The sequence below is a fragment of the Orcinus orca genome, chromosome 9, assembly GCF_937001465.1.
Source record: "Orcinus orca chromosome 9, mOrcOrc1.1, whole genome shotgun sequence".
Taxonomy (NCBI): domain Eukaryota; kingdom Metazoa; phylum Chordata; class Mammalia; order Artiodactyla; family Delphinidae; genus Orcinus; species Orcinus orca.
The window spans coordinates 11423850-11543168 of record NC_064567.1 but is presented as its reverse complement, the minus strand read 5'-3'; the positions used below and the strand labels follow the sequence as shown (position 1 = coordinate 11543168).

General features: G+C 50.9%; 6 protein-coding genes and 1 long non-coding RNA gene across 23 annotated transcripts; 5 read left to right on the top strand and 2 right to left on the bottom strand.

The window, feature by feature from the left end:
• Positions 1–6174: 6174 nt before the first annotated feature.
• On the top strand, positions 6175–10165 carry TMEM139 (transmembrane protein 139). 5 transcript variants are annotated; one of them, XM_049714733.1, is made up of 3 exons: positions 6219–6909; positions 8095–8344; positions 8562–10165. In XM_049714733.1, exons 2-3 carry the CDS (start codon positions 8112–8114, stop codon positions 8953–8955), a joined length of 627 nt encoding a protein of 208 aa, XP_049570690.1. In that variant the 5' UTR covers positions 6219–6909; positions 8095–8111; the 3' UTR covers positions 8956–10165. The 5 variants fall into 5 exon arrangements, 3 of the variants coding, with proteins under 3 accessions (XP_049570690.1, XP_033288187.1, XP_004272159.2); XM_033432296.2 differs by lacking the exon at positions 6219–6909 and adding an exon at positions 6954–7114; XR_004484507.2 differs by lacking the exon at positions 8095–8344 and having other exon boundaries at positions 6175–6909; positions 8562–8699.
• A 265-nt stretch (positions 10166–10430) lies between these two features.
• Positions 10431–27693, top strand: CASP2 (caspase 2). Of its 5 annotated transcripts, XM_049714724.1 has the most exons (12): positions 10458–10603; positions 11207–12060; positions 13823–13973; positions 14279–14467; positions 14604–14685; positions 15278–15372; positions 15646–15822; positions 21398–21526; positions 21676–21766; positions 24718–24867; positions 25008–25117; positions 25278–27693. In XM_049714724.1, the coding sequence occupies exons 3-12, from the start codon at positions 13842–13844 to the stop codon at positions 25407–25409; spliced, it is 1287 nt and encodes a 428-aa protein (XP_049570681.1). In that variant the 5' UTR covers positions 10458–10603; positions 11207–12060; positions 13823–13841; the 3' UTR covers positions 25410–27693. The 5 variants fall into 5 exon arrangements, with proteins under 5 accessions (XP_033288184.1, XP_004272158.1, XP_033288181.1 ...); XM_004272110.4 differs by lacking the exon at positions 11207–12060 and having other exon boundaries at positions 10433–10603; positions 14279–14446; XM_033432290.2 differs by lacking the exon at positions 11207–12060 and having other exon boundaries at positions 10433–10603.
• Positions 27694–31305: 3612 nt separating this feature from the next.
• CLCN1 (chloride voltage-gated channel 1) lies at positions 31306–65927 on the top strand. 4 transcript variants are annotated; one of them, XM_049714706.1, is made up of 24 exons: positions 32249–32561; positions 35760–35880; positions 36278–36409; positions 37010–37138; positions 37373–37506; positions 38700–38777; positions 39803–39881; positions 46031–46156; positions 46487–46571; positions 46794–46895; positions 47227–47311; positions 47586–47735; positions 52120–52189; positions 52376–52486; positions 54904–55117; positions 55352–55485; positions 57738–57976; positions 58261–58414; positions 58792–58868; positions 59103–59141; positions 62829–62933; positions 63035–63121; positions 63657–65066; positions 65291–65927. In XM_049714706.1, the coding sequence occupies exons 1-23, from the start codon at positions 32382–32384 to the stop codon at positions 64026–64028; spliced, it is 3003 nt and encodes a 1000-aa protein (XP_049570663.1). In that variant the 5' UTR covers positions 32249–32381; the 3' UTR covers positions 64029–65066; positions 65291–65927. The 4 variants fall into 4 exon arrangements, with proteins under 4 accessions (XP_049570665.1, XP_049570664.1, XP_049570663.1 ...); XM_004272109.3 differs by having other exon boundaries at positions 32251–32561; positions 58261–58372; XM_049714707.1 differs by lacking the exon at positions 62829–62933 and having other exon boundaries at positions 32246–32561; positions 58261–58372.
• Positions 65576–75207, bottom strand: FAM131B (family with sequence similarity 131 member B). 2 transcript variants are annotated; one of them, XM_004272107.4, is made up of 7 exons: positions 74606–75203; positions 71964–72073; positions 71625–71660; positions 71218–71311; positions 70708–70905; positions 69117–69260; positions 65576–68899 (listed from the first exon to the last, which is right to left on the bottom strand). In XM_004272107.4, the coding sequence occupies exons 1-7, from the start codon at positions 74631–74633 to the stop codon at positions 68427–68429; spliced, it is 1083 nt and encodes a 360-aa protein (XP_004272155.1). In that variant the 5' UTR covers positions 74634–75203; the 3' UTR covers positions 65576–68426. The 2 variants fall into 2 exon arrangements, with proteins under 2 accessions (XP_004272155.1, XP_033288180.1); XM_033432289.2 differs by lacking the exon at positions 71625–71660 and having other exon boundaries at positions 74606–75207.
• Positions 75208–90346: 15139 nt separating this feature from the next.
• Positions 90347–99912, top strand: ZYX (zyxin). Of its 3 annotated transcripts, XM_033432287.2 has the most exons (11): positions 90347–90493; positions 90593–90705; positions 91357–91570; positions 92054–92253; positions 92404–92496; positions 92612–93130; positions 97129–97249; positions 97395–97564; positions 97713–97891; positions 98632–98752; positions 99335–99912. In XM_033432287.2, the coding sequence occupies exons 3-11, from the start codon at positions 91369–91371 to the stop codon at positions 99437–99439; spliced, it is 1710 nt and encodes a 569-aa protein (XP_033288178.1). In that variant the 5' UTR covers positions 90347–90493; positions 90593–90705; positions 91357–91368; the 3' UTR covers positions 99440–99912. The 3 variants fall into 3 exon arrangements, with proteins under 3 accessions (XP_033288178.1, XP_033288177.1, XP_012389374.1); XM_012533920.3 differs by lacking the exons at positions 90347–90493; positions 90593–90705 and adding an exon at positions 91024–91226; XM_033432286.2 differs by lacking the exons at positions 90347–90493; positions 90593–90705; positions 92404–92496 and adding an exon at positions 91022–91226.
• A 77-nt stretch (positions 99913–99989) lies between these two features.
• Positions 99990–115369, bottom strand: EPHA1 (EPH receptor A1). Of its 3 annotated transcripts, none has more exons than XM_004272104.4 (18): positions 115209–115369; positions 114110–114177; positions 109603–109884; positions 108203–108611; positions 107592–107747; positions 106925–107269; positions 106673–106800; positions 106194–106344; positions 105552–105648; positions 105251–105318; positions 104290–104415; positions 103239–103424; positions 103017–103078; positions 102691–102897; positions 102358–102507; positions 101918–102111; positions 100416–100571; positions 99990–100332 (listed from the first exon to the last, which is right to left on the bottom strand). In XM_004272104.4, exons 1-18 carry the CDS (start codon positions 115288–115290, stop codon positions 100254–100256), a joined length of 2946 nt encoding a protein of 981 aa, XP_004272152.1. In that variant the 5' UTR covers positions 115291–115369; the 3' UTR covers positions 99990–100253. The 3 variants fall into 3 exon arrangements, with proteins under 3 accessions (XP_004272152.1, XP_033288176.1, XP_033288175.1); XM_033432285.2 differs by having other exon boundaries at positions 106925–106999; XM_033432284.2 differs by lacking the exon at positions 115209–115369 and having other exon boundaries at positions 109603–109948.
• Positions 115370–115884: 515 nt separating this feature from the next.
• LOC125965376 (uncharacterized) lies at positions 115885–117988 on the top strand. The gene is made up of 2 exons (XR_007479166.1): positions 115885–116241; positions 116519–117988. It is a non-coding gene; the product is annotated as an uncharacterized LOC125965376 (long non-coding RNA).
• The last annotated feature ends 1331 nt before the right edge of the window (positions 117989–119319 follow it).

Sequence of the window (119319 nt, the reverse complement as noted above, 5' to 3'; positions counted from 1 at the left end):
GAGCCTGCGCGTCCGGAGCCTGTGCTCCGCAACGGGAGAGCCACAACAGTGAGAGGCCCCCGTACCGCAAAACAAAACTAAACTAAACTAAACTAAATCATTAACTCTTTCATACAGCGTGTCAGGCTGTCATCTTTCTATCCACCTCAGAAAATCCTGGAGACCAAGATCAAAAGTGTTACATTTCCTGCATAGATAACTAGAGATTAGCAGAGGACGATGTACAATGTAAGTTACAAACAAGTGCTCCACAGTGAAATCCAGTCCCTGTGACAGGATGGTGGCCCTGTTGGTGGGTCCCTGGTGTGGCCATTACACTCAGACTTTGGCTGTAGCTCCTGGGTCATAGCCGGGCTGCAGGAGCGGGGTGGGAAAGGGGTGATAAGCTTGGGCTTATTTTCACCAATTTACAAATTAGAAACTGAAGCCCAGAAAGGTTAAGTACTTACCCAAGGTCACACAGTTAAGTGGTAGAGCTGAGATTTGAAACCTGGCTTGGCCATCTCCAAAAAATATGTGATTAACCACAATACAGCCCTATTATCTCATGTATGGGGACACAGTTATGTGGGACACTGTTGCCACTACCTGTAGAATTTTCTAATAAAAACAATGCTTTTTGTTACTTGGCAAAAACCACACTCAGTTTCTTAAATTTCAGGGTTGCTTTTTGTGGCATAGTGCTGAATACCTGACAGCACTGAACACCATTGTTCACTCAGTTCATTCCCAGTGAGCTTTGTACAATGTTACAACTAGCTGGTGAGGGTAATATTTATCCTTACATACTTGAGGATTCTTTGAAAGCATTTCCGTCCCCAAAATATCAATGTTTCTGATTTACTTCCTGTTATATCATTTAACCACCTTCCCTACACATTTGGAGGAGCTGTAAGGCAACTAACACAGAAGAAAAAACCCTCAACAGAGTTAAAAGATCAAGATTCTGAGTTTGATTCTAACTAAACAAATCATGGGCTTTCTCTGAGCTGGTTTCCTCCTCTGTAACATGAAAATGATAATCAGATTTACCCCACGATTGTTATTAAGGATCAAATGAGATTGTGGATGTGGACCAAATTGTTTCTACCACCAACACGGTGTTAGAAGAAGTCACGTGCACATGAGGCTTCTAAGAGCTGTTCAGTTAAAATGTTACTTTTTATAATCGGTCTTAATTAGCTCATAAAAGATGAGCATCCTGATAGAGCCTACAATCTTAATTTCCTAATCTTGCTTTATAGGCCAATAACCTTATTTTATCTTCTGATATTCTCTTTTGCTACCTGAAAATCAGTCTTTTCTTAAGACGACAAACAATGGGGGAAATGGCATCTAACCACTCCTCCAGGGAAGACCAGGGTAACAATCTTAGAATGTCATAGGTGTTGTGTTAAATTAGGCAGCCAAAAAAAAAAGTGTTAAGAGTTGGATGACATAGTGGTTAAGAGCCAGTGCTCTGGACTGGGACTGTGGGTTCAAATCTTGACCCACCCTCGATTAGCTATGTATTTTTCTCAAGTCTCTGACCTCACCTACAAAATGATATAATAACTACCCCTTATTACATTATATTTTAAGTTACCTAATTTGTGTAAAGCATTTAGCACAATGAGCAGTATGTACAAAACACTCCACACATGTTGGCTGTAAGTATAAAACAGATCCAGATTCAGAAACACAAAACCACAGAAATCTGGAGACACAGCAGCACACAGCGGTAGACACCCGTGACCCTTCCCAGGAAGTCTGTGGGTTATCTGCACTTCTCCCTTTTCCCCTGACCACCCACTTCCCTGCACCATTATCCTCCAAGATGAGGCAGTGTGGTAGACCAGCCAAGAGGAGAGTTCCAACCTCTAGCCAGGTGCTTTGTGGGAAGCTGGCAAGTAGAAAGCGGAAAGACAATTGAATTAAGTGGTGAATTCATATTCTGCTAAGGATACTAAGTTGATAAAGAAAAAAGGAAAGTAAAAACTTGGGGAAGGAGTTTGGCCACATGCATTCAGGGCAATAAAAACTTTCACCATGCTTGTCTCAGTAATGACATCCTTTAGAATTCATCTGGAAGAAATAACCCCAAAAGAAGGAAAAACTACACCCAAGAAGATAGAATTATATATATATATATATATATATATATATATATATATATATATATATAAATTTTTTTTTTTTTTTTTGGCTGCTTTGGGCCTTCTTTGCTGCGCACGGGCTTTTCTCTAGTTGTGGCGAGTGGGGGATACGCTTCCGCTGTGGTGCGCAGGCTTCTCACTGCGGTGGCTTCTCTTGTTGTGGAGCACCATGAGCTCTAGGCACGCGGGCTCAGTAGTTGTGGCACACGGGCTTCAGTAGTTGTGGCTCATGGGCTTAGTTGCTCCGTGGCACGTGGGATCTTCCCAGACCAGGGCTCGAACACGTGTCCCCTGCATTGGTAGGTGGATTCTTAACCACTGTGCCACCAGGGAAGCCCAGAATTATATTTTTTGTTGTGCGTTTTTTTTTTCTTTTTTCAGAATTATATTTTTTAAACAGCTTTATAGAGGTACAATTCACCCCTTTAAAGTGTAAAATTCAATGCGTTGTGGGGTATTTTTGGTATATTCACAGAGTTGTACAAGCATCATTACTACCTAATTAGAAAACATTTTCATTAACCCAAAGCAATAAATCCATTCACAGTTACTTCCTATTCCTCCCTCTCTCCAGCCCTTAGCAACCACTAATCTATTTTTTTGTCTCTTAAAGCATTAATTTTGATGACCAAGAGGAAAAAAAAAGAAAAATTGAATAAAATAAACTCAATGTTATTGAATAACATAATATAAAGGTCTGTTAAATTATGGTATATCCATTCAATAAAATATTATCTTATTGGCTGTTAGAAATTACTACAAGAAAAACTGTATCAAAAGGCAATTCTGTTACAATGTTAAAAGTTTTTTTAAAGATAACAAAATGGTGAACATACTCTGATCTCAACTAGAGTATATTCTGGTTTGTGTGTGAACAGACTGGAAGAAATGTATAGAAATTTTAAGTGGCCATGTTAGGGTAATGAGATTGTGGACACTTTTTTCTTTAGCCTTTAAATATTTTTTAACATTTTATATTTTTTAAAAAATGGAATTTTTAGAAAATCTATTTAAAATTATTGAAATAGAGAATATATTGTAGGGCACAGCCAGACAGCAGTCCAGCCCCTATGATTTGGATCCAGTTCTTACTTAACAAATCTCTCTAGTGCAGGCTCCTTCTAGCAACCAAAAGCCTTAAGCTACAAAGGTCCCACCTCACCCAGGCTGCATGACTTTTCACACTGTAGACTTTCAGGCCTTCACCCTTTGGCCCTCTTACCTCTCAGCCGACACTCCCCAAACCCCCCAGAGCTCACTCCTTAACTAAGCCTATCATTGCATACCAGTGACTCTTGGCCAATTTCCTTCTATTAATATATTCACTGTAGGTCCTTCTGATCCCAGCCATACTTTCTCCTTATGAGCTGAATAGTAAGAAAATTGGTGGAAACAAGATATTCATCCCTCAGTATTGATAAGGGATTGGTTCCAGGACCCCCAAATGCGATGAATGTGGAAAAGCCTTCATTCAAAGCTCACATCTCATTGGATATCATAGAGTACACACTGGAGTGAAACCCTACAAATGCTCAAAATCTGAGGATGCTCAAGTCCCTCATATAAAATGGTGTATTTGCATACAACCCAGCACATCCTCCTGTACACTTTAAAACCATCTCTATGGGGCTTCCCTGGTGGCGCAACGGTTGAGTGTCTGCCTGCCAATGCAGGGAACACGGGTTCGAGCCCTGGTCTGGGAGGGTCCCACATGCCGCGGAGCAACTAGGCCCGTGAGCCACAACTACTGAGCCTGCGCGTCTGGAGCCTGTGCTCCGCAACAAGAGACGCCGCGATAGTGAGAGGCCCGCGCACTGCGATGAAGAGTGGTCCCCACTTGCCACAACTAGAGAAAGCCCTCGCACAGAAACGAAGACCCAACACAGCAAAAATAAATTAATTAATGAATAAACTCCTACCCCCCACATCTTCAAAAAAAAAAACAAACCATCTCTATGTTACTTATAATACCCAACAATGTAAATGATTTGTGATAGCTGTAAATACAATATAAATGTTATATAAACAGTTGCCAGCACTCAGCAAATTCAAGTTTCACTTGTTGGAACTTTCTAGATTTTTTTTTATGAATATTTTCTATGTGAGGTGGGATGAATGTGAGTCAATGCGGAACCCGCAGATTTAAAGGGCCAGCTGCAACTGAAACCATGCCCCTCAGACTGGGATTCGAACCCATGCAGCTGGGACTCAAACCCGGCCAGAACCCACAGTCTTCCAACTGAGATCACACACCTGGTTTCAGGACTTAATGAAGCTCCGTTCTTGATGTCTCATCGCAGAAAGAATTCAGTGAGAGACAAACGGATAGATAAGAAGTGGATTTATTTAGAGAGAAACACACTCCATAGACTGTGGGCCATCTCAGAAGGTGAGAAAGGCACCAGGGTATGGGGTTGTCAGTTTTTGTAGGGGTGGGTAATTTCCTAGGCTAATGAGTGGGAGGAGTATTCCAGCTATTTTGGGAAGGGGCGGGGATTTCCAGGCATTGGGCCACCGCCCACTTTTTGATCCTTACGGGGGGGGGGGTCTCGGAACTGTCATGGCGCCTGTGGGTGGTGTCATTTAGCTTGCTGATGTGTTACAGTGAGTGTATCGTGAGGCTCAGGTCTAGTGGAAGTTGACTTGTCCGCCATCTTGGACCCATTTGGTTCTAATCAGTCTATGTCACGTCCTCGGGCTATGTCATGCTTTCAAAGGTTGTACCCTGACCCCTTCCCTCCGGTTTCATAACAACCAGCTCTCCTCCTCTTACTAAGTCCAAGCTCCCTGTGCTCGCCACACGATGGGCCAACAAATCGGGAGGCAAGGTGTTGAGGCAAGGAACACGACTTTATTCGGAAAGCCGGTAGACCGAGAAGATGGCGGACTAGGGTCCCCCCAAAAAACATCTTATTGGGGTCTGGATGCCAGTTTCTTTTGTAGAATCAGAGAGGGAAATAAAGTAAAAAGGTAGAATAGAGAGAGAGAGGCGGGGAGGAAGTAAAGTAAAAAGGACTATCAGTCTCGCAAAACATCGCTTGGAATGGCCAGCCTCGGGGAGGGGATGTGTTGATTTCTTCTCTCTCGCAGCCATTCACAGGTGGGTAGGGTTCCCAGAGGCGGGCCATTATGTATGATTATAATAACAAAAGCAATGAGAAAGGCTAAAGTCAAAGAAACAGATCCCACACGGAGTCAAAATTGGCTCTCTTCCCTGTTACACTCCCACCCTGCATTCCCACTTCCTAGAGACACGGCTCATTTAGACTATCATAGCCTTCCTGTTACGTCGATCACCTCCCTCTCCGTTGTCAGTCTGGGGCAGAGAATCGACACTGACACCCCACCACTCCTTACACACACAACCCCAGGCACACTCACTCTCATCCATGTCATTTCTGTTCTCCTCCTCTCTCTTCCGCACCCCCCCAACTCCACACATCCTCCGCTGCAGTAGCCCTGGCTGTGCCCCAGGACTGCTACCCCTTCGGTTTGTCCACTAGTAACATTCTGAAGGCACAGAGTTCAGCCCCGTCTCAAGAACAAAGTACGCCTCCAGCACCCGTCTCACCCAGACTTACTACTAGATCCATAACTGAAAAGAGTGGGTTCCAGATCCCCAGTGTGTGGTGAGCCCAGGTGGAACGGGAGCCTTCCAATGAGAGCACTCAGCTGTGTTCAGGGAGCACCTACCACGTGTCAGGAACTGTGTTAGCTTCAAAGATTCAGGATGGTTGACACTACTCACCTTGAGAAGCTCACAACAGAAGTGTTGCCCAACACAGGTTCGCTTGTCGGCTCCACAGTGAGGCCCAAGAAGCCCAAACGTCAGCGTTTGGGGCAGAGAAAAGTTATTGCCAGGGCTGTACAAGAAGAAAGAGCAGCACTTGCTCAAAAGACCTGAACTCCCCGATGGTTTGGGGGAAGAGTTTTCAAAGGCAAAATATGAGGTGAGGGCTGTGAGGTGTGCGACCTTCCTCTGATTGGTTGGTGGTAAGGTAACAGGGCGGTGCTCCAGGAATTCTGTGCACAGCCTGAAGTTACCATCCTCCACCTGGGAGGAGGCCTTAGTTCCGGTGGAAGAACTCAAGGGTATGTTGTCACTATATCCCTTGAGGAGGAACCGGGACTTGGCTTTATCGCAGAACTATTGTTTCCTGACTGCTCCTCCACGGTGTCTACATTGCCTTCCTTCCGTAATTAGAAACTGTTTAAATCTGCCCTTTGAAACTCAGGGGAAGTCTCGGAGGCTAAAGGCTTTTTCCTACCAACAAGAAACAGGGGACCCAGAAAGGCTTTTGTACCCAGGAGGGCTCCTCAGGGTCCTGCTCAGTTTCAGAAGGAAGGTGTGTAAACAGAACGTCACTATATAGCAGGAAAAGGTGTGGGCAGGGGAGGAAGGAACGCCGTGCAGACGCAGTGGAGACAGTCTCTGCAGCAGGCGTCACCTCGGAGGTGGCCCGTGAGGAATCAAGAGTTAACTGGGCCAAGAAGCACACACAACACGTCTTACAGGTCTGCAGAAAACAAGGAACTTACAGAAATGGTACTTTGGCAGCAGAAGTAGGACACATCATTCCATGTCCACGGTAGTGCTTACGGTGTGCAAAGCACTGCGTGATCCGCAGAGATCAAATAAACCGTGGCCTCTGCTCCCAGGCACACAACGTATTACCTAAATATAATGCAAACTGCTCGGAATACCAAGCGCATTGAGAAGAAGGGAGAAGAAATGTAAATTTCACTCTGGTCCGAAGTACAAACATCACTGGGGGTGAGTTTGGGGAGGACTCTCTTTAGGGTGCTGTAGGGGAGTTCAGCCTTCAGCAGAAAGGGGGAGGAGGAATCTCGCGCAGGATTGGGGCAGAAAAGTGGGTGGAACCAGTGGGCGCCACCCCGTCTCCTCCTCCCAAACCCCCCCTACAACCTACCTACCTTGCAGTCTGGTGAGACAGGTGAGGGAGGAACTCCTAACGCTGGTAAGAGGGGCAGGAGGGTCGTGGCTTTGGGGCTGGCATGTAAGGAGGCGGTCTGGCCCCTTTGTAGAATCGGCGACTCCTTCCTCTGCAGAGCTCAGGGAACTCCTGACAGGCTGGCTGGGGGTAGTGGCTGCCTAGGTGCTGCTGTTGTGTTGCAGGGGGATGAAAAGGCTTCTCCCCACCAGCCTCCCAGCCCCTGTGCTAATAACTCCAGGCAGGAAACTTGAAATCCGAGTTTACCGAGTGAGGGCCGGTAGAGAGCGGGGGACCGTGACAGCCATGGGGCACGGAGAGGTCAAGAATCATCTGGGCCTCTGTCCATTGCCCTAGACCTCTATCGCCTTAGACCTCTGTCTGTAAGATTCTCAGGTAGTTGTGTCCTGTGGCTTTGTTGTGTCTATGTGCACTTTCTCCCTCCAACTGGAGCGTGGGGCTGACGGGAGCAAATGGGAAGACGGGGTCAAACAGGGTAAGTGGCGCCCTACAAGGTCAGACTGAGGGACTCAGACTGGGCAGGTGGGGGGTGGACGTTCGTTGCAAGCAATAATAAAGGGTGGGGCCCGCCTATCACCTGGATTCCAGAGATGCCGTGAGTCCTGAGGCCCCAGGCAGGGCCTGCCTAGGACTGGATCCTGGAATGGGTAGAAATACAGAGACGGAAGGGAGACCATAGGGAAGAAGTTAAAAGTAAGGAACGTAGGGCTCTGACATAGTAAACTCACATGAGGGCTGGGAGTCAGAACTTCCGGGCTGGTTCCTGGCTATTCCACACATACTGATACCCTGGGACAGCAGTGTGATCCTAGAGAGAATCCCAGAGCTGAAGGGGACCCTGCAGATCACTTCTTTGGGCCCTTTATTTGATTTGAGATAGAAGAAACAAACCCAAACAAAGGTGTCTGATATGCTTACTTTGAAATCTAACCTAGCGGTGATGCCAATTGCTAGTTTAGACACAACAGCTGTGTGTCTTTTTGCAGGAGCCTGGGGAGGGGCCATGGTGCCAAGCCAATTCTGGGGGACTCTGGAGAAGCCGCTTCTCTTCCTGTGTTGCACCTCCTTCCTCCTGGGGCTGGCTTTGCTGGGGATACGGCCGGACATCGCCCCTGTTGCTTATTTCTTTCTCACCTTGGGTGGCTTCTTTTTGTTGGCCTGCCTCCTGGCCTGTGTTTTGGAATGGGGGTCTCGATCAGTGCAGACCGAGAGCCCAGGGGCCTCAAGCAATGCACGGTGAGTTAAGGGGTGGGCAGGATTGGAGGATTACATGTGGACCCATTCTCCCTGTGTCCCTCTAGACTTTAGGCGGACAGCCTCTGCTTTCCCCCTGTCACTGGTATCAGGGTCAGGGGCTAGTGGAGGGGTCTTTTGCTGGTAGAAGATAGAAAAGGGAAAACAGGCTTCTTTCAGGAAGCCACTAATGACCTTATTTCTCCCCCCCCCCCTTCAGGGACAATGAAGCCTTTGAGGTGCCAACCTACGAAGAGGCCACAGTGTTGGAATCACAGTGCCACCCCCCAGGGGCGGATCAACCACCCTCCTACACCAGTGTTGTAATCCCCCCAGAACTTGAGGTGAGACAGCCTAGCCATCCAGAGGAGCCCAGGAGAGCCAGACTGGACAGGCGAGTGGGCTCAGAGGGGTCTGTGATCTCAGGAAGCCCTGGAAGACCTCCAGTCAGCCTGCGGCTTCGGGGACCACGAGTTGCATCCACTGTTCCTGATCTGCAGAGCTTGTGGGCGCCCCCCAAATTGGAACCTCTTACTCCACCCCCTGCCTACGATGTCAGCTTTGGTCACCTCGATGATGATGTTTTCTATGGAAACAACTGGACACCCCCCTAAAGGACTTTCCCAGGATATGTCGTCTTTCTGCACCAGACCCACTCATTCATTCGAACAATGCTTCCCAGTGCCTGTTATGTGTCAGGAACTGCGTCTCCACCTGGATGTCACAAATGATGACTTTAACCCAGAGGGGAGTGAGGCTATGGTGAGCCCTTCCCAGTTCTACAGTGCCACATCCCAGGGATGTAGGCAGCACAATTTGAGTCTTCAGGCAATATTCAGTGACCTACCCCATACCTGGTATTTCCAGAGTTAGACTGAGGGTGAGATGAGGAGATTCCAGAGAATCTAGTGAAGGAAGAAAAGAAACAATATCTGAGTGACAGCTCTGTTGCTTCTGTTCCAGGTGCTTTGCCTCTATTAGATCACAAAAATGAGGTATTATTGTCCTCATTTGAAAAACGAGGATCCTAAGGGTCAGAAAAAATTGATAATTTGCACAGGGGCACACTGCTAGTAAATAACACACAAATGTCTTAAAGTCTGCTCTTCTGATCCCATAGCCCTTGTGTTTTCAATACAAGGCAACAGAAGCCAGTTCATGCACATATCTCTCAATTTCTGTCTTGGTCAATGGCTGGTGAGGGGTAGAAGACTTCGTGTAGACAGAATGGGGGACCAGCTGTGTCTGCAGACAGGGAGTGCTGAGTGGGACCAGGAGTGTGCCCAGCCTCCTAGAGGAGCAGAGCTGATCAAAACTGTGATGGCCCCTGCTCCAGATGGGAAATTCCTGCCCCGGGGGGCTAGACAGCAGTCCCCAGTGCAGGATCCCATCCTATCTAGAAGCAGTGGAGTAAACTGCCCCAGGGGTAGGGACATCTGATTCTGAGGATGGGTGGATATGATGGTCAGAAAAGAGAAAACCCGAGGTCCTTTGCGAGGGGTGGTGGAGCATCTAAGGATCCCTCTTGCATCATCTATTATGAAGCACTGGAAACACTTGCACTGTCTGCAATAGCTTCAGCCTCACCCCTGCGCCTGACCCCGCTGGGTTTTACCCGAGGACCCCCTGCCCTGCTTCCTCAGATCCAAACAGAACACCAGCTTCTCTAATCATGTGCTGTGCCTGTGATGCAGGTTTGAGCCAACCATCGCTGACCCACGCTCATTCTTTGCGCGGGTATCTGTCTAGCGCCTTCTAGTTCTGTCCTTGTCCTCCTTACCCTGGTCCCAACAGTTAACTTTAATAAAGTGAAAAGCCCGGCCACACCCATCTCCATACAGTTCTTGCAACAGGCGGGTGAGGAGAGGTGGGCGGTTCCGGGGAGGGAGCTGTGATTTCCGCGGGAACCGACGACCAATCGGATGGCCAAGTAGGGCGGAGCGGCTCCTCGCTTCCCCTTCCGCCGAGCGCGCTCGCTCATCCCATTGGACAGCGAGTCCGCCGCGTGGGTTCTGCGCCTGCGCGCGCTCCGGCGACGGCGCGGCCGGCCTCGCGTGGGGGCGGAGCTGGGATAGCAGCGCGCAGGCGCTTTGCGCGCCGGCGGACGTGGGAGGGATGCGGTGGACCAGAGGGCTCGCGGTTTGTTTGGGTTGTGGGCGGTGCGCGCACAGCCCGGGAAAAGCGGGAAATGGCGGCGCCGAGCGCAGGTCCCCGGTCCGCCCTCCAGCAAAAGGGGCTGATGACCGCTGATAGGGGACGCAGGTGAGTGGGGAGGGTCCCAGGGGTCCGTAGTGGGACCCAGGGAGGGAGACGCGGGTTTCAGGCGTATGGCCCTGGCGCCCCTCCCCTCGGAGCCCCTGGAAGCCGCGGTGTCCAAGCTTCCAGCCAAGGGTGGGAGGCCGGCTGAGCCCCCGAGGGGAGCGCGGGCGGGCGAATCTCTTCTGGGCCTCGTCCCTCTCGAGCAAAGATTCCCCAGCCTCCATTCTTCCAATCCCGGAGGCTCTGAACCAGGCGAGCTCTTTCCAGTCCTGTCAAATCTCGGTTTCTCTTAAAAGATTCTTGATTCTTTCTTTTCCTCGGTTCCCTTTTGAGGAACTAAACTCTGTACTCATAAACACCGATGAGACCTGCAGATCTCGGAATTCTGCCTGATGTGCATTTGTTTCGGATTGAATATATCATGATCCGTATTGCGTTGGGTGTAATGACCAGATTTTCACAGCAGTCAACACAGATTTTGGGGTTTGGGTGTACTCTGAGACAAGGAAGTTCCCGAGGCTCCGAGTGTCTCAGCCTCTGCCCCAGTTAAATCGTATCATGGCAGACATCGCCCAGGATAACATATTTTAATGCCTCCCGGTCCAGACCCAGGTGATGAATTGAGGACTTTGGAACCAGAACCTGCAGAAGGACACAGAATCAAGACTTAAGAATCGTCTTTGTGTCCTTTCCTCCACCCGCTCCCCCCTTTCCCGATGTGTTCTAAAGTTCTAGGTGATTGTGGTTACTTTTGGAAAGTCCACCTTTGAGACTCCCCGTAGTATGGAATCCTGCAAGGAGCAGGTGTGTGTAGAATGGATACTGCTTCAGATTAAACCTAATAAGTTATTGATTGAAAATTCAAGTCTACAACTTAGAGTTAAGAACGGGGAGTCGATTAGTGAATTGTGTGGATGATACTGAGTAGGGAGAGGCTTTTTGAGGGGGCTTCCTAACGGAATGTCAACATTTAAGGGCAGGCCAAAGGTCCTGTGAAGGAAACGGGGACCTAGTAAGCAGAGAGGGAAACTGGAGAGAATGGTGTCATGGAAACCAAGGGAGGAGAAAGTTTTAAGGAGAAAATGCTACTGGTAAATTAAGGGAAAAAAGTCGAGTAAACCCACCCCACCATTGGTGTGTATCCTGAGGAAATACCCAGAATCCAGCTACGATGTTATTTTGCGATTGAACTATTAACACTTTTTTTTTTTTTTTTTGCGGTACGTGGGCCTCTCACTGTTGTGGCCTCTCCCGCTGCAGAGCACAGGCTCCGGACGCGCAGGCTCAGCGGCCATGACTCACGGGCCCAGCCGCTCCGCGGCATGTGCGATCTTCCCAGACCGGGGCACGAACCTGTGTCCCCCGCCTCGGCAGGTGGACTCTCAACCACTGCGCCACCAGGGAAGCCCAACACTTATTTTTACCAGAGTTCATACACGTTGTCATTGTTAGCTGCTTTGGTATGTTCCAAGGTGATTCTTTTTGTTTTTGTTTTAATTAATTAATTTATTTATTTTTGGCTGCGTTGGGTCTTTGTTGCTATGCAGGCTTTCTCTAGTTGCGGCGAGCGGGGTCTACTCATCGTTGCGGTGCACGGGCTTCTCGCCATGGCTTCTCTTTGCGGAGCACGGGCTCTAGGCGTGCGGGCTTCAGTGGTTGTGGCACATGGGCTCAGTAGTTGTGTCTCGCAGGCTCTAGAGCACGGGCTCAGTAGTTGTGGTGCAGGGACTTAGTTGCTCCGCGGTATGTGGGATCTTCCCAGACCGGGGCTCGAACCCGTGTCCCCTGCATTGGCAGGCGGATTCTTAACTACTGCGCCACCAGGGAAACCCCCGGAATGCATTTTAAAATAGGTTTTTTAAGTTATAATCTGAAACTGGTACCATATTCCTTTCTCACTGCCATCAGGTCTTTACTGTTGTCATGTACTTGGAAACTGTGACTAAGCAGGCTGGCACACCCTGGATTTATATAAATTAGGCACATAGATGTTACACACTGGAAATGGGATTCTTTTATTTTCTTTATAACATCTTTATTGGAGTATAATTGCTTTACAATAGTGTGTTAGTTTCTGCTTTATAACAAAGTGAATCAGCTATACGTATACATATATCCCCATATCTCCTCCCTCTTGTGTCTCCCTCTCACCTGGACATGGGATTCTTTGAGTTCATCAACAGAAGCTGAACTCTTTCCAAACGCATAGCAAAACTAAGGAATCCTTGAAATGAAGACATCCCTCGTAAACTAAATTCCCAAAATAATTTCGCCTTTACATGCTTTAACTCTTTGAGTGATTTCAGGTTATGTTGATTGTTTTCATCATTGGCATTTATCTACTGTGACTTTCCGTCAGATTTTTTACTTAATTCGGTTCTTATAGGATCCTGGTCATTTCTAGTGTTATTTTGTCACAGGAACTTACCGTTTTAAAAACCATAGTTGTGGGGTTTCCCTGGTGGCGCAGTGGTTGAGAATCCGCCTGCCAGTGTAGGGGACATGGGTTCGAGCCCTGGTCTGGGAAGATCCCACATGCCGCGGAACAGCTAAGCCCGTGTACCACAACTACTGAGCCTGTGCTCTAGAGCCCGCGAGCCACAACTAATGAAGCCCGCATGCCACAACTAATGAAGCCCCTAGAGCCCGTGCTCCACAACGAGAGAAGCCACCGCAATGAGAAGCCCGCGCACTGCAGCAAAGAGTAACCCCCGCTCACCGCAACTAGAGAAAGCCCGCACGCAGCAACAAAGACCCAACACAGCCAAAAATAAATAGATAAATAAAATAAATTTATATATATATATAAAAAGGATTATTTTAGACTCATATCACTGTCAGCAGCTTAGATAAGTAGTGTGAAATGTTTTCTGGAATACTCCTTAATGAAAATTGGTCGGTCAGATGGAGGAATGTTCCTTCTTGTGAGTATGTCTACTCGTGTGTGTATTATTTTTGTCACGATAGATATTTCCCCTCGTCAGACCATTCATCTCAGAAGATGGTCTCAGTTGAACATCCTCCATAAAGGATTGTATATCATTTCCTTATGATCAGTGTGTTACTGCTTAACACTTCTATGATTTTAAGCACATTCAATAAAATATGTCTCATTTTAGTTATCGTAAGTCCTGTTCTTTATATTTCTCCTACCCACACCTCTTCTGTTCCACTTCTCTGCCAGATCTTGTACTTGACAGCTTTTCTGTCTTTTATCTGTAGGATACTGGGAGTGTATGGCATGCATCCTGACCATCAGGAAGCTCTCAAAAAGAACCGAGTGGTGCTGGCCAAACAGCTGTTGCTGAGCGAACTGTTAGAACATCTCCTGGAGAAGGACATTATCACCTTGGAAATGAGGGAGCACATTCAGGTATCTGAAGGCAAAAGAGAAAAGCCAAGTGAATATATTAGCGGTAGGAAGAGGAACAGAGCATAGTAAAGTGTGAAAAAGATGTAGTGCTTTACTAAGGAAATGAAAATGCTCTTCTACCCTAGAGCATTTAACAGAAAAGACATATAATTCAAGAATAGTGGGGGAAGGGCTTCCCACGTACATATTTTTCTGTAAAAGGAGTTCTTGAGATGGATGATGCTGTTACTAGGAAGCTCATCTGGAGAAACAGAATTACAGCTGGATAAGTAAATGTGATGTCATGTTTTATTCTTGTATTGTAGGCCAAGGTGTGCAGTTTCAGCCAGAATGTGGAACTCCTCAACTTGCTGCCCAAGAGGGGCCCCCAGGCTTTTGATGCCTTCTGTGTGGCCCTGAGGGAGACCAAGCAGGGTCACCTGGAGGACCTGTTGCTCACAACCCTGGCTGGTCTTCAGCACATACCCCCACCGGTATGGAGCCCTAGACACGTGGTATGTTAGGAAGGGTTGGTTTGGTAGGAAGGGCATTTTTGAGACTGGTGAAGTGGGGAACGGGACTAGATTTCTGTATTATTTGGGCTGGACCAGCTCCCTAAGGCCTGGTACGGGGGGTCCTGCTTTCTTACAGTTGCGCTGCGACTACCACTTGCGTCTCCCTTTCCCGGTGTGTGAGTCCTGCCCCCCCCGCAAGCAGCGCCGCCTGTCCCCAGGTGAGAACTGATGGCGTAAAATGGGTCCCGCAGATCGACTTCCGCTTCCTTGACTGGCATCTGACTTTGCCCCAGTGTGAAATCTATTTTCGTTCATATTGGAACGGTTTCCTCAGTGAATTTGTTAGGGACCAGCAGGACAGTTCAGATGGGCTCTGGGTTGGGCCTGTTTTTCTTCTTCCGTCATAGATGGTTTTTTAATGGTGATCGGCCCTTGGAGCAACTTGTGCAGGTAGGAAGTTCCTGCACATAATTGGCCTATCTCCTCTGTAAAGCTTAGTTATTTTACGATGAGGAAAGACTACATCATGGGCCTCTACCCTGCTGATTGAGTATTCTAGTGATTAGAACAAGGGTTTTATCATATACCCCATTCAGTCATTTACTGAGTTGAGCACCTACTACTATACGCAGGCTAAGTGCAGAGGATCCAGTGGTGAACAAAAGCAAACAGGGTCTCTGCCCCCATAGAGCTTACAGACAAGGGACGTGAGCCAGACCAGTAATTACGAAAAGGGTGCCTGAAGTTACAGTGAAGCACTAGGATTGCTGTGTAGGTTGTGTGCTAGCTTTTCTGCTCTCTATGCCGCAGATACAGTGGAACACTCCCTAGACCATGGAGATGGGCCTCCCAGCCTTCAGGTGAAGTCTTGCACTCCTGAGTTTTATCAAGCGCACTACCAGCTGGTGAGTCTTGCAAAATGGCAAGAGGAAAAGCGTTGGGAAATGAGATACCCTTCCTGGGCATCTGAACTTAGTTTGTGTATATACATTTCTTTCCTGCCTTTATTAGTCAGAAAATAATTGCTGATTGTGTTTTGTGGGTATTTCTATACTTGACCTGGTGGGATTAAGAAGAAGAACGTGATGTCTGTGTTTTCTTGAAATGCCTCGTCTAGTGGGGGAGGCATAGTTTCTGTCCTCAAGAAGCTCACGGTCTAATCGGCCTCCCCTCCCCAGGCCTATAGGTTGCAGTCTCGGCCTCGTGGCCTGGCACTGGTGCTGAGCAACGTGCACTTCACTGGCGAGAAAGACTTGGAATTCCGCTCTGGAGGGGATGTGGACCACAGCACTCTAGTCACGCTCTTCAAGCTCTTGGGCTACAAAGTTCATGTTCTTCTTGACCAGACTGCACAGGTACCCGAGGCAGGACATGCTGACGTGTGCATTAGAGAACGGGACAACACTTGGGGGCCAGAAACGTCCATGCTCCTCTGCCTGCTGGGTTGTGCCTTACTAGAGTTATGTTCTCTCCCTACCTTTTACTTGCTGTGTTCTGCCGCCCATCTTGCAATCTAGTTTTTTTAAAAAAAAAAAAAAAGGGCTTCCCTGGTGGCGCAATGGTTGAGAATCCGCCTGCCAGTGCAGGGGACATCCCACATGCAGTGGAGCAACTGAGCCCATGCGCCACAGCTACTGAGCCTGTGCTCTAGAGCCCACGAGCCACAACCACTGAGCCCGCCTGCCACAACTACTGAAGCCTCTGTGCCTAGAGCCCATGCTCCGCAACAAGAGAAGCCACTGCAATGAGAAGCCCGCATACCACAACGAAGAGTAGCCCCCGCTCGCCGCAACTAGAGAAACCCCATGTGCAGCAACGAAGACCCAACACAGCCAAAAAATAAATAATAAAAAGAAAACAAAAGAAAAGAGAGAAAGGATTCAGGCCAGCCAGCTGCCTGGGTGTTGACTTCTCAGGGTGGCTGTGCGCTCCCTGAGTAAGAATAGTCCAGGGTCGGGTTCTCACTTTTACATGCTCAGCAACTTGATTCCCAGTCCCTCAGGAGGTGAGATACTGATATGCACCCAACCAACTAAGAAAAGATATTTATAAGTCAGGGTTACACAGGACAGTGACTTCTTGGTTGACGTTGCTGCCTAGGAGTCCAGTTCTCAAGATTACGTTGGCAGATAAAATTCTTACAAATGAAAGTTTGCTAGAATTGTCCTTGTAAATACTGTTTTGTGGTCATTTCATGAATTAACCTATTCTTTTTTTTTCTTTGGGCTGTGTTGGGTCTTTGTTGCTGCGCACGGGCTTTCTCTAGTTGCAGCGAGCGGGAGCTACTCTTCGTTGCGGTGCATGGGCTTCTCATTGCGGTGGCTTCTCTTGTTGCAGAGCACGGGCTCTAGGTGCGCGGGATTCGGTAGTTGTGGCTCACGGGCTTAGTTGCTCCGCGGCACGTGGGGTCTTCCCAGACCAGGGCTCAAACCCATGTCCCCTGCATTGGCAGGCGGATTCTTAACCACAACGCCACCAGGGAAGTCCCTAACATAACCTATTCTCATCAGTTTTGTGGCCACAAGACAGATCTTAGCGTAGATTACTTCTGAGCTAGGTTCCTGCAGGTCCTAAGCATTCTTGTTAGGCTTTAGTCCCCTTCAGCCTCAGTTACCGGGCTGTACCACTGACTTTGTTACCTTTAGGTAGTTCTGTTTTGAAATTGAAAATAGTCCATTGGTAAATTAATACTAATTCTTTATTTTGATTCAGAATAATAGTGCTTTCCTAAACTTGCCTTTGGGAATATCCATGGTAAAATTAAGGTTTCTAGAAGATTCTCTTTGGTCTGTTGAGGTAGGGTGGTCAGCATTGTCTGTGGTCTTCATTTCTATTTCTCAGCTGTCTTGCTTCTGTGAGAATAATTGTGTATTGCTAAATTTGGGGTAAGGCCAGATTCATTGGTAGGGACCTGAATGTTGTTCTTTACATGCTATTACCAGCTTCCCAATAATAGCTCAGGCAAAGAAGTAAACCCACCCTTGCTTCAAAGCCATGGCTGGAACAGCTCCTTTCTACATCAAGTATTCACGTAGGTTATATGCTTTCCTGAGAGATCTGCTGGGCATGAAGGGAATAAAGGTGGGACAACAGCTGTAATTCTTACAGAGGGAATCCTATTAGAAGGTCACTTAACAAAATGAATGCGATTTACATTTCTTTACAGCTTTTGGTCTAGTCATTTTTTTTACTAGGAATTTATTATGTCACGGTTTTCCAAATTTTATGCAGTTGATAAGGGATTTTATGTGCTTGATAGTTAAAGATACATCACTAAGCACCGGGTCAACTGTGTACTACTGATTCTTATCTTAGAGACAGTAGCTTTGATGGGCCTACGGGCCCACTTCACAAATGCCATTCCCTGATGCAGATTCCAGGACCTGTTGGATTCTGATTCTCTGGTTACGTTGTTCTATAACTTGAATCGCAGTGGCGTTCAATTTTGAGCACCTTATAACAGGGGGCAACTATGTTAGCTGCCAGAGATTTTTTTTAATATGGACCTTGAGTTCAAGGGACCTCATTTAGATGAGGGAGTCTTGACATCAGTTTAAAAAAAAAAAAAGAGGCACATCCCCTTAAAGGACAACAAAAGACTAGAGACAGTGTCTTCTACAGTAGTTAAGAGGAAGAAACCATCACCTGGGTAGATGTGGTCAGAAGGATAAGTGGAGGATGTGAGACTTAAGCTGCCCGCGAAGGATGGAAGCTACTGAGGCAAGAGAGGAGGAGTGAAGGGGTCCTACACAAGGAGAACAGCATACAGATTAGAAATGTGTGTTAGGGACCTTGTGGGTGAACCAAATGTCTAGGGCACAGGAGTTCCAACAACAAGATTGGGGAAAAAGGGACCAGAATGCACAGGGCCTTGAATGTCTTCCCAAAGGAATTGGACTTCCTTGTGTTGACATTAGCACATCGTTAGTGGTTTTTGAATAGAAAGGTGACGCATTCACAGTGATGATTCAGGAAGATTAATATGACAGTAATGAATGAGGTAGAGACCAGTGGCAGGGAATACAGTTTGGAGTTAATATCATAATGCCAATATGAGATGGTGGGGGCCTGGACGGGATAGTGGACCAAAAGGAAAAGAATATATGTGAAAAATAGTATAATGGCATGATTGTACTGTCAGTGCTTTGTGATTAAATAACTACCTATGGAAGAAGATGGAGAACGTAAGGAATTGAGGGCCTCAGAGGAAGTCAGGGCCAAAGATGTAAATTTGGGAACTACTTGTGTAGGAAAAAGACTTCAAGTAATGAGAGATCATGATCCTTGAGAAAAAGCAAAAGGGCTAGGACTGAACCTTCGGGATATCACCCTCCATGTACGCTAGTCCTCAGCTCTGGAGATTCAGAAGCAGGAGGAGGACATTGCAGGACCAATTTCTGACAGTGGCCAATCGAACTTTCAGATGCAGTTAAAACCAGGTAGCGACAGTGGGTGTGATAATTTGGTGCGCTAGGCATCTGTACAGGATACTACCTTTCTGATAGAACATCTCAAGGGGCTCAATTCTTTTTTTCTTTTTTAAACTTTTTGGCCATGCCACAAGGCATGCAGGATCTTAGTTCCCCGACCAGGGATTGAACCTGTGCTCCCTGCAGTGGAAGCGTTGAGTCTTAACCACTGGACCTCAGGGAAGGTCCCTCAAGTCTTTTATATAATTATTTGGTGAGCAAAGAGACAGAACCAAGAAAATTTAGATCCTCTTTTTCTCCCCATATTATTCCTTTTTGCTTTAGAGATAATTCCATTGAAAAATTGGAGACAGTGTAGTCTCAGAGAACCATTCGCCTGACAGTGCTGGAGAGCACGCTATTATCCTCACCGCTCATGTAGGTGTTCAGTGCTTCTGTTCATCATCAGAGTCTTTTCTTCTTGCACTACCTCATGAGTTTTACTAGTTCTAGAATTACAGTTTATTGTATATTAGGAAATGAGATACACTTTAAAGTGGCAGGTTTCCTTTCACCATGTCGTGGTATTGGTTTGTAACTTGCATTTGGTCACAGACGGATTTGAGGGTATAGGGGCAAGCTGTGGGTCATCTCTGGAAAATACAGCTGCCAGTAAAATTTGGGGTATCATTTCAGGGAGTTCACAGGTTATTCTTTTCTTCTGTGTCCCCCAGCCAAAAACACTTGGAAGTGTTAAGAGCCCTGCTATTTATAGAAGTTCTGTAATTTTATCAGAAATAGATCTAGAGATCCTATTTTAAGCTACGCTACTTTCGGAAAAATTTCCCCAAATGACTAACCCCCATTGATTGAATGGTTTAATCTTATTAAATTCAGTTACAAAGCCCATGTGTTCTTAACTTCGGGCTTTGTTGTCTTCTATTTACTGACCTAGTAATCTCACTTAAGTGCAAAATGCTCCTGAGTGCCTAACCTGTATATTCCCTCCTTGGAGCAAAATGAACTTCACCTATTACATGTTAAATTCTGTTACAGTCAACTCCAGAGGGGCAGTAGGCTCTTGAGATGATATATTCTTAAAATGAATGAATTTTGGATATCTTTTATTACCTTAAGATCTCCAATATTATGGTTGGGTTCTGTTTGCTCAGAAAATACACATGCTCTTTCAGCACAGCCAGTTTCTCCATTCCCAGTGAAACTGCAGACTTTCAAGTCTCTTATTAAGTCTCAATTATGTGCAAACAGAACTATTCCAAACAGATAAGCAGTTCTCAAACGTTAGCACATCAGAATTACCTGGAGGGCTTGTGAAAACAGTTTGCTGGGGGCCAAGACTCTGCAGTTCTTACAGGTTCCCCTGTGACGCTGATGCTGCTGTTTTAGGGGCCGCACTTGGAGAACCACCGCAATGTATTACACAAGTGTGTGTTTTATTGGGGGCTGTGTGTGGACTGTTAGATATATGTGTACTGTAACTGTTCTGCCTAGATAGCATATTCTTCATTATATTTTGATCAAGTTCATAGTAAAATGAGCCTGTTTTCTCTCTGTTCATCTCAGAGACAATCCAGACATCTAGAGTTGTAGAGGGAGACATAGGTTTAAAAGTTGGTATCATATTATTGTACTGTTAGGTATAATGCTTCAGTTAGAGTGTTATTCATATATGTCAGTCTAGTGCAAGATCAAAAAGATTCTTAAGTTAGACTACACGGTTTCTTTGAAAAAATAATATTGTTACCCTTCATTAGACAAGTACATTGCAATGGCAGATGTTTGCAGTATGTGCCAGACACAGTGATAAGTCCTTTCTGTGCCATATCTCATTTAATCTGTACAAACTTGGAGGAAATGTACGCTTAATTGTCTTACAAAATGGGTACTAGAGCTTTGAGGGGCTAAATAACTTGTTCTAATTTATGAACCTAGGGATCCAGCTGAGGTCTCTCTGATCCCTTGGCCCATATATGTAGTCATGACCCTGTACAGAATCCTCCATAGAGTGTGTTCTTCCATGGACAAAGCGTTTTATACAGACATCATCACTGTCTCCGGGAACTTAAATTCTCGGACAGACAACAGCAAAGGAGTACTGCTGTTCTCTACTCTCACGATCCTGTCACACAGCAGTTCTTGTAGCTGTTACAGTTTACCCGGCGGTCCCCCTTGTGCCATTTATATACAAGGGCATATGCTCTGAAGAAGGATCGGGTTGATGATTGGAGAATGGATAAAGTTAGCTAGCTCCTTCATTAATAACTTGCTTTAATCCAGGAGTTCTTAACATACCTCAGTGAGCCTGTGAATTGTAAAATTATATTCAGAATTTTGTCTGAAGTCATGCAGTTTTCTGGTGCATCTCTGACTTCACTTACCATCGACCACAGGAATGTAGGGAACACACTGTACCTTCTAATAGCTTAGGGTTTCAGACACTGAAGAAAAGCTTACATTGGTGCTGACTAGTGAACAACGCTGAAAGGTGTCTGTCTTCTAGGAAATGCAAGAGAAGCTCCGGGATTTTGCCCAGCTACCCGCTCACCGTGTCATGGACTCCTGCATAGTGGCACTTCTCTCCCACGGCATGGAGGGCGGTGTCTATGGCGTGGACGGCACGCTGCTTCAGGTGCGTGCCGTCCCGTGGCTGCAGCTCTGCAAGCTGGGCCGCTTCACCTCCCGCCTGCCCCTCTCTCCAGTGACGGCTGCTGTTGCGTGTAGGACTCAGGAGGTCCCACTGACCACCAACCTCCCTTCTCCCTTGTTTGTTTCTGGCAGCTACAAGAGGTTTTCCGGCTGTTTGACAATGCCAACTGCCCGAGCCTACAGAACAAACCGAAAATGTTCTTCATCCAGGCCTGCCGTGGAGGTGAGTGCCCTGGCAGACCAGCACCTGGGTGTGGCTCCTGGGCAGCCTCCCACCAGCTCTCACTTTCCTGTTTGCTCCTCTCAGGTGCTATCGGATCCCTTGGGCACCTCCTTCTGTTCACTGCTGCCACCGCCTCTCTTGCTCTGTAAGTGTCTCCCAATGCATGGGGTGTGCTGGGACTTGGGCAGCCCCTGGCTCTCAGGTTGGTCAGCCCTGTGCACCTGCCACATCCTGTCCTGCCAGACGCTCTCTGCCAGTGTCTTCGCCTTCTTTCCTGAGGACGCTTCCTTCTTTCTGTGCTTATTAACGCTGATGCGCTTTTTTGGTTACTCATTCCAGTTAAGGATTTTCCGGCTGTCTCTGCTTCCTAGCCCTCTCACTTTATGCTCTTCCTCTTTTTTTTCTCCACCTCTCCTCCCCCTTTCCACCTTCTCCTTTTACTTCTCGTCTCAGCTACACTGCGTTCTCGTCTCCTCCCTTCTCTGTGTCACTCACGTGTCACGCAGGAAAGCAGCGCAGAAGCCCCGTGTCAGCCTCTGGCTCGTGCTCTTCCGTGAGCTGCTGCCGCCCCTCTTCTTTCTTGCACGCAGTCTCTTTTACCCCTTGAAGAGCCAGGACTCCCCGACTAGGCTCAGAAGACATGGAGGCCTGCCTCTCATCTTGGAGGAAAACAGTAATAACTAAAAGCTCTAAATGTGGAGTCCAATTCTGCCTCTACCACTGACTAGTTATGTCAGGTTAGAGAAGTTGCTCGATGTCCCTGCACCTGAGTTTCCTCAGTATAAAATGTAGATAATCATCAGACCTACTTCATAAGGTCAGGCTGTTGTGATGCTTAAGTGAAATGGTTCGTATGAAGGACTTAGCACAGTACCTGGCCCATAGGAAATCCGCGGAAAGTACCAGCTCTGACTGTTAGGACATGATCCGTGCCCCTAAGGGGCTTGTAGTTTGATTTAAAGGTCACTTTGTCCAAGCATTCAAATAATACATTTTTTACATGGGTGTGGAGTAACAGATAGATCCTTTCAGGGAAAAGGGGGGAATGCAATGACAAGCATACCAAGATTAAAAAGATATCCCCTTCCCCCCGCCAAAAAAAAGGTGTGCTGAGCCAGAAGTATGCCCGAATCTAATTTAAAAACTGCGCGTCTGCATCAGTCATATGTAGTGGGATGTGGCTGACCACGTGATCTATACCTTTAGCTACAGCTCAGATTTTGGACTTCGGACTTTGACAGATAATAGTACAGAGCTATTGGGAGCTTAAGTAAGAAATAATGCGATAAATTTTTTTTTCAGGACGATTACCATGGCAGGGAAAAGTGCTAAGAAAAGAGTATGTGCAGGCAGGAGCTTGCTTTTTTATGCACCTGCTGTATCCCCAGTCTCAGAGCACTACCTGATATGTAGTAGCACTTCATAAATATTGAACGAATGGATGGAAATTAATCTGCCTAAAAAGCGTAGCAATGATATAAAAAACATATATGGGGATACTGTGAAAAAAACATTTATTGATTAACAGATCTGAGACACAAAGACAAGGGAGGAGGCTCCTTTCTCTTGAGGGACACATTCAGCTTGGCCTATTTCCTTTAGGAGGTGTCACTAGCAAAGTAAAAGGAAATAAACATGTTCATGATCATTTTCTCCTCCTATGTTCAGAGATTATATACAAATACTAGACCTGGATAGGGGAGAATTGCACTCTTCTGGGCTAACGTGAATCTTCTCTCTACAATTAAATCCTTCAAGGCATGACCAGTAGCCAGCTCTTCCTTTGAAAGCCTGAGCTCAACTGTCTTCCGCTCTATTCAGTTAACATAATTGATGCCTGTTAGAAGGACCGCCCCACCCCGGATGACTGGCTCCTAAACTGGAGTGTAAGCTCCAGAAGGGCAGGGACTTTTCACTCTATCCCTAGGGCCTCAAACAAAAACAGTGCCTGGCATGTGGAAGTCGCTCAGTACATTTTTATTGGATCAGTGAACCTTGGTCATTTTCTGCACAGACCTTCAAGCCTCACTCCCGTTTCAGGCTGTCTTGGGGGTCCTATGGAGAGGGAGGTGTAAGAAAACATACTTACTCCTTCAGCTTCGGCGTGACAGCCGTGTGTCCTGTGTCTCTCCTACCACCCCCACGACAACAGCATCAGAAAGAGAACATGTCTTGGGGTAGATAAGGCCTAGGTCAGGAGGTTGGACATGTGCTCAGGGTATGTTGAGAATCTACTGCTAATATTGAATAATAGTGTTCTTTTTACATTGTGTAGGAGAAAATAGTCAAATTATCCCAATTTTAAGTTTCTTTAAATTTCTCAAATTTTGCACGCCAGCTACAACTTGGCTTATGAAATTAATAAACAATAAATGATTTAAAAATACCCAGAACACCCTGAAAACAGCTGATCATGCTTAGTTTTATAATTTGTTTATTGATAGATTTGAGGTTGTAGTTTTCATATGGCATAAATGTAGTAATCATATTTTTGGTTTCTTGGTTTTTTTTACATAATAAAGCGAAATATATCAATATTTTACTGTGTATTGCAATAAGGAGCACTTTGACTTCCAGGAATATTGACAATTGAACAAGTGAATCATGGACGCAGATGGCTTTTCATTCTGTTTACGAGGAGTATTTGGTTCAGCACTTGCCCTGTCTTACACAGCGTGGACAGAGCTCGGACTGCGTGTATGTGCATGTGCTTGGGCGCGGCGTCCGGCCTGCCATGGGCACCCTCTGTGTGATCGGTGTACTCTGGCAGGGGAATGGGAGTAATGGTGTTCGTTCGTTTGTTTGTTTGTTTTTTAATTCATCAGCCACAGGTTGGAGACAACAGCTGGAAATGGTTCTTCCCAGTCAAGGTTGCAGGGAACTCGGGCTTGACTGTGACAGGCCCAAGAGAGGAAATAACATCTCTGTCCACTCTGTCTGCCTTTGTACAGATGAGACGGATCGTGGGGTCGACCAGCAAGACGGGAAGAACCATGAGAGATCCCCTGAGTGCGAGGAGAGCGATGCCAGTAAAGAGGAGGGGCTGAAGATGCGACTGCCCACTCGCTCGGACATGATTTGTGGCTACGCCTGCCTCAGAGGTATCGTGAGTTCCAAAGGAGAGATCCAAAAGGTGGCGTCTCTCTCTGACTGCGGAGGGAGCGGGTGTCGGCGAGGTCCGTCCAGCTGTGTGAGGGTGCCCAGGACCTTCCCTGTGTGCTCACTGCTGTCCTGGTTGCAGGGACCGCTGCCATGCGCAACACCAAGCGGGGCTCCTGGTACGTGGAGGCCCTCACTCAGGTGTTCTGTGAGAGGGCCTGTGACAAGCATGTGGCCGACATGCTCGTGGAGGTAAGTCGGCTCAGTGGTGCCAGGAACCTTCTACGTCCCCGCGCTGTTCTACCTTCCTCCGCCCTTGCCCTGTTTTTCACAGTCTCCCTACCCTTCCTCTTCTGGGATCATGGAAACACCTGATTCTCAAACCATGGGCCCTGGGTTTCTGCCTTTGCAGGTGAACGCGCTCATCAAGGAGCGTGAAGGCTACGCCCCGGGCACGGAGTTCCACCGATGCAAGGAGATGTCCGAGTACTGTAGCACTCTGTGCCGCCACCTCTATCTCTTCCCGGGACACCCTCCCACGTGATGCCACCTCCCATCACCTGGGCCACATGGAGGCCGCTGGACCACGGGAGGTGTGATAGAGCCTCCTGTCTCTAGGACGCACGGTTTCTGTCCCTCCCCCTCAGGGATTGGGAATATCCCAGGCTCATTTCACACGCCCATCGTCTCCATCTTTGACCTCGGACTACAGGCCGGCTACTCCCATGGGAGGCTCTCTCCCTGTGGAACCAGCTCCGGCTGGACTTGTTGCCTGGAGCGTTTGGCCTCAGTTGAGGGACCTGGCAAGTGATGTTACGAACATAGTGTCTCGATGGGTGGGGAGAGGGCATGTGGGTTTCCTCCATGTTCGTGTTCAGTTTCTGCCCCCAGGGCTCTTGTAGGAAGCGTTTGGTGATTGCTTTTATTACTTTAGTTGAGATGTCTCAGAGGTCATCTCCCATCTTTTCTGTCACATCCCAGCCCCATTTGTCTCAGAGTGAGAGTTTGGAAGGTGTCCTGGTTTAACATAGACCTTTTTCATTTGGTTTCAAAAGGCCAAGCAGGACAGCAGTCACTCTCTGCTGCTGTGGGTGGGCCCGTACCTGTGCATTCATTCCCTTCGGTTCCAGAATGTCACCCCCCGGAAGGACTGTCTTCTCAACTCCACTCTTGGCTCCTTGGGGCTCAGGGAATCCAGCGTTCAGCAGAGGTTAGGGTTTGGATGCCTTGTATCTGTTGCCTGTTGATCTTTGCCCACGGAAGTTTCAAAGATCTTTTAATTGGTTGTCCTTTCTCTGAGCTTTGTACCTGAAATGAGCCCTGCAGGGAGTGTCAGCAGAGGCAGATAAGAGTGGTATGCTTGTTCATACTCTGTAATCTGTCACCTTATCCTCGTTTTTCTTCCTATGAAGTGTCCCCTCTATAAAAGCTTCCTAGTTATCTCCCTGCTTCCTGTTTCTCCCCTCTTCACCTTCGTCTCATCCTGTTTACTGCTGCCACCAGCTCTGTCTAAAATACTGCTTAATTGGATCATTTGGCTGCTCAAGGATGTGATGTAGTACCTTGTTCCCTCTTTCTGCTTCAGTATTAAATCCCCTCTTGATTTTATGTGGTCAATTTCCCCTTCCTGTTATGACTTTCCATTTCAGGGAGACCACTGCTGTATATGTTATTTGTTCACCCTAGAAGCCATCTTTATCTGTGCTTTTATGAAACTTCCTTATTCTTTTTTTTTTTTTTTTTTGCGGTATGTGGGCCTCTTACTGCCGTGGCCTCTCCCGTTGTGGAGCACAGGCTCCGGACGCGCAGGCTCAGCAGCCATGGCTCACGGGCCTAGCCGCTCCGCGGCATGTGGGATCTTCCCGGACCGGGGCACGAACCCGTGTCCCCTGCATCAGCAGGCGGACTCTCAACCACTGCGCCACCAGGGAAGCCCATTGGTTTGGGTTTTTAAGTATAAATCTGATGCTGTTACTCCCCTGCTTGGAATCCTCTGGTTTCCTATCACACCTCAAATAAAATCCAGACTCTTTACCTTGGCCTGCAGGGCCTCACTAAGTGCTGATTTCCCCGTAACCCACTGCTGTCCTCAGTTTCTCAGACATTCTGAGGCCTTTCCTGCCCGAGGCCATCAGACACTCCTGGGTCCACTGAGTCCACTCTTGTCTCTGGTGGCTTCTTTCTTTATCCTTCAAGTCTGAGCTTAAATGCCACCTTGTTGTGGAGGCCTTCCCAGGCCATTCTGTCTCTAAGAATCACGTTTCTTTATTACTGTGTCCTGTTTAATCCCCCTTATTGCACTTATCACAATGCGTAATCATCAATTAGCGTGCTTCACTTGTTCATTCCCGTCTCCACTTTAAGCTCCATGAGAGCAGAAACCTTCTCTTTTGTTCACTAACATGTACCCAGTGCCTGACATGTCTTGGATCTTCAATAAATGTTTGCGGAAGGAAGGAAGCGACCCTGGCTAGACTCCTACTTTTTGACAAAATTTCCCTTTTGGCAAAATACCCAGTTTAGTACTTGTACTCTGTATTTTCCCACGTTTTGTTTCATCCACTCGTATTATTAGCTCCTGAAGACAGAAGTCGCACGTAGGACAACTTTTTCCACACCTCGTGTGGTTCCGGGCACACTGCTCAGCCTCTCGTGGTTCAGGTGCTCGGTGAATACTTGTTCTGCAGGGCTTCGGAGACTTGTTGCCAAGTGCTGCCCTGGGCTCGGTATCGTATGGAAGTATTTGGGTGACAGAACCCTTCCTCTTCCCACTGCCAGGATTTTGTATTGCCATCTGGTGCCAAATAAACGCTCATATTTATTACCGATGTGTGCCTGACGTCTCTAGCTGTAGATAATCTGTGTCTAAAGCCCACTTACTTCCATTGCCTTAGCTTCTTACAGCGTTCCTCACCACCTCACAAGGCATACCCAGAGCCGAACACCTCTTGTTTTGCTGCCAGATCTTTTTTATTTTTATTTTTTTGCTGTACACGGGCCTCTCACTGTTGTGGCCTCTCCCGTTGCGGAGCACAGGCTCCGGACGCGCAGGCTCAGCGGCCATGGCTCACGGGCCCAGCCGCTCCACGGCATGCGGGATCCTCCCGGGCCGGGCACGAACCCGTGTCCCCTGCATTGGCAGGCGGACTCTCAACCACTGCGCCACCAGGGAAGCCCTGCCATATCTTTTTTATACAAGCAGATCCACACCTTGGATGAGCCCATCTCCATTGTCATGGCCACAGGCAACCCCAAAATATGGCTACCAGCACTGGGACTCCTCATGGTCAGAAGAGATGGAAGAGTCACTGGCAAGCAGTGTTAGTTCTGGATTGCTTAGATTATGGGATGGAGGCTGGAGAAACAGGTTGAGCTAGAATAGGATGAGGATCCTAGAATTTCCGATCTCACGTGATCCGATTTGGATTTAAGGTTTTCCAGGGTGGGCATAGGTCGTAAGAGAATTCTCGGGCAGCATGGAAGAGGTCTAAGTAGTGGGCTGTGTAACCTGGGAGTTCTCGGTGTGTGGTGTGTCTTCGCCCAGAGAGGTGGGTGTACGCATGCAGATGGGCTACGGGGGGCCAACACGTTCTGTTGGAGCATTGTGGTAGGAAGCTGCTGTGGACCTTGGAAGGAAGCTTGTCCAGGAATCCAGAGGAGGAAGAGTTAACAGGGATGAAGCTGAGCTGAAACATCCCTGGGTGGAGGAGGGGCACTGACCTGCGGAGCGGGCTGGACCCGGGGACCTTCTCCAGGGGTGGGAGGTGGAGACACAGCCCCAGGGAGGGGCACTGGAATAGTGGGAGGAAAGAGTTGGGGAGGCCGGTGTGTTGGGGATTAGAGAGCAGCATATGCTGAGCTGGATTCCACGTCCTTCCTGCCCCACCCTTGAATAAGGGTATCAGGTTGAATTTCAGAGCTCTGTCCCCTCTGCCAGGGGATTTTCTAAAATTATACCCCATCCCTGAGCTGGGGGTGGCCATTTGCTGCCCTCCCCCATCCTGTTTCCTGTAATAGGGAAGAGGAAAACAGGAAGAAATGGGACAGATGGGATATGAGCTGAGGGGGAAAGTGGTCTGAGGCGAAGAGGTTCGTAACAGCTCTAGTTGCCCTAGTGCTCGGTGCATCTCCCAGGCGCTGTGCAGCTTTACACCGTCCTCCCACAGGCCAGGAGGGCGTCATCTCCCTGGTTCTTTTTCAGAAGTGGAAAATGAGGCTCAGAGACTTCAATTATCCAAAAAAAAAAAAGATGTAGCTTTAAGGACATGGACTCTAGAATTAAATAGATGGCAAATGGTGGCTTGGCCTTTTAAGGTATCAGAGACCGTGGCTAAGGTACCTAATCTCACCCTTATCTAAACACAGGGAAATCATTGCTACCTTAAAAGGATGAAGGATGCTACCCTACGAGTATGCATGGTGGATCCCACAGGGTTAACACATTACACATCTGTTAACCATCTGCTAACCCCATAGCCCACCTGCATGTGTACACCTACCTCTCCGGACATCTGAGATGGCTGTTAACCATCTCACAGAATAAACTTCGGTTTAATGACACAAGTTAACATTCAGAGCTCACTTTGGGGCAGGCACTATGACTCCCACGTGCGTTCTTTTCTCTCTGTAACCCTGTTAAGTTACTGCCTTTCTGAGGAAACGGAGGCCAGGATGGGAAACAATCTGGCAACTTGAGTTCATGCTCTCAGCTAACAATATTGCTTCTGTGACTTTTTTCTTAGCATGAGATTTTCTCCCTCCTCACTTTTTGGGGCCAGAGATTTTTCCCACTGAGCTGGGAGAAGGAGCCTGAGACCAGAGACTTTATTCCATCTTAGCCCTTTTGGGGTAGAGAATAGGGAAAAAGTGTACTGTATCGTGTTCAAAAATACAGAAGGGGAGAAAGAAAGAGCCCTGTCCAGCGCTCTCGGGAAGGCCTCATATGCAGGGTATGGGAAGGGACCAGGGATTTTTGAAGGATCTGGAAGGCAAGGTCCAAGAAGCAGTAGAGGAGAAATGACTGCCAGTGAGGACAACTGCAAAGGGAAAGTGTGTTCAGAGGAAGTTGCAGTTGCCTAGGTGAAGTTTCAGCAAGTAGGTGGTCATGGGTTCCATGCTAGGCTGGATGTGCAGAGGGGAAGTCATGACCGAAAGCGCCTTAGAGAGAATGTAATGGTGTATCATCCAATGGTTGGAGAGGCCAGACTTGAAGAGGTGGGAGTCTGAAAACAAGGGTTTAACCCAGGGAGAACGTTCCTGCTTAAATTGATGTGGGGATGCCAAGGGGCTGGCTGTTCACGACCACCTATACCCTAACACACGTCCCCTTGCACCTGTGACCCAGATGGTCATTTCAACAACCTTTCTTCAAATAGAAATTCTATAAGCCTATAGGTTTTAACCTTCTAGTCTCATGGACCTCAAGAAAGTCTACTTAAAACCCCAAAAGAATACATATACGGTATACATATCTCATAGATAAATGCATGCTTATGAATTTGTTTCCAAATTTAGGAGCTTTTCGAAGAACTCCCCAGAAACCCATCTTTGGCCTTCCAACTAAGAGCCTAAGCGCTGTCACCCATGGGGTGTTGGCATGGAGGGGGGCACCGTTTACATTTTATTTTCTTCTCTTGCAGGCTGATAGCCCATGAGATTTTAACTAGCTCTGATCTCAGACTCAAGATCATTCCTCTCAAATCCTTGCCCTCCAGCACTAGCAGCTATAGACTTCCTTGACCCTCGTGATTTCAGAATCTGGTTTTTAGAATTGCTGCTCGTTCTTCTAGGTGGCTTGGTGGAGTATGAGGGTTTTCTCAGTGCCAACAACCTCTGCCTTCAAATTCTGGAATCCACAACCAGGACCTGATTTTCTCAGGAACGGTGAAGAAATTGCAATTGCCCTAGATACCTGTTTCTTGGGATTATGACGCCCCTACAGAAACCGGCTACCTTCAGGGGAGCCATACTCCACAAAGGCGTGGAAACCTTTTCTGTTTCTGAAGCCCCCCGCAAAGAATATAATTGCACTTCGGCATTCTATCTTCTTTATTAAGAAAGTATTTCTTTCATCTCACGCCATCCCCTTAGATCTCTTTTCTTACATTCTGCCTGCAGAGGAGTGAGATATTACAGAACCTCCAGGCCCTCAAATCACACATTTTTAATCTTCGTGGGTAGATTATAGGCCTTCAGATTTATGTTAGAAAAGGTACTTTTAATGGTATTCATTTTCTCACCTGCTTTGGACAGTCCCATTCAGCCTAGAACAAAATGTAATTGTAGCCCAGATGTTTGGTGTCCCTACCCTGCAGCCCCTGAACGTTGGCTGTCCTGGGACAGACCTCACTTGATGATGGATCCTAAACCACACATTGGCTCACGTTTATCAATTTTTTTCTATAGTGAAGAGCTCAGAGGGGAAGGACTGTACTAGGAAAACTGGTTTAAAAAAAAGTGTGATGCCAGATAGAGTAGTTTGGCCTTGGCCAAAAATTATTTATTGACCTGAAAAGGGAAGACTATCAGAGTACTTCCCTGTCATCTTTTATGTGTGTCGGGCTCATCACGAGAAACGCCCTTTCCCTTCCCTCCTCGGCCTCCCTCGTTCCCCTGGCCCACTTCCCCTTCTCCCCCGTTATCTAACCTGCCCTGATAGACCTCCGAGGGATGCTCCACGGTCTGAACGGAGGCTCAGTCCCTCCCTGTACATCCAGGCTGCTGGTGTGGCTGACGTGTACCAGTCTGGGACGTGGGAGAAATGCCAGAACGCGAGGCTATTACCCCTGTGTCCCACACCCAGGGGGTGATGAAGGTGTGGTCAAGGGGATGACCCCAAAGCATCACCAGCAGCCTCTGGCAGACAGAAAAGGCAGAGCTGGAGGAGACAGCCGAACACTGGCTGGGTTGGGGGAGAGCGGGTTCCACAGATGAGAACTAAACCTCAGGAAGACACAGAGCCGGGAACAAGCCTGCAGGGAAAGATGGCAGAGAGGCGCCGGTTACTCTGCCAGGTGAGCTGCCCCCCGGTGCTTCGGGACCCTAGGACCACTCCATCCAGCTCCTCAGCCCTCATGTCCCCACAGACTGAAGAAAAGAGGTGGGTTGCTTAGAGGAGGCAGAGCCGGGGCAGCACACAGGTCTGAGAGCATGCGAAGCTGTTTTCCATCCTGGTCTGGGCAATGTTTACAGCCGGACCAGTGGCTTGGGGCTGGGAGCCTCCTAGTGACTAAGGAGGGGGACAGTGCTGGCCCTGCTGAGGGAATTCCCTGCGGGGCTGTCCCACAGGTTCTCATCCCAACCCCTCCCCCACACGGCTCTCACACCTGCTTCGACCCCAAGCAGATCAAATGTGGCTGGGTTGGGGGGTGTCATGTGACGGAGAGATGGCTATAAATAGCTGGGGGTGGGCACGCTGCCCCAGACGCCTTGGGGACAGGCAGGAGGGCAGGCTTAAGGAGCTGTACTGGGGGGAGGGCAGGGACAAGCAGGCCGAGGCCTGACTGCGGGAGGGAGCATGGAGCCATCTGGGTCCCAGAGGCATGGGGCCGAGCCCAGCTGGTGGGGTAGCGCCCCCCAGTACCAGTACATGCCCTTTGAACACTGCACCAGCTATGGACTGCCCTCCAAGAGTGGCGGCCTGCAGCACAGGCTCCGGAGGGATGCAGGCTCCCGTCCCAACGCCCGCCCCACACAGGTAACGTCCTAAGGGGAGGGGGCGGTGGATTCGAGGAGACGGTGGTACCATGGATTGGGGGCAAAGAGGAATCAGGTGAAAAGAGGGAGCACTGTGATCTTTTTAACTTGAAAAAGTACACAGTCATGTGTTCAAAATATGAACATTCTTCAAAAGTCTGGGTTCAGCCTTGTGAGCTCCTTATACAGAGATACACGGGTACTTTAACACAAGCTTTACTAACAGAACCCCCGAATCCTGGGGGGAGAGGGCAGAGCCACACATGCATGACGAGCTCGTGCTTACGTAACCCACACGAGGTGAGTGGCAGAGGGGACCACACCTCTGTGTGCGTGAGCTGTCCTTACACCCTCACCCGCACGCAGACACCACCGGATTTCTCCCTCCCCACCCTCGGCAGGACACACACAAATCAGCACTTCTGCAGAAGGCAGAAGAGTTGGGATGAGTGGAGAAAATGGACTGAATTGCATATCAGTGATCAAAGGTAGACCAGTGTCAAACGAGCAGAAGAAATATAATCAAACTTTCAGGTGGGAGGATTAATTAAGAACCGATGAAATGGCAGGCACCTGGACAGGTACAGAGATCTGTACCCAGAGAGAGGGGCTTGTGAACTAATTAGGGATGTCCAGGGATAGATATCCCCCAGGGCTTCTAGACATCTAGGAATGGGCAATGGGATGAGCACCGCTGAAAGACAGGCTGGGAGCTTGTCGCAGATAAATACACAGGTTAGGATTAGCGAGTGACTGTGCATGCAGAGAGCGACAGGATGGAACCTGTCAGGAGGACCAGGAAATCAAGATTTAACAGTGTTTTAGCCAACGAGGGGGTGGACCGTGGTTCCTCTAGTTTACGGGGTCTAGACAGGACTGGGAAACTGAGGGCTGGCCTGGGCTGGTGATCTCAGCGCCGGGGTCAAGAGGACCCGCGTCTCAGTCCGGATCCATCCCGAGGGTGGTGGGTAAGGGCAGCCCCGGAGAATCAGGTGGGGACCGGGACACAAAAGCCAGCAGAGGCTCCAATGGTGAGTCAGAGAGGGCTTCCTGGAGGAGGGGACCCTGGAACACTGTGTGGGGTTGGACAGAAAGACCTCTGCTCATGGCCCTGGGCTCACTGTCACCGTGTAGGCGGTCTGGGTGGGATGATGACTTGCATAAAGGTGCAGTTATGGCATCTTCTGGTGACAGTGAGGAAACCAGGTACACTAGCGTGAAGCTTCCTGTTGCAAAGGAATGCTCAGGTGACTTGGGAAGTAGGGTTCCAAAGGGCCTCCAAAGGGCCCTGAAAGCAAAGAAGGGGAGTTTGGACTTAAGTTTTCCTCTGTTTAAATTTTATTATGGAAATTTCACACTCATACAAAAACAGAAAGAGCAGTGTAATGAATGCCCAAGTACCCCTTGCCCGATGGTCAGTCATCAGTATTTTGTCAGCATCGCTTCACCCATCCTCCCAGCCCCAGCCCCAGCCCCCCACACACGGGTGTTTTGTTAAGGAATCCGGACGCTGCGAATGCTTTCAGGCTTGCCCTCTCCCTGCCCCCCAGCCCTGCTCGACTGGTGCACACTGGTCCAGCCAGCACAGATCCGGCTCTTTCAGTGTTTCCCAGCCCAGTCTGGCATGGAGCACCCTCTTCTCGTCTCCACCAGCCTGGGAACCAAGGGGGCTGAGGCAGCCCGTGTGCTGGCCCCCCGTGGGTAATGTCTTCTCTCGGGGGCCAGGTAGGGCACAGAGGGAAACACGGCTTCTCTCAGTCACATCCCAGAAGACGAAAGAGCCATGAGCAGGGTATTAGTGCGTGCCTGTCCAGGACTCGGGCATAAACTCTACTTCTTGTATTGTGAAATCAGATCTCTTCCACCCAGGCTCTCCCAGAACCAGCAACATGGCCTGGCCTGACCCTGGCTCCAGAGGACGTAGTTAGTGCAGTGGAGGTGGGGCAGTTAGAGACCTTGTACACACACACACACACACACACACACACACACACACACGCACACCCCAAACACGCAAGCTCTACTTCAGGAGGAAGTGGACTGCCTTGCTTTATCCGGGCTGAGTCCAGTTTGTGCATTTGAGCACAGGAAGGGGAGGTAGATGGGCTTTCTCTAAGCCTGGCAGGGCAACTGAGGGGCCTCATTGAAGCTAGACACAGCAAGGCCAAGAGCAACGAAGAGTCACCTGCTGGTCTTTCCTTACCCCGTCCACATCAGTGTGAGGGGTCTGGGGAAACGAGAGAGGCTGAGACACAGGAAGCAGTGACACAAAACATGTAATTGATGCAGATGCCCAGTATCAGCACAGTTTTTTAAAAAAATACATTTATGTATATATGTATGTATGTATGTATTTATGGCAACATCAGGTGTTCATTGCTGTCACGGGCTTTCTCCAGTTGTGGCGAGCAGGGGCTACTCTTCGTCGTGGTGCCGGCTTCTCATTGCGGTGGCTTCTCTTGTTGTGGAGCACGGGCTCTAGGCGCGCAGGCTCGGTAGTTGTGGCTCGCGGGCTGTAGAGCGCAGGCTCAGTAGTTGTGGCTCATGGGCTTAGTTGCTCCGCGGCATGTGGGATCTTCCCGGACCAGGGCTCGAACCTGTGTCCCCTGCACTGGCAGGTGGATTCTTAACCACTGCGCCACCAGGAAAGCCCTCAGCACAGTTTTTGTATCCCTACTTCAGAGTAGAAATTGGTCCCCTTGATTAAGGCTGCTGTTGACCAAGATGACTACAGATGTGCAAAGGTGTGGATGGATAGACAAGGGTGAGGAGTGGGAAAAGTGCAGACGGAGAATGGGAAGTGGAGGGCACGGATGACCACAAAGTGACCCTGCCCAAGGCCCTCAACACCCAGGATTTTATTTTATTTTATTTTTATTTATTTATTTTTTTTGCGGCACGCCGGCCTCTCACTGTTGTGGCCTCTCCCGTTGCGGAGCACAGGCTCCGGATGCTCAGGCTCAGCGGCCATGGCTCACGGGCCCAGCCGCTCTGCGGCGTGTGTTATCTTCCCGGACCGGGGCTCGAACCCGTGTCCCCCGCATCGGCAGGTGGACTCTCAACCACTGCGCTACCAGGGAAGCCCAACACCCAGGATTTTTAAAAGCTGTTTGTTTGTTTTATCTATGGATCTATATGCTTCCCTCTATTTCTTTTAACTCTTCAACAAGACAGACCTTTCCCATCTCCCTCTGTCCAGATCTATGGCCATCACAAAGCGCAGTTCTCAGACAACGAGCAGGACACGGGGATGCCCAAGACGATGGACTCCAGTGCTTCCATGGACAGCACGGAAGAGGATCACTATTCTAAATGTCAAGGTGATGGGGACCGGGGGATAAAGGAATGTGTAATGCAAGGAGGTACAGGGATTAGGACACTAGCTCAGAAGACGTGCTGCATATTTCTGGCTCGTCATCCCCACACGCACACCAAAGCCCTCCTCCAGGTATTAAGGAGAAGACATGGCTCCCATGTCCTTCTCACTCTGCCTTCCTACTATCCCTTCCACGCAGCCCCAAGAAACTAGGGTTTAGAAAGGAATCAAGTAGCCAATGGAGAATTGGACTTTGGTGCCTTCTGAAGGGCAGAGCAATGAGAAGAAACTCAGGGAATGAGACATAGAGACAAGACCCCGAGGGCCCTGCACGTCCCGTCCTCAGCCACACACACACAGTAGTGACTGGTTACCTGCTCCCCTTTACTTTCTTTTCCTAGGTTGTATCCACCGTCTGGGACTCGTGATGAGAAGAAAAATAGGGGAAGACTGGATCTTTCTGCTGCTTCTGGGGCTGCTTATGGCTCTGGTTAGCTGGTGCATGGATTATGTCAGTGCCAAAACCCTTCAGGGTAGGTTTAACCTGGCCCTTTGCCCTCAGCCCTCCCCATACTGCAGTTGTTCTAGAGTTTCGACCTAGGGTAAGCTGTGGGGGGGGGCTTTGGGAGGAGGATGGTACACAGAGGAGATCAGGTGTAGCTCTGGCCCAGGATGAGACCAGACCCAGACCCAGATCCATTTTTTCTGCCCCTCCCACCTGCTACCAGCCAAGCTGTGGGGACCCCTCTCACAGGGTGACCAACTTGTCCTAGCTCTCCTAGGACTTTTCAGTTCAGGCAACTGGAAACACCTGGAGTCCCAGGAGCCCCTCAGTGCCGGGTTAACCAGAGTGGTTGGGTGAGCCACAGCCGCCAATGACGCGCCCACAGAGTGTGGTTTGCTGCACTGGCGCCCACTTGACCTCCTACAAGTGGTGGGAACTTGAACGGGTCGCGTCTCATCCCCCAGCTTAGACCCCCCCACTGTGTCAAATGAGAACAGTGCCATCTCTGAGTTCGAACGGGACAGCCATGGCGGGAGCACGCTCCTAGCACGCTGTTCCATGCCGCGAGTGTGGGATGGCAGCAACATGCCATCCACATAGGACTAAGCCCAGACGCCTGTCTCTGCAGCCTACAAGTGGACCTACTACCAGATGCAGCCCAACCTGCCTCTGCAGTTCCTGGTCTGGGTCAGCTTCCCACTCATCCTCATCCTCTTCAGTGCCCTCTTCTGCCACCTCATCTCTCCCCAGGCTGTTGGTGAGAACTTCCCCATCATGCCATCAACATAATCCAGCAGAATCTCATTGGCCTGTAGACCTCGCGCTCCCCTCCCTCCCTCCCCCACCCCCCTGACAGTCCTTTCGCCGCTTTGCTACTGTCCTCCCCCCATAGACCTCTCGCCCCACCCCCATGTCCACTATCTGGATGTCCGTCTACCTTTAACCTCCAGCTTGAACCTGCACACAATCGTTTTTTTAAAAACCCTTTTAGGCTCTGGAATCCCTGAAATGAAGACAATACTTCGCGGGGTTGTCCTGAAGGAATATCTCACCCTCAAGGCCTTCGTGGCCAAGGTTGTGGCCCTGACTGCGGGGCTGGGCAGTGGCATCCCTGTGGGGAAAGAGGTAGGACTCCAGTTACTGTGGGGTGAGCTAGGCAGGTCCTCAGGCAGAGGGCGGCACTGAGTCTAGAGGGAGCTCCGGGGGCAGACGTGGACCATGGGGATTCCGGAGGAGAGATACATGGGAAGGTCCTCATCAGCGCTGGGAGCACCTTAGAGCAGAATCTCGCATCCTGGGCACAGTGGGCGTTTGGGGCTGAGTAATTCTTGGTTCTGGGGGGCCGTCCCGTACATTGTAGGATGACTAGCAGCCTCCCTGGCCTCTACCCCCTACATGCCAGCAGCAGTCCTCTCCCCGCCCCCAACCCCCGTTGTGACAATCAGAATGTCTCCAGACATTGCCAAAGGTCCCCTGGGGGCAAAATCTCCCCCAGTTGAGAACCACTGCCTTAGAGACAATCCAGACACATTCTGTGAAAACTGAGACCTAAAAGAGGCTGTTTTTTTTCAAGGTTATGCTCCTGTACCTTCTCGCCCCCCCTGCAGCCAGAGTTATCTTTTCAAAATGGAATCAGGAATGTCTGCCCTCTGGTCAGGAACTTCGCATGGCTTTCCATTCCTCTTCAAATGAGGTCCACACTTATTCCTGGGGCCTAGGGGGCTGTGGTGATCAGGCTGCCCCTCCTCCCCCGAGCTTGAGTGACAGGCACTTTCTGCCACTCAACTGCGCGAGCCTGCCCCCCCCCCCCCCGTGGGGCTCCTGCACTTGCTGTCCCCTCAGCCTGGAACATTCTCCTTCCCGGTGCCCAAGCGGCTCACGCCTCATTTCCATCAAGGCCTTACTCAGTTGTGACCTTCCCCATCCCACCCTCAGTTTTCCTGTCTCTCTCTCTCTCCTCTGACCCTCCCTCAATTTCTTCTTAGCCCCTAGCATTTCCTTTCTCTCCCTTTTTTTTGGAAACAAATGTATGTATGTATGTATATATGTATTTATGGCTGCGTTGGGTCTTCGTTGCTGAGCGGGGGCTTTCTCTCGTGGCGAGCGGGGGACATTTTCTGAAATGATAATATGCTGGCGTATCACCCCCCTTCCTCCCTGGGATGAAGCTCTGCGAAGGCAGAACCTCTATCTTGCTCACGTCTGTATTTCCAGCCCCTGGTACAGTGCCTGGAGCAACCAATGTCTGTCCAAGAATGCCGCCAAGCCCCCCATCCGGCCCCCTGCCCCTGACCCCTCATCCCCCTCCTCTCTCCCAGGGCCCATTTGTCCACATTGCCAGCATCTGCGCCGCTGTCCTCAGCAAGTTCATGTCCGTGCTCTGTGGGGTGTACGAGGTAAGGCTGAGAAGGCAAAAGGAGCTGGGGCTGTGCGCGCTGGCGGGTTGGGCAGGGCTGCCTTGGCCGTGATGCTGAGCCGGGCACTGCGCTAACCCACGCTCCCTCGTCCCCACACACGTGGCGCCACCCGCCTACTGCAGCCACGCGATGCCGCTGTTTAGCCTGTGCCCGTTCCTTGACGCCCCCCACCCCCACCCCGATCCCTGCCCCCGCATCGGGGCTCGGCACGTGGTCCGCTCCTCAGCCGCCCGGGTGTCAGTTCCCCTCCGGTGCCGCCCCGTCCCTTTGTTGTTTCTGCCCCTCCACCCCGTCTCGTGCGCGCTCCCCCGCCCTGGCCGCGAGCTTCTCTGTTGCAGACTGTGCCTGGGCAGCTTGATCTCCTGGTGTCGGCCTGCGCGGTGGGCGTGGGATGCTGCTTTGCAGCCCCTGTCGGAGGCAAGTCCCACTTCCTCCCTACCCCGGTGGCCCGAGGGGTTGGAGCGGTTGCCACAAGCTTTGGGGTGGAGAGGGGTGCTCGCGGAAGGGACTGATGGGTGGGCCTTCAGGGTGTGACCCTGGATCACAGGCCCTGGACTCCAGGCACCCGCGCTTTTTTTTTTTTTTTTTTTACCAGAGAGCTGTCTGTTCTTTTGAGGCTGGTGGCTGTTTCTTGCCGGCCTTATTGGTGCTGTTCGTCTGAAGTCCTTTCCTGTCTCTCTTGCTATTGACACTTCTTGCCGTGATTGTCCCCATCTCCAGCCCCTCTCTGGTGACCATTGATTGGCTGACCTTCCTTCCATATATTTGCCTAACATTTATTTCATTTTCTATGTTTGACCTTGTGCTAGGAGATCACTTCCTGTTTGCCAAACTAACTTGAGTTTCTCTTGGCCTGGGATCGCAGGGGGGAGACGGGGCCACTGTGATTCCCTGTGACTTAAGCCGCTCCTTCTTTATTCCCCACCCTTGCCTGTTGTCCTTTCCTCTTCTGCCCCCCTGTCCATCCTTCCCATCTGGCTCTTTGTCTGTGTCTCCCCTAGTAGCAGCCATACTATTACACTGACATGCTGACCGTGGGCTGTGCAGTAGGAGTCGGCTGTTGCTTTGGGACACCGCTTGGAGGCAAGTGATTTACCCCCGCCTGCGTCTGTCCACTTGCCTGGTCTTACTCCCAAAACAGTTTTTGTCAGCATCCCCAAGTTCCATTATGAGCAGTGAAAACAAGAGTAAAGCAAGAATAGCTTTTAGTGAGCATTTACTATGCGCGGGCAGTGTTCTAAGGACTTTACATCCCTTCCTGTCCAAAGCTGGATGAGATCTACATTAAGGAAGAGAGGGAGAGTTAGTGACTTGAGCAAGGTCATCCTGTTAATAAGTGGTAGAGCCAGGAAGGAAAAACGAGGCAGCCTTTATGGGTCCCGTACTTATATTAAAACCCTTCGTATTGTTGGATATTTTTGCCTTTCACTTATTACATCTTCTAACAGGGGACTCCTGTGGATGTTCCTCTTGGTTTTTTGCTCTTGAATAATTCATTTTTGTCATTGTTTTTAATTGAAGTATAATTGACACCTCTGTGTATTTTCTTCTCCAAGGGAAGACTTACCTTTGGTTGTATGTTGTTAATGACACAGAAGTTTAGGCGGACCTTACTTAGATTAATGGTCAGCTTTATTTTTATTTTTTGGCCGCGCTTTGGGGCATGCGGGATCTTAGTCCCCCGACCAGGGATCAAACCTGTGCCCCCTTCATTGGGAACGTGGAGTCTTAACCACTGGACCGCCAGGGAAGTCCCAATAATCAGCTTTAAATGAGGACTACAGGTGGAAGTAAAGTGTCGTTTTTCCTTGCCAGCAATTTAAGATTGAGTTTAGCTCTTTCTACTAATGTTAGACATAGGGTAACCTTTCAGATTATTTTCCTTGTCCTGAATAACTAACAAGTGGGCATGGTCAGAGAAAGCTGTTGTATCTGTTTATTTACTCATTGATAACAGTTATAACCAGATTAACAGAGCAAGGATTATAAAGATCATTCATTGGATTCATTGGTGATAAAAAAGACACCATGTTGACAATCTGAGAAGCAAAACTGCAGGAAAGGCATATGCTTCTTAAACGCACCAGCTGTTAGAGGTGTCTTTCAATTATGAACACGTAATCAGTCCTTGCACAGAGGAGTCTTCAGGAAACTAAGATGACTTGGCTCAGGAACGATATATGGATAAACGTGTACAGTTAATGAAAACGTACCATGCTCACTTGAACTGACACTGAACCAATGTCAGCGAACACGTCAGCTGGCATCCTGTTTGCACTTTTGTTGTCAGCTCTTGTCATTAAAGTCATAGTCATCAGCCAGTGAAGGGTCGTGTGTTTGAATTTCTGCACACATTAAATGTTCACACTTGCATTTATACCCGCTTTCACCTTTATTTGGTCTTTTGTCTTACAAATCCAGAAGGTCTGAAGAACGTTTTTAGAAAGGTAGCATTTGTTTTTGTTTTTGTTTCTAATCAGATTCTTTTAAAGTGAAGAGAATATGAATTGTTTGCATAAAACTAGAATTTCTGGGGTGAATGAGGAAGGTTCTTCATGATCCCGTGTAGAGAACGGGAGAGGCAAATAGAAAAGTTACAGATAAAACGTGGCTCCTGAGAAAATGTGAAGCATTGAAAAGTCAAAATGCTGTTTTCAGGATGTTTGTAATAAGTGGCAAATATTAAATGAATTTGCAGATAACATTACTTGATTGCCTTTATTTTATGAACATAGACTAATTATAAAATTAAAAAATTAGAATAATTTATTCACTATATGGTCAACTCTTAATTCCTTACACCGATGAAAGAAATTTGCTTCACTGTTTGGCTAAAATGGCAAATATGTTTTTGCTTCCATATGTGCCCTCTGCCGTGAGCCCTCTGGGCGCTGTGCTGGTTCCTGTGCTCTCAGGTACCCACGGCTGAAAGGGTGGACAGGAAGGCAAGCAGACCATCACACTTCACTCAAGAAGCGTCCCAGTGGCAGCCTGGGCAAAGTGCAAGGAAGATATTCTGGAGAGAGAGGAGACAGCATTGCAAAGTCAAGATGTAAGGGACTAAAATTAACATATATGTGCATTTCTAGAGGATACAGGGGAAGGAATGACAGGAAATGAGTCTGGATAGGTACCTGGGGGCTGAAGCCTGAAGGTCCTCCTAGGAAATGCACAAGAATGTCAATTTCATTCTCTAGGCTAGAATTAGCCCAAATGTGTTTTATGGAACAGAGTTCATGGTGTTAACAGACATAACCCTTAAACAGTGTTCCAAGATAAGATAAGTTGAAAAATACTGGGTTCAAAAGGTAGTTTTTTTGTTTTTGTTTTTTTGCGGTAGGCGGGCCTCTCACTGTTGTGGCCTCTCCCGTTGTGGAGCACAGGCTCCAGACACGCAGGCTCAGCGGCCATGGCTCACGGGCCCAGCCGCTCCGCGGCATGTGGGATCTTCCTGGACCGGGAAACGAACCTGCGCCCCCTGCATCGGCAGGCGGACTCCCAACCACTGTGCCACCAGGGAAGCCCCAAAAGGTAGTTTTTTAAACTGGAAGAGTTATCAGAATGTTTGATATGCTGACATGTATTGTGAATATCCCAAGTGTAGCATTTTTGCAAGGACCTTCTTATGGAACTCATAGTATCTCATGGACCTGACTTTGGGGAACGCTGTCACAGGTGAAGGGGAGCCATGGAAGAATTTCAAGTAAGGAAGTGACATGGCCAACTCTGGCAGATCTGTGCAGGATAGAACTGGCCTGTGGATGAACAGGATTTATCCAAGATTAACAAGAAGACTATTGTCATAGTCCTGATGCTAGATAATGAGAGACCGAACTGGGCAGAGGCAGAAGAGACAGAGAAGATGATATATATGGGTGATAGAAAATAAAATCGATGGGACCTGGTGGCTGATTTATGTGAGGATGTGAAAGGTAAGAAAGGAGGAGGAATCTACGCTAACTTCCAATTTTACAACGAGGGAAATGGCGTGGATAGTGATGCTGCAAGCAAGATAGGGAATATAGGGGGCTTCCCTAGTGGCGCAGTGGTTGAGAGTCCGCCTGCCGATGCAGGGGACACGGGTTCGAGCCCCGGTCCGGGAAGATCCCACATGCCGCGGAGCGGCTGGGCCCGTGGGCCATGGCCGCTGAGCCTGCGCGTCTGGAGCCTGTGCTCCGCAACGGGAGAGGCCACAACAGTGAGAGGCCCGCGTACCGCAAAAAAAAAAAAAAGGTAGGGAATATAGGAAGTGAAACAGGTCTGGGGGAGCTGATACATTTCACTTTGAATACGTTGGATTTGAAGTTCCTGTGGCGTCTCCAAGTGATACCAAATGGGCAGCTGGCTTGGTGAGTCTGAGGTTCAGGAACTGAGCTGAAAGCATTGCTTTGTTAACCAGTAGGTTAGCATGGAGGTGGTAGTTGAAGCCATGGGCATGAATGAAATCGAGAAAGTGTGTCTATGAGGAGCAATTGTTGGAGACCAAGGACAAGGCGCTGGCTGGGCAGAGGCAAAGGCGCCAGGGAGAAGGCAGAGGGGAGCCTTCAGGGTGGGAAAGAGAGCAATATTACAGAACCTAGGAGACTAGAGAGTTTCCAAATGCTGTTTGTGTTTTTAATGCTTTGTTTCCTCTTAGCAGCACATTTTCTGTCTGGCTCAGGCGAATATGAAAATGAGCTCTCGTTCCGAAGTACACAGTGACAGACTGTTAGAGAAGGTGTCCCAGAACCACATCGCAGGAAAGAAAATCTAGCCTAGGATTTCAAAAACTGGTCGTAAACCATTCATGAGTTGGATAGTTTACATCCGACAAATCAAAGCCGACTTTGGTTTTGTTACTGGTAAAGAAGAGGAGAGGGGCTTTCCTGGTGGTGCAGTGGTTGGGAGTCCGCCTGCCGATGCAGGGGACGCGGGTTCGTGCCCCGGTCCGGGAAGATCCCACATGCCGTGGAGCGGCTGGGCCCGTGAACCATGGCCGCTGAGCCTGCGTGTCCGGAGCCTGTGCTCCACAACGGGAGAGGCCACAACAGTGAGAGGCCCACGTACCACAAAAAAAAAAAAAAAAAAAAAAGAAAAGAAAAGGAGAGACTTGCTCTACCTGACTCCCCACTGTGTCAAGTCCTTTTAGGCCAAGGAAACAGCTGCCTTACCAGATAAGATTTGGGGAGCAGGGGCAAGAGGTGGTTAGCAAAGCTCTGTCCCTCAGATTCCCTGCTTTCTGAAATGCCCCCCATCTATTCTCTTCTGCTCTCTTTCTTCCTTCCCCGTCCCCCTCTCCCCTCTCCTTTCTGTGCATCCGTAGAACAGGCCCCGAGCCCTGATTATGTACCAGGCACTGTGTTCGGTGTTGGGTTCCAAGGAACTTTCAATCCTGGGGGAACTCAGAGATGTAAATAAATAACTATACCTGAAAGTGCTAAGTGCTCTGATAGTCCAGAATTCCGAGAGAACAAGGGAAGGGAAGGACTGTTTTTACCCGCGGAGGGGGATCGGGGATACCTTCCCAGAGAAGGCGCCATTGAGCTAACCATGAGGAATCCCCTGTTCAGATGCAGCAGCTCCTCCACGAGGAAGTAACCACACTCCCTTGGCATAAGTGACTTCCTGTCATCGCTGACTGTCACCTACGGAGGAGAGGGCTGGGGGTCTTGGGCTGGCCAGCAGCCGTTCTCGCAGAGAGCAAGGGGAGACGAACCTTATCTAGTTCACGGGCTTTCCTAGGTCTGGGCCTCTTCTCCATCCATCTAATTATGGGCTGCATTTCCTTGTTTTCCTTCTTCATTTCCGATAAAAGTGAGGCTTAGCCAGGTGTTAGGTAATTCTCTTGTAAGTTTTTTCTTTGCATCTAATCACAGTCTATTCCCTGATTCTTGGTATGTTTAAAGACTATTTTCTTTGCATCTTTTTTTTTCCTTTATTTATTTTTGGCTGCTTTGTGTCTTCGTTGCTGCACGCGGGCTTTCTCTAGTTGCGGCGAGCAGGGGCTACTCTTCATTGCAGTGCGCGGGTTTCTCATTGCGGTGGCTTCTCTTGTTGCGGAGCATGGGCTCTAGGCCCGCGGGCTTCAGTAGTTGTGGCATGTGGACTCATTAGTTGTGGCTCATGGGCTGTAGAGCAGAGGCTCAGTAGTTGTGGCGCACGGGCTTAGTTGCTTCACGGCATGTGGGATCTTCCCGGACCAGGGCTCGAACCTGTGTCCCCTGCATTGGCAGGCAGATTCTTAACCACTGTGCCACCAGGGAAGCCCTCTTTGCATGTTTTAAGTCTATCTTTTATACCCTTATTAGCTTCCTTACTTTGTCTCCACCAACTCTTGCTATTTTTCTATCTATTTACCTTCTCATTTGTGTTCCAGCAACTACTCTCAGAAACAGTACAACTTAGGACTCTTAATTAGGTTTCCTTCTACCTCACCCACCTTTCTTTTTTTTTTTAAAAAAAAAAATTTATTTATTTGGTTGCATCAGGTCTTAGTTGCGGCCCGCGAACTCTTAGTTGCGGCACACACGTGGGATCTAGTTCCCTGACCGGGGATCATCACCCACCTTTCTTAAGCATAATTGTTTATAGCTTCTTCTGGCCTCTTGGTTTTCCCCCTGGATTTGGTCCTTTTCAGTCAGGTTTTTAATATTAATTTTTAAAAAAATGTGGATGAATCCTCTTTCCTTTCTTGCAATATTGAGTATTGTCAGCTCTCACAAAGCCCTTTCCTATTCATTTTTCTTATTTCTTCCCTAAAAGTTGCATGGTACGTGGTGCATGGGAGAAGGGAGGAGAGATTGAGGGGGGTGTTAAGGAGAGTCCCTGTAAATCTTGAGCTCTGCTTGGCACTCCGGTGAGCACCTGCCCTGGAAGCTTTCTCTTCTGTAACTTTTCTTGCAGAAATTTTTCAAATCCCTGTGGATACCAGACAACTGTGAATCCCACCCAACCTTGCTTTCTAAGGGATGGAAAGGGCACGACCACCTGACCCTCAGGTTTCGTGGGTTAAAGCCCCTCATTTCCCATCCTCTCTGTATCTTGTTGAACCACATCCCTGGCCTGCAGAAAACTGCTAGCATGAGCAGGTATATGGTTTAGAGCATGGCACACTCTAAGAGATCATCACTTCCCAGTTCTGCTCCCCCTGTGATTGAAGTTTCAGCAAAAGCTCCTTGGGTCCACGGGGTGGGAGTGTGGGAGAGAGCCTCGCACTTTTGTCTGCACCTGACCCTACTTCCTGGCCCCTACAGGAGTGCTGTTTAGCATCGAGGTCACCTCTACCTACTTCGCTGTGAGGAACTACTGGCGAGGATTCTTTGCAGCCACGTTCAGCGCCTTTGTTTTCCGAGTGCTAGCCGTGTGGAACAAGGATGCTGGTAACAGGGGAGCCCTGGGGTGGAGGCGGTGTGAAATAGGGAGGCTGGTAATGGGGCGTAGAGGGAAGTTCTGTGGGGCAGTGCAGAAAAAGAGTGGATGGCATCATCTGGGAAGTGAGACCAAGGCCCAAGGGTATATATAGGGCAAGGATACAGGTCATGGAATAGGGGAGAGTGTCTCAGCCAGGAGTGTTAGAAAAAGGAAATCAAATAGAAGAGGAGACATTGGGATGGGAGGGAGCTTTAATCCTTAAAACCTATGACCCTGGTTCCTTCTCGGTGCGTTTCTGTGATGCTCCCACCGTAATCCTTGGCCTTTCCATCCTATAGTCACCATCACAGCTCTCTTCAGAACCAATTTCCGAATGGATTTCCCCTTTGACCTGCAGGAGCTCCCAGCCTTTGCAGCCATCGGGTCAGTGGGTTTGTCTGCTCGGAGGACAGTGGGGAACCAGGGCTGGGGCGTGGCTTTGCACTGGAAGGGACCCAAGTTGGGAAGGTGGGGTTGGTGTGGGTGAAGTGTAAATTGTTGGGGGGAGGTGGGTAGAAAGGGAAGGTGTGTGCCTGGCATTTGTTTCCCTGCGGTAGCCAGGTCCGAGGGATTACAGTATCATTTCTGCATAACTTACACCCTCAGGATTTGCTGTGGTTTCCTGGGAGCTGTATTTGTGTACCTGCATCGCCAAGTCATGCTCGGTGTCCGAAAGCACAAGGCCCTCAGCCAGTTTCTGGCGAAGCAGTGAGTCACCGCCCGTCTTCTGCCCTACCTGTTTACCTTGTGCTTTCTCCAAGAGTTCCTCCCTTTTAATCTTTGTGGAAGGCGTTAAATGCCTTTAGGTGGCTTGTGATAAAATATAGAAGCCCTGATACTGTACAAGGACGAATGGTGTAGTTTCCCCTTTAAAGATTGCTTGTTGGTGGAGAGAATTCTCTGTCTAATGGCCTGAGACTACAGTAGACTCCAGTTTTACTGTAGTAGACGACAGTAAAACTTTGGCTTACCAGAGTCCAGAGAGTTGTCCACTATGGCCTGACTAAATTAGGGTGAGGATTAATTGTTTCTTTTTCAGCCGCCTGCTCTATCCTGGAATTGTTACCTTTGTCATCGCCTCCTTCACCTTCCCACCAGGAATGGGACAATTCATGGCTGGAGAGGTCAGCTCCAAGGGTGACCTCTGAGGGTGGGAGTCAGGTCACTGAGCACATGACTAGGACAAAGCCAGGACGGGGCCACATGGAAAGGAGGAAAGAGCACAGGTGTCCCTCAGGCTTCTGAGCATATGTGCTTTTGCCCAAGGATAGACTCTCTCCCTGAGAAAAAAGCAAAAGTGTCCCGTGAAAAATGAAACTGGGGAATTGGTTCTCTTAAAAAAATGGAAGTACCGAACATCCCTGGAGAACTGCTCCCTTTTGCTTCCTCCTCTCACAGTTGATGCCTCGCGAAGCCATCAGTACCCTGTTTGACAACAACACGTGGGTAAAGCATGAAGGGGACCCTGAAAGCCTGGGCCAGTCAGCTGTGTGGATCCACCCAAAAGTCAATGTCGTCATCATCATCATCCTCTTCTTCATCATGAAGGTACCTCTGCCTACATTCCTGGCTCCCTGGGCTTCTGTTTTCAACCTAGGAACCGGGGTGTGCATAGGGTAGGGAACGGTAAAACTTCATTTGGTCTTCGTCCAACCTAATAAAAAAAAACAGTTTGGAAACCAGAACGTAAGTAAGTTGCTCATCTAGAGAAGTGAACCAATATCTGGGTTAATGTTCCATTCATGTCAGCTTAGTGATGTTGCCATAATTATTATAACCTTTCTAAAGGTTCCGCTTGCTAAATTATTGAGATAGCAGCCAAGTAAGTAAGGACAAGAGCTTAGCAATACAGAGCTTAGCAATACAGATAACTGTGTAAAGACCTCAGATAAATTAACCAAATCCCCCCACATGGTAGATAATTAGGTACTTCATTCTCCATGCATCTGATTATCCATTTTCAGATGATTTGCACATCCATTTTTTCCCCAGTCTAGTGGATGATCTCTTTTCTAGAATTACAAAAGGGATAAAATATTTAAATCCACTTTATTAGTGACTATAAATAATTTTTATAAATGTTATCATTCTCTATTTAGGTAGTGAGGCTGTGAGGATTTTGCCATTCTTCAACCATTTTCTTCTAACTTCAATTAGGAAACAAAAGCTGATCTCTTTTATAACAGTTCTTTTTCATATTTGCCCATTAAGGATCACGTGTTTATAGACTTCTCAATTACTGCCTTATACAAGTATATTTTTATTTCCATCACTGGTTGTGACATCTGTTATAATTGCTGATGGCCTTTTTTTTCTCTTTTTTGATGATTGCCTGATTATTCATAGTATGTCTTGCTTGAATAACCCAACAGTTTCCTCTATATATTAGGGCCTTCATTGGAAAGTCTGTCCACATTAATCTTTCATGTTTTTTCGTACCTTGCTGTTAACTTATTCTTGATATTTATTGTGAATCTATATTTCCCCAGGGTATGAGTCACTAAGTTATATTTATATTGTAATAGCTGTAGTGGGTTCACTTATTCAATAAATGTTCTCATGCAGCTACTGTGTGCCAAATAGTAATACTTGATTATTGATCTTTGGTGAATCTAATGCTTATGGTTGAAAAAAATTATTTTAAAATTTCCTTCATGGTTTTTTGCTGCTCATTTAATGTGCCTGTCAATGGTCTTATCCTTAGAGATACCAGGTGCTTGACATACCAGGTTCCAATTCTGTCACTTACGTTCTCAGGATTTGCCGTGGGGTTTCTGGAGGCTGTATTTACGTATGTTCTTTTTCATTCCATTCCAGGGGGATTAATTGGGTCTGTGGCTTCCATATTTTGCACACCCACTTTATTAATTAGATCATTTTCATTTCTTCCTTCAAAAGATTTGATATTTTTATCATAAAGAAGTTCTCAGTGTCTTGTTAGGGGTCTGATTTTGGGACTTTCGTTATAGAGCTTATCTTCTCTAATTTATACGGCTTCCTGTAATTGGTTGTTGAGCATACAAACCCATCTGCAGTAACCAAGTCCAAGTTATGATGGCATCTCAGGATTTCTTGTTCAATGATAACAATGGTGTTTTTCTGATACTCCTCTAGACTGAGCTGTATGGTAACTTCGGGATCATATATACTTTTGAAATGTTAAGCGTTTGAAAATTTTTGGAGAAACAAAATTCTGTATGTATTTTCAACATTTCCTTCCCACCTGACCTCATTTCCTCAGATTCCCAAGTATATCTCTGGATTTCACCGTACAGATTAAAATTTATTCTGAGAAACCTACTTGGATTATATAGCAGGACTCAACTCTATGTCATTCTTATTAATTTCTCACTGAATCACATCCTCAACAATGTCTACATAATAAGTGAATCGAGAAGAAACTCACATTTCTTGGGCTGTATTTCAAGCCCAACAGATTGAAGCAGGCCTATGCTATTCTATAATATTTTAAATGTAAAACCATTCACTGCTATAAATCCATGATATTACCTAGTAATCACTGCTTCCAGCATTTTCACTGTCTTATCATTGGACGCATAACCATACCCTTGTTATTTCCAAAGTGTGGACAATAGGGTGCGTAGGCACATTAAAACATACAAGTGACTTAGAACTATTTGTCCACAGTTTGATTTGAAATTTAGCTTATGTGGTCTTCTGGCAGTCTCAGTGCTCACAGATAAGATTCTCAGTTCAGCTCTTTATAACATTGATGAAGGGAACTTCCATCTTCTCAATTTTAAGACGTGGAAGGCATCACCATGTTGTAACTCTTGAGTGTTTATAATGAGTATGAATATAATTACAACATCTCAGTTTCCTTTTTAATAAGTCTAACATTATTACCTAGATCCCTGAGTTCTCAGTACTGCCTGAGGCTCTGTAGCATTCTTGCCTAATCTTCCTATGGTTCCTTCCTGTGAAGGGTTTAAATAAAGTAGAATCTGTGATAAGGGGTCTCTAGTTTCCCAGTTCTCTACAACTGGGTGTCTAAAATCTTGGGAATTATTGGTATTCCAGATCACTTACCCTGCTTCTGGATCTTCCCTTTCATGTGCTAACAGCTCAAAAAGAATGCTAGTCTCGGGTCATTCTCTGTGCTATAGGAGTTGATAACTTCAGTGTCCCCTGATCCTGTTGCTATTCTTACACTTATCTTGGAGGATAATCTGAAGTTCATCCTCTGAAATCAGACCAGTCAGCCACCTATTATCTTTATTACTGGAGCTTTCAGATTAACCTGAGCCTACAAAAACCCTATGGCTTTCATGTACTTATTCCTAAGAGACAGTACAGAATCGTTCAAGGGGTCTCAAAATGTTGTATGTCAGGATCACTTAAGAAACGCCTACAAGCGCCTAGAACTCTGTCTCCAGAAGGTCTGATGGGGTAGCTTCCAGTGGTGTCTGGTCATCCGCAGTTTAAACAAGTTCCCCTGAAAGCATTACTGTTGGATGTTTTAAGCAAATATTAGCTCTACGTGTTTCTGCTTTGCATGAATACTGTTTGACCAAACTCTCTTCTTTCCTTCCATCCTTCCTTCCTTCCTACCTACTTACTTAACTTACCTACCTACATCCTGCCTGCATTTACTGAGCACTGTGCCAGTGCTGAGAGAAGGCAAACACAACAAGATACACTGTTGTTACACACTCGAAGAATTTGCGATCTGTATCCTCTTCAATTGTACGTTTAACTTTGCTGCTCTCCACTGTTTTAAACAGTCCTATTCTGAAATGGCGACATATGTATTTTGCCTCTTCTCAGAGATTGTCTCTTGAGGACAGCCCTGGCTCAAAAGACTCTCTCTCTAAGTTCAGAAAATTAGGAAACTTATTTCTCATTAGTTTACAATAAAGTTCGTGCAGTGTTTAAATTGTAAATATTTTGAGCCTGGGAATTTTTTTTTGACCTTTAGCTGTTGTCATCTTTCACCAGATTAGTTTGAGATCATTTTCTAAGATCGGCTTACTTATTTGGGAAATGATATGTAAACCTGTTGCTTAATTTTCATATCATGTCTCATATGTTTATTTCTTTTACAGATATTTCAAAAGGTCAACCACTCCTCCTTTTTCCATTCGGTTTCTCAGTTCCTTTGCGTTCTTTGCTGCAGAATGTACATATTGCTTTTGCTCAAATCATCCCAATTCCTGTTGGAATACTACCTTGGCCTTGGAGGTCCTTTCTATCACGCTGGCTGGTTTAGCTGGCTCTCTCAATGGGCTCTTGCAGGTTGGTCAGGACAGATCTGATTTTCTGATCCTTTGTTGAAGGTGATTTGATGTTAAAGGAAATGCTCAGGCAGGACTCTCTTCACTCCGGGTTCCCTTGTGAGGCTTGCCATATAGATGGCTTTGTAAATAAATGATCGTAGTGAAGCTAAAGCAATCATGCAGTAAGTCACTATGACTTTAAGGTGTCTGCCACTTAGAGCTGGGGCTTTTTTTTCAGAAACAGTCTGGCCAGGAAAAGGTATCCTCCACGTTCAAGAGCTCAGGCTGCTTAGCTGAGGTGACCTTTGTGGGCTAAGAGGATACAGTAGGCTAGGGCCCTTTTGGGGGCAGTGACAGAGGAGTCCTCTGGGGCCTCACTCCTTGTTTTTATTGCCTAAAGGCAAATATTGTCACTCCAGGTAGGAACAATTTGGGTTGAACCTTCTTATAGTGTTGTCTTTGGTGAGCTCTTAGCCTGAGCGCCCCATGTGGTTTTGGTTCTGGAGGAAGGGTGACAGACAGGATGGCTTCCAGAAGGATTAGCTATCCCAGGATGTCTGTAACTCTTGAAGCAAGAAGGAGGAGGATAGGGGGAAGGAGGTTGAGAGTGTGTGTGTGTGTGTGTGTGTGTGTGTGTGTGTGTGTGTGTATTGGGCAGAGTTGAGAGGGTGTCCTGACGCCTCTTTTTACCCCAGTTCTGGATGTCCATCGTGGCCACCACTATGCCCATACCCTGCGGAGGCTTCATGCCTGTGTTTGTGCTCGGTAAGTTCTGATGGGAAGCCTGGGATCTTACTGATGGCTGCAATCTAGTGTACTGAGAAAATAAGGAAAGGCCTGGAAGGCTGGGGGTTTGTATTTAGTCTTAACGCCCAAGGAGGTATGGCTCTGAAGAAAGAGGATAAAGACCTTGAATCTCTCAACACCTTCCTTCCTTTTGTCTCTCCCTAGGAGCTGCATTTGGAAGGCTGGTAGGAGAGATCATGGCCATTCTTTTCCCAGATGGTATCTTATTTGATGACATCATCTACAAGATCCTACCTGGGGGCTATGCAGTAATTGGTGAGACACATTCCACCCTCCTGTCACCCCAAATACCCACACTCGAACTCTCCCATGATATCTGTATTCCAGGCTACACAATATGGTTTTAATTTAATGCTGTTTAATTCAACTTTTATTCACATAATCAACCCTTGGCTCTGACTCTCATTAGCTCTTATTAAACATCTCTGAGCCTTAGTTTTTTGTTTTTTTGTTTTTTTTTCAGTACGCGGGCCTCTCACTGTCGTGGCCTCTCCCGTTGCGGAGCACAGGCTCCGGACACGCAGGCTCAGCAGCCGTGGCTCACGGGCCCAGCCGCTCTGCGGCATGTGGGATCTTCCCGGACTGGGGCACGAACCCATGTCCCCTGCATCGGCAGGCGGACTCTCAACCACTGCGCCACCAGGGAAGCCCAAGAGCCTTAGTTTCTTCATGTAGAAAAGGGATTATGGGGATTAAATGAGATAACAAGGGTGAGAGCACCTAGGACCACCTCTGAATGCTTGGTAAGGGCTTTTTTTTTCCCCAAAGAATCGTGGAAACAACAGTGCAGGTGACTGGCTTGAATACTCTTAACCTGCAGATGTGCTCTTGTTAATGGGACTTAAGAGCACATGACTAAGAGCTAAGAAACATGGGCTCTGGACTCATCCCTGTCTTTTGTCACTGGATAACCATGGGGCAAGTTAGTGGCCTTTCTGCACCTTAGTTTCTTTATTCTAAAATGACTTCTGAGGTGTCTTACAGCCCTAACATTTTGAGAGTCTGAGATAATCTTTTTCCGTTAAATCTATAGTCCCTTCCAACCAAAAGCCATGTCTAACAAAATGACCAGTGTATGCCCCAGAATTATTATGCTTCCTCCCTCCCTCCCCATCTCACTGAAATCCCGTAACATCTACGGCCATGCCTCCCTTTGATTTAGAACTAACCAGCTTTATAGTGCATACAGGGACCTTACTCCCCCGTCATAGTTCTTTACAAAAACCTCCTTCATCAATAAGAGTCATCTGCTCTTATTCCCCATCTTCATGCCTCTCAGGTATCCCCCCAATCTCCCTGGTGGACCTTTGCCAGTATAGCTCCTGTGTTAGTTTATGTTCTGAAGGATACTGGGTATACCATCCAGGAGAATCATTCCTCCCAATATTTCCCTTTTGTGACTTTTTCTTGTTCCATTTTGATGTATGGCTTCCCCAGCATCTTTTCTCATAGAATATCTTCCCATGTTTATTTTTTTATTTTATTTTATTTTTTTTGCGGTACGCGGGGCTCTCACTGTTGTGGCCTCTCCCGTTGCGGAGCACAGGCTCCGGACGCGCAGGCTCAGCGGCCATGGCTCACGGGCCCAGCCGCTCCGCTGCATGTGGGATCTTCCCGGACCGGGGCACGAACCCGTGTCCCCTGCATCGGCAGGCGGACTCTCAACCACTGCGCCGCTAGGGAAGCCCTCTTCCCATATTTAAATAACAAATATAGTTAATGCACTAGGGACTATTTTGGTTGGTGGGAAAACATAACCAAAAACAAGTAAGACAGATTCTATTGTCTAAGAGCTTATGGAATCATAATGATTTAGATCTGCAAGGGCCTTAGAACTTATCTAATGACCCCTTTCACCTTAGAGATGAGAGCATAGGATTCCAGAAGAATTAAGTTCTATTCATACAATTGAGAAATAGTAGAATCAGGATCTCATTGATCCACGTCTACAGCATGATTCCTGAATTTTGACTCTATCCACTCATAAATTGTTGACATCAAAACCTGAGGTCTGGGCTTCCCTGGTGGTGCAGTGGTTAAGAACCTGCCTGCCAACGCAGGGGACACGGGTTCGACCCCTGGTCCGGGAAGATCCCACGTGCCGCAGAGCAACTAAGCCCGCCGCGTGCCACAGCTACTGAAGCCTGTGCGCCTAGAGCCCATGCTCCGCAACAAGAGAAGCCACCGCAGTGAGAAGCCCGCGAATCACAGCGAAGAGTAGCCCTCTCGCCACAACTAGAGAAAGCCCGCGCAGCAACAAAGGCCCAATGCAGCCAAAATAAATAAATAAACTTATAAACAAAACAGAACAAAACCTGAGGTCCAAGGGAAAACACTGTAAATGGGTTTTTAAATGCTCAGTTAAGAGTGAGCCAAACTTTTCAAAGCAAGGAATAGATGCCACATCACCATCTTTATTCTATAAATGAAACTTTGACCACACACAAAATTTTTGTAAATTGCCGAAGGTCATAGAATGAGATCAAAATGACGAGTTTCTAACAGTTCAGCATTCTAACCCTTTACTCCTGACAAATGGTTATCTCAGGAGTGCTGGCACTGCCCAGGATCATGTGTCCCCACCCTGTGTCACTCCCGTCACATCCCCATGTAGCCCCCATGACAAGAAAGGCAGCCCTAACCCACCGGTACGCTCCTGTGTCTCATTCTAGGAGCAGCAGCGCTGACTGGTGCAGTATCCCACACAGTCTCCACAGCCGTGATTTGCTTCGAACTAACGGGTCAGATCGCTCACATCCTACCCATGATGGTGGCTGTTATCTTGGCCAACATGGTGGCTCAGAGCCTGCAGCCCTCCCTTTATGACAGCATCATCCAGGTCAAGAAGCTACCCTACTTGCCTGACCTTGGTTGGAACCAGCTCAGGTCAGAGGCACCAGCTGGAATTAGTTCAGATTTGATGGGGTTGGTGTGGGAGGTTCTGAGATTGAGCATGAGGTTAAGGTCAACGTCTGGAAGCACTGCTTTTTACTTATTTTTATATTCCCACGCACTTCATAAATATTATGAGTGATCAAATGCATGGCAGACCTGACGGGAGGAGTGGAAGGGACGGGCACGTGGTAAGGCTAACCCTGCCTGTGCTTTCTCCCTCTGCAGCAAATTCACAGTCTTTGTTGAGGACATCATGGTACGGGACGTGAAGTTTGTTTCAGCTTCTTGCACTTATGGGGAGTTGCAAAACTTGCTCCAGACCACCACAGTCAAGACTTTACCACTGGTCGATTCAAAAGGTCAGTGGGAGGGAAGGAAGCAGATTCCTGAGCTAGTGACCTGAACAAGGGCTCCACAGAAGTGGAGGCGGCACTGTGGTGTGGGCTTGTCTAGGGGGCCACCCAGGCTGCTGCAGGACGCTCAGCCTTAGGGAACATGGTCATCTTCAAGGAAGGAAAAACACAGCCATAACACAAGCACAAGAAGACAGTTAAAAAAGCCAATGAAAGAAATACAGTTGATTCTCATTAGTCCTTGTAGTTATGTTCTATAAAGTTTCCAAGAACACTGAATTAGGGACACTATACTGAACCATTGCTCCTAGAGGAAATTGAGGGTGAGGTTCCTGCAAGCCTCTGGTCACAACACTTTCTTCAAGTAATCAAAGCATACACTTGTCTTAGGTGTGTTTCTCCTTAAAGGCACCTTATTTAATTCATCAGCATTGAACTCACCATGACCAACAGAAGGTTAGCTCATGGCTGAACGAAGCTTTTATCTAACACACTTCTTTTCTCCATAAGGCACAGCACAGCCTTCCTGCTTAGGGGCAATTTTAAACAGCCAAATTGGGCTTCCCTGGTGGCGCAGTCATTAAGAATCCGCCTGCCAATGCAGGAGACACGGTTTCGAGCCCTGGTCCGGGAAGATCCCACATGCCGCTGAGCAACAAAGCCCGTGTGCCCCAACTACTGAGCCTGTACTCTAGAGCCCATGAGCCACAACTACTGAGCCCATGTGCCACAACTACTGAGCCTGCACTCTAGAGCCCATGCTCCGCAACAAGAGAAGCCACCACAATGAGAAGCCTGCGCACCGCAACGAAGACCCAATGCAGCCAAAAATAAATAAAATAAATAAATTTAGAAAACAAAAACCCTTAAAAAACAGCAAAATCACCAACACAAAAAATGCAAAAAACATGGCATTCAATGGACCACGAAAGAACATTTGTTTACAATATGAAAGCTGGAAAAAAAAGGGCAGAGCATCACTTCGTTCAGACTCAGCTTGGAATGTGTGCGTGGGGTAACTCAAATTTTTTGCTGCTCTGCACGTGTCTATGAATGATGGGAAAAGTACTGCAAATATTGATTTTGGGTTACAAAGATATTTAAGCCCGTAGGGAATCCGAGAATAATGAGGCTTGGCTAGAAATCTTACGGCCCCTTATGTGGTTCTCATTGCTACCTAGCTAAGTGATAGCTGTTCTTTAATGCCCAATTTGAGGAGCAGATGTTCCATGTGAAGGAGTGAACGTGTTTAATGAGCAGTGATTTCACCTCCTTCACCATCCTTTCTGCCCACCTTTGGCACTTAATCTTGCTTTGTATTATTTCTTATTGTGGTTTCTATATCTGTGTCTTATCTTCCTCAGTAGATTGTGTATCCCTTGAGGGCAGAGACTATAACACCTGTCTCACTCAGACTGTCTCCTTATAGGTATTTACTGGATATTAAATAAATACGTGTCTAATGATTGTATTAGTGTAATAGAATCATTTAGGGATATTTGGAGCCATTTAACTTGTTAGCTCTAAGTTCAGATCATCAGAGTATCCAAACTACTCAAATTAGCTTAGTTTTAATATTTTCCCAAACCCCAAACACCTTTCAGTGGTCTCTAACGCAGTGGTTTCTCACTGGAATAGGGGCACAGCCGACGGGCTGCAGGGTTTTCATAATAATGACGAAGACCTCATGGTAAGATTTGTCTCAGTAACACTGCTGCGATCTTATGGCCTCAAAACTTAATGAAAATGTTAATTATAGTAGCAGAATTCTGATAAATACATAAAAGACCTTCCCAAGAAAAGTAGGCATTCTGTTTATACCTACAAGGACCCAGAGTCTTTAAGTGATTAAACATCAGATATCCTTGTAGACTTCTTTCAAAGTATATTCGTTCATCTCAGTATGAATGGCTTTTAATGTGTCTTCTTTTGGAGACAGTATTGATTAGCCTATTTTAATACCAAGTTCACCTATTTACAAACAATCTGTGTAAGGGCTGCATCAAAATAAGTACAAATTGGCACCAATTAGTGTACTACCAGTTGGGGCTCTAAGTGCTAAATGGGTGAAATAATAGGGATTGAGTGAGATCAATCCTGGAAGACTTTTGAAATGAGTTTTTAGGAAGAGAGGGTAAGAGCTGAAAAAAGATTGGGTGCTGGGCTTCTGTCCCTGACTCCATCCTGCCGAGCTGGGCGGGGGGGTGGGGAGGAGGGTAATTGAGCGGGCCCTCAGGCTGAGCTTGGATCTCCCCCAGATTCGATGATCCTGCTGGGCTCCGTGGAGCGTTCAGAACTGCAGTCCCTTCTGCAGCATCACCTGTGTCCTGAGCGGAGGCTGCAGTTAGCCCAGGACATGGCAAGGAAGTTGTCAGAGCTGCCCTTCGACGGGAAGGTGCGGCAGGCTGGGGAGGGGCGCCGTGGCGTCCAGGGTCGACCTGAGTCTTTTGCCTTTGTGGATGAGGATGAAGATGAGGACCTCTATGGGAAGCCCGAGGTGAGTGGGCTGGGAAGGGCCGGGTGAACAGGATAGATGGGGCAAAGGGAAAATAGGAAGAGAGAGGGAAGATGCTGATCATTGACAAAGTCAAAGAGACAAATGCCCCTGGGTCCAGGGACTGAAGGAGATAAGTTTGCAACTGATGGTACCGTGAGAATTCAAAGTGCTATAAGGACTTCTGAACTGAATAGAGTTAGATGGGTTTCCCAGGACACCACCTGGTAAAGACAGGAAAAGGTAGCCTCTTCTCTGGGACTGAGAACTTTTTCTATTCTTTACAGCTGCCTCCTCTTCCTCCTCCTCACTCCTTTCCTACTGCTCCACTGCCCCCTGAAGAGCCCAACGGGCCCCTGCCCGGCCACAAACAGCAGTTGGAAGCACCGGAGCTTGAAGGTAAAGATTCTCCCATCATGCACCTCACCCTTGAGACTGCAGGTAAAGATTCTCCCATCAGGCACCTCACCCTTGAGACTGCAGGTAAAGATTCTCCCATCATGCACCTCACCCTTGCCTCATGCCTTGTGGTTGTGTCTGGGCACTCCTCAACCTAAGGGCTCCTACTATGAGGAGGGGTGAGGCCTGAGGATGGTGGGAGGGGGTTTCTATTCTTCAAGTCTCCATGTTACCATCCCAAGGCATGGGGCAAGGGCTGGATTAGGAGGATGGAAGGGGAGAGTTCCTGTAGAGGTGAAGCACCTAGAAGTATGGACCTTTTGTGGCAAAGTGTCAGGACCACTTGAAACCCCTGACCATTTCCTCCCAGGATGGATATTGCTTTCTTTCCATTTCCATTCACTCACCACTCCTCTCAGGTCAAAGACCCTCCATCTTTCAGTCCCTGCTGCGCTGCTTGCTGGGCAGAGCTCGCCCCACAAAGAAAATGACCCAGGTGAGAGGAGATGTGTTGGGGGCGGGGGACATGGGACAGGGAGCTTGTCTTTGAGGAGCAAGAAACCCATGATTCTTAAATCAGGAGAGAAGAGGTCCCACCAAGAAGAAGCTTCATCACATGGAAGGGATGATGGGTTGGAAAGAGGCATCTGTGGCTTGGCCAGGGAGAGATGGCTGTGGTTCCACTTGGAAGAAAAGGGAAGGAACTTGGACCTATGTCTTTCTTCTCTAGGATTCAGAGGATTTAGTGGATAACATGTCACCTGAAGAGGTAAGTAAAGGAAACAGGAACCTGGGGTGGGTTGTTTTGTCACATGAACATATTGCTCACTTTTTTCGACCTTCTTCATTGTGTTGTTGTAAGAGTAACATGCGAGTCTAGGCAGGAAAGCGTTCTGAGAGGTTGGAAATGAGGTGTGACCATGGAGACAGTACTGAGCACGTTGCTCGGAGGTAGGGGAACATGGCGGTGTGCTCATGGGGACCGGCGTCATTTCAGGAGAGGGAAGTTTTGAGCCTCTGTGTGTAGATGCGCCCGTGGTGCTAGGATGACCCTTAGAGCTTTTAGACATTAGGGAAGTTCTAGACCAGGCAGAGGCTATGCGGGATGGGTGAGATTTACCTGCAGGAAAATGGCACCTGGCTGCCAGCACTTATGTAAACCAATGTGGACTAAGATGGGGCATTCAGTGTCTGGTGAGGTTACTCTGCTGGATTGACCAGGGTCCTGAGACAGTGGACAATGAGAAGATTCCAGGAAGCGAGACTGGGAAGAACCACAAACTGAGGGCAGATTCTGACAGTGTCGCCTCATTGGGACAAACCACTATCCCCTATAGAATCCATGAGAGGGAAAATCAAGTACTGAGTGGGTTTGGTTGTGCCGAGTGAACAGAACGTGGCACAGTGAGTGGGAGCAGGTGGCTGAGCTGTGCCCATCAGAACTACCCCGGCGTGTGGAGAGACACTGACAGCATCCATTAGCAACTATTCCACTTAGTAAAGGAATGCAGCTTGCTTCGAAGGCTGAAAGGTAGAGCTTTAAAAGTATGTAGCTGAGCTTCCCTGGTGGCGCAGTGGTTGAGAGTCCGCCTGCCGATGCAGGGGACACGGGTTCGTGCCCCGGTCCGGGAAGATCCCACATGCCGCGGAGCGGCTGGGCCCGTGAGCCATGGCCACTGAGCCTGTGCTCCGCAGCAGGAGAGGCCACAACAGTGAGAGGCCCGCGTACCGCAAAAAAGAAAAAAAAAAAAGTATGTAGCTGACAAAATACCATAATGTGTATTATCTTTAAATAAACATCCACTGGCTGTCCAGAATATATATGTGCTAAGAATTAAAAGTACTCAGGGTTGGAGGAGGGGGTGGTGAGTGACAAGAGAGAAAGGCAGTCTTCCCCTTCTCCCCTTGACACCCCTCGAGACACACACATTTCTGATAAATGACCTAAAAAATCAAATGGATGATCACAGAAGAAAAAAATCGAACTATTCCTTCTGCCCACAAGCAGGAATCAGATAGGCCATAACTACAATTAAGGAGTGCCTTACTAGGGTGCTCAAACCAATAATACTTTTTTTTTTTTTTGCGGTACGCGGGCCTCTTACTGTTGTGGCCTCTCCCGTTGCGAAGCACAGGCTCCGGATGCGCAGGCTCAGCGGCCATGGCTCATGGGCCCAGCCGCTCCGCGGCATGTGGGATCTTCCCAGACCGGGGCACGAACCCGTGTCCCCTGCATCGGCAGGCGGACTCTCAACCACTGCGCCACCGGGGAAGCCCAATACTTTTTTTTTTTTAATACACTGAAGAAAGCCAACTAGCTGATCAGTGAGCTTATTTAATGACCGCTGGAAATAAAATGCAACTAGGGATCAAAAGAAGATAGATCATACATTTTTAGGTGATATCTTTCTCAAGGAAGATTTTAAGCAGCTCTCAACTCCCATGGGAACCACCAAGACTTTTTGAAAGGATAAGATTCAGTAGGAGTCAAACTTCAGGATATTTTAACACAGTTTTCAGGCTAGATCAAGATGACACCCTTGACAATATCAAGATGATACCTCTGGGAATAGTCAAAGAATTCCGTTCTAGATTGCCAGAAGTCCTTGCTATGGCTTTTTTTTTTTTTTAATTTATTTTTGGTTGTGTTGGGTCTTCGTTGCTGCACGCAGGTGTTCTCCAGTTGCGGTGAGCAGGGTCTACTCTTCATTGTGGTGCGTGGGCTTCTCATCGCGGTGGTTTCTCTTGTTGCAGAGCACAGGCTCTAGGCGCCTGGGCTTCAGTAGTTGCGGCATGCAGGCTCAGTAGCTGTGGCACACGGGCTTAGTTGCTCCGCGGCATGTGGGATCTTCTCAGACTAGGGATCGAACCCGTGTCCCCTGCATTGGCAGGCAGATTCTTAACTACTGAGCCACCAGGGAAGTCCTATGTCTTGTTTAATTCTGCTGCTCTGTTAGGGATACACACAGTTAGAGCCCTGGTTTGTATTTGATGCTGAGATTTTTCAAGTCATGGAACACATCAGACAAAGAGCAGAAAAAAGCTGGGGGTCCCAGGAACACGATCAGCAGTCAAGGTCAGAAGCCCACCTCTGTGTAATCTTGGGCAGACACTTAAGCACTCCATGCCTCTGTTTTCTCATCTGTAGAATGGGGATAATGATAGGGTTGTCGCAGAGGATTCAATGAGTGAAGCAATTAGAATAATGCTTGGCACCGAGGAAGTGCTTGGTGCATGTGCACTGGAAATGGTTCTGTTAGTGTTGTTCCCTAAGGGCAGGCAAAAAAGGAACCAGGGAGGCCAGAAATGATCATAGAATGCTCCAGGAGGACAGGACCAGCCAAACCACGGTTGGCAAGGGGCTGCCCCCCGCCCCGTCCTATAAGTAAATCCTTTCTGCAACATACCTGCTAAGTGGTCATCCATCCTGTGAGAATTTTGTGTGAACCTATAGTCAGGGAAGGTGAGAGTTTAGAGGAGGTGTGATTGCAGTCCAGAAAGAGCAGGACAGGACAGATGGAAAGCACAGCACTATGGACCAAACACGGGACACGAGAACTAGGGGATGGCCTTCGGTGACGTCCTCTGAAGCTTGAAACGTATAGATTTGGGCAAACAGGAAAACAAAGTAGTACCTCATTCGGAAGGGACTGCCTGAAAAGAGATTACAGAAAATTTAAAAGTCATTTATGAGAACCAGAGCGATACTGGATTATTCAGAATCTTGGGGATTTTTGACGTGCACATCTAAAATCCAGAGGAAAGTTCAACTATTGCCTTAACGCTTCGGTCATAGACAAAACAATGTAAACCAAACCAAACACACAGAAACGGCTTGTTTGAGTCAACAAAGTGCCACGTGACCCAGGACAGCTCTTCCAATCCAACAGATCTTTGCCATGATCTGCTGTGTAAAAGGTCAGTGTGCTGGTTTCTCCATGACACACAGCCACTGATAGCACACAGCACTCCGGAGGAGTTCCGCCCAGGGGGCAGAATTAAGACAAACGCCAGCCTAAGATGAAAAGGAGAGCCTGGCAGAGCACGTCTGACCCGGAGTGTCAGGCGTAGGGTATGGGCGCAGGGTGGGGTTCTTGGGGAAACCCAGAACAGCAGTCGCAGAAGCGGAAGCACATCTGGCTTCACTGGAGCTGTGGGTGTTATAGGAGTAGTGGAAAATAAGGCTGGAAAGATGGATTGGAAATAAGTGTTTGGGGCACCAGGAAGAAGGAGCGTGTTCTGAGCACCTGAGGGTGAAGGTTGATTTGGGGCTGGAGGAGGGAAGAGAGCGGTGCGGCTCCCTGGGGGAAAGGGAAGAGGGCTAGTGGTCTGGAGGAGCTGTGACGGTTCACTGTGTATTTCAGGCTTCTGGGCCAGGGCGAGGAGGGCTGTTTGGGGTCAAGATCTGAGGTTTAAGGGGGCTCTGATACTGGGTGACGGCCCTCCTCTCCGGCAGATTGAGGCCTGGGAACGAGAGCAGCTGAGCCAGCCTGTCTGTTTTGACTCTTGCTGTATTGACCAGTCCCCCTTCCAGCTGGTGGAGCAGACGTCGCTGCACAAGGCGAGTCCTTGCCCGATGCCCACCGCCCGCCGAGCAGGGCTGCTGGGAGGGCCGGGAGGTGCGGGGCCTCTGCGTGCTGACCTGCCGCCCTTTCCTCGCAGACTCACACGCTCTTCTCCCTGCTCGGCCTCCACCTTGCGTATGTGACCAGCATGGGGAAGCTCACGGGGGTGCTGGCCTTGGAGGAGGTAAGAGCGATTGTCCCATTTGAGCAGTGAGGAAGAGTGGGGCACAGGATACAGGGTGGGGGGGCAGGGGGGGCCTTAACATCCGGGAAGTTCCTCCAGATTCCCGTCCTGTTTTTCATGCAGAGACTGGAGGGGGGCGGAAGTGCAGCCCTGTGCCCTTCTAAGGACGGCATGGGCTTGGGATTGGGGGTTCAGGGCCCGAGTCATGGTTTCATAGGGGTGCGCTGTGGTGGTGCATGGAAGGGGGAGGAGATGGGAAGTGGCTGAAGAAGGCCTGAGCGTTGCTAGAAAGGGGCCGAAGGAGGTCCTGTGTCAGGGGTCTTGAGATTCACTGCTCTGTAGGTGGGGCTTTTTGTCCATCATGCCCCTTTTTTCCTTTTTCTGTCTCCTTTTGATCCATCCTCGCCGTGCACCTTGCTTTCCCATGCTTTTTCCTTTTATCGTCTGCTCCTCTCTCGTGTCTGTTTCTCTCACTGCCCCTTTCTTCTTTTCCTCCCCATGTTGTACCCTCTCTCCCCTTCCCTCTGCCCCGCAGCTGCAGAAGGCCATTGAGGGGCACACCAAGTCTGGGGTGCAGCTCCGCCCTCCCCTTGCCAGCTTCCGGAGTGCAACTTCGACTCGAAAGACTCCTGGGGGCCCACTCCCTGCTGCAGAGGCCTGGAGCCTGCCTCAGGATGGAAGTGGGGCCACTGGGGCAGGGGATGTGGCCCCTGCCTCCCCAGAGACCCCTGTGCCATCCGCCTCCCCACAGCCCCCTCTCTCCTGGGCTCCGGCCAAGGCAGAGAGTGAGCTGGAGGAACTGGAGCTGGCGGGGGCTCCAGGGCCGGAGGGGGAGCTGGCCGACATCCTGCAGGGCCCCAGTCTGCGATCCACCGATGATGAGGATGAAGATGAAATGGTCCTCTGAGCGCCTCCCAGACCGCCGCATAAAGACCAGCCAGAGACCCAGGCTAGAGGGTGGACCTGTGTGGAAGAGGGTATTTCCTGAAGCCGGAGAGATCGCACCAACATCCGGCCTCTGCCAGGAATTTTAAAATGTCATCCTGATCGTGTTGGAGAAGGAGCCAGGATCTGGGCAGGAGTAGCCTTGGTCAATCGTTTGGGCATGTCCCCCCGTCCTCAGACAGGCGGTGGTTGTAACCCCTGCGAAGGGCCCCTGGTAGTCCACGGGCTTCTTGAGTTTGCCTGTGTGTGCGTGGGGAATGCCTGCCTCTGCTTGGCCCCCCTCACTCCCCCACACTCCCCAGTGTTCTTGTCCCAGTGTCTTGCTGGCCTTGCCCATCCCCCGTCAGTTTCCCGGGGGCGGGCGGGGTTAAGGCAGGCCCAGGATGACTGGTCCTGCCAGTGCCATGTGGGAGGAGGAGACGGGGTCACCTCATGGCCTCATGGACTGATGACACCAGAGTGTACCTGCGAACTGTCCACAGCCCCTTCTCTCAGAGCCCCCCACCCCGTCCTCCACTTGCCCACAGCCATTCCCTGAAATTTGCCTCCAGACTCCATCCTGGCTCCCACTATCTGTCCCGGGGCAGAGCCATTACTAGGGCGGGGAAAGGCCAATCCCACTTCCCCCTCCTTTGTCCTCCATTTAAGCAGTGAGGCATGGATAAAGAGCCTGTGGGGGACAGCCTGGAAGAGGAAAGGTCGCAGGAAGGCTCTGTGTGAAAGGGGCAGTACCCAACAGTCCTGCGGCCAATGGATTTACTTAACTCCCTCTGGCAGAAATTCCTCCCATCTCACATCACAGCTTCCAGTTTCCAGGTCACTCCCTCTCCGCTGTAGTCCTTGATCTGTCCTGCCCAAGGGTCAGCTCTGCCCTTGAGGTGCTCTAGCTGGGGCTTCTCCTTCCAAGAGTGGGAGCTCAGGGCAGCTGGGCCACTGGTTCACCCAGAGACTATACCTTCTTAGGGACTGGTTCTTTGTGTTTCTCTTCTAGGGTTTCAGCGTCAAGATGGCAGACTTTTTTTTTTTTTTTTTTTTTTTTTGCGGTACGCGGGCCTCTCACTGCTGTGGCCTCTCCCGTTGCGGAGCACAGGCTCCGGACGCGCAGGCTCAGCAGCCACGGCTCACGGGCCCAGCTGCTCCGCGGCATGTGGGATCTTCCCGGACCGGGGCACGAACCCGTGTCCCCTGCATTGGCAGGCGGACTCTCAACCACTGCTCCACCAGGGAAGCCCGGCAGACCTTTTTGATGCTTCCCACACCTAGGAAGTCAGACCCTTATCGTCCCCAAGCCAGCGACAGGGAGACTGCCATCATCCTGCCTTTTCTATAAGCGGTCCCAGGTGCTCTGAGCGGCCAGAGACCCTTGCTCCCACCCCCAGGGCTTTTGTCCATCCCTTCTTTTATGCCTCGTTTAGTTCTGCAGTTGTGCCCCCTCCCCAGCATTCTCCTCCTTCCCCACCCTGTGCCCGGCCTCCATCATCCCCCAAATAAGACACTCATAGCCGAAGGTGCCACCATGTCGTTTAGTGCCATTGAACACAGCCCGGAGCTCTCTCCAGCGATACAGCCCTTCCGCCTCCCCAGGCCAAGAGAGAGAGGCTGTAGCCTGGGGAGGGGGGCTGGCTGTGGGCCTTCGAGCCCAAGCCCATGTGTATATAATCTATAATATTTATATATATATTTATATATAATTCTCTCTGTAATATATGTCATAGAATCTCTCTTGGGCTTGGGGTGGAAATGTCACATTAAGAAAACATGCTAAGACTGGCCATAAAAATGGATATTCCCTAGACCTGGAAGACAGAGTATGGGATGTACAGGTGGGGGTGAGAAGAGGTAATAAACTCATTCACCAAGATTCCCTCCTTGACACAAGGATAAGAAGGAAGGTGTGGGTGAGGGGGGGGCGGGGCGGGGGCGGGGGGAGGGGAGGGATGGAAGATTTGGATTTTCCTTTAATAAAGTGAACTCAAAATGAAAGGGCACCCCCCACACACCAGAAGAAAATCATTTAGCAAGAGAAGTTTCATTCACCATGATATGAAAACAGCCCCATTCTGGGACTGCTGTAAAACGTGCGGCACAACCTTTAACCCCAAGGGAAAAGCAACCCTCCCCCATCCCCCAACAGCCTCTTCCTGCACATGCCCCTCCCCTCCCCCTAAAATAGGCTATAAGCAAACCCCATGCACCCTGGCCCCCCCCAGCACCAGAGAGGCAGTTCCTCCCTCCAGAAGAGTCCTGAGAGGGTCTCAGGCCAGCTCCTCAGGTTTTCTCCCTCTTCAGAGTGGAGACGCCTCCCCCCCCCACCCCGCCCGACCTCTGGGCAGCAGCGATGCCAGCACCCAGGGATGCTGGGCCACGCTCACGTCCGAACTCTGCTAGAACCCTTGAGTTTTAGTCGTCTTTTGGCAGGGACCAGCAGGGACCGTTTGGCTTCCTCAGTGAAGGTGGGAGGAAAGAACACTGCTTTAGATGACCTTTCCTAACTCCACAGAGCCCTGAGCGAAAAAGGAACCGTGCTGCGTGAACCCGCTCCCTGGACTGGATGTCCGCTGTGGTCCGGGGGCGGAATATGGGACACGAGGGGGGTGAGATTAAGAGAAAAGGATGATGCCTTAGAGAGGGCAGTTTGCACAAGATAAGAAAACGGGGACCCCGTGAGAGGAGGGAACTGTGACATGCAAAACCCCAAGGACCTGCAGCAGGAGTGCAGGGCGAGGCCAGCAGCGAGGGCCTGAGTGAGGCCACGTGAGCACGCACAACCCTTTAACAGTTTTAGATGAGGTGACTTCAGCTACCTGTGCTCGCCATGCCTAGTCCTGTTTCCTCCAAGAACCAACTTCAGGTAGCCATCCTCCCCCTCCCCAGAAGATGTGGACCTGGCCTCGGTTGCGTTTCAGGGGCACAAGTGTATGACACTGTGGGCTTGACGGAGGCAGGGTCACAGATGGACAGAAGCACCCCAACTCTCAACCTCCTCATTCTGGGACACCGCTGCAGCAGGGGAGGGGCAGTGTGCTGCCGTCTCTTCACTCTACCCTTCGACCCTGTCCTCTGCCCTCAGGACGTCTTACAGGAGTGCTGGGGCTCCAGGGCTGTGCAGAAGTCCCCACCAGAATGGAGAGTGGGTGCAGAGGGCAAGCAGTTTCAGGGGCTTATGCCTCATTGTAAAACATCCTGGAAGGAAGAATACCCAGATCCTCCTCTCCTTCTCCTCAGGAGGGCGGGGGGTGGGGGGACACCTGTGAGGCCCTCCTGGGAGTCGGTGAAGAGGGGCCAAGGGAGCCCAGAGCCCACGCTCCTCCTTGGCAGACACCCTGCCCCGGCTGGGGGCCTGACAGCACCGGACCCCTCCCTCCACCCTACTCACCCCTGAGTCCCCAAGAAGTTATAAAAATGTAGAAAAGGCAGAGAGAAAAGTGTAAACAGCTCCAGAGAATTAGGGGTAGATGGAGGGAGACACAGCCTCATGCTTCCCCGTCTAGCCAAGACACCTGCATCCTGTGTCACCCCCCTCCCCCCCCACCGCCTCGGGGCCCCGGGGTTCCCAGAGCAGGAGACAGAAGAAGGCAGAAAAGGGAAGCAAGAGCTGGAGTCGCCAGCCCTGGCGGGGTCCTCTCCCATATCCTTAGGGTCCTCCTTCCAGCCACAGGATAGTCAAGATCCCAGAACAAGTGGCCATGTTTGTCCTCGGTCTCACCAGTGACCGCCTGGTCTCTGGACAGGCCTTGTGCCCCTGTGCATCCCGGCGGCCACGTCCACCTCCTCCGTGACTCCTGATCTCAGAAGCCAAGTTACCTCTGAGGGCAGAGCCAGCTCACTCTGAGGAGACGGGGTCTGTACGTTGCTTCCCCTGTGCCCATCGAACCATGTCCCACAGCCCCTGAGGTCTGTTCCTCATAGGAGGGATGAGCTTGGGCCACAGCCAAGAAAACAGAGTTGGGAAAAGCAAGAGTGACGTGGACAAAGGAGGCCTTCAGGCAGCTACAGTCAAGGCTCCTGGAAGACGAGATCAGGGAGCAAAGAACTGAGATCCAGGGGCCGGCCACGGGCCGCTCTGCGCTCCTGTGCTCAGGACACACACCGGAGCTCCACCACCACAGACCCAGAAGCCCGCAGCCAAGCGAAGTTCGTGGCCATCTGCTTGCCTGGGCCTCAGTTCCTGGACCTGTGGTCTCTACAGTGCAAGCCTGGATAAAATCCCACCCCGGCCCTCCGTTTTGCTGGCCAGGACTCCTGGGCTCGTGAGAGTCTTCTGCCCAGGTTTCGGCCGTACTGCTGGGGGAAGGGAGAGTGTGGTTGCAGCCGTGCCCCTCAGGTGGGAGTGGAAGGTGGGGCCTTCAGTGGGAGGAAGCTAGTTGTTGGCCTCTCCCTCCTCCTCATCAAAGGACTGCACGCCTGAGGATGTGACGTCAGACACCTTCCGACTGAGAGCGGTGGGCATCTCGGGGTCTTCTCGTGGGGAAAGCGACTCCAGGTCCCGGCATCCCGCATCCTCTTCCTCCTCGGGCGCCAATGGCCTCTTCTCCTCCTCGGCAGGGCCCCTGGCCAGGTCCACCCCGCCCACCCCTGGAGCCCAGTCAGTGTCTCCCCCCAGCAAGGCTGGAGGCTCCTGAGCGGCGTATCCCGAAGCAGGTTGGGAAGGTCCCATTTCGTGCAAGCTAGGCTGTGAGTCATCAAATGCGGGGCCGAGATAGGATCCTGTGGCCGGAGAGGCAATGAGGGACTGGTCGCTTGCTTCCCAGGCGTCCGATGACCCCAGACAGTACATGCCCTGGGACACGTAGGAGTGAGGCCATCCATCCATTGGGGCTTGAGCAAGGGCATCTGTAAAGAGAATCACGGCGGTTGGTGGGGTCACAAATATCAAAGGCAGTAACAACAGCACAGAGAATTGAGGGGGAGATGCGGGGCGGTGGGTGAGGGGGGGAGTAGGAAAGCCTATATGAACAGGAAGTCTTAGAACAGAGGTGCATGGAGGTAGCCTGGATAGTTGAGGAGGCCTCTTAGGCCTCTGGGGTCGGATTCTGGAACCATCCCTCACCCTGACTCTCCATCAATTCCTGGTAGTTGTCACTGTAATTGCAGCCCAATGGCTCCTGGGCGGAGTTGACACTCATGTCCTCACCATCCATGGAGGACCAGGCCATGAGAGTGGCCTCGGAGATAGCAAACTGTTCCATGACGCCTGGGAGAAGAAACGTAGTTAGCACGAGATACCTCGGGGAAGCCTTAGACACATGCATGGGGCAGGGGGACGTCAGTGCAGCGCTGTTCAATAGAGATATAACGCAAGCTACTTATGCAATTTTAAATTTTCTAGTAGCCGTATTAAAAAAAAAATGAAAAGACGTAGGTGAAATTAATTTTAATAATACATCTTATTTAACCTGATCTATATAAAACATTATCATTTCAATGTAGAATCCATATAAAACTATTGAGGTATTTTACATTCTTTTATTCATACGAAATCTTTGAAATCCAGTTGATATTTTACACTTACAGCACATCTCCATTCGGACTAGCCACATTTCAAGTTCTCAATGGCCACATGTGGCCAGTGGCTACTGTATTGGACAGCACAGCCTTGGTATATGCCCCGAAACAAGGCAAAATCGTGGGGGACTTCCCAGAAGGTCAGATTTAGGATTCCTAGGGGAAAGAGTTGGGGGGGTCTTCTGGTGAGATATCCTAAGGGATTGAAATTGTGGATTTCCAGAAGTTTAGCTTTGGAATTTTTTTAGGAATGGTAGCTAGTGCTAGGTAGTCAAGGCCAGAGGAGTCTAAATGGGAGGGATTGTAGGTCCACAGTGGTATCAAGTTCAAGGTCTGGGAAGGACAAGGGAGGAAGGATAGAATAATGAAGATGGGTAGACTTGGGGTTCCCATGTTGGTCAAAGCCATGAGTAAGTTGAAGCTTACATTGCTAGCTGCCCTACACTACCCACTACATGTTTGTCTCCCCTCCCCACTGATATTTCTTCCACCACCCACACCATCAACCAAAGAACCCTCTTGTCTATTCCAGATCTATCATTTTTCCTAGGTATCTTATCGAGATCTGCCACTAGGGCTCGGGCAGGGTTGTAGGTACACCGTATGCCTACCTCGTACCTATACTGAATTTTAAAAGCTCTTCTGTACACACCCTCTCCTCACCCAGGTCCCTTGATCTGGTGGTTGTCACGAGTAATGTGACCTGTAATTGCATTCATGACTGCAGTGTGCTGATGGGCAAAGGCGAGAAGAGAACCCCAAGGCTTTTCTTTCATTTTCATCATAAAACATGAGTAGAAGCACAGACTTTTGAAGCCTAAGATACCTGCCTTTTTTTTTTTTCCTCCTGTACTGAGGGAACCCAGGGTTTGGACAGTCCCACCATGTAGGAGAGAAGGCATCAGGTGGACCCACAATCCCATGTTAACTCCCCTCAACTTCCGAGACGATAATAAAAATAAGTTTGAGGGTACTTAGAATAAACAAGTCAGAGTCCTTGAAATTAGAGCTAGTTGGGAAATTAAGTCTGATGGTATCACATGAACAGAGCCAATCCTGCCATAGGGGATCAGGCTGAAGGGTCGGTCTCTGGCCATCCTGAACATGTGTCTCTTGAGGGGCTGGGGAACAAGTACCTGCTAGGAAACGTGCCTCCTTCTCGCCATCGCTGAGGTCGGAGTAGGCGTCTGTATCCCTGCGCACGGCCTCGTGGCTGTGTTGCGGCTGAATGGCTGGTGCCTTCCCCCAGCCCTGCCACTCAATCATGTGAGCCACCCGGCCCTGCCCCATGGCTGTGGGCTTTGTCACATGGTCCTTCATGCTTCGCGAAATCCCTGAGGGGCCAGACATTCCCCAGGTGCTCCAGAACATCACACAATACCTGCACCAGATCTGTCCCTCCCCCGCCCCCGCCATCACCCCCACCTTAGTCCCCGTGGGACTCCATCCCATGAAGGGGGCAGGTATGCCCTAAGACTCTGTCTATGAGGGGCAGCCTGGAGGATGGGAGAGGCTTGACAGAAAGGGCAAATAGGTCCGGGGTCTGGGGATGAGGGTCTTCTTCAGGCCTGAAGGGGCAGGGACACTGAAAGCATGAGCCCCTAGGGAGTCTCCTGTCTGCACGCATCCCCAGGTCGGAGTCTCACCTGAGAACGATGACTTGGCCAGGGCCCCAATGCCATAGGCGTTAGAGTTTCGCTTAAGCTTCGGAAGAATGGAAGTGGTGTCCTCCATGGAGAGCTGGGACAGGGAATGTGGGAGGAGGGGCAGAGGAATAAGAGGATATGAGGTGCTTTATATGTGGAGGACAGTCCACGGTTTCCAGGAGTAAGGACATGAGCCAGGGCAGGTGATCAGGCTACCATTGTACCCGGGGGGTCCCTAGGAGGCCTATCCCCCAACCATCCTTGAGAGTTTGGGGGTGGCTAAAGAATGTGAGGGCTCCCAGTGCCCGCTGGAGGAAGGGGGCGCCGTGTGCTACGGCAGCAGGTGGGAGAGGCCAAGGAAGAGGAGGTAGGGTGGGTTGCAGAGGCCTGGGGGGAGCTGCACTCACATTGATGCCATCCCAGGAGAAGTCAGTCCGGGTTTGCTGTGAGGAAAAAGGAGAGGGAGTGGGTACCCGGGGCACTTCCTCAGAGGGGCTTCCAGAAGGGCATGAGGTAGAGAGGGCTTTCCTGAGATTAACACAGGGAACTGGGATCTCCGCGTGGAGCGTTTGGCTTGTGTTTGAGGAAAGGAGGAGAAATGTTCTGTGAGAGCGTCAGTCTGAAGGTGTGTCTGGGAGGTTGTCCTGGAATTTAGGAAGGTGGCCGAAGGACTAGGCTTATGCATGGTGGTTCTGGGGGTGTTTTCGAGGTCCTCTGGGAGGGGGGCTGAGCACGGAGGGCCTCACCTCAGTGGATGGCCGGTGGAGGCTGCTCCCGTGCAGCGAGCTGGTGCTGTCCATGTTGATTTGGTCCACATCCTTCAGGCCCTTCCAGTCCACGGCTATCACTTCATTTCCTGAGATGGACAGATGGTTAGCTGCTTCCCTTTCACCTCCCTATGCCCAACCCGAAGGCCCGTCCTCGTCCTTTTCCTTCAGAACGCTGAGGCCACAGATGGGGGCCAGGCCCTCCAGACCCCTCCCTGCCCTCCCACTCCCACTCCCTCTTCTGATTGCCTATTTTCTTTTACATCCCCACTCGCCCCAAATTTTTGTTAGGAGAGGTAATAATGCTGAGCTCAGTCAAGAATAGCACACTCGGAAAAAGTGTTCTATGGCCTCATTTGTTGTTGTTTAAATGGAAGGGTCAGTGGCTGGGTTTTAGAAGGAAAACAGGTCTCCATTCTATCCTGAGGAATCTCTGAGGGTTTCTGTATGGGAGTGCATGGGAGCTGCGCTTTTCCTCTATTATGTTCCTACAAATAAGGGCAGAACTTTTCCAGGGGCAAGCTTCCCTAAGTGTTGGCCTTATTATTTGTGAGGTGCAAGGATTGCATCTTCCCTAGTGGATCCTCCAGAGGAGTTGGTGGATTTGTCTGACAGGAAGGAGGTCTGGTGGGGATAGAGGCAAGAGCTGGGTGTGTACACCTAGAAGCAATGAAAGCAGAGAAAGCAAAGAGTGAGATGGAATCATTTTACCTGACTCTTGGGAGACAAGTGATGGATTAAAGAGGAGAGAAGGGGGACAGCAGGAGGAGAGCAGGGGACTTTTTAAAATAGGAACTAAAAGAATAGTAATTCGAGTCAGAGAGAAGACAAAAGTCAATGGGAGAGGGTGGACAGGGTTTGAGGGCTGACTGGCAAACTGGAGGACCTAGGAAGATGGTAATTCTGCAGCCGAGGCCACAGCTCCTCATAAAGGGGGACTGCTGCCGTGAGGGGTGGGTATGCCAGCTGGAAGCCTTGGGGAAGAATCACTTGGGTGGTAGACCTAAGTGAACCACCTGACCTTACAGATCTTTTCTACACATAAAGTTTTTTGATTCTGAATTTAGGATTAGGCGTCCACTCTTGAGGAGGGGTGAAGTGAATGGGGTCTTGGGCACCAGGAGGCATTCGGCAGGCAACAGCATAGCTGCTGCAAGAGGAAGGGGTTGTGCCTGACAGGTCTGAGAGAGGTAAGGCCCCTCCGAAGTGGGCACACTCTCCCTTGGGGCTACAGGGGAATGGTGAGATGGGTCAGACCAGTGGCTGGAAGGGAAGAGGAAAGATGGACATCTGGGCGGACAGAGCAGGAATGGGCAGGCAGAGGACAACCTCTGAGGGGAAGGGAGATGGCGAGGGCAGAGTGGGAGAGAGGGGTGAGGGGAGGTGGCCTTTGTAGAAGAGGGAGAGCTGAGTCAGAGCCATGGGGGGCAGGGAGGGGGAGGGAAAGAACCCAGAGAAGAGGTGAAAGCAGAGGAGGAAGTGGGGGTATCCATGGAAATAAATCGGGTCTCAGAGAAATCAGGCTTCCGGAGAGTGAGTTTGTTTGTGATAATAATACGAATTATTCTCTCCGCCTGAGGTCACTGGGGCATGTAGGCGGGAGAAATTGGGAGTCGGAATGGGAAAAATTGGGGGTTTTGGGAGAGGGTTGAATCAATCTGCTGAGCTGTGAGAGCGGAGTGGGTGTACGGGGTGCAGGAGAAGGCACTGGGTAGCAAGGCAAATGCTGAGGGGAGAAGAATTCCGAGGCGCCTCTCTTCCTTCCCCCGGTCAAAGGTAAATAAAGAGCTGGCCCCGCCCCGCCAGCCCCCGCCGACAGGTGCAGCCAGGTCCCCGGGTTCCCTCGCTCGGCCAGCCCCACCCTCCTGGGAGCGGGCTCCCGACCCCTCTCCAGCCCTCGAACCCCCGGCCTCCCCCCGGCCTCCCCGGCTCTTCCACCCCAACCCAGCCCGGCCCCATTGCCTCCGGCCGTGGAACCCATTCCCCTCCCCGAGGCACCAGGCTCACCCCGCCCCCGCCCCGGAGGGAAAATGCACGTGAACAAAGCAAATCGGGGGAGGCAGAAACGACCGAAAAAGGCAACAGAGAGGGAAAGAGATGGGGGCAAAACACCCAAGCCAGATGGAGGCGGAGCGGGGGCGGGGGCGTGCGAAAGGGACTCGGGGCTGAGACTGAGACTGGGGGTCCTTAAAACGGGGGGCTGCTCCAGAAATGGAGGGGGGGCGAGGAGGCGCTGGGGAAGGCAGAGTCGAGGCCGATGGCCTGGAGATGGAGGGTGTGGGAACGGGAGAGTCGGGGAGGGCGACGGAGGAGAGAGAAGGTTGGCGGGGAGATGATGGAGAGGGACCGCGCCTGGGCAAGGGCAATGGAAGGAAGCCGGAGGGAGACGGAGAGAACTGAGTCCAGAGGGATGCGAGGCCCGGAGGCGCGAGGGGAGAACGGGGAGGAGAGAGGAAGGCAGGGACCGCGAGGGCACAGAGGGAAAGTGAGGGAGCGCGGCGGGGCCGGGCGGTGCGGAGAGAGGGACCCGGAGGGGCGCGGGGATTGGTGGGGGAGGGGCCGGAGGACCGGACCCCGCCGAGTCCTGCCGCCGCCCGCGCCCGCGCCGCCGCGGTACCCACCCACGGTCCGGGAGCCGATGCAGCCCATGGCTCCGGGCCTCCAGGCCGGGCCCTCACCGACGCGGGGCGGGCGCCGGGGGGAGCACCGGGAGCCGCGCCGCCGCCCCAGCCGCTCTGCAGCGCCGCGGCTGTCTCCGCTCGGCTCCGCTCCCCCCTCCCCTCTCCATCCCTCCCCACGGCAGCCTCCGTCGTCGCCGCCGCCGCCGCCGCCGCCGCCTGGCTCCCCCGCCCCGGCTCGGCTCGCGGCGGCGTGGAGGGGGCGGCCCGGGGATTGGTTGCGCCGGCGCCTCCCCGCCCTGCCCCTGACCCCGCCGCGGCGCTCCCTCGGGGAGCCGGGCTGTCTGGGGGCCTTGACGCCGCTTGCCTCTCTCGCCCTTCCCCAGAGCCACTCGGGGGCTGCTCGCCGGGTCCCCGCTGGGCTCGCGCCCGGGGGCTGCTGGAGACCCGGAGGATGCCCGCCTTGGGTCTCAGGAGCCGGGTAAAGAACCCCGGGCCCACCCTTCGGATCTGGGGGATTGATTTTGAGGCTCGGGGTTGGGGATGTCTAGAGAGAAAGTGGGGCGGGAGTGAGAATAAAGCCTGGATGAAGGGCCTTGGCCGCTAAATTCCGCAAACACTTGTTTTCTTCCTGGGGCTGCATCTGGGACACAAACGGGAGCGTGATTGGATGCAGCTCCGGTTGCTCTGCGTTTCCTGTGCGCTGTTTTATCCACCCAAACAGATCGCGAAGTCTTCGCAAGTGGATCGTGTTTTAGACTTGCCGGTGCTCGGCGCTCTCGGGAAAATCGGGCATGGGTGTGGGGATGGTGCAGATAATCTTACTCCAGTTCTGATCGGGGAGGGGGATAGAAGATAATTCGATCCCATCTCGAGGGAAATAAAAATGTCAGGACCCGAGGCTGGCTACGAGACAGTTTTATATCCAGTGTAACTTTTCTGAGCATTGGCCTTCTCTGACAAATGAGCGCAAGGATGTCAGAGGCGGGCAAGAGCGGGGTGGATTGCCCTCGGGCTAGTGGGGTCGGATGGGGTAGGTACCAAGGGCCTCTTGGGTAAGAGACGGAGAGACATCTAAGTGGCAAGGGTTAGGTGGGCACTACAGTTAACAGCAGGCAAGAAGTGGAATCCAGAGAAGTCGCATGAGAAAAGGAGACCCTTTTATCTAAGCAGTACCCCAAAGTTCGAGGGAGCCGACCTGGTGAGCACCAATGTCAGAAGCAAATGCTAATCTAGGATCTGTTTGCTGCCCACCTGATCTTATGTCCCTCCTGAGGTTGGACAGGGAGTAGTAGGGCAGTGGGCCAGGGGGCCCTGGTGAGGACCTGGAACAGGGAGAGAGACCAAGTCTTAACGGATGCAATTTTTTGATCTTTAGATTACGAATAGGAAGCTAAACTTTAGGGTGGTAACCACTGCCTTCTGTGGAATCCCAGATGAGAGATGTAGGGGAAGATACTAATAATTTAATTGCAGATCTAGGAGATAGGATGATGGAAAGGGAACTAATCTTTGGTCTCTGTGCATGAAGAAACAAACCAAGTCTACATCTATAGAACCATGAGAGAGAAGAGAGAAAGGTCAGTGGTGGGTGGGCTTAGATTTTAATTGTCCAGTATACTTTGTGGCAGGATCTGCTCTCTTATTTTGACAGTGGAGGGAATTAGAAAGTATTTTCCACCCCCCAAGTCAGCTTTTGTTGGTTATACAAAAGAGGTACTAAGTGGTTTCTGCCCTCCTGGAATATAGCGTCTAGCTGCAAAAGAAAGAAAATGGAAAGTTGGTTAAAAAAAAAAAAGATAAAAGGAAGAAACAGCCTCCATTACTATAGTAATGCTCCCAAACCCCTACTGTGTGAGCAGAGAAGGCGCTGACTCTCCAGGTCAGCAGTAATGGACCAGGTGGCCAGCTCTGCTCGTGCCTTCTCACCTGAAACTGCTCTTCCCTTGGGGTGCTTTCTTTCTTTCTTTTTTTTTTTTTTTTGCGGTACGCGGGCCTCTCACTGTTGTGGCCTCTCCCGTTGCGGAGCACAGGCTCCGGACGCGCAGGCTCAGCGGCCATGGCTCACGGGCCCAGCCGCTCCGCGGCATGTGGGATCTTCCCAGACCGGGGCACGAACCCGTGTCCCCTGCATCGGCAGGCGGACTCTCAACTACTGCGCTACCAGGGAAGCCCTTGGGGTGCTTTCTGATTCCACTATTCTCAGTATTAATCTGGTCCAAACATGGATACAAACCCTTCCTTGGGTCCCCTTAGCACAGCTGTATAAGGCTGGATTTATCCAAATGGTTTAAATCAAGTCAACACAAGGGATACCAGGTCTAGAAGACTCAGTCCCATCCCATATTCTGTCTTAAAGGTATTTCCAGCATCAGAGAAAAGGAGACTATCATAGGCACAACACTGGCATGCTTCCTTCCTGCTTCTTGTACTGAATCTTCTTACTTCTCACCATTTAGAGACATTCTTCCAGTCTCTTTGCTGTGTTCTGAGCCAAGGTCAAAGATTCTAGTTCTGTTATGAACAGGAACAACCTTTCTGGAGGACAGTACAGATCAAAAAATCTTCAAAACATGCATTACTATTGTTACTAAATTGTGACACAGCAATTCCATTTATAGAAATAGTCTAAGAAAATAAAAATAGAATGTGGACGAAGATGAAATCTACAGCATCCATCAGAGTACAATTTCATAATAATTATAAAGATTGTACACAGCCCACATATTCAAACCTGGGGCTTAATTAAATAAATTATGCTATATGCCTATAATAGAATATTATGCAGCCATTAATACTATCTTATAACTATTTGTTGAAAATTATTCATGAGACATTGCGATATTATAAAAAAGCAGGCTATAAGAATTACAGTGTATCAATTTTTGTTTAAAAATCACACACACACAAACATACACACACATAGATTCTTCTCCTGCCTTTTGTCAGGCTTTCCATCCCAAATAATTTATGGGATTCCTTGAAGAAAGCTTATATTTTACAAACGTCCAGTTCCACTCATCAGTTACAGATTGACTCTCAATGAAATTACAATATTAATCAGTCCGTTTCCAAAGTCTAAAAATATAGGACTTTGGCAGAATGCCCCAGCATGACACTGGCATCTTCCTTATTGGCTCTCTTTGGGACACAACACCAAGGTGAAATTATGCTTCCATCCTCTCTGTGGTTGCTGCTTCGTGCTCCTAATCTCCTGTGGACAGGTCTTGGACAGAAGGACAAACCAAGCTGAGAGCCAGTACTGCCTAAAATGGGGACTTTTGTCCCAGGATTCATGGACGGAATCCAGAATCCATAACCTTGGATGGGAAAAAAAATTATGTTCACTAACTTGTAACTGAAATTCCCCATCCACTTAAATTAGGCATGTAGGCAGCAAACCATAGTTGTATTAGAGGTATTGTACTGTGTCTTTATCAGCCATGAAAATTGCAGATGTTTCTATTATACAACAGTTGTTGCAGATTTTTTACAACATTCTTTATGTTCGTCACTACTTTGAAATTATAGTAGTATTGAACCTGCCTCTATGTTTACTTATTTAATGCTTTTATAAAGAAGCAGATATACTACTATACCACAATTTTATAACTATTTTTATATAATTGGTACCCTTTGTAATCTGTATTTTGTTTTATGCATTTAATATTATTCTGAGAGGGAAACCATGGATTTTCCAGATTGCCAAGGGATCCAGGGCACAAAAAAGTTTAAGAACCCCTGGCCTTTAAATACATATTTGGTGGTGATAGTGGTGGTGGAAGTCTCTAATTCTGCAAGAGCTTAATAGTCTGGTTAAGAGTACCAACTTAAAGGACCAAGCAAGATACTCATCATCCCATTTTGAAGACTGGGTCCCCAAGAACAAAGATATGTCCCTTTTTATCTGCAGGACTGAAAGAGACACACCAAAGGCAGGCCTGCCCCCCAAAACTGGAGAGGCAGCTCTAAAACATGACAGCAAAGACCTGTACTATCACAGAAACATCTGTGTATCGTATCTGGGTCTGTATCTCGACGCAACAAGTAGGTGATTCAGGCTGCTTCCAAATTTAGTCAGCTTGTGGGAAGCCCTTAGTGGCTCATGGGAGGCCCTATTTGCTTAAGACACCAGAAGTGGGTGTGCTGATACTAGAGGAGCTCTGTAACAGGGCTGGGGTAGATTGTTTGGCACTGAGTTGCCTGGAATAGCATGGGGTCTGGGTGGAAATCAGAAGAGTCTGAGAAAGGTGATGGAAGTCTGTATTCTTTTAAAAGGGATTAATTTCCTCAATACCCGGTGAACAGGAAGACGAAGAATGGGGCTTGGGGGTTGGGTTGCTGACACATCAAGGAAGACTCAGACTTAAGTCATGGATGGGTCCGCGGTGGGAATGTTGGTAGTGTGTAAGTTGTATTTCCACAGAGTAGGAAGTGGCCACAGAAGCTGTGCTGGTGGTCTGTGGAGCTCTCTTTCCCACACCCACCGTCCTCTGGATTTCCAATGTAATTAGTAGATGAGGTTCCTGGCTGTTATGCTGGGGCAGGGGGTTTCCTGAGCAGAACAAGTTTACTGAGGAAGGAAGGACTTCTCAGGGCAGCTAGTTATGCAGCATGACATGTTCCATAGGAGAAATTCTCTGGTTTCAAATGAGCCTAAAGGTCTCATTTGACCAATCTCTGTTCTGTTGAACACCAAGGAAGATAAAACCTTTTACACCAGCACAGGTTATTGTGCATTTGACTTTTTAGATGAGGTTTGAAACCTTTGCAAAATATTAGGGATTTAAGGTGAGCTCATTCCAGTGTGGAGTACGAAAAGGAAGCTTAGTAACGTGGGCAGTGGTGGCTCCCCACTCACCCCTGCCCACCTTGGTTCTGTCCCCAGATATACACCTCCACGCATGAGCTAAAGCTTCCATGGGCGGGTCAGCATGACTGAGTACACATTTCGCAGGAAGGACCCTAAGGTTCCCATTCAGCAGAGAAGAATGCTTGAACAAATGTTTCCCCGGTGACTCTAACAGTCTATTCTTTAGATTATCAAGGGAATGCATTTGCCCTGTCTTTTCTTGGAGAAACAGGACTGTGGGAAAGTCTGGAACAGAATCACTTCAGATTTGGGGGTATTATCCAAACATTCTGATGAGAAAAGCCTGGGTTCTGGGCTGATGGGCTCCTACGTCTCTCTCAGAGAAGGGGAGGGTTTAACCCAGAGGACCTGGAACGGTGTCAGTGCTTTACTGCTTCCTGCCCCAAAGCATATGCAGGGGCTCAGGGTACCATCATCATGTCCTGGTCATAGGCAGCAGCAGACCAGGCAGGATGCCAGGACCAAGGAAGCAGGCCTAGAGTTTGGGCAACCATAAGTCAGAGGCCAGGGAGGCAATCAACACTGGAGTTCATCAATCCCAGAGAGCTGGACCAGATGGGATCTTTGGAGATCAAGTGAGTTCTCAGCACTCATACATCCCAGAGCCACTGACAGAGCAAGGAAGAATCAAATAGGTAACCTCAGGCAGTCGCTTCTTCTAGCCACAGTGACCAGAAAACTGGGTTTAGGGAAGGAGTAGGAGTAATTTCTGCATTCTGAGGTAAGAGCTGGAATTTGCCACTTGATCTTTCTCTCCCTGTATCTCTCAAGTTTCCTCCACAGCCAACGTTCTTGAAAGAGCTGCTGACATTCACCTTCAATTCCTCACCTGCATTCAGTCCTCATCCCACTCCAGTCTGGCGTCTTCACTCTCCTGAAACAGCTCGCACAGGGGTCTGCTCTATCCTCTATGTCAGTAGATTTTGTTCATTTCTAATCTTTGCACACCAGGAGCATTCCACACTCCCTTGTCCCCACTCTTTCCTGGTTTTCTACCTGCCTTTCTGACTGCTCATTAGTTCATTCCATCCATTCATTCATTCTATATTACAGGTATTTATTGAGCTTCTACTATATACCAGTACTATTCTAGGTGGTGGAGGCTGAAACTCATACCTTTATGGGGCTTAGGGTCTAGTGAGAAGTAGTAATAAATAATTAGAAACGAATTAGATAAGTGATGTAGTGGGTTTTGGTGCTGAAACCCAGGACTGAATAATATATTTAAGGTGATAAATGATATGAAGAAAAGTGAAGGAAAGGAGGATAACCAGTAAAGCGTGTTGGTATATGTAGTTCTAAATACAGTGGTCAGGGATGGCCTCACCGAGAAGGTGGCATTTGAAGAAAGACAAGAAGGAGATAATAGAGTGATCAAGGAGATACTAGAGTGATCAAGGCAGATGTCTGGGGAAGAGCCTTCCAAGCAGAGGGAACAGCAAGTGCAAAGCTCAGAGGTGGGAGTGTGCTTTGCACATTGGAAGGAGAGCAGAGAGAACAATGTGGCTGAAGCAGAATGAGTCATAGGAGATGAGCTCAGAGAATAGGTGGGGCCAGTCTGGGGAGAGCCTTGTACTCTGCTGTAACTTTGCTCCCTGACAAAGGAGCTAAGAATATACAGTGGGGAAAGGACAGTCTTCAATAAATAGTGGTGAGAAAACCGAGCAGTGACATGCAAAAGTATGAAACTCGACCACTGTCTTACACCATACACAAAAGTTAACTCAAAATGGATTAAAGACTTGAATGTAAGAGCTAAAACCATAAAACTCCTTGAAGAAAACACAGGTCTTAAGTTCCTTGACATTGGTCTTGGAGATGATTTTTTGAATCTGACAGCAAAAGCAACAAAAGCAAAAATAAATAAGTGGGACTACTGAAAAGTAGTCAACTTCAGTCAATCAAACTGAAAAGCTTCTGCACAGCAAAGGAAACAGACAGCAAAATGAAAAGGCAACTTCTGGAATGGGAGAGAATATCTGAAAATCATATATCTGATAAGGTCTAATACTCAGAATATATAAAGAACTCCTACGACTCAATAGCAAAGAAAACAAAAAACTCGATTGAAAAATGGGCAGAAGATCTGAATAGAGATTTTTCCAAAGAAGACATACAGATGGCCAATAGGTACATGAACAGATGATCAACGTTATTAATTACCAGGGAAATGCAAATCCAAACCACAATGAAATATCACCTTATACCTGTTAGAATGGCTATTATCAGAAAGATAAGAAATAACAAGTGTTGGCAAGCATGTGGATAAAAGGAAAGCCCTGAGCACTGTAAACTGGTGTAGCCACCATGGAAAACAGTATGGAGATTCCTCAAAAAATTCAAAATAGAACAACCATATGACCCAACAATTCCACTTCGGGGTATTTATCCTAAGAAAATGAAAACACTAGCTCAAAAAGATATCTGCACCCCCATATTCATTGCAGCATTATTTACAGTTGCCAAGATATGGAAACAACCTAAGTATCCATCAATAGATAACTGGATAAAGAATTGTGGTATGTGTATATATATATATATATATATATATATATATATATATATATAAAATGGAATATTATTCAGCCAAAAAAAAAGGAAATCTTGCCAATTTGTGGAAACATAGGTGGATCTTGAGGGCATTATGCTAAGTTAAATTTGTCAGACAGAGAAAGGCAAACACCATATGAACTCTCTTATATGTGGACTCTAAAAAGAAAAACCCAAAACAAAAAACAAGCTCACAGATGCAGAGAACAGATTGGTGGTTGCCAGAGGTGGGGGGTAAGGAGTGGGAGAAAAGGGTGAAGGAGGTCAAAAGGCAAAGAAAAAAATTGCAGTCAATTTAAAACAGACATTGAAAATTTGAATCATACTTAAAATATTTACTTCATATATATACACACATATATATGTTTATATATATGCTAATATATATGACATAGGTATATTATAGAAAATATACATCAAAGCACTTATGCATACCTATTATTTCCAAAATAATGAAAATGAAAAAAGACATGATGTTAAAAAAAACAACTGTGGTTTTCATTCTGAGTGAAATAGGGAAGAAGAGTTTTGATCAGAATAACATGCTCTTAAGTAAGATGAAAGGATAACACTGGCTGCTATACTGAGAGTAGATTGTATGGATGTGAGCTATTGCAGTAAATCAGAAGAAATGATGGAGTCTTTGACCAAAAAGGCAGTGGTGGAAATGGTGAGAAGTGGTCAGTTTCTGGAAATGTTTTGAAGACAGAATCAACAGGATGGGATGGATTCGGAGCGCCAAAGAAAGAGCGATGTTGATGATGACTCCAAAGTTTTTGGCCTGAGCCAAAGAATAGAATTTCTAGTAGTGACACGAAGAAGATTATGGGTAGAACAAGTTTTAGGGGGAAAGAGTAGGAATTAAGTTTTGGACATATTTCATTTGAAATGTCTATTCAATAATCAAGTGGGAGGTGGAGCAGTTGTTTAAGACTCCGTGCTCCCAATGCAGGGGGCCCGGGTTCGATCCCTGGTCAGGGAACTAGATCCCACATGCATGCCACAACTAAGAGTTTGCATGCCACAAATAAGGAGCCCATGTGCCACAACTAAGGAGCCAGTGAGCCAGTGAGCCAGTGAGCCGCAACTAAGGAGCCAGTAAGCCACAAATAAGACCCGGTGCAACCAAATAAATAAATAAAATAAATAAATAAATATTAAAAAAAATAATCAAGTGGGAATTGTGAGTAAGAGTTTGGATATATGTGTTGTTAGGTCATAGGAAAGGTCCAACACAGAGATATAAATTTGGGAATTATTAGCATATAGATGGCATTTAGGGGCTTAAGACTGGGTATAATCAGCAAAGAAAGAGTAAAAGAAGAGAAGAGGTACCAAGACTCAACCCTGGGGCACCCCAACATTTAGAGGCTTAGCAGAGAAGTTGTGGACAAACAAGGAGACTGAGAAACATGGACCAGTGAGGTTGACGGAAAAGTAGGAGTATGTGATGTGCAGAAAATGAGGCAACCAACGACTGTTTCACAAAGGAGAGAGCAAACAACTGAATCAAATATAGTTGATATGTCAAGAAAAGTGGGAACCAAGCGTTTATTGTGTTTAGCAACATGGAGGTCATTGCTGACCTTGAGAAGAGTAATTTCGGTGAAGTGGTAGGGGTAAAAGATAATTGCAGGACTTCCCTGGTGGCACAGTGGTTAAGAATCCACCTGCCAATGCGGGGGACACGGGTTTGAGCCCTGGTCCAGGAAGATCCCACATGCCGCAGAGCGACTAAGCCCATGCGCCACAGCTACTGAGCCTGCGCACCACAACCACTGAAGCCCGCAAGCCTAGAGCCTGTGCTCCGCAACAAGAGCAGCCACTGCTATGAGAAGCCTGCACACCGCAACGAAGAGTAGCCCCCAGTCGCCGCAACTAGAGAAAGCCCATGCACAGCAACGAAGACCCAACACAGCCAAAAATGAATAAATTTATATAAAAAAAGATAATTGCAGCAAGTTAAGAGAAAATGAGAGAAGAGAAACCAGAGATAGCGAGTATAGAAAACTCAAGTTTTGTGCAAAAATGAGCAGAGAAATGGAGTGGCAGGGAGGGGAAACATTTTTTTTTAAGGTGGGGCAAACAATAGCCTATCAGTATACTGATGAGAAGGACCAAGTAGAGAGGGAAAGGCTGACTGACAAATCGGGGTTAAGGGGCTTAATGTAATTAGGTCTGGTGGTCTCGGAGCAGGGCACATGGAGGCAAGGCAGTGAGTGTAAGAGGATTAGAGGGAAAGAGGGGTCCTTTCTTCACTCCTGTTGGAGGAGACACGGAGGCTTGGAGAGCGTAGTCTGTGGAGTCTGCGGAAGGGCTTCCTTACTGTGAGAGTCAGGCCTACCTCTTCCAGCTACCCATCAAACACTATCATCCATCAGAGCCCATCCTAAGCTTTCTCAGCTTCGCAGGTAATACTCGCTAGGCGACTTTGTCATCCAATAACAGATTCGAATGACTACTTGGAGGCCGATGACTCATAAATGTGGATTCTCAGCACAGTCCTGTTTTCTCCGCTCTAGACCTGGATATCCCACTGCTTACCATACACCCTCTTTTTCTCAGCACGTCCACAGCCAAACACACAGTCTTCCTCCCAGACCTGCTCCTCTCAGCAGAGAGCACCACCTTCTGAGCCAGCAGCTGCGCTGGATCCCTGACGTCTCTTTCTCCCCGCCTACCAACCCCCAGCCCCGAACTCAATCCATCACTCGGGTTCCGTCGATGATTTCATGTCCTCTATAGCCCTCTAATCTATCCACCTCCACAAGCCTCCCCATTGCACCTAGAGCTCTACCATCGCCTCTGAACTGGTCTGTCCACATCTGTACTGGACCTTTCTGTTATTCTCCACACTGTCCCAAGATTGGAAATCCTGGGAGATTTTCAAAGCTCTCAAGCCTTTTCATGCCGTTCTTCTCAACCTGAAACTCTGCAGCAACTCCTCCCTGTTCTCAGGACAAAGTCAAAATGCTTTAACGCGATCAGCATCTGCACAACCACCTGTCCAGCCCTGCTGCAGCCTGTGTCTACACCTCGCTCTCGGACACCCCAGTCATGCCTGCCTCCTTCAGTGCAAGCAAGGGACAGGCTGTGCTCATCGCCATCCCAGGGCTTTGCAAATGCTGCTCCCTCCGCGTGGAATGCTTCCCCTCCCACTTTGCCTGGTTAAGGCCTCCTGATCTTTCAGATCTCAGCTTGCACATCCCTCCCTGGAGCTCCCCAGCCAGGACACATCTCCCAGTTAGTTATGTGCTCAAGCACTTGCATCATCAATCTTTCTCCTGAGGTTCTGGTAACAGTGGCAGTTTTACATTTTGTTTGTGATTATTTGATTAATATCTCTCCTGGCCGACTCCCTGAGGGCATGGACCCTCCGTGAGAGCTTGAGATCACGTCTGGTTTTGCTCAATATCACATTTCCAGCACCTACCAAAGTGTCCCACACCTAGTAGATCCTCAATAAATACTTGCTGAGTAAACAAATGAATGATCCAAGATGTTATAGAAAGCCTTTAAGCCTTCTCAAACGCAGGATCTCCCTTGATCTAGTACGAGATTTCAATGGTTCTGGAACTCTATTTCAGTCAGTAAGTGTATCTGAGGTCCTGGCTTGGTGGCAGGCACTGTGCTAGGCCTCCTCTGCTGTGCTGGAAATGGGTAGGTTGCTCTGTGGCCTAAGTGTCCTCCGGGAGCATCTCACACATGGGAACAGAGGCCTGTCTCCAGCTCTCTCAAGCACTCTGAGAAGCCTCGGTATGAAGCCACCCGCTGTTTGGGGTGGGTCCCCGTCTCTTTATCTGAGACTGGGCGCCCATTGGCCACGTTCTGAAGCAGCATATATCTGGATGGTGAGGTCAACAACAACTAAATGGGTGGCAGGAAGGTGCTTGAGGAACCTTGAGTGAGCTCTGAGGGTTGGCTCAGGGGCACTCAGTTCCTGCGTCAGGCTAGCCTGGTGGGTTTCTTCACATGAGGACCACCTTATTAAAGGGACTGGGGTGGGGAGGCAACTAGGTTATTTATCTGTATTTAACGTCCCCACTCCCTGACATGTCTACTTCCTGTAGTGACTTAGTCGGCTATTTTCAGTGACAAACAATCTAGCTTCTAGCCCTGGCTCTCTCTGATGTTTTGGCTTACCCTGGGTTCAGGGGGAAGGGAAGCAGCAGATGCTCCGCTAGCGGTGGCCTCAGCGCCAGCAACCTGCCTGTGCTACTGTTGGTACCCTGGGCCTCTTTTCCTGTCTGCCCTTCCCAGCTCCCCTGGCTGCTGACTCTTTGCCATCTGACCATCTGCCTCGTTCTGCCCCTGTAACCACCACACATCTCTGCCTGACTGATGCTGGCAGGCTCTTTGGGTGCCCATCTGGCTCAGACCTTGGGGTGTATGGAGACTTCCGTGCCTCTTCTTCTCTTTTTAAAAATGTATTTTCTTTCTTTATTTTTGGCTGTGTTGGGTCTTCGTTGCTGCGCGCGGGCTTTCTCTAGTTGCGGCAAGCGGGGGCTACTCTTCCTTGCGGTGCGCGGGCTTCTCTTTGCAGTGTCTTCTCTTGTTGTGGAGCACGGGCTCTAGGCGCGCGGGCTTCAGTAGTTGTAGCATGCAGCCTCAGTAGTTGTGGCTCATGGGCTCTAGAGCGCAGCCTCAGTAGTTGTGGCCCGTGGGCTTAGTTGCTCCACAGTATGTGCGATCTTCCCGGACCAGGGGTCGAACCCATGTCCCCTGCATTGGCAGGCGGATTCTTAACCACTGCGCCACCAGGGTAGCCCCCGTGTCTCTTTGGACCTCTGTTCCCTAAACGCCCTATGCAGGCTTTGCTCCCCTAGTCCTGGAATCCTCACTGCTGCTTCAGACCTGGTGGGATAATAATAATGAGGTTTAAATAATGAGAAGTCCACCCAGCTATTGTAATTAGCGTAGCCACACCAAGCCAGCACTATTGGGTGGGTGAAAACTTTGTAATCTCATCTTAGCACTTACTTGATTATACTAAAAATACCTACTTAAGTGTTTTTACTCTAGATCGAGTACCTTGAAGGAAAGAACTGGGCTTATTTATCTTTATATCCCGGGTGCCTATAACATAGACGTTATTGGTAAATATTGGTTAAACTGAGGTTGGGGAATGGAAGAGAAAGTGCACAGACGATGATGTTCTGATGTCAGGAAGAAAGGAGGAAAAGGGGGGTTATTTGTGGCTTTAAGTTCATCCCTTCCATTGTGGAGGTGGGTGTAGGGAGGGGGATGAGGGGTAGAACTGGAGGGGTGGGGCGCGGGGTGTGGGTGCCCCTGGGCAGAGCAGGGAGCTGCTCTTCCTTGGCTTTGCCACAAACATCCTTGGACCTTGCTGGGACTTCGCCCACCCCCACCTCCATTCCCACCCTACCCTCCATCATGCCTGCAGTCCCACGGATGAGATTCAAGTGGGACTAAGAGAGGAGTAAATCTGGGAAAGCTGTAGACCACTTGCACCCAGTATTCAGTGCAAGAAAACACTCTGATACAAGGAAAAAGAGATGATGTCTCTGTCATTTCTCTCCTTTCTTTTCCTTTTTTTTAAATGATAAGAGTAATACATATTCATGGAGAAAAAGACAGTTATAAAAGACCTCTGCATTCCCCCAATTCTATGTCCTAACACCAACCACTGTTAACAATTCTTAGAGAAGCCTCTGGAAATGTTCTATTACACAAATATATAATACATATATATATCTCACATACACAAAACGTGTGTGTGTATACACATATGCAGATGGACAGACAGACAGAATTTGATGATACGATGTAATGGAAGAAGAAAATGGTGGCCCAAGGACTTAAAGTGGGGGATGGAGTTGGAGGCTGACCTGAAGAGGCTGTAGATGCACCAGCGGGGGCTCCTGAGGGAGCAAGTGATGCACTGCAAGGACGTAAGTAGGGGGCAGGGCTGTATTCAAATAATAAAATACTTGCATTGCAAGAAACTTTCTGCAGTTTAGGAGGTGGAAAATCTAACACCCAGTTGGCCTCAGTTTTCTTAACTGAAAAATGGGATAATAATGTACATTCCTCACAGGTTTATTGTGAAGATTAAGTGGGGTAATAGGTATTGTGCTTAGTACCCCATGCTGAGCTTTATCTAAGTGCATGCTGTTATTGTTGTGGTTGTTACGGTGGTTGCTGTCCTTGCTGTTGTTTGTGCGCCTAGCACAGCACCTGGCACATAATTGACCCTCAGTCCGTCTGCAGCCAGCATATGGAAAGAACCTCGTGATCGCATCCCTCTTCTCATTTCAGAATTTTTTTTTTTGCCATTGCCCTTGTTCCTTCCTTTTTTTTTTTTCTTCTTTTTCTTTACTACTTTCTAACTTCTTACTTTATGTTGTGCGCCCTTGAAGAAGACTTTCTGGCACCTGGTGGATATAAATCCTTGGAGGTGTGTAGAGATGTTTTAAGTAGCAAAGGTCACTGCCCATTTTCTTCCTCTCTCTTGTCTGGCCTCAAGCTGTTGGAAACGATTAGGCAGAACGTGTACTTATGCACTACACTTTACACACACTACCTGAGGAGATCAATTAGAATTGCTTACTTAAGAAAAATAACTAAAAAAAAAAAACAAAAAAACAAAACAAAAAAAAAAGAAAAATAACTAAAAATCATCAGGACTGCTCTTATTCATTGTGTGCACTTAATTAAATTAATTAATTTATTTTGGTCGTGTGCATTTTAAAAGCATTGACCTTGCAACTCCACTTGAGACATCCTGGCCTAGTGAATCTGTCCTTCTGGGACACTCTGTGTGTTTCTACCTGTATTTAGAATGCCTGGCTTAAAACTCTTAGCTTCCCGAATAGCATTCTGCATCCCGAATGCTCTTAGTTGTCAGTCAAACTGCGCTTGCCTATGCACTCTTCTATCCTTGATTTATAAATAGGTTCAGCTGCCTAACAATTAAATATACTATATTTTGCACATGCACATTCCTTAAGGAGACATTGAGAGGGCAGATGGCTTTTACTGTCGTGATGCTTTCTGGAAACCATCTTCCTAACTTTCCTAAGTGGGTATGTTTTGAAGGATTGGCGATGAGACTTTTGGTCTCACAGGAAATCTAGTATCGAATTTCTAGCAGATCTTCACAGGGACAGGCCCAGGACCAGCTTATACGTGTCAGAGAAGGTCTGCACTGCATGCTTTATGTTACACATGGCTACACATGCTTGTGGCTGTGAGAAATACCGGTGACAAAGGCAATAAGACACCAGAGAAAAGAAAGATCAGTGGGGTCTGAGAAGGAGACAAAGAGGTAGTCTTAGGTGTGATTAAATATTTGATCAAGTTGAAGGAAGGAGACGGCATGCATAAACCAGGGCCCATGAGAGACGTGCCTGGAAACCTGGAAGGGGACATGTGGGGAAAATGGCCTTAGGTTAACCTGTCAGAACTACGAATTGAATAATAATACTGGGTATTACACAGCATTTTCAGATATGATATTGCATTTATTTCTTTATATAATTCAATAAGGTACGTGGATTAAATATCATCACTCTTTTATCCATGGAGAAAATGATGCGGAGAGAACAAAGAGACTTGTCCCTTAGTTTGGGCACTCCGGCTGCCTCACGTTGCTCTCCTGTACCCAGGGTTGCTTCACCTGACACCAGGGTGGAGAGGAATGAGCTCTGACATCAGAGCCCTCAAAGAGACACAGTTCTAGTCTAGATCCTGCAGCTTACTGGGTGTGACCCTGGGCCCACCTCTTAAGTTCCCAGCCTGTTTTCTCATGGGAAATGTAAGGAGTGAGTCTGGACAATCTCTAGAGCGTAGCACAGATGCTCGTTGACCGTAGGATGTAGCCAATTTGGAAGGAAATACTGGGTAGAGTGTGCACGAGGGGACTGCCTTAGATGGCAGTGCAGTCTGGCAGTACAGAGTGAGAGAAAAGGAAGCGTCTGAGGGTGATACGCTGGACTTACAAGCCAAAAGGCCATGTGAATTCATAGTTTGTAGGTAGTGAGTGTGGAAGAATTCAGGAGGCAATTCGGTAAGTTTCCATGTTCAATTAAAAAAAAGACAAGAGAAAGAAAGAACGAACCCAGGTTTGTCCCTTTCCTGTGACCTAGGGCACAAGAAGGCTGAGGAATCCGGTCGGACCAATGGGGGGCTCCACCGAGCGCAGTCTCCGAATCCCCCGAGGGCCGCCCGGCCGCGCACCGCCTCCTCGAGGGGTGGGTCACGGTGGGCGAAAAAGGACGGGCGCAGACTTGCAGCCCGCGCCCACGTCCGTTCTCCCCCGCCCCAAGCGCGCTGGCCGCTCTCGCCTCCGCCCCGCCCTCCCACCTCCATTGCCCGGCCCCACCCGCCGCGACTCTCCCTCCTGCAATGTTTAACCGATCCGCAGGCGGGTCGCGGGTGATGCGAATTCCTCGAAGCCTTAAGTAGCTGCCCAGGATTTGGTTAGGATCCCCGAAAGGATCCTTGAGGTTCGTGCTCACACCGCCCACCCCTGCCCCAGGGCACAGAGGGCCTAGGGGGCCGTAGGCGGGGAGGACACCCCCCACTCACCATCCCTGTCCACCTAGGAGCCCAGTTCCATCCCAGTCCCGCCTGTCTGGGCTGACCCGGAGGGGATTTGGGGCGCGGGGCTGGCCGCTGGCTGGGAAGGCGGAGGAGCCGCTGGAGGTGGCGGAGGCAGGTAACTGCAGGCCCGGAGAGGAGGGGGCTGGGCCGGGGCGGAGGCGCCACCGGGCTGCTTGGGCACTTCTGGGGCCCCCGCCCGACCTCCGCCGGCGTAGCCCGGAGTGGGGACCGTGAGTCAGATCTCGGGCACCCGCGGGAGTGTGGAGGGGGTCAAGTCAGGAAATGACATCAGAGGCCTGTGTTTGGGGAGGGGCGGTCCGTGCCCGGCCGGGGCGGCGGGGGCGGGGGGGTGGCGGTGGCGGGAGGACCTTGCTGAAGCCTCCGGCCCCAGGGCAGGATCAGGGCCCCTTCCTGGGGGAGTTTCCTGCCCCGTCCGCCCTCCCCGCCTCTCCCCGCCCCCTTCCCGGGCCGCTCCTTGTATGGTCTCGGCGCCGCTCTCTCCCCGCCCTCTCCCTCCCTCCCTCTTCCCGCGTCCCTCCCCGCCGGGCTGGAGGCGGCTCGGGACCGGGACGCAGAGTCCGCGGACCCGGCTGCGAGGCGGCCACCCGAGACGCGGCGCGCACGCTCCGACCCGCGGTGAGGCGCGGGGAGCCGCTCCGCGGCCGCCCACGGCGTCGGGAGACGGGGGAGCAGAGGGGAGCCGGGCCGGCGAGGGGGTCCTCTGCCCGGCTCGGCGCTGCGTAACCCGGCCACCCACCCCCCGCAGCACGGCCTGGCCATGGCGGCCCCCCGCCCGCCTCGCGCGATCTCCGTCTCGGCTCCGGTTTTTTACGCCCCGCAGAAGAAGTTCGGCCCGGTGGTGGCCCCAAAGCCCAAAGTGAATCCTTTCCGGCCCGGGGACGGCGAGGGGCCGTCGGCCGCTGGGGCCCAACGCGCACAGATGGGCCGCGTGGGCGAGATTCCCCCGCCGCCCCCGGAAGGTATGTGGCCGAGCTTGGGGGCTGGACCTCGGCAGGCGCCGGCCTGGGGGGAGTGGTTTCGGGAATTTGGGAATGTCTGGAGAGGTCGCAGCGGAGGGGGCTGGGCGCAGCCACCGAGTCCCGAGCAGATGTTCTTACCTCATCGTGGAGCTCATGGCTGGGGGCCAGGGCTCTTGGGACTGTTCCAGGTCCCCCGCCTGGGGGTGGGAGGCGGGAATGTGGGGCACGAATCTTCCCCTCTGGGTCCGTTTTCCGAAGTGTAATGGGAGATGTACCACTCCTCGGCTGAGCCCCGGCCTTTCCTGACCCAGTGCTCCCAGGGCGTCCTGCGCCCAGCCCCCCACCCCGTTAACTTCCCGTACGCTCCAGGACCCTCGAGAGAGTTATTGGGTTGGGGGTTAGAGCTGCTACTTCAAGGAAGGGAACTTGAAGGAAGCGTAGAGGGGTCCCTGCTGACTGCCCTCTCTCTCCTTCCAACACCAGACTTTCCCTTACCGCCGCCTCCTGTGCTTGGGGAGGCCGACGACGCCGAGGGCGCTCTGGGAGGTGCCTTCCCCCCTCCCCCTCCCCCGATCGAGGAACCGTTTCCCCCTGCGCCTTCGGAGGAGGAGATCTTCCCTTCCCCACCGCCTCCGCTAGTGGAGGAGGGAGGGCCTGAGGCCCCCATACAGCTCCCACCACAGGTATGGAGGCCTGGGAGAGGCAGCTACAGTGGACACCCCAAGGAAAGGAGAGGAGAGTCCTCTCCGCTGACCTCCCCGCATCTCTGCCCTCATGGGGGGTGGGGTGGCAGTGGAGAACTGGGATGGGTGCTCTGACCCCTGACCCTCTAGCCCAGGGAGAAGGTGAGCAGTATTGATCTGGAGATCGATTCTCTGTCTTCGTTGCTGGATGACATGACCAAGAATGATCCCTTCAAAGCCCGGGTAAGGGGCAGGAGAGTAGGAAAGGCAGGGCAGGGAGGAAGGGCATGGGGATGGAGTTATGGAGGGCAGTAGCCTCTCTAAGGCACTCCTCTCTCCCCTCTGCCTTCCCTTGCAGGTGTCATCTGGATATGTACTCCCACCGGTCACCACTCCATTCGTTTCCAAGTCCAGTTCTAAGCCTGCAACTGGGGGCACAGCACCCCTGCCTCCCTGGAAGTCCCCTGCTAGCTCCCAGCCTCTGTCGCAGGCTCAGCCTCAGAGCCAGACACATATTCACGTGCAGTCCCAGCCCCAGGCCCAGGCCCAGCCTCAGGTCCAGCTGCATGTCCAGCCCCAGCCGCAGCCTGTGCCTTTGGCTAACACCCAGCCCCGAGGTCCCCCTGCCCCATCTCCAACCCCTAAGTTTTCTCCAGTGACTCCCAAGTTTACTCCTGTGGCTTCCAAGTTCAGCGCTGGAGCTCCAGGTGGACCCGGGTCACAGCCCACTCAGAAGTTGGGGCCCCCTGAAGCTCCCTCTTCCACTGGCACAGGCTCCCCTCAGCCCCCCAGCTTCACCTATGCTCAGCAGAAGGAGAAGCCCCAAGTGCAGGAGAAGCAGCACGCAGTGCCCCCACCGGCTCAAAACCAAAACCAGGTGAGGGAGGGTGGGAAGACCAGGCTGACAGCAGGGGGCTGGGGGCAGGGCTAAGTCAGGAGCCCGAGAATGAGGAGGGAGGTGGTCCCGGAAAGCGGGGTGGGTGTGGGGTGGTGGGATAGGAGTTTTCAGCCTCTGCGGTTGGAATGGTGGGACAATGGCAAGAGAAAGCGCGTCTGGAGGAGAGCCTGGCAGGGTCTGGGGCTGGGTGGGGCCTGACTGGGAGGCAGGGGGAGCACACAGGCTCTGAGTTAGGAGGAGGATTTGGTCGACCTTCCCTTGCGCCCTGCCCCAGAAAGTTGAAGAGGAGGGATGAGATCATCACCAGTCCAACTTCAGATCTTCCCCCTTCTTGGAGTCTTGAGTTAATCTCTGCTCCTCTGAGTGCTTTCACTGCCTGAGGGCCCATCTGGTGATAAGAGCCACTGGTAAACACTGGCTGAGCCAGCCAGCTTCTGCTCGGTGCCAGGCACTGTGCTCTGTACTCGGGAGGGAAGAGATCGCAAAGAGGTTGAGCCCGAGGGCGTCAGTGGACCTGGAATAGAACTGTGGCTCCCAAGACCCCAGGCAAGTTAGGTGAACTTTGAGCCTCAGTTCACTATCCATCCTTACGATGGTTGGGAAGGTTAAGTGAGCTAAAGTGTGGAAAGTGCTGTGGGTCTGTATCCAGCACATGAACGCCCAGCGCAGAACAGTTATCACTCCTGCCTGACCATTCCTGCCTTCCAGTTCAGGAGGCTGATCTTCTGGGTTGAAGGGACCCTGCCAGTCATCTATCTAGTCCAGCCAGCCACGGAGTTAACTGACCGCATGGATGTCTGTGTGTGTACAGGCACAGGGTAGGAAGAGATGCCAAGTGCCAGTGAGTTTTGCAGAATCCTATGTTACAGGAACTCCAAACAGGGAGCCACTGTTGAGGCTGGGAAGTTAGGAAAAGGCATCATGGTGCTACTGTGCCTTGAAGGCTGGTGGGACTTAAGAATCCAGAGAGGAGAGGGACAGGCATTCGGGTGGGAACAGCATGAACAAAACTCAAGGGCACAGATATACCAGGGGTGTCTGGAGGATAGAAAGTGGAAGGTCCCTGTGGGGAGATTACAGAGCCATGCTTAGAGAGGTGGGAGGGCGCTTAGTGGGAAGGAGATGAAATGGCGCACCCAGGGAGCCTGTGGGTCCTGGAGAGGCAGTAATGATTTTTGAGGTGGTGTGTGTCTGGGTGGGGAGGTCTGGTGACAGCCGTGCTTTTGGAAAAGTTTTTCCAGCAGAGGTGTGGCCTAGACGCAGGAGGTCAGCGACGTGTGGGGATTCACTCCTGGGCGGCAGTAACATTAGTGGAAATGAAAAATAAGGCCCGGAGAGGAGGAAGAGCCTCCAGGCTCAGTAACTGACACAGTTGCCAGAGGAGGGGGAGGGGTTAAAAAAAAAAAGCCCTGGTGTGTTGGGGAATGACAGTGTTGCTGACAAAATAGAGAAGTCCAGAAGGGGAAATGGTGTGGACCGGAAGAGGTGGGTCCAGCTGTCAGCATGTTGAGCAACAGGTTCCAGGAGGACCTTCTTTCAGCTGGAACTGTCATTCAGTTAGCAATGGGGGATGGGTGCAGGAGAGGGCCTGGGCTTGAGGTGCGCATATGTGCGTTGGTTATATGTGGTGATACTGAAGGCCCGGGGACACTTACACAGGAGGGGCCGGGTCCCTGGGAAGAACCTTGGACCAGGGGGAAGAATGGCAGGAGGAGGAGAGTCACAGATCAGGGTGGCATCTCAGAGAAGAGGATGATGGCCGAGGAGCTCTTCAGTGGGGGTCTGAGAAGCATGATGACTAAAATAAGGCCGGAGATTGGATGATTCGGAAGCTATGACCTGTGGTGGGGACAGTTGAGCAGAGAGTGGATGGTGAGAAAATGCAGTTGCCCGTGGAAGAGGGGTTCTTCTGCCTGAGAGCGGGGAGCAGAGCGCTGCTGGTGACCGCCCCGCCCCCAGGGCTTTCCCAGCCCAGAGACCCTGGACTGTGTGGCCGCAGTCTTGGGCAGAGAGGAGCGAGAGGGAGCTCGAGCCGGCCGGCTCCCAGTTCCTCGCTCACGTAGGAGGTGAGGTCATCCGTGAGAGCCAGGGCGCGACGACGCAGTTGGGGGCTGGAGGAGATGCAAGGGTTTGGAACAACTGCCATGGGGAAGGCGACTGGGAACCCACAGGAGCCAAATGCCAGACAGCCGAGCTGAGGCTGGAGGGCCGGAGGGCGCTGCCCTGTTTGGTGAACTCCCTCTGCAGCATTCAGGGATCTCTCCACCTACTTTCTGCACTTGGGAGGCAGAAGCAGGAAGCGGGTGGTGGCGTGATCCAGGGTTGAGATTGGATCAGATAAGTGATGGTGGCTGAAGGTGGCAAGAGTGGCTATGAGAGCCTTGTAGGAGTCGATGGTCGAGGGGCTGGGCTTCAGGGGAGGCAAGCCAGAATGGCTGGATGTAGAAGGCGCGTGGAGAGGGTTGCGAGGCAGAGGAACCAAAGCCTTTCTGAGCAGGTTCGTTCAGTAGATGTGGATGGGAAAAGGGGGAGGAGGTGATGGTTGGGAGGTCACGCCCAGGGTCTTGGAGGCAGAGACCAAGAAATCTCAGGTCCAGGGTGTCCCATGGTGGAAGGTGCCTGAGCTGGAGGGACGTTGGGAGCTGTTGGAGTTGCAGAGGTCTGAGTGCCATGCATGTTGAAGCTGGGACATCGGTGCTCGCAGGCAGAGAGGGAAAACAGTGGCTGGATTGGTGTGTCGTGGGGGAGCGTGGGTACCCAAGGAGGGCTGATGTTTGAATAGTTCATACTTCCAAAGAATGGAAGAGGCATTTAAGTGGCACCAGAGAGAAAGGGCTGTGTCCTCTTTGTCTGTCCCCGAGAAGGGATGACTGGGAGAGGAAAAGGGGAAGCTTACATAGAAGCGGGGGCTTACAGGGGACTTACACAGTCAGCTACAGGCAGGAGGTAGCAGGAGTCCGTGGGGAAAATGGCTGAGAGCCGGAGCATCGATGGATCTGTGCTTCCCCGGGCGGATGCAACTCTCCACGCAGACAGGTGTGAGGGTGGTAGAGCCAGGGCTGAGGGGAAGGTGGCCACGGGAGGAGGGAGCTGGGAGGCTTTGAGTTCCGGGTGTTAGGGGAGTGAAGGCATGGGCAGGTAGAGCATTCAGTATTGGGGGCCTCGGTCCCAGGTGGACTTAGTAATGGAGACCCACCCAGCATTCCCGTGGGACCATGTCCTGGAAACGCTGCTACAGGCCGGACAGCCCCTGCAGCGCCTCCTCCCGGGAGATCTCAGGGTTCCTGGCACTGCCCCCCTAACCTCACCCCCACCCCCAGTCTCCAGCTGTCTCAGGATCCCCTAACAGGAGGGCTAGGCTGGCCTAGAGAGTGGTGGCCCTTCTCTGAGGCCTACTGGGGAGGGACCGGGGTCAGGTGGTCCAGGAACCCCCTCTAAGGAGGGACCCCAGGACCTCTTCGTGGGAGCTGCGGGCTGGGCTCCTGCAGACAGCCCTGGGGTTTAACCTGACTCCCGCCTGTGTTGTATCCTCACGCTGACAGGGGCTGCTCGGCAGCCGGCGGGACGGGTAGGTGTGTGCGCGCGTGTGGGTGCACACGCCATCGCGTGCCGGTCTCTTCACGGGGGCCATGTCCCAGCATGCTCTGTGGAGTTGACGCGTGGCCTGGTGTGTTCAGTGCTTCGGTGACCTGCGCTGCTGTGTGCGTGGCCTGCGTCCGCTCCGTCCTTCTGGCCTGCCTGTGACTGCCCAGGGGCTCCGGGCAAAGCGGGTGGAAGTGTCGTCCTCTTCCCCTTCCTTGTGTGGTGCTGGGCCTTGGGGAGGGAGGACGAGCAGCCTTTTGGGTCCAGCCAACTTGAGTATCTGGGAAACGGGAGGGGAGCTGGTCCTTTTTGGAAGGAAGTGGGTAAGGCCGCTGGGGCGGGTCCCTGGAGGGCGTGACCCTTCAGAGAGTGTGAGGAAAGTGTTGGGGTTGCAGGTGCGCTCCTCTGGGGCCCCAGGAGCCTTGACTCTGAAAGAGGTAGAGGAGCTGGAGCAGCTGACGCAGCAGCTGATGCAGGACATGGAGCATCCTCAGAGGCAGAACGTGGCCGCCAGCGGTGAGCCCCCGCCCGCCCGCAGGGACATCTCCTGCGTTCCCGTGCTTTCCGCTGTCTGTGGTTCCACTCCCTGCCCAGGCCAGCTCAGCCCCTGCAAGCTTCACGCCCTTCGTCCCATTCACTTCCGTCTCTGCGGCTTTCCCAGAGTCCTGTGGCCGGTGTCACCAGCCCCTGGCACGTGCTCAACCCGCGGTGCGCGCTCTGGGGCAGCTGTTCCACATCGCCTGCTTTACCTGCCATCAGTGTGAGCAGCGGCTGCAGGGACAGCAGTTCTACAGCCTGGAGGGGGCGCCGTACTGTGAGGGCTGCTATACTGTGAGTCAGGGTCGGGCTGGGGACACCCGGGGCTCAGCCCGGGGTGGGGGTGGGGGGTGGGGTGGGGGGCGAGCGTGGGGCAGCCGTGCCCTGGCAGCCGGCCCGTGGGTGCCAGCTCCCGGCCAGCCTCCTGCTGCTGCCTCCTCAGGACACCCTGGAGAAGTGCAACGCCTGCGGGCAGCCCATCACTGACCGCATGCTGAGGGCCACGGGCAGGGCCTACCACCCGCACTGCTTCACCTGTGTGGTCTGCGCCTGCCCCCTCGAGGGCACGGCCTTCATCGTGGACCCGGCCAGCCGGCCCCACTGCGTCCCCGACTACCACAGGTGGGGATCCTCCGCCCCCCGCCGGGCTCTTCTCTGGGAGCCAGCTCCCATATTTCTGTGAGCCAGGCTGCCCCCTGACCCCAAGACGGCTCCAAACCCCTGGACTTGCTTTCTGTCCCCACGTCCTGTCTGTCTTTTGGACTGAGCTGTCCGGCGGCCTTTGGCCTGGATGGCGAGCCTTGCTGCCGGCTCGTCCCCTTCCCCCGGCCCATGACTCCTTATGTTGGGTGTGGTCTTGCATTCAGCACTGTGTGCTGCAGTGACTTCACCTCGCACACAGGCTGGATTCTGAAAGTTCCTTTGGAGATCAGCTGTTTGGAACTTGGGTTTCCCCTTAGAAACGGTGTTTACAAGGTGGCGACTTGCTCAGGCCACTGGCAGAATCCCGTGACGTAGCTAAAGGGCGGGAGCAGGGACGCCGCAGACTCGGATTCCCACCTCTGAGTGTGTGGGAGGTGTACGTTTCGGGGCTCCGCCTTGGGTGGCCAGCACGTCACACCCCTCTGTGCCCCTCAGCAGTTGGGCAGAGGCAGCCACGTGGTGCGGGGTAGGCGAGGGGCAGGGTTCCAGGTGTGGGGTCCCAGGTATGGGGTCCTCTGGGGGTGCTTTCTGCAGGAGCGGCAGGGTGGGTGTGGCAGGAGGTAAGGAGCAGTCTGCCATCTCATTTCCCTGCACTCTTGGGGGCAGCGCCGGTGCCCCTCGCCCCCATTCTGACTCGCACCCGGCTCTCTGCCCCGCAGGCAGTATGCCCCCAGGTGCTCCGTCTGCACAGAGCCCATCATGCCCGAGCCTGGCCGAGAGGAGACCGTGCGTGTGGTCGCTCTGGACAAGAACTTCCATATGAAGTGCTACAAGTGTGAGGTCGGCCATCACCCCGGCCCCCTGGGGATGGGAGGTGGTGGGACGCTGCTCACCAATGAGCGATGGACAGTGCCGGGCCCTGGAGTAAATCAATGCTGCAATTTTGAGGGTGGACAGAGACGGCATCCACGCCTGCCCAGCAGAGATGCTTCCCCGTCACTCCAGGACTGCAGGGTGTGGGTCCTCTGTGAGGTCACTGAGTTGCCGATAAACTAAGAAAGGGGACGGACCGATGGGAGGGAAGCGTGTTGTTTTGTTTTGGTAGGGCTGGGGGTCTCAGTGAGGTTGAAGGAGAGTCAGAATAGAGGTGAGACAGGTGGGAGAGGCCGCACATCCTTTACTGGGGCGGGCGCCTTGGAAGCGGCTCTACCCACTGCCCGTCCTCCTGGGGAGAGTCCTAGGGGACAACAGTGAAAGTGTGGTGATGGAGGCGGGGATAGGAGTGGAGGCGGCTGTGATCTGGGGGACACAGACAACGAGGGCATGGCTGAGCCAGGAAGCATCCGGCCTTCCTAATTTAAAGAGGGGAGGTGGGGTGCTTAGGGGGCCTCCCCGCCAGTGCACTCTTTTTCCTTCTCCCAGGACTGTGGGAAGCCACTGTCCATCGAGGCGGACGACAACGGCTGCTTCCCCTTGGATGGCCACGTGCTCTGCCGGAAATGCCACACCACCAGAGCCCAGACCTGAGTGAGGACTGGCTCCCTTCTTGACTGTAAATCCATTCCCCATTAGCAGACCACCCACAATGAGAACACCTCCCCCCTTCACCCTCCCCACAGTTAATTTTTGATGTCGAGCCCCTCCCTCCATGCCGGACCCCACCCCAGTATCCCTTGTGCCCTGATCCAGGGCCCCACCCAACATGGCCTAGGGCTGCAGAGTCCCAGCCCTGGGGTCCAGTCCTCCCCGATCCTGCAGGGACCACCCACCATCGTCTAGGTACCCCACCTGAGGGGGCACCAGACTGAGCGCTGCTGCTTTCACTGCTGCACCGATGCCCTCAGCTGGCCCTCCAGCAGCCTCTTACTCTGCTTGCTGAGGGCCAGGAAACGCCCTGACCTGCTGGGAGGCTGGGCTGGGCTCACCAGCCTGGACGTTCCCACCCACCCCTGTGCTGCCAGGTTGTGGCTACAGCTACAAATAAAAGGTGTTTTCCAGAATTCTTAGCAGTTGACTCTTTTGTGCCTACAGCCCTTGAGGGTGAGATGGAGGAGAGAGAGGGATAAAAACCCTGGGGTAAAGTTGAAAATTCAGCTTCTGTTTATTTACAAAAATATATATGTATATGTATATAATATATATTAAACCCTCCCCCAGCTCCCACAATTATCTTTTTACTTCTACCCGCCCCCCCACCCCAGCCTTTTTAAAACAATAGACTTCCTGGCTCCAGAGGCAGTTCCTCAGGGAAGGGTGGACAGCAGCGGCACCAAAGTCCTACAGGTCGAGGGACCGTGGTCCCATCCGTGCTCCCTGAGGACAGGGTGGGTGAGGGGAAGGCTCAGTCCTTGAAGCCCTGAATACTGCAGAGAATGCGCTTCTGGTGTGCGGGCTGTGTGATCCCCATCTGCGCCAGGTCCCTGTGGGCAAGGAGGGGGTATCGGTGAGTCTTGGGCCTCAAACCCCAGCAGGCGTCCCCCGCCCGGGCCCCCAGGGTCCTCACTCGGCCGTCAGATCGAGCACACACTGCATGGTGTCCAGCCCGGCGGAGTGGAAGTGCAGGATGTAGCGTTTCATTCGGATGGACTCCAGCCATTCAGCCACGCTCCGGTAGGGGATCCCATCTGAGCCACTCAAGCTGGGCAAGCGAAGGGTCACCCTGTGGGACATGGGCTGCCTCAGTCCCATGCAGGGGGATGCAGGGCTTTCCTGAACCCGGGGCTCTGCCTCTGTGCATCTGCAGGCAGCATTCAAGTTGGCTGTCTGAGCACAGAGATTATCTAGACTTTGTGGATTAGCCTGGCCATTGTCAGTGAACCCACTCCCTGGCCGGTTTCCTGGCAACAGCAACGGGCAGGCTGACAGTCCCGCTGCGCTGACAGACCTGGGGCAAGCGGCAGCCTCGCAGGTCCAAACGGAAGGTACCACCAGCCCACGTGCACTGCAGTGGCCAGCTTTGGGCAACCGATGGGGGCCAGTAAAGACATGAAGTATCAACTATCCCAGCTGAGAGGAAGCAGGGAGACGAGGTGAGCAGAGGCCCTGGAAGGCCAGCGTGGTCTTGGCTTTTTTCAGGGTGGCCCCCCGAGTTCTGAGAGCAGCCCCCTGCTCGCCACCTCCAACCCTGGCTGTTATTCTTGCACTCTGACACCCACAATACAATGAGTGTTCCTGTCCTAAAGCCAGCCAGAGCCAGAAACCATTAGTAAAGTAAATCTGCTGGGGGAAAATATCCAGCATTCCAGAAAGATTAGCACATGCGGTCTCCAGTGTATAAGGGAGTTGTGCTCCAAAAGATAGTTCCAAAAGTTGGAACTCGGAGCACATTTTCTCCCAGAAACAAGGTTATATATGGTGGTTTGATACAGAGGCCAGCACGCCAGGGCCGCTTTACCCGATAAAGCATTTGAAGCCTTGCCCGTCTCTCCCATCTTACCCCCCCGCAAACAGTTGATTCTCCATATCCTGGCAATGTTTTTGGTAAAACACAATGATCATGTCCCTCCCATGGACTGTTTTAAAAAATTGGTCAGTAGTTCTCTAGGCTCAGGATAAAGTCCAGACTTCTCTGCACCCTGCACTATTTGCAATTGGCATGCCCTCAGTTCCCCAACCCTTGACGGCTACAGGATCTGGGCGCCTTCCCAGATCCCACAAGGTTGCCCTTCTCAGTCACGACGCGCATCCCCCGTCTGCCTCCTGTTGGTTTCTCTGTCTTCCCCACCCCGTTCTAAGTGGCCAAGCTCACTGGAGCGGGCATCAGGTTGGCGGCTCTTATATGTACTTTGCATCTTAGCGTGTTTGCTTCCCATCTTCCATCAAACCAGAGCTATCGAGGGCGAGACGCCGCATCTCCTCCATCAGAGCGCTGTCTTCCCAAAGGTGCAGATTTGGGGCTGCCTCCTATGCCTGACTCTGTTGTTAGCTCCACAGGCCCAGCGCTCGGTGGATGTGGCCAAATGTCCATTTCCGTTCTCCTAGATCTGCCCTCCCCAGGGTGGTTACCTGGGATCGAAGTTGGCAATGGTTCGCAGGGAGTGGGGGTTGGCATGCAGATGCTCCAGCTGTGCCTTCAGCTGGTGGAAGGGGGGCCGACGGGCACAGTCATGGGCCCAGCAGTTCTTCATGAGTTCATAGAGGCGGGCAGGGCAGTCCACGGGCGGGGGCAGCCGGTACCCATCCTCAATGCTCTTCATTACCTGCAGCGAGGAAGAGGGTAAGAAGCTAACCCGGCAGGCCACGAGGAAGCCCTGTTCACATGAGATCGTCGTAGTGGAGCCTCTAGACCCCCTGATCAGGATGGCCATAGTCAAGACAACAGGGCATGAGGTGAAGGGGACGAGAGTGGATAGGAATGCAGACAGACTGTGGGTCAGAAAGAAGAAATGAGGCCATTGGCAGGAAAGGGCCGTGGAGGATTTGGGGAGGGAAACACCTGGGCTCACCTCCTGATTGCTCATCTCCCCGTAGGGCTTGTCCCCAAAGCTGAGCACCTCCCACATCACGATTCCAAAGCTCCACACGTCGCTGGCCGCGGTGAAGATCCGGTGGGCAATGGCTTCGGGGGCTGTCCAACGGATGGGGATCTTTCCTCCCTAACAGGGCATGTGGGGCAGAAGGCTGATGTGTTTCAGGGCACAGAAGGGCATGGGAAGTTATTGTGTCCACATGAGCACGCACCGTGTGCTGTGCACATACTGACTGTACGGCATGTAAGTGTGTGTGTGTGTGTGTGTGTGCGTGTGTGAGTGTGTATGTGATTAGTACAAGGCTCTAACCTGGGTTTCATAGGTGCCGTCAAAGTTGTCCAGGAGGCGGGTCAGGCCAAAGTCAGACACCTTGCAGCACAGGTTCTGACTCACCAAGATGTTCCTGGCGGCCAGGTCCCGGTGGACATAACTGTGGTCACTGAGGTAGTTCATGCCAGATGCTATGCCCTGCAGCATGGCCACCAGCTGCCCAGGGACCAGCTGGTCCTCCCGTTCCTGCAGCAGGGAGTGGGCAAGTTAGGGGATGGGCTGGGTCTCCTCTTCCTGGACCCAGAGCCAATGCCCAGGGCTCCGTGGCTCATCCCCCTTCCAAGCTGGTCCTCCGCCCTCCTTACCCTCAGGAAGGCATCCAGGGCTCCGTTCTGCATAAACTCCGTGATGATCATGATGGGCTTTCCTGAGACACAAAGCACACATCACACGGCAGCCTCCACCCCGTCTCCACCCAGAACCACACTTCCTGCCTCTGACAGCACATCTCCCTCCACTTCCGGTGGCCTCACCCCTCCTCTACCACTCCCTCCCCGCACGCTCTTGGACACCACCCCTCGCCGTACTCTTTGTGACAACGCCTTCCAGGTGCAGAATGTGCGGGTGGTTGAACTGGCCCATGATAGTTGCCTCTCGAAGGAAGTTCCACCACTGGCCGTCGGGAGATGTGTCTTTCAAGGTCTTAATGGCCACAGTCTTGGCACCCTGGCTGGGGGTTCTCAGGGACCCTCGATATACTTCCCCAAACTCTCCTGGGTGGAAAGAAAACAGGGTCATGGCCAGATGCATGGTCAGGCTCCCCAGGGGGACAGGCAGCGATATCTCCAGTCCTCCAGTTCCCTTTTCTTCTCTGGACCAGAGGATCAGAAACATGGTGTACCTTCCTCCCTGAGACAAGGGCTTGGCTGTACTTCCCAGGGCCAGGGGCCGGGAGTCTGGAACAGGAGTGCAGCTTTGCAAACTGTTCGGCACTGTCTCCCCAGTTAGCAGAGCCCTGATACTCAGGAGGTGCTGGGTGAGTGGGGGTCATGCAGTGGGGCTGGGTTCTGTCCACGAAGGGCAGGCTGGTCAGGGCCAGTACACAAGTGGCCGGGGAGGCTGACCACTGCCGCCTCTCTTCCGCAAGCTCCTCCGGTCACTTGGCCACACAATCAGCAAAGACACTGCTGAGCTTTGTTCTCTGTTCAGATCCATTTTCCCTGGTGACCCAAGGGATCGGGGCAGCCCAAGGACACTGGGCCCCTGGTGGGGTGGAATGTGGGGCTAGGGAGGCTCTGAGTCCCTCCCATGTTTGGGAACCATCTAAGAACAGCCTGAGCCTGGGCACAGCGACCCCCCCTCCTGACAAAGATGATGTGTTTAACGCTCTTTATCAGAAATTCCATAACCACAAAAGCAGATGGTGCAGGAGGTGGGAGCTGCTCCAGGACACCTGATAAGGGGGTTAAAACATGAACACAGTGGTTGCAGGACACGGGGTAGAGCAGGGAGGAAACTCATCTGGGAGCTCTTGGGCCAGAGGAGAGGCCGGCTGGGCTCCACTGGGAAGGGCCAGAAGGAAGGGGCCTGCTGGCCGCTCTGTGCTGCCACACAGGCAGAGGGGACCACAGGGCTCACCTTCCCCTATGACCGTGTCCACAACCAGCCAGGCCGGGTTGAGCTCCTGGGTGAAGTCCAGGGCTCCCTGGGCAGGGTCCTCATATGCCTGGAGGTCCACGTAAGGCTTCAGCCACAGCTTGTCCTCTGCGGGGAGAACAGAGAGGGCTCAGCCCAACTCCAGGGCTCAGGAGTACTGGGGGGAGGGGGAGGGAGGGGCCAGCAGACCCCGGTGCTCATTCTTCTGTTCCCCGAGGAGTCCTGTCCTGGCTGAAGTGAAAGACAGTCTCTATCCTCAGCAACGACGTCTGCATAGCGCAGCCATTCCTCCTGCTGTCTACATGCAAAGCTCGTGTGTCCTCACCATCCAGGGCCCAGAGCTGGGGCCCGGAACCCAGACCCAAAAGTGTGTTCACGGCCTCAAGTTACCCAATCATCCCATGGCTCATTGACCCTAATTCCTCGCCTCCCTCCCCGCCGCTGCTCACCGTACTCCTCCGGTCACTCCCTCCGGTCACTCACAGCTCGGTCACTCACAGCTCGTTCACATTCCAGACAAGCCTCGCTCCCGCTCTGTTACTTGGACGGCCCCTAGACTCCCCCTTTTGTGGGGCACCTAATGAGGTGACCAGCAGGAAGCCCACATGCCTGGGAGGGCTTCAGGGAGCCTGCGGGCAGTCACCCTCCCAGCCAGCCTCAGCCCACAGACCCAGCCAGGGAGGATGAGGAAGGCTTGCCCGGAGCCTGGGTGCCGGTGCAGTGGCACCAACAGCTAACGGGCGATTGCACAGAGCCTCCGGGGGACTGTCAGTACGAGGTTAATTAACCAAAGTTAATTAAGTAGCAAAACACAAGAGCCCTGGGGACGAGAGAGCCCACCTGTGCCCCCAGAGTTGTCCTAGCAAATGTGGGGCCCTTGGTCCCGTCCCAGTGGCGCCTCCCAACACACACACGTGTGCACACACAGGTGCTCCTGGCTCACCTCTGTCCCCATCAGCGACACAATCGCGCTGCCTCTGCCGCCTCTGGTGCCGTCGCCGCTGAGCTTTCCTGTGAGGGTTGGGGACCAGGTTCTTCAGGGGCCCAGGACCACCTCCGGGGCCCAGACGTGCTGCAGCTGAGATTTCCCCAGAAACGGCAGGGGGTGGGGAGCGGGTTGTGCGGGGACACTTTGGTACTAGGGGGTGGGAGGGCTGCTGGGCGGCATTCAGCAGCTTCTGCCAGGGCAAAGGGACCCAGGGTGGTGGAAGTGGGGGGGTGGGTGGGGGGGACAGGAACAGCACCTGGAACGGAAGACAAGCATTCCGAGAAGCAGAGCTACACCCAGCAGCAGCCCAAAGATGATGGCCACGATCTCTCCTCCAGTCACGACCCTGGAAACTATAGGCACGTGGGGTGAAGAAGTCTGGGGGTGCTCAGAGCCCCCAGGGATGATGGAGGCTGGCAGGGCACACGGTGTGTGTGTGTGTGTGTGTGTGTGTGTGTGTGTGTGTGTGTGTGTGTGTGTGAGGCGGTCTCTCGGTGGCTTTGGGTGTGCATTCCCCAACCAGGGAGATGGGTGTGAGCGTGGGTGAGAGAGCCCGCGGAAAGGGCCCCACCCAGGGAGCACCAACCTGCTCTGTCTGTCAATGGACACTAACCTGAGGGGTTAGGAGATGGGACAGGATGCTGGCTGGCGGTATAGGCATCAGAATGTGCGTCTGGGGAGGAGGTGTGGTGTGATTCCGCACGGGGCCATCCGCCCAGGCAGCGTCTACGTGTGTGTGTGCCTGCGTGCCTGCGTGTGCGTGTGCGTGCGCGTGCGTGTGCGTGTGTGTGTGCGTGGACGAGGAAGGAAGATCACTGACTGGAACAGGGTCTGAGAAACCTCAGGGGGATGACAGTCGCATGTGTGTTTGCGACAGAACACAGAGTAACCCACCCACCTGGTGGGCTGGTCCGAAACTCATGGTCAGGGGAGAAGGGGCCAGGGCCCAGAGGGGTCAGCATCCGGACTCTGACGGTGTACGTGGTGTCCGGCTGCAGTTCAGTCAGCAAGACCCGGGGCTCTAGAACCATCTGGTACCGTTCTTCATCCTGTGGATGGGGACTCGTGTTACCTGGGCCGTGCCAAACCAGACCCGGTGGAGGAGAAGGGCAGCCCTGGGAACACGTGGGAGGGGTGGGCTGCGGAGTGATCGGGGTGGGCTGCGGCGTGATCGGGGTGGGCTGCGGCGTGATCGGGGTGGGCTGCGGCGTGATCGGGGTAGGGCTCCGGAGTGATCGGGGTAGGGCTCCGGAGTGATCGGGGTAGGGCTCCTCAGAGGGCTCTGTCCTGAGAAAGCCACACGGTTCACTGCGGGCAGCTTTCTCCCATCCGGCGCCCCAGGAGAGGAACGCTGGAGGTGCTCCGCCGTGAGCTCACCTGGTTCAGCACGTGCAGCTCGTAGCTGAGGTTCCCCCCGGGGCTGCGAGGCCGGGACGCCGCCCAGGTCAGCTCCAGCTGCCGTGGCGCCTTCTTCACCAGCCTCAGGGACAAGCCTGACAGGGTCACTACGAGTCCAGAGGGAGGAAATCACTTAAGAAGCCTCTCCTTGCTTCCTGCTGGTCAGTGTGTCCCTGGGGTCCTATGCCCTCCGGCCTCCTCCAGGCCCTGCTGGCCCCCCAGACCCCTCACCTGCACGCCCCATGCTGATGCTGAGTGAGGCGCTGGCGGGCTTGGAGGTACCCAGCTCCGACACTCCGTTCTGGGCTTCAACGTTAAAGGTGTAGTTGGCGTCGGGCTCGAGGCCATCCACGCACACGGCGGCCGTGGTGAGCCCGCTGGGCCCCGGGGAGAAGCGCACGCTTTCCCCGCAGGGCTGGCAGGGCTCCCCGTCCGGCGCTGCTTCCCGACACTGAGAACACCCCACATCGTATCTGACATCCTCGCGTCCCCCCAGGTCTACTGGGGGCTCCCAGCGCAGGGAGAGCTGAGTCCCCGAAATAGAGAAGCTCAGGTTTCGGGGGACTGAGGGGGGGCCTGTGGGAGAAGACAGGCCATCAGTAGGAAGCAGCACGGCCCTCACCGGAGCTGCTGGCCCCTAGCCTTCTCCCAACCCCGATTCTCCAAGTCCTCCGCGGCCTTTGCCCGGAGATTCGATTCCTAGTGGGGAAAAGGTAGCTTAACCGCATCTCTCCGTTCCTCCAGGGAGAGCAGTGGTGCGCGTTTGGGGCCTTTAAGTGGCCGGCACCTTGGATGGTCCCCGATATCTGATAGGCTCTGGAAAGTTCGGACCCCAACACAGGTTTAGCCAAGGTCCTGCACCTCGTCACGGGCGGCCAGGTCCCGGCCCCGGACTCACGCGTGCATGCTTTGGCGGGGCCCTCCCCAGGAACGCGGTAGTGCCCGCTCTCGCAGGTGCACACGGTGGCCCCTTCAGACTCGGATGTGCTGTGTTGGGGGCACTTGAGACAACTGGGTGTGTCCACGTCCGCCCTGTAGGAGCCTTTCGGGCAGGCTGGAGAGAGAATGACACAGAGCCAAGGTTGTCCAGTGTTTTACTGGGAGAATCACACCCCTCCCGCAAATCGCTTGTGCTGGGAACACCCCCGCGTGTGTCTCCCTAGGGCCTTGGGACACTCCGTTTAAAAATCACTGAGATGGGCTTCCCTGGTGGCACAGTGGTTGAGAGTCCGCCTGCCGATGCAGGGGACACGGGTTCGTGCCCCGGTCCAGGAAGATCCCACATGCCGCGGAGCGGCTGGGCCCGTGAGCCATGGCCGCTGAGCCTGCGCGTCCGGAGCCTGTGCTCCGCAACGGGAGAGGTCACAACAGTGAGAGGCCCGCGTACCGCAAAAAAAAAAAAACAAAAAAACTGAGATGGAGCGTCGGCTTCCTTCCTTCCCTTGGCACCCGGTAGACCCTCCCCCGAGTGGTCCCTCCAAGTTCTTACCACCTCTTGAGTCTCCTTACCGAGGCAGCCCTCGACACCGCCGCTGCCGCCTTCCTCGTAGCCAGGCTCACAGTGGCACCGCCCCACTGGCACCAACCACTGGCCGTCGGGGCTGCAGTGCATGCGGGGTACACCCGAGGGTCCAGGGGTGACGTGGGCGTGGGGCAAGCAGGTCCCTGCCACTTCGGCCAACCCGCCTGGTCCAGGGAGAGTGTCGGGGAATTGGGCCAAGCCGTGCACAGTCTCAGGGCAGCGCTGGTAGAAGACCCGGACAGACACCAGGGCCACACAGGCACCCGGGTTGTGGAAAGCGAGGTAGAGGCCTCGGCGGGTCAGGTGGCCCAAGGAGCAGCGCTCCACGTTCAGTTTCACGGCTCCAGACGCGAGGTCTCGGATGGTGAAGCTCTGGTCTGCAGCCACTGTGGTTACCTGGGAAGAAGAGTGGGGAAGAGGGAAAATGGCAGAGTCGTGCTTCCTTCCCACGTAACAGAAACGACTGTTTGCTTAATACTTTGCAGTTTACACGGGCATAAACAGAGGGCTGATTACACGGGAGCTACCGAGCCAAGCATTTTTACGTGCATTACACTGTCGAGTCCATGCAATAATCCTACAAGGTGGGATGCATCACCTTCCTCATTTGACAGATAAAGAAACTAAGGCTAAGAGAAGTTGAAGACCTCGAACAAGACGATACAGCTACTACATGGTGGGGCTGGGATTGGAGCCCAGCTGTGGGATGCTACAGCCCAGATAATTTCCACTCTTCAAAGGTGTTCCCAACCTCAGTGCCAACGAGGTGATCAGTTATAAAGTGTGTCATCATTCATTTATGACTAATAACAAACTTCACAACAGCTGCTCTTTGGAAAAAAATGAGAGTCCGTCCTATAATAATATGTTCCCTTCTCTTTTGCATTCCAGTATGTTTTCTTGAGTAGGAAAGAGAGGGAAGGGATTAAAAAGTAGCCTGCAGAGAACTGTCTTCCTACACAACTCTAGGGATACTTATGGGCGTGTGTCACACACGAATGTAGTGAGCATGGACGGGAAAAGTCCAAATACCTCTCCCCTGCCTCCACCATGCCCTGCTCTTATCTCAGTGGATGCTTGTAAAAGCCTCTGGAGTAGATGAGGCTGACAGTCATACTGTTAATAATAAAATATTATTATCACTCCTTTAAGACAAGGAAAAACAGCCCAGAGAGGTTAAGTGACACACCCCATGTCAGGACGCAGCTGAAAAGGTGCTCAAATCCAGACCTTCTGGTTTCTAGTCCCACATTCTTTCCACTATTCCACACCTACGCTCTCTTCCTGTTTCTGCCACCTTCTCTTTTTCTGAGTGGAGTGGGGTCATGGAAGGGAGTGGGGCAAGGATCAGTGTCAGGGCTGAAATGGCCCCGAGGGGTAGAAGCACCTTCTGGAACAGGGGCCGCCGGAGCTGAATGCCCACATCCTGGTCACTCTCCATGTACAGGAGGTTGAAGGTCTCTTTGCAGCCCAGAGGCTCAGCTTCCCCGGGGAAACTCTTGCAGTCCCGCACAGTGAACTGCAGCTCCACGTGGACACGCGAGGCCTCCTCCCCCCGGTAGATCCAATTGGAGCGAAGCCAGTGGTCAGTGTCTCTGCTTTCTTGCACTGGGCAGTCCTGGTACATGTACAGTGGTGTCCCGTTCAGTATCTGCTGCACCTCACTCCACTGTGAGAGGAAAACGAGCGTCAGCCTCCAAGCCATCATCACCTGTTTCCCAAATGCTCAATTTCTAGAATGGATGGCGAGGAAGCTGGTGTCAGAGATGCCCAGGTTCACGCTACTTGTCCTGCCCTCTCCCCACCCCACGGCCCCAGGACAGTAGGTTAAATGTTTAGGGTCGGAGATTTCTTCGGATATAGCATGGGCAAGACAACACCCCCTTGACAACCCTGGCCAGCTCTGGACCCTTCAATGAGCCCCTCCAACTGCAAGAATATGAGCACCATTTTTACCCTCAGCAGGGCTGTCAGGTACCCCAAAGGCAGATTTTTGTAGCAAAAGCTCATGCACAAAAACTTTCTGCCTATTTGTTCAGAGACGAGGAGACTGCGTTTAATATTAAGGCCTCTGACCTTTGGAGGGTGAGAACAAGCATAAAACTCTTCTGTAGGAGGGAATCTCACTCTCTACAAAATTCCTTCCAGTTACAGCCACTATCAAAAGCAACAACGGGAGCTTCCCTGGTGGCGCAGTGGTTGAGAGTCCGCCTGCCGTTGCAGGGGACGCGGGTTCGTGCCCCGGTCCGGGAAGATCCCACATGCTGCGGAGTGGCTGGGCCCGTGAGCCATGGCCGCTGAGCCTGCGCGTCTGGGGCCTGTGCTCCACAACGGTGAGAGGCCCGCGTACCGCAAAAAAAAAATAAATAAATAAAAATAAATAAAAAATTTAAAAAAATCAACAATGGAAAGAGTTGGTTGGACCCCTAGATACCATCCAGACCATCCTTAACTTCTTTTACATTTAATCATAATAATAATAACGGTCAGCACTAACGTAGCGCTTACCATGGGCCAGTCACTATTCTAAGCACTTTCGATGAGGAAACTGAGTCACAGTGAGGTTAAAGGACACATTGCCCAAGGCACCAGCTATTAAGAGGAGGAGCTGGGAGGTGCACCCAGACACTCTAAGTTCCAGAGTTTATGCTCTTAATCATTATGCCTCTATGTGCTTATTACAAAAAGTCAAAGAATAAAAACTTACATATAACAAGAAGTGAAAGTCCTCCTATCCATCCACCCATTCTTAACAACTTGGAGTAAAACTTTCCAGATCATTTTCAGTGCCTCTAGAGAAACATTTGAATGTTTTTTTCGTGTGCGTGTGTTCTTAACATAATTTTAAAATATATACGTGTTCTTCTATAACTTGCTTTTTTTTTTAACGAATAAAAAGTCTTTGAAAGATGTCCACAAGAGTATATGGCTCTACCTAATTTTTTTTAGCAATCCATAAAATAGTATCCCACTGTACGGATGTACCATAATTTATTTAATCATTCATCTATTGTTGGACATTTAAGTAACTTCTAGTGATTGTTTACTTTTTAAGTAAACATGTAGATTCCTGTACGATTTCTATAGACCTGCTGTATCAAAGGGTAAATATAGTACAAATTTTATAAGAAGATACTGCCAGACTGTCCTCCACAAAGGCTTTATCAATTTACACTTTCACAATGCAGGAGGGCGCATTTTCTCAAAACTTCATCAACAGGGGATATTAATGAGCTTTTTACTTTTGGCAATCTTATGGACAGAACAGCTTCTGGCCATTTTAATGTACCTTTCTTTGAGGAGGAGGTTGTGCATTTCTCTTTTGTTCATTGTCTATTTGTATTTTTATGCAGTTACATATTTATAACTTTGCCTGATATTCTACTGCTATCTTCTGAGTGTTCATTTGGATCTTTTATTTTTTTTTACGTTATAGACATTGATCATTTGCTCGAAATGCATATTTCATATATTTTCTCCGTCATGCCATTTAATTTTGCTAATGATGTCTGTGATGTTGACATACTTTAAAAATTTTTACATAATACCATTTATCTTCTTTCCTTTTTGTGTTGTGTATTTTGCTTGGGAAGCTCTCCCATCCCAAACTTATAAAGATCTTCTATATTTTTCCTAACATTCTTTTAGGTTTGGTTTTTAGGTTTAGACTTTAATCTTCCTAGAATTAATTTTGTTGTCTGTAGAGTGTGAAGATGTAACTTTACCTTCTTCCTTTTTTTAAAAAAAAATTATGGACACCAAATTGTCAGTTTATTGACTACTCTACACTTTCCACATTGATTTGCAATTCCAGTGTTATCACATACTAAAATCTCTAATATGCGGATTTGTTTGGGGACTTTCTATTCTGTTCCATTGACCTGAATATTCTCGTGCAATGCCAAATGTTTTAATTATAATTGATGTACTGTATGGTACGTTCTGATATCTGGTAGGACAAGTTTCCTATTTCATTCTTCTTCTTTTTTCAAAAGAATTCTCAGACATTCTTAAGTATATTCTCTGCCAGATGAACTTAAGAAGCTCTCAAATTCTATAAAATATTCCATTGATATTTTGGTTGCAACCCCCTTATTTTATAAAGAAGAGACCGAGGCCCATAGAAAGTTCACTTTCCCAAGGGTTTTCATTGCAACTCGCAGCTTTGGGAAAAGGCGAGAAAAAGCACCCTTAACTAAAGTCTGGGGTGGCATGGGGGCAGGGGCAGAAGTATATATTGCTGTGAGGCACGTATTTTTGTACTACGTTAGGAAGTTCAAAGATCAGACAAGGGGTGTCCAGGCTGCAGTGATAGAAGGCACCTAGAGCCTCTTCTTAGGAAGAAGCTGGGACGGGGAAGCCGGAGTGGAAGGCTTGGGGTGAAGGTCAGGTGGAAAGGTGGTGGGGGTTTCATGCGCAGCTCATTAGCTAGACCACCAGGGCTGCAGCTGGACCAGGGGCAGCAGATGTTCCCAGCTATGACTCGCCTCCCCCAGTTCCAGCAGTGACAGATGGGGGAGAAGCAGCTGCTCAGGATCAGCAACAAGGATCCTTTCACTTACGGCTCTGGTTGCTACATAGATACATTCTGGGGAGCGTGAATCTGAATGTGTGTGTGTGTGTGTGTGTGTTTTGAAAAGATGGGGAGGGGGAGGGGGGGACAAGGCAGACAGTGGGAATGTGACTGCTGCTGTCTCCTCGCCTTCCTAGTACAAAGCTGTTGAGCCTGAGCTGCAAAAGGGGCCTTGCTTCCACTGCAGCCCAATTAGGGAAGAGCTATGTGGGTGGGGTGGCAGGGGAGGCCTGTGGGAGCCAGCAGACGGACCTGCAGCCCTCACTGTGGAGTGATCAGCTGCTTTATGAGATGAGGTGCCTGTCAGAGCTGGCCTAATCCAGGATTTTCTGAGCAGCCCCTCCTGTGGGATACATTATGGTTTAGTCTATTCATTCTAATGACAGGCCACTCCATGGGAGAGCCGAGAGTGGAGCCAGGGCCCTGGGACTCCGAGGGAAAGAAAGCAAGTAACTCCAACCCCAGAAATACAGGCTGGATTCCTCCTGGAGTAGGAAAGAGAAAAGGGAACCCCCAGAGGACATTGTCTAGGACCAGAGGGAAGAGCCTAAGGCCAGAGTCCTGGAGGCTGCAGCACCTGCGGAGGTCCCCGTGTTTCCAGGGCCAGCTCTGCTGAGTGACAGAAAGGTGCTCTATGGGACTCACAAGATCCTACCTCTGCTCACTGGGTCTTCGGAATATCCAAGGAGGGAAGGGGCTTGAAACGCATGGTGTGCCTGGGCTGGGGAAGGCGGGGGAGGTGTCAAGGGCTGAGGGACCTCTAATGGGGCAGCTTTTAACTCTGGGAGAGTCAAAGACCCTTTGAAGAATTTGATGAAAACTCTGGCTCTCTTCTCCAGAAAAAAAAAAAAAAAGTCCACATACAGCTACACAACTTCGAATACTCTTTTATGGGGCTCCCAGACGCCCTGAAACCTGTCTATGCAACTCCACTGGGATGGACGGACCCCAGATTGAGGACACTCTTCTATGCTTGGGTCTCAGCTCTCAACCATCCCAGGGATGGTCCATTCTCTTCCCAGGAGGTGTCACTCTCACCTTCCCCCAGGTCCTCACAAGTATTCAGCCCTCCCTCGCTGGGACAGGGAGAGGAGGAGCCAGGCTTTGAATCGGTCCCCAGGGGGTGAAGCCTGACACCCCCCCCCCAAGGCTCCACACATTCAGGAGGCTCTGATTCACCTCCCCTCCCCTCCCCCTCCCAGAGGAGACACTTCCAGTTTTTCCTGCTCTTTTCTATGTTCCTCCACCCACCTCACCGCCCCATTTCACACTGGCCTTCAGCCTTGAGCCACCCTAGGTCCTTCCCTCCCCTGACACTTACCCCATCCTCTGGGGGATCCAGCAGCCAGCCCAGCTCTCCCTGTGCCTTGCTAGTATCCATCAGCGTGACTGAAGGTGGAGAGAAAGGGAGCCTGTCATCTCTGGGGGAGAAGGCCCCCCGCACACGTGCAACCCACATTCCTCTTCCTGGGCCCCCCCAGCCCCAAGCCTTCAGCATCCCGTTAACAGCTGTGAGTTCCTGAGATTTAGGGGAGGAAACCGGCCCAGGAAGGAGGAGTGAAGGGCTACGATGATTAGTCTGTCTTTCTCCCGAGTGTGAAGGGAGGAAAGCAGAGTGGGGCAAGGGTTGGAGCGCTGGACCTTTGACCAAAGTCAACGCAGGAAGCGTTAGGAAGAGCAGCCCCAGAGAGGACGGGCAGCCTCTCACTCGGCGAGGCTGGTGCAGCCTGGGGGACCCATCAGCCGCAGAACTGGAAGGGCGGATGGGCGAGAGAGGAGCTCAGCCTCTGGGGGTCATGAGTGGGCTGGGTGTGGACAGGGGACTTGGGAGGGGGGTCCTGGGTGCAGGGGCTCCCTCCCCCTGGCAAAGGGCCTGCCTTGCCCCTGATTGGGGGTGTGGACCGGGGGTAGAGACACAGCGGAGAGTCCAGGAAGCGGGGGTAGTAGGGTCAGAGAGCATGCAAGTGTCCACATGGAAGGCTTGACCCCTGCCTTCCGGAGCCCCTGCCTCCCGAGTCCTAACCCATCCCCCAGAGGCAGGTCCCTCTGTCCCCCAGCCTAGGTTGGCATAAAGCGACTTCCATTTCTGACTTCAGAGGGTTCAGATCTCTGGGTTGGGCGCCTGAGGCCGGGGCTGCCTGGGAATGAGGGGTCCTCACCATTGCTGGGGTAGGAGGTCTGGACGCTGCTTCCGCCAGAAACTCACTCCCCACCCCCAGGAGAAAACTGCTGGCCAGCAGGGGCGGGGGTGACTGACCCGGGAAAGCAGCTGTTTGGGGTTAAAGACCAAAGACTGGCCTGGCCAGTCGATCGCCTGGCAGCCGGGCAAAACAAGAGCGCTGGAGAGGGGCTCTTGGAGAGGGCCTCCTCAGGAATGCCGACTCCAGGAGGAGGGGGAGGGGCGGGGCGGGGGTCGGTACCTTCCATGGCGCGCGCCCCCGGGGGCGGCGGGGCGCAGAGAAGCAGCAGCAGCCCCAGCCCCAGGGGCCAGCGCCGCTCCATGGCACGGGGCCGGGACCTGGGACCGAGGCCCGGACGGCTGGGCCTGGGTGCGAGGACTGGGCGAGCGGGGCCGGCCGGACAGGGGCGGGGGGCGGGGCCAGAGCCCGGGGCGGAGTCCAGGCCTCACCTGGATCACCTTCTTAAAGGGACAGTAGAGCAGGAAGGAAACTTGTAAAACAGGTAATAAACTTCAAAAAGTGGAGGCGTCTTGACCGGAATGAGACTGCGGGCGCCGCCTAGTGGGTGGGATCGGAAATTGACTCACCCAGTGCTAATTCTAACCCTAAACCCAACCCTGTCTCGATCCAGCCTTTCGCCTAATTCCACCTCGAATTTGTATTCCTCCCTCTCCCTTTCTTCAGGGCCCAGCACTGTAATAGACACAGGGGAAGGCCGGGTAAGAGACACATCTTGATGTTCCCGTCGGGGAGGCTTGGATGACCACAATGCAAGGCGAGGTTGGTTGGCAGAGGAAGCAGGCCCAGCCGGGCGCACACTGAGTCTCCAGGGAGTAGACTGTGCGAGCCGGGTTTCGGTGGTAGAGATTGGGCAACACGCGAGCAAGGGCCTGAAGCCAGGGAGCCTCAAGGCTCAGGATTGTCTTGGGAACCAGGCAGAAAGACAGGTGTGGGCCGGGGCAGGGAAGGTCTCGGTAAACATGTTAAGGAGTTTGAACGTTACCATGCCCTTTACGAAGCAACGTGAGAAACGGGTGAGGGCTTCCGAGCGCGAGTGGTAGAGAAGCTAGTGGTGTAGACCCGCGGCTCTCCCACCTGTCGGAGACTGGCTTCCAGTATATTCGATACATGTTTCTTCAGTTTCTACCCTGCGTGCAGCAAGCTTTGAAAGCTTCAGAGAAGAGTACGACAGTCTTGGCCATAAACAAATTGTTGTCTGAGGAGTGTCGGGGGCCAGGGCGTAAGGCAAGCACACAGATGGCTAAAATGACAGGTAGGAGAGGACCCCAGCAGAGGTGCAAATCAGGGGTGACAGTGGCTCCAAGGGGAGTGATCGTCCACTGAGGAACGGCGGCCAGCTCCACTCCTGGGGCCTCTCCTTCCTACACCCCTCTCTGGCTTCATCTCATTTGGGTGAATTATTCATAGTTTTTCTCTCATTTAAATTGTTGCATGTTTTGGTCACCCTGGAGGAAGGGAGGTGATGCGTTTTAGGTGCTTATTTTATTTTCAAAAATTAATCCTTCTCGTGTTTCTTTTTTTAGATACAGATAAGTATAAGAAGAAAATGGCTCATAGTTTCCCGGCCCAGACTAGCCTCACTGGCATAAATAAATAAATGTAATCCAAGTACATTGGTTGGAAAATTCACATTGAACAGCAAAGAAACAAAATGGAAAGTAGAATCCTCCCTCCTCCCACCCTCCAATTCCTGTCCCCGAAGTTACACACCATCCATTGTCTCTCGTGATTCACCCAGGATGTTTTCCCCTATGGACACACCATCATATATGTCCCGCTCTAACCCCCTCTCCCCCCACCCAACACACACGCGTGCTTTTAGAATGTATATACAGAGGGGCGGTAGGATACACAGGCTCTGCCCCATGGGCCTCTTTCTAAAGTAAAGGACTTCGGGAAGGAGGGGGAGGCTCCTGCAGGCTCACTCGGGGCAGAGCTTTGTGATTTCAGCAGGGAGGAATGGGCTAAGGGTGCCCAGCCAACAGAGGGGGGAAATGGAGCAAGCTCTGGACAATCGTGCTAGGAAATAAGCCAGACTGTGGTGAGGTAATGCATGGGCTCGGTGCTGTGCTTCGTTACAGTAACAAGACCCTTGGGACTCAAGGGGGTAGGGCGGGGGCAGCCCCATGCAGGGAGAGGTGGAGCCCAGAGGAGCCTGGCTCTTGTTTTCCGTCTGCCTCTTTGTGCCGGGTCTGGAAGTGTTGCAGAAGGGGAAGGAAAGGGCCACCTGTATTCAGGATGAGCCCAACTGGACAATTCCTCATTCCCTTTGTTGTAGGAGGGGGCACGCCTTCAATTTTGGCCTCTCTCCTTAACGAACAGTGCAGCTTTGTAGAGTGATTTCCACTCTCTGAACCTTAGTTTTCTTGGACCTAGGTGATCTCCGAGGCCATTTCCAGGAAAGATGTTGGGATACGGCGTTAGAAGACGTAGGCCAGCCCTTTTAGCATGTGTGTGTCTCTGTTTCCCTAGCTACAAAATGGGGTTAATCATCACGCCCACCTCATAGGGAGGGTGTGACGGTCAAAAGAGGAGAAAGTGCTTTGCTAACTGTAAGGTACTGAACAAACAGCAAACATTAATGTGCTGGAAGAATGATAGAGGCCAGGACTTTCCTGACCTTCTCCTACAGGCTTCCCCAGTTACTCCCAGAGTGGAACAACCACAAGGACTAAGATATCAATTTTTTTTTTCTTTTAAAAGCAACTTTAGAGATTTCCCTGGCGGCACAGTGGTTAAGTATCTGCCTGCCAATGCGGGGGACACGGGTTTGATCCCTGGTCCGGGAAGATCCCACATGCCACAGAGCAACAAAGCCCGTGCGCCACAACTACTGAGCCTGTGCTCTACAGCCCACGAGCCACAACTACTGAAGCCTGCGTGCCACAACTATTGAGCCCACATGCCACAACTACTGAAGCCCGCGTGCCTAGAGCCTGCGTGCATCAACGAAGACCCAACACAGCCATAAATAAATAAATAAATGTATTTTTAAAAAAGGCAACTTTGTTGTGGGATAATTTGCATAAATCGCACCCATCCCAGGTGTACAGTTCAGTGGGTTCTGACAAATGCATACACCCTGGTAACCACTGGCTCAGTGAAGTAACAGAACACTGTCACCACCCAAAAATGTTCGTGCCCTTTGCTGTCAATCCCACCTCTGGCCCCAGGCTTTCTGTTTTGCCTGGTTCAGAACTTCATGCAGTCTCCTGAGTCTGGCTTTCCCCCTTCAGCGTGACGCCCCCAAGTCCATCTACGTTGTGGGCGACTGCGGTTTGCTTCTCCTGTAGGGATGCCCTTGGATGTCAGTTGACAATACAAAATGCAAATCAAAGAGTTTTCCCCAGCTCTATTCTCCCAGGAGCCATAGATCTTTTAGCTGATAGGCCTTCCCAGAGGGACACCTGTCTCCCCTCTCAGGTGGAGGGAACCCAAGTTCTCTGGCTCTGTTCTCATTCTGTAGTCAGGAAGGGAAGCCTGCACATCCCTACAGCCTGGAGCTTCTGGGCTCTGGCTCCTCTCCTACAGCACCAACCTTAGTACTACCCTGTTGAAGTTGTCCGCTGCACCCCATCACACCCGGTTCCTTGCTGACCTGGCATAAGGTGAGATCCACCCAGCCTAGGCCAGGGCCTTGTACATCCATAAGTTGCTGGATAACATGCAGCTTAACCAGGAGGGTAACCCAGTAAGCTGCCAGCGACCACTATGAAAGCATCAATACAATTCGGTTTATCAGATTAGTATCAGGTCCCTAGCAAGGGCCAGCATGGATGGGACCAAAGCAGCTTTCTTTTGGCTGCATCCGGCTGGCCTGCACTTGCGGGCAGCCCTATCCAGGAGACCGTGTGGGCAGTGGGAAGAGAAGAAACAGCACTGTCCGTGTGGCGTTCGAGTGGATTCTGCACATCTTTGATCCCTTTCCTTCTGTCTGTGCTCTTGCCCATCTGTTCTCTGATCCTGCTTTACCATCAGGTGACAGGGGCAGGATCTTCATCGTTACCATTTATTACAGCACCTACGCACGCTGCCATGGCATTTCACATACATTATTTCATTTACTTCTCGCACCAACCCTTTGAGGAAGGTATTCTTAGTCCCGTTTTATAGATGCAAAAACCTGAGGCACAGGGATTTAAGTTACTTGTTTAAAATCACTCAGTTGCAGAACTAGGATTTGATCCCAGGTCTGTCTGACTCGGGGGCCCGTGGCCCCTACTCAGGGTTTCCAGAAGCAAAGAAGGTAAGGGACACCTACATTTTATTTTATTACCCTCCCTACTCCCCACTCCACCCCTTAAAACACCATGGATTAGGTTTGCCTTTT

What these genes read in the sequence shown, in the direction of transcription:
- TMEM139 (XM_004272111.3), top strand. Translation starts at nt 8,019, where the DNA reads ATGCTTACTTTGAAATCTAACCTAGCGGTGATGCCAATTGCTAGTTTA. An exon ending in GGGGCCTCAAGCAATGCACG is followed by an intron (nt 8,345 to 8,561) that starts GTGAGTTAAGGG and finishes CCCCCCCTTCAG; the next exon opens with GGACAATGAAGCCTTTGAGG.
- CASP2 (XM_033432290.2), top strand. Translation starts at nt 10,530, where the DNA reads ATGGCGGCGCCGAGCGCAGGTCCCCGGTCCGCCCTCCAGCAAAAGGGG. An exon ending in TTCTTGACCAGACTGCACAG is followed by an intron (nt 15,823 to 21,397) that starts GTACCCGAGGCA and finishes TCTGTCTTCTAG; the next exon opens with GAAATGCAAGAGAAGCTCCG. An exon ending in TGGACGGCACGCTGCTTCAG is followed by an intron (nt 21,527 to 21,675) that starts GTGCGTGCCGTC and finishes TGTTTCTGGCAG; the next exon opens with CTACAAGAGGTTTTCCGGCT.
- CLCN1 (XM_049714706.1), top strand. Translation starts at nt 32,382, where the DNA reads ATGGAGCCATCTGGGTCCCAGAGGCATGGGGCCGAGCCCAGCTGGTGG. An exon ending in GCATCCCTGTGGGGAAAGAG is followed by an intron (nt 37,507 to 38,699) that starts GTAGGACTCCAG and finishes CCTCTCTCCCAG; the next exon opens with GGCCCATTTGTCCACATTGC. An exon ending in ACCTCTATGGGAAGCCCGAG is followed by an intron (nt 57,977 to 58,260) that starts GTGAGTGGGCTG and finishes TATTCTTTACAG; the next exon opens with CTGCCTCCTCTTCCTCCTCC.
- FAM131B (XM_004272107.4), bottom strand. Translation starts at nt 74,633, where the DNA reads ATGGGCTGCATCGGCTCCCGGACCGTGG. An exon ending in GGCCAAGTCATCGTTCTCAG is followed by an intron (nt 70,906 to 71,217) that starts GTGAGACTCCGA and finishes CTGGCCCCTCAG; the next exon opens with GGATTTCGCGAAGCATGAAG. An exon ending in GGAATTGATGGAGAGTCAGG is followed by an intron (nt 68,900 to 69,116) that starts GTGAGGGATGGT and finishes TTCTCTTTACAG; the next exon opens with ATGCCCTTGCTCAAGCCCCA.
- ZYX (XM_033432287.2), top strand. Translation starts at nt 91,369, where the DNA reads ATGGCGGCCCCCCGCCCGCCTCGCGCGATCTCCGTCTCGGCTCCGGTT. An exon ending in ATGATCCCTTCAAAGCCCGG is followed by an intron (nt 92,497 to 92,611) that starts GTAAGGGGCAGG and finishes CTTCCCTTGCAG; the next exon opens with GTGTCATCTGGATATGTACT. An exon ending in TGAAGTGCTACAAGTGTGAG is followed by an intron (nt 98,753 to 99,334) that starts GTCGGCCATCAC and finishes TCCTTCTCCCAG; the next exon opens with GACTGTGGGAAGCCACTGTC.
- EPHA1 (XM_004272104.4), bottom strand. Translation starts at nt 115,290, where the DNA reads ATGGAGCGGCGCTGGCCCCTGGGGCTGGGGCTGCTGCTGCTTCTCTGC. An exon ending in AGCTGCACGTGCTGAACCAG is followed by an intron (nt 106,345 to 106,672) that starts GTGAGCTCACGG and finishes CCCCATCCACAG; the next exon opens with GATGAAGAACGGTACCAGAT. An exon ending in ATGCTTGTCTTCCGTTCCAG is followed by an intron (nt 105,319 to 105,551) that starts GTGCTGTTCCTG and finishes CAACCCTCACAG; the next exon opens with GAAAGCTCAGCGGCGACGGC.